The 114,563-nt window shown below is 49.8% G+C and overlaps 8 protein-coding genes across 10 annotated transcripts in view; 5 read left to right on the forward strand and 3 right to left on the reverse strand.

Annotated features, from left to right (window-relative positions):
* Positions 1-1,269: 1,269 nt before the first annotated feature.
* Positions 1,270-15,991, forward strand: SYT6 (synaptotagmin 6). Its single transcript, XM_058423518.1, has 6 exons — positions 1,270-1,361; positions 1,539-2,160; positions 6,292-6,412; positions 7,263-7,434; positions 8,359-8,509; positions 14,468-15,991. Exons 1-6 carry the CDS (start codon positions 1,270-1,272, stop codon positions 14,537-14,539), a joined length of 1,230 nt encoding a protein of 409 aa, XP_058279501.1. The 3' UTR covers positions 14,540-15,991.
* An 11,503-nt stretch (positions 15,992-27,494) lies between these two features.
* Positions 27,495-30,171, reverse strand: OLFML3 (olfactomedin like 3). The gene is made up of 3 exons (XM_040085504.2): positions 30,040-30,171; positions 28,869-29,154; positions 27,495-28,481 (listed from the first exon to the last, which is right to left on the reverse strand). Exons 1-3 carry the CDS (start codon positions 30,145-30,147, stop codon positions 27,694-27,696), a joined length of 1,182 nt encoding a protein of 393 aa, XP_039941438.1. The 5' UTR covers positions 30,148-30,171; the 3' UTR covers positions 27,495-27,693.
* Positions 30,172-31,397: 1,226 nt separating this feature from the next.
* On the reverse strand, positions 31,398-56,921 carry HIPK1 (homeodomain interacting protein kinase 1). 3 transcript variants are annotated; one of them, XM_040085383.2, is made up of 16 exons: positions 56,802-56,921; positions 54,741-55,818; positions 49,152-49,275; positions 47,077-47,196; positions 46,271-46,357; positions 45,228-45,412; positions 44,778-44,940; positions 44,167-44,389; positions 43,204-43,325; positions 41,512-41,646; positions 38,907-39,046; positions 38,577-38,759; positions 37,882-38,097; positions 37,377-37,615; positions 36,895-37,031; positions 31,398-35,966 (listed from the first exon to the last, which is right to left on the reverse strand). In XM_040085383.2, the coding sequence occupies exons 2-16, from the start codon at positions 55,814-55,816 to the stop codon at positions 35,481-35,483; spliced, it is 3,636 nt and encodes a 1,211-aa protein (XP_039941317.1). In that variant the 5' UTR covers positions 55,817-55,818; positions 56,802-56,921; the 3' UTR covers positions 31,398-35,480. The 3 variants fall into 3 exon arrangements, with proteins under 3 accessions (XP_039941317.1, XP_039941316.1, XP_039941318.1); XM_040085382.2 differs by having other exon boundaries at positions 38,907-39,049; XM_040085384.2 differs by lacking the exon at positions 41,512-41,646 and having other exon boundaries at positions 38,907-39,049.
* Positions 56,922-57,942: 1,021 nt separating this feature from the next.
* On the reverse strand, positions 57,943-64,402 carry DCLRE1B (DNA cross-link repair 1B). The gene is made up of 4 exons (XM_040085422.2): positions 64,175-64,402; positions 63,923-64,067; positions 63,543-63,722; positions 57,943-63,455 (listed from the first exon to the last, which is right to left on the reverse strand). The coding sequence occupies exons 1-4, from the start codon at positions 64,361-64,363 to the stop codon at positions 62,614-62,616; spliced, it is 1,356 nt and encodes a 451-aa protein (XP_039941356.1). The 5' UTR covers positions 64,364-64,402; the 3' UTR covers positions 57,943-62,613.
* Positions 64,403-64,492: 90 nt separating this feature from the next.
* On the forward strand, positions 64,493-72,076 carry AP4B1 (adaptor related protein complex 4 subunit beta 1). Its single transcript, XM_040085421.1, has 10 exons — positions 64,493-64,754; positions 64,825-65,049; positions 65,126-65,256; positions 66,049-66,196; positions 66,817-67,313; positions 67,980-68,063; positions 68,975-69,078; positions 69,249-69,456; positions 69,979-70,263; positions 70,687-72,076. The coding sequence occupies exons 1-10, from the start codon at positions 64,642-64,644 to the stop codon at positions 71,160-71,162; spliced, it is 2,271 nt and encodes a 756-aa protein (XP_039941355.1). The 5' UTR covers positions 64,493-64,641; the 3' UTR covers positions 71,163-72,076.
* Positions 72,077-74,557: 2,481 nt separating this feature from the next.
* PTPN22 (protein tyrosine phosphatase non-receptor type 22) lies at positions 74,558-92,052 on the forward strand. The gene is made up of 21 exons (XM_040085423.1): positions 74,558-74,647; positions 77,438-77,546; positions 78,470-78,546; positions 79,437-79,532; positions 79,865-79,903; positions 80,342-80,413; positions 80,492-80,551; positions 80,943-81,085; positions 82,397-82,463; positions 83,442-83,519; positions 84,035-84,127; positions 85,451-85,527; positions 86,483-87,171; positions 88,172-88,258; positions 88,388-88,518; positions 89,215-89,242; positions 89,608-89,688; positions 89,982-90,085; positions 90,844-90,874; positions 91,611-91,688; positions 91,988-92,052. The coding sequence occupies exons 1-21, from the start codon at positions 74,561-74,563 to the stop codon at positions 92,050-92,052; spliced, it is 2,292 nt and encodes a 763-aa protein (XP_039941357.1). The 5' UTR covers positions 74,558-74,560.
* Positions 92,053-93,482: 1,430 nt separating this feature from the next.
* Positions 93,483-108,493, forward strand: RSBN1 (round spermatid basic protein 1). Its single transcript, XM_040085458.2, has 7 exons — positions 93,483-93,859; positions 97,467-98,137; positions 104,142-104,279; positions 104,670-104,812; positions 105,687-105,854; positions 106,910-107,018; positions 107,579-108,493. The coding sequence occupies exons 1-7, from the start codon at positions 93,508-93,510 to the stop codon at positions 108,038-108,040; spliced, it is 2,043 nt and encodes a 680-aa protein (XP_039941392.1). The 5' UTR covers positions 93,483-93,507; the 3' UTR covers positions 108,041-108,493.
* A 3,933-nt stretch (positions 108,494-112,426) lies between these two features.
* Positions 112,427-114,563, forward strand: part of PHTF1 (putative homeodomain transcription factor 1) — an 11,901-nt gene continuing 9,764 nt past the window's right edge. Inside the window, exons 1-6 of the mRNA XM_040085778.1 lie at positions 112,427-112,540; positions 112,605-112,661; positions 112,737-112,806; positions 113,463-113,621; positions 113,927-114,086; positions 114,394-114,519. Of these exons, the coding sequence (XP_039941712.1) occupies positions 112,502-112,540; positions 112,605-112,661; positions 112,737-112,806; positions 113,463-113,621; positions 113,927-114,086; positions 114,394-114,519 (611 nt within the window). The 5' untranslated portion in view covers positions 112,427-112,501. The remainder of the gene's footprint in view (positions 112,541-112,604; positions 112,662-112,736; positions 112,807-113,462; positions 113,622-113,926; positions 114,087-114,393; positions 114,520-114,563) is intronic.

The following is a 114,563-nucleotide window of genomic DNA, read 5'->3' on the forward strand; positions in this document are numbered from 1 at the left end:
GGTTGGAGGAGCCTGGGATAGTGGAAGGTGCCCCTGCCCGTGGCAGAGGGTGGAATGAGGTGAACTTTGAGGTTCCTTTCCAACACAAACCGTTCTGTGAAATGCAGCATCTCTCCTTGACACAAGAGCGGTGAAACGGGGACAGGAAAGAGGGATCACAGGGTTCTGGCTCTGCCCCAGCACTTCTGTTTGCCTTGCTGGCCGTGCCTGGGATGTGCACAGGAGTGTGGCAGGGAAATCAGGCACGGCTCAGAAAATTGGCTGCCCTTTTGCAGGATTAGTGAGGCACCAACGGCAGCCCCCTGTTTGAAGGAGCTGAGTTAGATCAGCACGGTGCCACCTGCACCGTGAGCCACACTCTTTTATTTATCCACACTGCTTTTTGGGCAGCTGATTACCTCTCTGCATGCACAGGCTCCTTCTGCTTTTATTACACCTTTCCAACAGAGGAGGAAAAAACCCTCAGCCAGTCTGAATTAGGACAAACAAACTGAGACTTGGCTGTACGTGGGCAGGTTTCAAACCCACTTTCTCCTTGTCAGGTTCCTCTGATTCACAGCCCAGCCTCACCCTGTCCAAAACACCCCTCAGGAACCTGCCAAGGTCTCCAAGCACCACGTATCACTGAAAGCTAATGCTCTGCCTGTAGAGTTCTTCATTTGGTTAAATGACTCTATAAACTGCTCTTGTAAACACCAGATAATCTGAAATAATGCCCTCAGTCCACAGAAAGCTTTTATGCTTTGTTCAGATAAAGCTCTGCTTACATACAGCTTGTGCTGGAGGAGAGCTCAAGGCAAGAGATGCTTCCCAACGAGGCTGCTCCTCCCTCCCTGTCAACAATTATCTATCAGTTTCTGATGGGTCTGTTGGAAAAGTCTGGAAGCAGCAATCCCCAGCAAAGCCAGGCTGGACAGGGCTTGAAGCAAGCTGATCTAGGGGAGGTGTCCCTGCCTGTGGCAGGGGATGCGATGAGGGGAGCTTTAAAACCCTCTGAACCCAAACCATTCTGTGGTTCTATGAATAAAGCCTCAGCTCCTGAACTGGTCGTGGTTGTCTCACCAAAAATAAAAAATAAAAAAAATAGTGTGTTTTTGTTTGTTTGTTTGTTTTGGGTTTGTTTTTTTCATTTGTTTTGGTTTGGTGTTATTGATGTTTTTGTTGGTTTGTTTTTGTTTTCGTTTTGTTTGGGGGGTTTGTTTTTGTTTTGTTTGTTTTTTCTGCCTGAGAGAGCTTCATTCCAGTATCTTGGAAGTGTAAGGACTGCAGATGGGGAAGTCTCCACGTGGTGCTGTCTGTGGTTTGGGTGAGGAGCTGTTGGGGCCCATCTGTTCAGCTGGGGGCTGTGACTTGTGCCTCAGGTGAGAAAACACAGCTTGTGGCAAATACGCTGGAGCTTAAGAAATGCGCTGGATTAGTTCCTTGAAGGTTTTTGGAGGTGATCCCCTCTGCTCACCTCCGTAGCACACGCGGTTTCAGCGCAGAGGTCGGGAGCACCTACGGAACTCTTCCTGTGCTCTCTTGCTGTCTGAGTCCAGGGGTGGAAAAGGAGAGCCACGTCCTTGGAAACCCACAGAGCTGTTGGTGTCTTCCCCCTGCAGGCACATCTCCTTCAAGAGGCACCTGCCCCGGCAGATGCACGTGTCCAGCATGGATTACGGCCTGGATTCGCCGGCCGTGGCCGAGCAGCCCACCAGCATCGGCCGCATCAAGCCCGAGCTCTACAAACAGAAGACTCTGGACACCGAGGACACCAAGAAAGAGGCGGAGAAAACCTGTGGGAAAATCAACTTCACTCTCAAGTACGACTACGAGAACGAGACGCTGACTGTCCGAATCCTCAGGGCTTTTGACTTGCCAGCCAAAGACTTCTGCGGCAGCTCGGATCCCTACGTGAAGATCTACCTCCTGCCCGACCGCAAGCGCAAGTTCCAGACGCGGGTGCACAGGAAGACTCTGAACCCCACCTTCGACGAGTCCTTCCACTTCCCCGTGCCCCACGAGGAGCTGGCGAGCAGGAAGCTCCACCTGAGCGTCTTTGACTTTGACAGGTTCTCCAGGCACGACATGATAGGAGAAGTTATCTTGGAGAACCTGTTCGAGGACTCAGACCTCTCCCGGGAGACTTCCATCTGGAGGGACATTCAGTACGCCACGACGGTGAGTGTCTGCTGGGCAGGGTGGGCGTTCTGCGCAGGGCTGAACCCTTCACGAACCCAGCTGATGGGTTCCTTGCCCCCTGTTAGCCCCAGGGACCCGCAGCCTCGGCACAGCTCTGTGCCACATGCACCTGTGATGCCTTGGAGTGGCCACCTAGAGCAGAGGCTAGGCAGAGTTAGGAAAATAAAATGCCTTTATTTACTAAAGGCCTTCAACAGATACACCTTGGGCAGTCAAAATCCTCCCAGAGGCTACACCCATGACGGACGATGGCCACAAGTCTCTCAGACAGATGTAAGTCTGGTCTATTTGCATATCAGGGGTTAATTCTCCAATTACAGCTTCAGGTAATGAAGTCATAGTCCCCTGTTTGCTTCCACACCCAGGAGTCACTTTTGTTTATAGTTTTCAGGGTCTGAGGCAGAGGATGTCTGTGGTTCTCAGGCCTGAAGGATTGTTTTGTTGGCCCAAAATGTGAAGAGAGCTTCCTGACACTCTGTGTGGAGTTCAGAGTCATGCAGTACAGGATCTGAAAATATAAAAGCTAAAAGCTTAGGGCATCACATGATCACAGTAAGGAAGAGCTCTGAGGGGTCAGTACCAGCCCTTGGGATGTGCTGCTGGCAGCTCTTCCAGAGCTGGATTTGGGTCTTTTAGTAGTTCTGTTGAATTCCCTCTGGAAGAGAAGCCAATCTCAGAGAGGAAAAGTCCCAGCCCCTCCCGTGTCACATGGAGCTGGCAGGAGAATCCGAGAGCTCACACTGATCACTGAGTGCAGAGCAGTGACTTTAACCTCTCCATAATAGCTGTCTGCTCCTCCACTGCCTTCCCAGGAGGATCTGGCTGGTCCCCAGGGCGAATGAACGATTGACCTGCTCTGCAGCTGGACACCAAATCAGCCATTGCCATTGTCATTTCACGTTGTTATTGCTGAGAGATGAGACATCCCCACCCCTGTGGCTGGAAGCGTGGGCCCTGTCACATCTTTCCTGGCGACTGGCAGAACGCCACAACTTGCAAAAATCTGTCCTGCAGCTTCCCTCATAGCTCAAACCATACCTTTCCTCCCCTGCTTTCTGTGCCGAGGAGGGAACTGTCAAACATAAATATTTATTCATTTATATTTATGGCCAGCGGTGCCAGGAGACATTTGCTTGGTAACTTTTTCCCAGCACCGTGTTCCCCACCAGCTGTACCCCTTGGTGACTTCCAGCAGTGCTCGTTCTTCTGCTGCAGGCTGTTCAGAACTTTCTGACAGCTCTGTGAAGCCCAGCAGGTGTGCCCAGCCCCGTGCCCTGTGCTGCTGTGCCCAACACGGTCCCAGGGCACTCAGGGGACACGGGGTGCAGCAGCACATCACCCTGGAAGGTGGCTGGAGCCATCCTGGGAGGGCACGGAGAGCTTTGGCCGGCCTGGGGACGCAGGGGTGGAGGCGGTGCCTGCCAGGAGCTCTGGGGCAGCGCTGGCAGCGTGCTGGGAGCTGCTGCTCTGCTGCCTTCTGAGCATCTTGCCCGGGAGGGCTGCGGGAAGGAGGCGCAGGATCAGCCGTGAGGAAAGCAGCAGTTTGAGTTAGCAGGGTGCTCACAGCTCTTGGCTTCCAACCCGCACACAGCCACGGCTGTTGTGGTTGATGGATGGTGATGAAAGCAGAGATGCTGGCAGAGAGGCAAGCGGGCACCAGGCACATCCTTCACCCTGAGAGGGGCTGCTGGAGGGGGGCAAAGTGCCCCTGATGTGCCGATGCCTCCTGGAGGAAACTGCCTGTTGGTTCTGCAGGCAATAGCGGTTTTCCTGGCTAAATAACCTCATTTAATGAGGGAAAACCCCCACAAAAGCAGGTGGAGACACACCAGCTGTTGAGGGAAAAGCCTCCAGAGAAGGTGTGAGGGGAGCAGAGCCAACCCCATGCCCAAGATGTGCTGTTCAGCAGCCCAGCAGAGCTGCCACAGGCACGTCCAGCACCAGGTGTGCCTCCATCCCCTCATCCTCTCCGTGCCATTCTTAAGGAATGTGCTGCTCCTGGAGCATCTCAGCCAGCTGTAGCACACCCAAGGACATTTCTGCTTAATCAAAACTGAGAAGGGTAAATACAGTTTGCATAAAACCCCAAGAAAGCTCTGGGTGCCTAATAATGCATGAGATCAGTGGTGTGGGTAAGAGGGTAGGAACACACTTGAGCACTGATCTGGTCAAATAGCCAGCACTCAGCTACTTAATTAATGATTCTACAGCTTGTGAATCAGGGAAACGTCTTTGGTTTCAAGTCTATTGATTCCGAGCTTCCATTATTTCCTAAAAGGTACTGATAAGAATTTTGGAAATGTCCCAATGTCTATAATCTGCAAGAAAATAATGTACCCACAGGACACGCTTTGCTCTCTTGTATTTATGGTTGCAAAGAAAAATCTCTTGACCTGATGCAACGAGGTCAAAGAACAATTTATGTTCATTTTATACCCTGAACGGGTCCTCTCAGTGCAAGGAGAGGAATAGAAGATGAGATTGTGTCCTGAGGGTGCTCTCACCATCTCACAGGGCTGCTCTCTCCTGACATCTGGTCCGAGGTCTCCGGCCCTCGTCCCTCCCACACCAACTAAGAACAAAGAAAGCATGAAAGAACAGATCCAATCAAAATTTTATATAATATTCATTAGTATTCTGCACATCTAAGTGGAATAAAGATTTAATCTTTGCCTTACCTGGGAATGAGCAGGAAATAATTTGGCAAAAACCTCATCCATCAACAAGATCTATTCCCCTAACACTTAGCAAAGCTTTAAGTGCATTTACTTGTCTTTCTAGTTCCATCACTCTACTCCTAACAGCTACAATTTCTTTTCAGTAGATCATTATATCACATTGAAAGGAATCAAATGCACTGTTTCCAAAAATAAACTGGTTGTTTGCTCTACAGATGTGGGATCTGTATGTAGAAAATAAGATTTTTTTTTTTTTTTAATCCATTTTTAGAAGGTGTTTGGAAATCTTTCTGCTGACTTCGGATAACGATTCTTTCTAGTTTAAATAAGACATTTGGTTTGTTTATTTTTCCCTGAATTCCCATGGGCAAGGCAATGATGGAAAGAGCTTTTAGGAAGTGTAGTCGATGAAGCTGCAGGTACAAGGAGTGCTAAGAGCCATGGATAAAAGTTATTTGGTGGGGCACTAAAAGAGTAAATTGTGTTGGCCTCTGTGCAATGCTAAAGTACCAAACATTTCTGAGTGCCATCTGCTGGTTAATTCCCCATCTATACTCCCACAGCCCCACGCTGCGCCAGCTCCTTGAGGGCATCTCAGAGGGCTTGGTGGTCCAAATGTGGACACATCACGAACTAAAAGCTCAACAGACCCTCCTTGGTTGTCTTCTGGTTTAAAGCTTTGCCCTACTAGTCGGTAACTGCCCAAAACCTCACGTCCAGCTTCAGAGAAAACCACTGTGTTTCTCAAAGACATTTTCATTTTATGCAGAAATGCTGAGTGCTGTCAGTCACAAACTTTTATTACTGAATTCATCCCTGCCCTCGGCAGGGGATTGAATCTAGAAGATGTTCAAGGTCTCTTCCAACCCAAACCAGTCTGTGATGTTATGAACTGATGGCACTGGCTGTCACGGGAAGTTTCTGAGGAGATTTTTGCGGTGCACAGCCAGAGAACACGACACTACTGCATGTCAGGAGCTCATCCTTCTGTCACCTCGCTGTGCTTGTCACATTCCTGGAGGAGCCAGGCAGGGGAGACACGTACTGTACATTCAAACAAGACTTGATACTAATTCGATTTCCTCGCTGCATTGATTTGGTGTGAGATATCCCATCTCCTCTGTGTGAGCAGTGCAGCAGGAGTGCATCAGCTGTGCATCAGCTGTGCAGAGCTGGGAGGTTGCAATAGGAAGCACAGACTCCACTGAGGCAGAGGAAAATGGTTTTTAACTAAGATGTGAAGGTGTCACCTATTTTCCCTGTTCTCTATATTCATTTTTAGCCAGTCGTGTTGGGGTGCACTGGAATCACCACCATAAAATAAAGTGCCCTTCGCTCCCAATGGCAGAACAGAGGAAATGCTGGGGTGGGGAGGAGGCACCTGGCTGGTTCTGCACCGTTCCAATAAAATGTGTTCTCTGTTTTATTGAAGGAAAGCGTGGACCTGGGCGAGATCATGTTTTCCCTTTGTTATTTGCCAACTGCAGGTCGCCTCACCTTAACAGTCATTAAATGCAGGAATCTCAAAGCTATGGACATCACAGGTTACTCAGGTGGGTGTTGAGTGCCTGAGGAGGATCCGCCTGCATCCACATTTCCTCCTCTTCCCTCACTGTATCCTCAATACATGGTGGGTGAACCATCACAGAAATACCTGAAAAAGCTTTGTCTGCCTTTTAGGTGCAAAAAAAGTTTTTAAAGTAGATTTATCTGTCGCTTGTTTCCCATCCCGCTGGAGGGTTTGCAGGGCCAGAGCTCTGATCCAGCTCTTGGGTTGGACACTTAGACCTCTTGGAATGTTTTCCAGCCATAATCAACTCTTTCACCCCAAGATCAGGAAAGGATCATGGGCCACCTGGATAAATCCTGCTGAAATGTGCTGTAGAGTGGCCAGTAGTCAAACCTGAGGATCGCAGCCATGTGAAGACTGTTTGCAGTTTCAAAGAGCTGACTTGCAAATTCAGCATGCACAAATTCTGGTTTTCATCATAAAACCCAGTTTCTTTTCAGGACACGAACTTCAGAGTATTTGAATTTCATTGTACAAAAAGCAGTAACAGAGACCTTTGCAAAAAATGTTTCTGCTCTGCTGGAGCTTAATGCCATATGAAATGTCTGAGGATTGAGACTTCAGGTGAAGCCAGCACAGCCTTTCTGCAATAATAAAAATGCAGTGCTGGTTCTCTGCTGCCTGAACCTCAGGTCACAATCACCAACATCAGTGTGAGAAATGGAGGATTTTACTGGTCTGCAAACAAACTTTTTTCTAAAAGTCCATTTGAAGAGCATCTCTGGCTCATGGGAGCTCACAGCCCATCCTCTGATGGAGCTATTTCTGTATTGCAAAAGTAACGAAACACACCTCCATCAACAAAAGGTCTTCTCCTCTCTCTTCCTCCCTAGATCCGTATGTCAAAGTGTCTTTGCTCTGTGACGGGCGAAGACTGAAAAAGAAGAAAACCACCATAAAGAAAAACACACTTAATCCCACCTACAATGAAGCAATAATCTTTGACATTCCCCCCGAGAACATGGATCAAGTCAGCCTCCTTATCTCCGTCATGGATTATGATCGGTAGGTGGGAGGCTCTGGAGAGCTGCAGGGCACAGCGTCCCACTGGGTGCAGATTTTCCTGCTCAAATGCAATTTTCCACAGTGTTTTCCTCAGCCTCGATGGCAGAGCTCAGTGGTATCCACCCGTCTCTGGTGATTTATTGCCACAGTGACATTGATATTTATGGTTATGGAAAAATAACGAGTTTGGCAAAGCTGGTCCTTGCTTTATGGCATTTCCTCGAGCAAGTTCCGCATTCCCCTTGGTTATTTATGTGTCCTGCAACCCATTTTAGAAAGCAAATAATGCCAGTCTGAGCGGCCCTGGGTGTATGAATTATGCATTACTGAACCCGGGGTGGTTCTTGCTGGAGAGCACCACTCACACCTCTGTGTCTGGGCTGACCTGCAGAAATAATCTGAACAGTGCTGTCATTTCCTGTGGTGATGGCAGAGCTGGAGCAGACACAGCAACCCAGGCTCACAGCAGCGGGGTCCAGGTGTGGGCAGCCTGAGGGAGGGAGGGAGGGAGGGAGGGAGGGAGGGATGGATGGATGGATGGATGGATGGATGGATGGATGGATGGATGGATGGATGATGGATGGATGGATGGATGGATGGATAGATGATGGATGGATGGATGGATGGATGGATGGATGATGGATGGATGGACGGATGGATGGATGGATGGATGGACGGATGGATGGATGGATGGATGGATGGATAGATGATGGATGGATGGATGGATGGATGGATGGATGCATGCATGCATGCATGCATGCATGGATGCATGGATGGATGGATGGATGGATGATGGATGGATGTTTGGATGGATGGATGATGGATGGATGGATGGATGATGGATGGATGGACGGATGGATGGATGGTTGGATGGATGGTTGGATGGATGGATGGTGATGGTGCTGCTTCTCTGCCGTTCCTCAGGGTGGGCCACAATGAGATCATCGGGGTTTGCCGCGTGGGGGTCAACGCCGAGGGGCTGGGCAGAGACCACTGGAACGAGATGCTGGCCTACCCCCGGAAGCCCATCGCCCACTGGCACCCGCTGGTGGAGGTGAAGAAATCCTTCAAAGAGGTGCGTGGGTTGTCCTTCCCTTCCTGCCTGTGCCTGTGTGGGACTGGGCTGGCTCCAGGCTTTCAGAGAGCTCCTGCTCTCGCCTGGGATTTTCTGAGCAGAGCTGAGGGAATTTTCTCACCAGAAATGAACTCTAGAAAACATGCACTTCTGTATTGCCTCGAAATAGCTCCTTGAGCTCGCGAGCAGGACTGAGAGGAACTGTATTTACAGATGTGACTGTTACATTTTGGGGTTTTTTCTTTTCTTTTTCTTTTTTTTCCTTTTCCTTTTTAAATTAGAGATTGAGAGCAGTAAGGAAAGAGAATGCTGCTCTGATTGCAGAACAAATTGTCCAGGGATATTGCCTATTTCAAGTTTCAATTTTTAATCCTAAAAGATTTTTCTGTTGACTCATCTCCGAGCCTTTGAGGGAGAATAAATAGAACAAATGTAATTGCTCTAAGCATCTCCAGAGAAAGAGATTGACTTGATGCAGCCCCAGATGATAAAATAGGGCTGAAATGCCCGGGTACCATTTCGACCATCTCTTGCATTTTCTTCCCCCCTGCACTCCAATTTCTCACGCTTCTATAGAGCTCTTTGGCTCTGCCTGATTTAGGTCATAATATCTGGAGGACAGAGATGTGGAAAAGGGCAGACACGCCTTTGACACTTCAAGTATGAGCAAAAAGCACCAGCACTTGAGGCCAGTGATACGATAATAAAGGCAATAAAACCTCCCAATGTATCTGGGGCTGAGGAGGTATTTTCTCCTCTAAGCCTCAGAATAAGTACTTAACCAAAAGCATCTAATTTTTCCCTTTAAGTTCAGTGCTGAGCTGCACTGAAAGGCAGACCCTGGGCTTGCTGAGACTCCACAGCAGTGTGAATTAGTGTATAGACCCTCCCTTTCTTCAAAATCTGCTCTTCCCTCTGACAAGAAGGGCTGGGGAGGCCTTGGCACAGGGTGCCCAGAGCAGCTGTGGCTGCCCCTGGATCCCTGGAAGTGTCCAAGGCCAGGCTGGACAGGGCTTGGAGCAGCCTGGGACAGTGGAAGGTGTCCCTGCCATGGCAGTGAGTGGGACTGGTTGAGCTTTAAGTTCCTTCCCAGCACAAACCATTGTATGATTAAGAAGTCAGTTCGTGCTCAGTGCCCTCTGTCCCAGCCCGGATTGATTACACACAAAGGAAAACCTGGAGGCTGGTATTTTAGCTTAAGACAGAGTGGAGGTGGATATAACAGCCAATGGACACCTGAAAATCCACCCTCCCTCCTCTGAGGTGATCTGTGAGCTCAGCTTGCACCGCTGTGAATCAGCACAGGGATCAGCTGTGCAGGGCTGGGGTGAATCAGAGCAGAATTAAACCCTTGTGCAATATTTGTGCAGTGCTAACTCTGCCTTTGGGTGCTGAGCAGTGCCAGGATTTCATTCCCCTGATCCTGACCCTGGGCAGGCTCTGTGTGTCACCTCCCACTGCCATGGGGAGGGGGCACCAGCAGCCACAAGACTTCAGCAGAAATGGAATTGATCTCTCATTTGATCTCTTGGCCTCTGTAGCACCCTCACTGTGTGACTCCAGCTGCCATGGCTGACCCAGGGGCAGGAGTTCCTTCTCCAGGCTGCAATTTTTATGGCTTTACTGCATTGTTTTTCAGATGCAGGTGGGGTTTTGAAAGAAAAACTCCTGTAAAGTTTTTGAAAATCACTGAGGAAAAAGTAAAAAAAGTCATTATTGTTCTGATGAAACACAGAGAAACCAAGGAAGACATGGAAGATGACTCACCTTTTAAAATATACTTTGAAAACCATGGCTGAGCCCCCAAGACTCTGGAAAAAAAACCTGAGTGAATCACTTCACCCCCCAGTGCACAGGTCAGGAGTTCTGCTTAAAAGGAAAGAAAAAAACCCTCTGATCATCTGTTCTGGTATTTCTGCCACAAACTGGTACACAGAGCCAGCAAGCAAATGGTCCCTGTGTTTATTTGCCCTTTTAGGTTTTAGCACTGCTGTCTGCAAATCCCCAGTGCAGCCTAAAAGAAAAACCGAACAGAAAAGGCACAGGCTCCTGGAGAGAAATTAACGGGAAATGGTATTTGTTGGTTACAAGACATTGCATCATCTTTCCCACGTTTTGTTTGGGTATCTTTGAAAAGACATTTGGGGTTTTGGTCCTGTAATCGCAGCTCTGGGTGTCGGTGCAGCTGCTCCATCCTTCCAGGCTCTGTGGGCTGCTGGCTCTCTGTCCGTCTGTCCCAAGGATGCTGGGGGTATTTCATGCCTTCCTCACCCTCTGTGGGGGTGAACTCGGGCTGTGCTGGCATCCTGAGCCATCATTTTCATCTTCCTCTTTGTCTTCATCTTCCTCTTCGTCTTTATCTTCACCTTCCAAGCGCGTTTTTGCCGGGCAGCAGCAAATGGAGCGTTTGCTTCCCAGTGGATGCTCGTGATGGTCTCTGCGCCCTCTGACCATCAGTAACAGCTTCTGGCTCCATCCAAGCCTCTCCTGATTGAGTGCTTGACCTCAAACCGAGGCGAGGGAGCCGGGATTGAATTGTCCCTTTGATGTCTAAATGGAGGGAGGAGTGACTGGAGCAGGGACACGGAGCTGCTCCAGGCACTGCCATCGCCCCGTGCTGGGCTTGGGGTCCCACCCCCTCCCCACCACTCAGCGGGGAGAAAAGTGTGGGAATGTGGAATTTCTTTGCTAATCAACACCCTGCCTGATGCGCCTTGGAAAATCAGGAGAAGGAGCTCCCACCGTATTTTGACTGCAGCCCAGAGTCACAATTTCTGGTGAATTTACCAGGAAAATGTCACCAGAGCTGTGCTGCTTCAGGAGGATGGCCCAGCCCTGAGCCCCTTACCCTGCCACAGCAGGGATGGATGGAGGGATGGAGGGATGGAGGGATGGAGGGATGGATGGATGGATGGAAGGAGGGATGGATGGATGGATGGGTGGATGGATGGATGGATGGATGATGGATGGAGGGATGGATGGATGGATGGATGGATGATGGATGGAGGGATGGATGGATGGATGGATGGATGGATGGATGGATGGATGATGGATGGATGGATGGATGGATGGATGGATGGAGGGATGGATGGATGGAGGGATGGATGGATGGTTGGTTGTGTCCATGGTGTAGGACCAGCAGCCTCCTCCTGTGTTGTGCCATGATTCTTTGTCCACCATGAGAACCCGGGCAGCTCCAGCCTGTCCCAGCAGCCACAGTGCTGGGCTAACATGGCTCAGCCCCTCATTTCTGTGCCAACACCAACTTGGGCCCTTCCTCCACGAGCTGGTGCCGCTCCCTCTTCGCTTTCACTGCTGGAAAAGGCTCCAGTGAAAAGGGAAACACTTCAGATGCACATCATGTCTTTGGTTGCTCCATATTTATCAACAGTGAATAACAAACCATAATGACGGCACTTCTCTAATGACCATCATCATTAAAGAGGGAACATGGAGAACATGTGCAAATGAATCATTAATTACAGGCTTTTAAGCGCTATCCTCCTCACACAGATGTTCAGAAGGCGAGTTTCTGAGCAGAAAGGGAGAATCCCTCTTTGTGGGGTTATTCTGACAATAAATTCTTCCCCTCAGCACAAGTTGTTCCCAGCGTTCAGCCCCGAGGCCCCGCTGGCAGCTGCTCCCTCCCCGGCTGCTTCAGCCACCCCACCCTTGCTCCTTCTGCATTCCTCCACCCCTCAGCCAGGCTCAGGGATGTGTGCACAAAGGGGAATAGAAAATTGCATCTCGTTCTTCCAGGCTTTGAGGGGAACTTCTGAAAACGGGGGTTTTCCCTGTCGTCTGTGAAAGACAAAACCTGGTATCGTGGAGTCGCATCATCAGCGCGATGCAAAACGGGGCTTTGATGTTGCCAAGTGCCTCTGACGTTCAACGGGGGAGCATTTGTTTGTTTAAAACATTGCTCCAGATAAAAACTGATACCTCTGCTTGAGAGCCAAGTCACGCCCATAATGAAGAATAATCATTTGTCGTTAAAGAAAAGCTCTTCCAGACTTGTGGGCCTGTTTAATTTTGATTGGACTGGTCCCGGTTTCCGACTGCTGGCTACACGATGCATGGCCAACCTTTTCCAATTAAATGAAGGAAAAGCATCTCCAGGTTCCTCTCTCTGCTCATTTGAACCTGTCCTTGGAAGAGTTTTCACCACATTTTTGGAGTAGCAACGCTGTCATTGTCATGCAGACAGCACGAGGCAAAGAGCATGGGGAAGGCTCTGCCAAAAGCCCATTTCTGTTGTAATTTCTGCAATCTGTTCATTGGCAATCCTCACAGGGAGGTTGTACCCGTTTTATCAATTTCTCAGGGATTTTTAGCCAATTTTTCTAACATGAGAAACACAGAAGAAAGCGTTTCTTTACCTTATGGCAGCTGTTTGGCAGGACGAGCTTCTCATCTTCTTCATTCATTAATTTCTGCTCGGCCCTGATGAAATACAGGCTGTTCAATGCAAACCTGGGCAGTGAGTTATTTTACACTGACTGCTCTCTTTGGGGAAGGAAATTGGTCGAATTGGTGACATTTCTGACCACTCCAAACCCACGGAGCACCTGCAAGGGCCTCCTAGCCCTGCTCAGCCTCCCTGCGAGCACCAGGCTGCTGTTCTCTCGTTTTCTTTTGAGATGGCTTTGCCAAGGCAAGGCTGAGGTCTGGTCTCCCAAGTGAGTTTTCACCCAGAGAAATGAATTTCATACACGCTTAAACATTAATATCAACCAGCAAGGAGTTTCTGCTGATGTGGGAGGGGAGGGAATTGATGCAGGCAGTGGAAATTCTGCCTCCCATTGTCTCTGGGAGATGTCTATCATTTGTCACTGGAATTTAATATAACAAGATGGTGAGATGGGCAATTGCTCAAGAGCTTCAGGAATAATGGGTTTGAATTATGATAACAGCCCCCAAGGCAGATGACAAATAATTTATGATCCCTTAAGTATGGCAAAAAAAAAAAAAAGTTTGCTTCATCCACCGAGTCTCTGATCTGATTTTCCCTTTGAGAAATGTCTCTGGTGCTGTGGACAGAGCTGCTGTGGAGTAAAATTACCAGACTGGAAAGACTCAAGTTCTTCTGAGCTTAGACAGTATTTTTAAACTGAAAAGACAACAGCAATAAAGCAGGGAAGAGCTGAGAGCACTTTGTCTTCACAGCACACACAGACACTGTTTATTTTCCTTTTATTTTTTTGGTGAGGAATCCTCACAATTGGGAATTGATTTACAAAGCAATAAAGTAAATTGTTCAGCAGTTCCTCCTGAGTGGTTAAACACGGGCGTTGTGTAAGTTGGAACTTGTAGAGCAGATGAGAGAACACAGAGGGGCAGGAGTGGGATGGGATGGGATGGGATGGGATGGGATGGGATGGGATGGGATGGGATGGGATGGGATGGGATGGGATGGGATGGGATGGGATGGGGTGGGATGGGATGGGATTGGATGGGAGTACTGAGGAAGAGGAGACGGACTGCATGGTGCTGCTGCAGCAGTGCATTTGAACAGCTGAGGCCACAGCGTGCTCCAGCCAAACCATCTTTAGTCATTCTTATCAAAACCCTCTGGAATTCGTCAAGGTTACTAAGACATGAACTGTTCCAAAATATGACAGAAGAGGCTGAGAAGCAGAATACCGAGACTGCAAGAACTAGATAAAGAAAGGCCACAAAGCACTAGACTGTAACCAATCACATTTCCTAAAAAGTGCATGCTGAACCCAAGAGAGGCACCAACCAAGTAATGAATAATCGCATGGACAATAGTTTTAAAACGTATCAATATAACTTCACGTAAACAATAAATGGCTTCCACTTAATCATATTAATTAGTTGTCCAAAAGTCCTGCACGCTGCGGGATTGGGTGTAATCCCAGATATTTTTGGGATTGGGAATAATCCCAGCTATAATCCCTGCTGTTTGCTTAACTGGATTTCTCTTCTGTCCCGCAGTGGCACGGCCGGGCAGCGAGCTTCGACAGCCAGGGCTCCTGTCCCTCCCCCAAACCACCCCCCACGCCGTGATCCGGGGCAGGGAACGGCAAAATGGGACTAAACCAAGTAATTTTTGCACTTGGCCTTCAGTCTCAGTGGTTGCTGAGGGGCGGTGGCAGCAGCGGGACTTTCCGGTCTAGTTGTTCCTGCGTAAGTAAAGGTAGAAACCCGTTTCGTGGTCAAATATGTTTTTGTCTAATATGTCTCCCAAGGTGATGTTATTTTCGTGGCTTTTGCTGTACGGATCTGTTTCCAGAGGGAGAAGGCGGACTGAGATGCGTGCCGGGAGTTTGGTCTGTAAAATAATGTGTAAAATAATTTTTAGTGTGCGCAAAGGCAGGAAAGGGGCGAGGAGGTGTCTGCAGAGAGCAGAGGTGGCCGGGACAGTGGCCACTGGAAAGCCGTGGCAGAAGATGGGAGAGACTCTTCCAAGCCACCGGCAGCTCCTTCCTCGTGGTCAGCCCCAGCCCTGCAGAGTGTCCCCGGGTTTCCTGTTCATGTAGAGGTGTCCATGAGCTCTTAGAAGTTTGTGAAGTGTGTACCCCACAATTCCTTTTGTCATATATTTTAAAAAAAGTGCTGTTGATTCCTCAGGAGGGGAACCCTGGGTTTTTTTCCCCTGTATCTGAAGTCTCCCCAGAGCTATTTGCATGAACAGTTTTTCTTCAGCCCCCTTTGTAGCTGCTGCTCATCCCCCAGGACATCCCTGCGTTATCTGGAGTGGAGGGAACAGCGTTGCCACAGGTGGGATTCACAAAAAAAAGGGGAAGATGTTACAGAAAAGGGTGACAGCCCTGCATGACCACTGAATCTCAAATTCTTGTCTCATCCAAGTAATAAAGGGTGACCCAAGGGGGAAAGGGAAATACAGAAACATGACCGATGCTAAAAAAAGCTTCCAATCTTTTTTTCTTAAGACTGTCAGCACTTCCTTAAAGAATAAAGTTTCTCAGCCCAAGCCCTGAAAGGAAGGTCAAGTTATGGAAAAATAAAAAACGAAGCTCTGCTGGTTCCTTGGCTGCAGAGGCCCAGAATGAAGTTAGAATATCCCAAGTACTGGCTTTACAGCTAAATCAGCTGATCTTTATCAGCCAGCTGTGGATTTTGGACACTTTCTCATCCTGGATTTTTCTCTGAGTTAGTGCTGTTTATTCCACCCTAATTAAATTAGGCGAAAGCAAATATTTTGGTTTCGAGGCAGAATTTCTGAGCGAGGCAGCCGGCTCTCCTCCCCTCAGGTCAGCAGGACTGTGCTCATCAGCCGCAATCCTCAGGTCAGCTCCAGCTCCCGTTCTCCCGGATGTCACCGTGTCACCCCTGCACAGCACGGCTGGCAGAGGGGTGTTCGCATTGCTCCTGGGTGAGATGAATCCTCTGTCCAGTGAAGGGTAAATACATCGTTCCCCATCACACCTTGTGTCTTAATTCTCTTTATGTGCCACATGCTATAGGAGCAGAAACTCAATAAAATGGTTTTATTTGTAATCGCTGCCCCGTCTGGTGAAGTGTTTCCTCCTGCGGGAGCAGGGATTGCGCGTTGCGTGGTTTTGGACGGGCGCAGTGATCGCAGTGGGCGCCATAAAACGCGATCATGACAGAGCCTGGCAGGGTGTGGGGCTGGGCAAGGGCACAAGGAGTCATTTGGAGCAGATCTTGGCGCTGCAGCTCCTGCCTGGGCTGGGACCCTCACACCACCCCCGGGGCAGCAGCTCAGCACCGGCTGCACCAGCAAAAAATGTATATCCAAAGAACACTGCGACAAAAAAAGTGGTAAAACTGCATTAATTTCCCAGCACAGAGTGTTCTGAGGGCTTCTGCCGGGGAACAAGGGGAGGACAACCCTTCTGAGACCATCACCCTTCCCGGGAATGTCCCGTGCTTAATTAAGGGGAGGAGTTTCTGACCACTAAAACTGATTGACCGGGTGGGTCAAACACTGGCCACGAGCCCCTGGGCCTTTTCCTGGGCTGGAGGAGCCTCAGGGGAGCAGGGCAGGGAGCTGGCAGTGCCTCTGGCAGGTTGGCAAACCTAAGGACAAGACGTCCCCAGAAGAAGCCACAGCAGTCCCAGCTGCTGGCACTTGAGGATCATTAATTGCAGCAACCCACTCAAATCCTTTTCTTCTCTAATCCAGGCTTTTTGGGTTTTGGCGCTCTCCATATAATCTCCATCTTTTATCCATTCTCCTTGTTATCGAGGATTTAGTCAAAACATACGTGGGGTTTGACACAAAGCTGCTATTTTTAATTCCTTCTTCACACAGATAATCAATTTCCACTCAATACTGGCTGTCACTTGCATTGCTGGAAAACGGGATCTCACGCTGGTGAATAACACCCACGCCTGCTTGGCTCAAACTCCCCCCCCAACAACAACATTTATATTTTATATTTTAAATGCTGTGATTTTGCCACATCCCTCAGGCAGGGGATAATCAGCCCATTGTGTGTTTGTCACAGCCACTCGTGGGGACGAGCCCCACACATCCCCCTTCATCCAGGGGGGGATCAGAGCCCTGGGAAGGAGCTGAGCCCGGCACGAGTGATGTGCCGAGATCTGCTGAGTTGTTTTCTTGCTCCTCACTTGCTGCTCTCGACCCTGGGATAGAAACTCACAGAAACATTTCAATTCTTTCCAAGCAAAATAAGGAGGGTGACCCCAGGGCCACGTCCCGCGGGAGGCTCGGCCGTGCTGGGCTCCTTTGGAGGTGGCTGCAAAGGGGAGGATGCTGCTGCGAGCAGCCACAAATGAATGGCCTCTTTTATTGAGTACTGCAAGCAAAATAAACATGTGGAGCAGTCCCAGGCCTTCCTTTCATTTATTTTTTTTTTTAATATTTTTTTTTCCTCCTTCCCCTTCAGTTTTAGTCTCACAGGCTCCAATTCCATCAGCGGTGGGCTGGCTGCAGGGAGGGCTGGGGACACTGAAGGGACCGTGGCTGGTTTCATGTGGGGACTCAGGGGTGAGAGAAATCCCACGGGCACAGATCTTAGCAAGGGGTCAGAGGGCTGGGAACCGTCCCAGCCTTGCTCCTTCCCACCAACCCGGGACCAAAATAAGGAAAAGGAGTGGAAAACATCCAGTGGGAAGTGAGTTCCAGACATGGAACGCCAGAATGGTTTGGGCTGGAAGGGACATTAAAACCCAGCTCGTTCCATCTCCCATGGCAGGGACACCTTCCACCGTCCCAGGACGCTCCAAGCCCTGTCCAACCTGGCCTTGGGGACTTCAGGGGCAGCCACAGCTTCTCTTCACCCTGTGCCAGGGCCTGCCCACCCTCACAGCGAGGAATTCCTTCCCAACATCCAGCCAGGGTGATACTCTCCAGTACTGGCTTCCCACTGATCACGTTATTGTGTGATCGGGGGTTTTTTTATACATCAGCAACACATTTCTTTGGCAAGGGGAAGAATCTTGTCATAACAATTTATATTTAGACTCCAAATGTGGCCTTTAATTGCTAATTACAGAATGCTACTCGCAGGTTGGCAAATCACACACACCAAGAAAAAAATAACCAAAAAAACTCCCAAGCCAGTGAGGAAGAAAACAATTGGGGGTTTATAAGGGTTTAAGAAATAAACAAACGTGGTCTTTAATTATCTTAGGGGAAAAAAATAGCAGCTAAGAAATCAATGTGACTTCAATATTGCTGTTGATGTGGGGGCTGTCCCCATGGCTGGGAATCACTTCCACTGGAAATTTTAGGGAACAAGAGTGACAAAACCCACCTGGATGCCAGGAGCTGGAGACAGGGACTGCCAGGTGGGGGTTCTGGGACTCAGAATCACAAACCCAGCTCTGTGCAGCTCCGTGGGGTGGTGGAAGCAGCACGGAGGGCAGTGCTGGGACATTCCGGGATCCCACAGCAATTGCTGCCACTCCAAAGGGTCACTCAGGGGGGATGGACACGGGTCTGTGGGCACAGGGAACTCCAGCTGTCCCCTCCCTGGGCCCAGCTCTCAGGCAGGAGCAGCTCTGTGTGCTTTGATTCCAATCTTGTTTTATTTCTCCACAAAACCTTTTATTTACACATGGTTCTTGATTAGCCTGCAAAGAGCATTCAGTCAATGAGCTCAGTCCCAAACACATCCCAGTCCTCCTTCAGTCTTTAGTTCAAGCAATGTCAGTCCAGATAATTTTATCTTTGCTTGCGAGATAATAAATTAGACAGAAAATTATATATAGCTCATTGGAGAAAATTACAGCCCTGATCCTGGAGATCCTGATCTCAGTCCTCTGCTTGTTCTTCACTTTTACTACTTCTGTTATTTGCCCTCCTAATCGTGTCTCTAATTAGGCAAGCCCAGACTTCTCAATCTCATTTTGCCCGAGGTTTTCTCCCCCAGGGCCCTCACTGCACTTCCTGCCACTGAGGTTATCCAGCAGCGCAGCTGGGCACTTATTTAAACTCCTCTCTGCTCCCGATGCCTCACAGGAGGATGTTCTCCCCGGGACTGCAAACCCTGTGTGTCATTTCCAGGGAGTCTCAGCTCCGGATGAACAAACCCAGGGGGGCACAGGGATGCTCCTCCCAGCACTGGGGATCCCAGGAGAGCTGCGTTTGTGTCTCTGCACCGTGCCAGAGATGCCAGCTGGACGAGGACAAGGGGGAATGGTTTTGGACTAAAGGAGGTTGGATGGAGTTTAGATATCAGGAAGGAATTCTTGGCTGGGAGGGAGCTGAGGCCCTGGCACAGGGTGCCCAGAGAAGCTGTGGCTGCTCCTGGATCCCTGGAAATGTCCAAGGCCAGGTTGGACGGGATTTGGAACAGCCTGGGACAGTGGGAGGTGTCAGGGTTGAAACTGGATGAGCTTTAAGGTCCCTTCCAGCCCAAACCATCCTGTGACTCCGTGTTTCATTTGGCAACAACAGGAGACGCAGTTTGCTCCTTTGCTGGGGTGAGCATCACTCCAAAATCCGCTTTGACAAGAAGCCAGAGCTGCAGGTGAACCTGGGACAAGTGGAATTTGTCTCCTCTTTGCAGATGCACAGGCTTGGATATTCTGGATTTCTGCCCAGGAGCCAGAGGCATCCCAGGAGCCCTGCCTGGCTCCCAAACCCTGCAGCCAGCCTTCGGCAGCAATGCTACTTAGATGTACAAAAAATGTAATTTTTTTTTCCCTGGACTTTTCCCAAAGATAATTTGTAATTATATTTTACAGCTTTCCATATATATATATTTAAGACGGTGCGTTAGTCATGCAAATATAATTATCTGTTTTACGTTCCCGTGTCATTTTTAATTAAAAACGTGGTATTTAAAGCGCATACATTTCAAAAATCCAATAGAGGCTTCTATTAAGAACGCAGCTCGTTAAAGCTAATAAAGTACCTGGATGGGCCAGGACAAACGCAGAGCCTGTTCCGTTGCCGTGGGAACAGCCGGCACCAAAGCCGAGAGCGGCCGCGGTAACCCGAAATAAGAGGGAAATGTGATTAGGGGACAAAACCAGCCCGAATCCCAGCGGCGTTTCCCTGGCTGCGGCGCCAGATGTGCCAGATGTGCCGGGTGCCCATTTCCCGGGGCTGGAGGAGCTGTCGGGAGCGGTTCAGCGGCCATCCCAGTGCTGGAAGCCCACGGGAACGGGGTGCGGGGCAGCCCGGGGGGGATTTGGGCATCGGCCGGGGCAGGAGCGAGCGGAGGATGGGGAGCGCGACCCCGCCGCGCCATTCACGCCTGCAAACGCTCCGCCGGCTCCGTAATTGCTTCCAAAGTGGAAGATTTCTCCTCATCTCCCGTTAGCAGCTGCACATCCCTCTCCATTTCAAATTGCCCTGGTTGAGGGCTTGTGGCTGTCGGCAGGGCCGCAGTGGAGGAGCGGTAATTTTTTAATTAAGTCGCTCCTCTCGGGCGTCTGAGAGAAACGAGGGAGGGTTTTGTTCATCGCTCAGACGGGTTCCGGGAGACCACCGTGGCCACCCCGCCGTGTCCCTGTCCCAGTCCCGGCCCTGTGGGGACACTGGTGCCACAGGAGCCGTCCTGGGCAGGGTGAAAGCCCCTGCAGCCCCTCAGCCGCTCCGGGCACGGCTCCCACCTCCCGGAGATGCTTTCATGTGGTTTTTTTTCTGGAACGCGATGGTTACAGACAGCAAGAGCACCCTCCTGCCTGTTGCAGGACTTCGGCTTTGCCTAATGAGCTCTAATGAGCCTCTAATGAGCCTGGAATTGCTCCGCGGGGCCGGCTCCCCACGCACCCCCTGCCCTTTGAGTGCTGGGGGAATTCTCCGCTCCCTGCTCAGCATCCCGAGGATTTGGGGGATTCTCCTCCTCGGGCTGCTCATGGGGAACACCTCTGGTGGTCAGGGGCCGCCCTGGGGGTGCAGACCCAGCTCGGTTGGGCTCTGCAGGCAGAAGGGATGGATGGAGCTGCATCAGGACGGTTCCAAGCTCGTCCCTCCTGGGCAGCGCCACTCGCGAGGGGCTGCGCTGCCCTGGGCTGCTCTGGGATGCTGCTGCCATTCCCAAACCAAAAGCTCCTGGCAGCAGGGATGGAGCCGACGGTGCAATTAAAATAATTATTTCCTAAACCTGCCTGTCCCTGCGAGCCTCTGGAAGTGGCACTCGCAGCGAGGAGGGGGATGAAGAGCGGGCTCGGAGCTGCCTGGATGCAGCTGAGCATCCGGGGGGATGATGGCACTTATACCCCAGCTGTGCAGAATTCCACGGCAGTTATTGGTACCGATGTCTCTTGATTAAATTATATTTCTTTCTTCATTTATTCTCTAACAAGCCGAACATTTCAATTTCCCAGGCAAGCCCGGGTGGGGAATGGGAGGAGGCGGCAGCTGATGCTGATATTGGAGGGGGCTCAGTTGGAGAGGAATAATTCTCATTTAAACCTCTGATTTCCTGAAAACCTGCGCTCAGGGGAGAATTGACAATTCAGAGCCAAGCTGAGAGCTGCGGTTTCCTGCAGGAGCTGCTCACAAAGCCGAGTGTGGCTCCATGGCCTGCGTGGGGCCAAGAGTCCCCCAGGTTGCAAAGCTTGGAGCAATTTTAGGTTAAAAGGGAATGAGAATCATGGAATGGTTTGGGTTGGAAGGGACATTAAAGGTAATCCAGTTCCAGCCCCCCTGCTAAAGGCAGGGAATCATTTCATTTTTCCTCCCCTGAGCAAATCCATGGCAGTGATAATCCTTGCACCGTTTTCATTTTCGAGGGTTAAGGGGGCAATTTAGGAGAAACCCATTCAAGTGAGCAATTAGCGAGTCAATAACACACTCCTGCATTTTATTAGAAAGAGAAAAATTGATAATTTCTGTTTGTTTTGACCCTAGCTCTGCAGTAATGGCAGCAATTTTCCGGGATAATCCCAGTTACCATGGTTATATCTCCCTCCAGGTCCTTGGCCACCTGCAGCAGGAGGACACAGGAGCACGGGCAGAGCCAGGGCTGCTGTGCTGGGGCCCCCCAAAATTCTGCACCCTCGTGCCACTCCAGCCTCCCCTGCCCTGCCTGCACCACTCAGCAGATGGAAAGTCAGGAGGGATGAGAATCCCAAATTTGCTGCTGCGTCCCAGCTGGGGATGAGGGGTTTGGAGGCAAAGAGACAAAAAAAATCTCTGCCCGATATTTCTTGGAGCTGACTCACGATATCCTGAGCTGCAGCACTGGGAAAGAGACCCCAGCCCTCCTTTCCCAGGGAGAGTCACTTCACCGCTCAGCACTTCTGCCTCAGGAAGAGGGATTAAAGCAGAAAATCCAGATCTATTCCAAAAAAGGCACCGGGGAGCTGATTTTGAGAGGCAAGAAATTAAAGAGCTGCTTAGCTGAATAGCTGAGCTGGTATTTTTCTGTCCTCAGGAAACAACTTTGATATAACAGCATTAGTAATAATAACACCCCGAAGAAAATCCTGGTGAAATCATGTAGAGTGCAGGATGTGTGAAATCCCTGGGATGGGGCGAGGCGTGGGTCTCCCTCGTGTCAGCAAAATCTTTCCTTGGATGGGATGGAGACACATTACCACAAACGGGAGCAGCTCAGGGAAAATAATCCATCATGATCAAAGAACCAAAATAGCAGGAAAAATCTGTTAGTAAGTGAAACCGTCCAGAAAACATTGAGATTTGGTGTGTCACAAGCCGCCGCTCCTCTGACAGGGCTGCGAGCTCCGGGTTTGATGGCTTTATTTTATTCCTCTTTTCCAGAGGGAAAGAAGGAGCAGACAACAGCATGAGGATGAGAGGAGCCTGGGCATCCCCAGGCTGGCTGGGGCAGCGGGGATCCAGATCTGCGGGGTCCCAATCGTCCTGCAGAAAAATCCATCTTTTAGGAAGGAATTCCAGTTTGCGCCGCTCCCTTTGGGGAGGTGCAGAGGGGAGCGCAGGGGCTGTGAGCGCCCGGGGGGCTTCGGGGGGCGGGGGAGGGGCGAGGGGAGCTCTGTGCCGCGGGGGGTTTGGCAGGAGCTGGGTTTGGTGTCCGAGGAGGAGGAGTGGGGCCGGGCTGGACCCAGCACGATGCTCAGCTCTCCAGGAGCTCCAGCAGCAGGAACGGCTGCGGGTGAGGGAGCCCAGGGCTCTGCCCGTGCCAGGCTGAGCGCCCCCGGCCAGGCCAGCTCCAGGGGAGGGGCACACGGCCCAGGAAAGCCTCGGTTCCTGTCCCTGCACCCACAGGTGCTGTTCCTTCTGTCCCCAAAGCCACCGAGCGCTCTGCACACCACCGGCCTCGCTGACAGAGCCAAAATCAGAAATGCCGGAGCCGCGCTGGAGCACAAACCCCAAACCCCTGCGACCCATCCCGAGCCCGCTGTCAGGGGGTGATTTCCGCGTCACGGCGAGTTTGGGGTGGATCTGGTCTTGCTCGTTCCCCGCTTCCATTCCGAGATGCCGAGGGCTGTCAGGGAGCTGCTGCCTCCCCTCGAACTCAGCCGAGCCCTGGGGTCCCCCAGCGCTGCTGGGAACCCCTGGGGGAGATTCGCTGCCTCCCTTGGCTGCTCCCCACCCGTGTGTGATGAGTTACACCTCAACCAGATGTTCCGTGGGCAGGAGAACCTACTAGGAGTTAAAAGCCAGTGATTAGAATTGCCAACCAGCCATTAAGAAGGTATTAAATGGAGAATTATCCCCCTCTTCCTGTTTCAATACAATGGGAGCTTCGTAATGCACTTGTTTAAGTTGCCTGGGTTTAATTTTAGCTCCCGCGTCTCTAATAGGACACGCGGAGCCATCTCACTTCATCAATAGCTCCTGCGAGCTGGAAAAGAGTCAGGGAGGGGAATAAAGTCAATATCCTTGAGAATGAGACAAAGGAGGAAAAATTAGCCCAAAGATCTCAGTTTCTCTTTCCCACTGATTGCGCAGCTTCTCAATTTACTTGGCCAGATTGCAAAGAGGAGTATTTTTTTTTCAAGAGGAGCCGACATGAAAGGGATTATTACTTATAGAGGCTCCTCTTTAAAGAGATAGATTATTTGGCAATTAAAGCAGAAGGAGCTGCAGACTCCCCAGCCCTATTAGCATATTTTCCACTGACCCCTCCTTTCGGGGAGGATGATCCCACCGCCTCCTGCTGCAGCCCTGGGAGCGGGGACAGGAGCAATCCTGGCCCCAGAGCTGCCACCCCTGGTGTGGGGAATGGATCTGCAGAGGATTCTCAAAGACAGAAGACTCCCAGCCTTGCGCATCTGTGTGCAAACTTTGAGACGAGGTATGCGAACTTAAAAAGGCCATGGAATAGGACAGCCATTGTTGGGAGAGAAATGGAACAGGAAACAAGATTCAAAGGATGACCTTGCAAATAGACCAGGTTTTTTGGAGAAACAGAACTATGAAAGGTGCATTGTAGCAAGACCCACGTAGGGTATTTTAACAGATGATTGGCTTAGGAAGCATCAGCAGCGTTGTGTGGCAAAAGCTGATAGACCAAAAAACGCTTATAATGTAATTAGGAAATAATTTGGCTTCTGATTGTGATGGCGTGAATTTTAACATCTGGACCATCTCATCCTGCTCATGAGACTGAAAATGGAATAAAAGCCTTTGAAATTCCTCCCAGGAGCCCTGTGTCTGGGTCAGAAAAAGGGGTTTTCCAACACACTGGGGGCTGAGCAGGACCCCGGGCAGGGCAATGAAGGAACAAAGGTTTGTCCCAACCTCCTGTGGGGAAGAGGATCTGGCTGCCCCCGTCAGCCCCAGGTAACCTGCACTGCACCAGGCAGTCTCTGCCTCTGGTGACCTGGAGCCAAGGCTGAATTTTCCTGAAAATCCGTCAGTGCAGCAGGGATGGCTGGGAGGGCAGAGGCAGCGCAGGGCAACTGGGAGCAGCCACAAAAATCCACTTCCACACTGGACAGAGGGGCCTGAGGCTGCCCTGGTGGGGTCCCTGCATCCCTCTGGGGTCCCTGCACTCCTCTGGGGTCCCTGCACTCCTCTGGGGTCCCTGCACTCCTCTGGGGTCCCTGCATCCCACCAGGGATTCCTGGGTCCCGTGGGCAGGGCTGGAGGTGCTGCTGCTCCCACTGGGGCTCCTGGCTGCGCCTGAGCAGTGCCAAGGGGGCTGGTGGGGACAATCAACACCCCTGAGGCCACCAAGGGCTCTAACAGCTCCCCCAGCTCTGGCACAAACTTTGTTTTCTCCTAACGGGGCTAATAAACACTTAAACAAGGGGAAAAGGGAGTTGATAACCCCAGCAGGAGATGAGGAGCTCTGGCTCCTGCAGGGCCCCGGGGGCTGGGGTCCATCCGTGGCAAACAGGATCCTGCAGCCCTGCTGCTCCTCTCGTCACCCCTCTCCTGTGGGATATCTGGACAGGTCTCATTTCCCTCCCACTCCTCTGTGGCACTGGGGGATGGCAGGGACTCAGCTCTGGAGGGATGAGAAGGGTGATCCCATCCTGGAGGCAGCTTGGGGACAATCTCTGCTCTCTGTGATGGGGACAGGACCCAGGGAATGGCTGGAGCCGGGTCACAGGAAGTTTAATTTGGGTATCAGGGAAAGGTTCTTCCCCCAGAGGGTGCTGGGACACCCCAGGGAATGGGCACGACCCCAAGGCTGCCAGAGCTCCAGGAGATCTTGGACAACGCTCTCAGGGATGCCCAGAGCGGGCTTTTGGGGTGTCTGTGCAGGGCAGGGGTTGGACTGGATGATCCCTGTGGGTCCCTTCCAGCTCAGGACGTTCCCTGATTCCACGGGCTGGGAGCACTCAGAGCATGGAGGGTCCTGGTGCCCCTCCTGTGCCACAAAGCGCCTCCAGCTGAGGGCTGAGCCACCCCAGGGTCCAGCCCGTGGGGTTTGCTGGGGTGTCTGCCAGCACGGGGAGATCAGGCTGTTCTGCTGCACAGGAGCTGCTCCAGGCATTAATCACCTGCTGTTCCCTGAAGTACTTCGAAGATGTGGAGTGTGAGGTAAGTGCTGTGCTCCCGGAGCCCGTGGGGAGCTGCAGTTATTTCATTCATTTTACTCCTCGTCCCTAAAGCGTTTGTACAAAACAAATCCCTTGTGAGGCTCTGGCTGACCTGGTTTAGGGGCTGGCAGCTCTGACCACGGTGCCCAGCACAGGCAGGAGCCACGGAGCTGCTCCAGGGCTGGAGCCCCTCTGGAGCCAGGCGGGGAGAGCTGGGGGTGCAGGAGAGGAGGCTCCAGGTGTGCCAGGGAAGTGCAGGTCGGCTTGTGCAGGCTACGAGATGGCTTCTGGTGCAGAATCGTTACTGCCCCATCAATTTTAATTCAAGCTGGAGAAATCATCGGCGTAATTATTTACTACTGTGAGATTTCTGAAAATTATATTTCTGTTACTGCCATTATTGATCTTGAAAAGGGCCATAAATTAACTTGACAGTTCCCAGAGTCCTTCACACTCGGATAATTCCTCTGCTTGACTTGCACTGTGTGGTGAACTTTCAGCACCAGCCAATTACAGTCATTCAAAGGGCGCATTTGAAGATTTTTCTTACGCAACAAATTTGATTTTAATACCAAAGAACTCGAGGCAAATACCGAGTGCCCTCCATGTCGCAGAGCAGTTTGGCTTGAGCTGGGCACAGGGGGAGGCTTTAGGGTGGCAGGGGGGTGACAGGTGGTCACCTGAGGTGGCAGGGCCCCTCGAGTGCTTGGCAATGTGCTGCCCACGGGGCTGGCACCTCCCTGGGGTGTCCAGGCAGCTCCTGGCCCCTCATGCCAAAGGCAGCCTGGCACTGGCACCAGCAGGATGCAACCCTGACCCAGCCAGCCTGGCTCCTGGCTTCAGTCCTTGTCCCCAGAACTCTGATGGGAAAAAGGGACTAAACCCCCTCCCGATCCACCCTCTGTGCTCTCAGGATGTTGTGATGGGAACAAATCACAGCAATCCTGGGTTTCTGGGGGGCCCAGGGAGAGAAATGGGGCAAATCCTGCTCCCTGCAGGGGTGTGGGGTGAGGGAGAGCACGAGGGGCAGGAAGGACACGGCGTGGGGTAGCGTGGGGCTGTCCCCGGCACCTGCCCTGTCCTGTCCATCCCCTCTGGGGCTGCTCTGAGCAGGAACTCAGTGCCAGAGGAAGAGGGAAGGGAAGGGGATGGAGCAAACCAGGGCCTTACATAAGGTGGAGATTGTGTGGCTGCAGGGGAAGTGGCCTGTGCTTCATTAGAAACAAACCCAGTAAATCAGCAACATCTGGGGCGGGCTGGCTGGAGCACCGCCCCGGCAGGGGAGGGAAATCTCCTGTTGTCCTCCCAGATTAAGGGATTTTGCTGTTTGCTCACGGTTTTGTACGTGTAAAACAAGCTGGCCCTGACCAGCAGCCTGCCCAAAGCCTCGTCTTCCATCTCTGCCCCGAGCCCTTCCAAAACCCTCACCCAAAGCCCCCAAAATAAACCCCTGCCCTGAGCCCCAGCCCCTCTGCCCAGGCACCCACCCAAGGTCTGTGCTCGCTGCTCTGAGCCCTGCAAGGATACCCCACCCTCGGGAATTGTCTTTTGGGGTGTCTCAGGGGCAACGTGGAGCTCAGGGCTCTGACAGCCCTGCCCAGCGCCCCACACCCCCCCAGGCAGGTGGCTGCACTTCGCTGCGTGGTATTTATTCATTATTTCAGAAGAGAAAACCTCATTAAATTAGTCCAGGACTCTGCTGGGTGCTCCCAGGCAGGGACACCCAGCGCTGGGGGGTGGTGGCTGGGGCTGAGTGGGGGGGGTCTCCAGCATTTCCTCATTTCACAGTGACGGGAGAAGGGGCAGAGTCGCCGTGCCGCGGGCCGGCAGCGCCCTCAGAGCTCCAGCTTCTTCTTCATCTCCATGCGGTAAATGATCTGGTAGCCGTCGTCCCAGGCGTAGATCTGCCTCTCGCGGGGGCTGTACTTGAGGCTGGCGTGGGAGCCGTAGCGCTTGGGGAAATAGACCAGCGAGGCGTCCTCGGGGGCCAGGGTGCCGCTGACGTCGAAGACGCACTGCACGCGGGCGCGGCTGGGCGGGCGCGTGTTGTACACCACGTGCAGCGCCCCGCACACCACGAAGGCGCCCTCGGCGTTCTCGCGCGGGCACGGCGTGTCCCACATCTGCTCGATGTCCAGCGAGGCGGGGTCCAGCTTGGCCAGGCACATGTTCTTCTCGTCCTCCTTGGTGGCGTAGATGGCCCAGAGGCCCTCCTCGTCCGCCGACACCTCGATGTAGGTGGAGGGGGAGAGCCCGAAGACGGGGATCTGCTCCTCGGCCGGGAACACCGAGCTGTCCACCACCGTCCTGTTGGCCAGGTTGAACTTGATCACCTGGAAGGACAGGCCCTGCTGGCGGATGTAGTAGAGGTGCCCGTCGTAGACGAGGTGCCCGGTGCCCACCCAGGGGTAGGGCAGCTTGATGCGGGCGGCCTTGCGGGTGGCGGAGAAGAGGGTGAACTCCCGCATGCGGGGGAAGACGTAAACGGTGTCGTTGGCGGTGCCGTCGAACACGTAGATCTTCTCCGAGCTCCCCGCAGCGTCCTTGGTCCAGAGCCCCGACGCGCTGCCGAAACGCTTCAGGATCTTCATGGCCCTGACGCTGGCGATGGTGTCACTGCAATCTGCAAGAGAGGGGCTGTGGTAAGAGCCTGGGAACAGCCCGGCCCTGCAGCCAGACTGTCTGTCCCTCAGGCAGCTGCCATGGAAACTCACTGAAGGGGTTTAAGTGCATCCCTGGTGGCAGTGAGAAGTCCCCCGGTGTGCCCATGCCATGGGCAGAGGAGCCACCCCAGCCCTGCCCCAGAGGCTTTGGAGACACACCAGGCTCCAGCCTGGGGCTTGGATGCAGCTCCCAGCCTGGGGATGGAGGAGCTTGTGCCAGAGACACCTGGGATGCCCTGGGACACAATGCCCTGGCCCGTGGCTGGGGACACCTGGACTGGGGTGGGCTGGGGTCAGGGTAACCCTCAGACAGGACCATCCCCCAGGGAGCCAGGTCAGCCCCTCACCCGTGAGCTTGGTGTACTTCTCATTCTTCCTCTGCTTGGCTGTGGCCACCTGCTTGTCCATCAGCGTCTCATCCACCTCCACGCAGGGCGGGGCGGGGTTCTGTGTCTCCAGGTAATCCACCTCCCTCTCCAGCCGGTCCACGCGCACGGCCGCGCTCTCGGCCTCCGCCCGCATCGCCTCCCGCTCCTTCTCGGCCGCCTCCAGCATCCCCAGCACCTGGTTCTTGAAGTCCCGCAGCTCCGTGGAGTAGCGGCTGCTCTGGTCGTGCCACTGCGAGATCCTCTCCTGGGGTGGCCAAGGGGACACTGGGGTCTCCGAGTGTCACAGCCCACCAGTGGCAGCTGTCCCAGCCTGCTCGAGCTGTGGGAGCCCCCAGGGTTCGTGTCCCTGGGTCCAGTCCCACCCTGTTCCCACTCCTGTGGCTCTCCCGGGCTGTTTCCACAATGTTCCCAGAGCTGGGGTGCCCATTCCTGCAGTGCTCCCACAATGTTCCCAGACCCACGGTGCTCCTGCTCTTCTGCGATACTCCCAGATTCACAGTGCCCCCATTCCCGTGCTGCCCCCAGATCCGCAAGGCCCTGCTCTCCTGTGACACCCCCAGGATGTGCCCGAGATGTTCCTGAACCCACAGTGCCCCCATCTCCCACGATGCTCCCAGGTCCCTGACGCCCTTGTTCCTGTCATGGCCCTGGGAAGCTCCCAGACCTGCAAAGCCTCTGCTTTCCTGTGATGTTCCCAAACCCGTGATGTTCCCATTCCTGTGGTGTCCCCATGGCTCTCCCAGCCCCACAATGCCCCTGCTCCCGTGATGTTCCCATTCCTGTGGTGTCCCCGGGGCTCTCCCAGCCCCACAATGCCCCTGCTCCCGTGCTGTTCCCACTCCTGTGGTGTCCCCGGGGCTCTCCCAACTCCACAATGCCCCTGCTCCCGGGATCCGCCTGTCCCACGGAGCTCCCACGCCCATCTTGCTCCCGTGTATCCCGGTGCTGGGCTGTGCCGGACCCTGGCGGGGGCTGCCAGGACACCCCACGCCCTGCTCCGTCCCCGTCCCAGCTCCTCCTTACCCAGCCCCGCTCCCAGCCCCGCCGGCCTCCACGGAGAAGGGTTGGGAGCCTCCTCCCGGGGCGTTTCGGGGCGCGGGGCGGGTGCGGGGCCCCGCTGGGGCCGTACCTCCAGGAGGCTGAGGCGTCTCTCCACGTACTCCATGAATTGCTGCTGCTGGGCGCGCAGGGCCGGGGCGAGCAGCGGCAGCAGCAGCAGGCAGCGCCAGGGCCCCATGGCCGGCAGCGAGAGCAGCCTCCACCTCAGTGCTCAGGAATGCTCCGGCCCCCCCAGCCCTTATTGCATCCAGATGTGCAGAGGGAGGGGAGGCTGCTCCTTCCCCGCGGAACGGCCCCGGGCGCTTTAACCCCTTCGTGCCCCAGCGGTGCCCGCAGCGCCAACCCAGCGCGGTGCCCCCGAGCCGGGGGATGGGGCAGGAGACCGGGGACGGGCTGCTGGGAGGAGTTTGGGGCGCGGGGAGCGCCGCAGGAGCCCCGAGAGAGAGGACACGTCCTCATGAGCCCTAGCGTGGGGACAGCCCCGGCTCCTTGTCCGCAGAGGTGCCCAAGGCCAGAGGCCGACCTGAACTCGGCCGTGTCCAGGTCCGGCGGAGGCAAAGCCAGACCAGCACCATCCGGCCCCAAGCCCGTGTCCTCTCTGTGTCCGTGTCCCCTCTGAGCCCGTGTCCCTCTTTGTGCCCGTGTCCCCTCTGAGCCTGTGTCCATCTCTGATCCCGTGTCCCCTTGTCCCCTCTGAGCCCGTGTCTATCTCTGATCCCGTGTCCTCCCACGTCCTGCCTGTCCCCCCGTGCCGGGGTCCCGCGGATCCCCCTGGGCAGAGCCCTCGGTGTCCGGGCCGGAGCTCGCTGGGCGCTGCCCCAGCCCGGGTCGGAGCTCGCTGGGCACTGCCCCAGCCCGGGCCGGAGCTCGCTGGGCGCTGCCCCAGCCCGGGCCGGAGCTCGCTGGGCACAGCCCTCGGTGCCCGGGCTGGAGCTCGCTGGGCACTGCCCCAGCCCGGGCCGGAGCTCGCTGGGCGCTGCCCCAGCCCGGGCCGGAGCTCGCTGGGCACTGCCCCAGCTCAGGTCGCCGCTGGCCCGAGGTGGCCCAAGCGCTGCTCTGGGGCCGCTCGGCAGCTCCCACAGCCCCGGGCCGGGCTCAGCGCAGAGGTGGCGCGATGGGTGGACGCACGGACGGACGGACGGAAGGACAGACGGACACCGCAGCTCCGGGTCCTGGATGCAGCCGAGCCGGGCGGTTCTGCATCGGCCGTGGGCTCCTGGGCCGGGGACAGGCACGGATCGGAGCCGGGGCTGCGGCGGAGCGAGTGTGCCACCTAGTGCAGCTGCATCCCAAATCCACATCCCAAATCCACATCCCGCAGCCATACCCCGGGTCTGCATCCCGCACCATCGACACCCTCATCCTGGATACCCCCAAACCCCTCTCCCACCCCCCTTAACAGACCGAGTGACCAAATGAATAGAGTACAGAAAATTAACCCTTTTTATTGATGCATTGCAATTGTTCTACATTTTTACCATATTATGTAGAAAATACTTAAAATACAAGCTACTTTGTAAAACCAAAGACAAACATTGAATCCAAAGATAAACTATGTTTTCACAATGGACCCTTCTCCCATATAGTTAGTATTAAATTTTTAAATATCTATTTCTTTTGTTAAAATGATTTTTACATACCCCCTAAGTACATCAGCAATACAAACATAGATCAGTAATTGTCAGAAACTACCTGTATCTAGCGGCTTGTAAAAAGGAAGAGCACAACCATAAAAGAAAGTTAATTTTTACACAGTAACTAGCATATCAAATACATTTAATAAAGTAGGAATTCCATTGCAATATCAAGGATTCAAGCAGAAATACTAACATTACATATAATGTACTGCTACATGTAGTGAGATAGATATAGTTCAAGCTGAATCTGAAATCACACATTATATAAAGTTTAGCAACAAACAACCATGTGGACATGCGGCACCATTCAGAAGTTTAAATAAAATTAATAAAAAGAAAGCAGGGCTGTGCCAATCCTGTCATTTAGAAGCAATTTAGTTTCATGTACTAAAAGAAATTGCTGAGTCAGAGGTAAATTACTGCATCCCATCAATTAGGTGCTAAGCAGGAAAGCCTCAGGAGTTGCCTCTGCAGGGGCTATCACAGCTGCAAATACAGGTCAGGTAAGAGAAAACTGATTGAACAGCTCAAGAATCACACAGACAAACCTAGCTGGGACCACGGCTATCAAATATTCCAAAGGTGAATCCCAAACTAGCTGCAAAGAAAATTAAAGGATGCCAATTCCTAACCAGATAGCAGATTTCTCTCCAAAAATGTGTAGCAGGCTCTGACAAGGAGGAGAGTCGATTCTTGAACCCAATTTGAGGCTGGATATGCAAGGGAAGAAGGGATGTATCTCCTTAGAGCAGAACACAATACACCTAAATTGGGCATCATCTACTGGGGCCAGACTGGGAGGCCCTGGCCCTGCTGGGGTGGGGTTGGCTGCGAATCACGCAGGAATTTTTGGGGTACTGTTTGACAGCTTGTTCCAAATAGAGCACATTTGATTTTACCTCCATCATTTCCATCTCATCCTCCCTGTTCCAACATTTCTGGGAACTCGGGCAGTGGAGCACATGACACCGTGCTTTGATTGGGATTAATTGTGTTACAAGGTCTCTAAATGGCCATTTCAAGCTGCGGGGTTTTTTTCTTTTAGGAGAAAGTGGGCAAGTTCTCAAAATTATTAGCAGATTTTGCTAGAAGTCTTTTTTTTTTCTCTTTTTTTTTTTTTTTTTTTCCTGTTAGTGAAGTGTTTTCCATGAAGTCCTATTTGTGAAACAGGGAGTTGGAGCTCGGTTTGCCTTTTGGTGGAAAGGCACAACTCTGTACCCAAGAGGTATCTCAAGGCAAGTACTGAACACAAGCAATGTCAAAAAAAGCAAGAAAGTGCCTACAGCAACAAACAGCATCGTTTGCAGCAACGATGTGGCACAGCAAGGTTGGATTTCCGCACGCTCGCGGAAGTGCTCCGACTACAAACACACTGAACATCAACGTGGGCTAATGCTACCGTCCAGTTCCACGGCCCTCCATCCCTCCCTAGTCCTCAGGCCAGTCCAGGCTTCCTTCCAGCAGGAACGTGGGCTTGCAGAAATGGTCTGAGCATCTCTGGCCACAGCCGGGTCAGGACCGGCCTCCTTCCCACCGGGACGGGACATAAACTGGGGTTCAAGGTTACCAAACCTTTTATTGCTGCAGTAACACGACCGCTCGAACCAGTTTATATCATCCTTTTGGACAAGATACTTCACGTGTTAGATGAGAAATAATTCCTAGTACAAGGGACCCAAGAAAACAAAGCGTAGTCCAAAACCTGCACTGATTATCCAAACGTGAGTGTTTCCTCTGAACACTAACTAGGGCTACAGCTGACAGACCTTCCCAACAACTCCACGTTAGCAGTAGCATTATAAAACTTTTTAATGGTATTATGTGCTTTACAGCAGGCTCTCTTTGGTATAAATATTCTATCAACCAAGCTAGCAATATTTTACACGACAACGTCTGCTATTCCTGTGGGGGAAGGTAACGCTACACTAAACCTAATGAAAGTGATTGCACGTATTTAATCACTTCTGCAATATTAGACTAAACATTCCAATGCATTCCCAGCACTACCTTATTCGAAATGCACTGACAGACACTAACAGTACATGTGCCATTTCAAGGGAGAGCTTCAAGGGGACATCGCTTCACTGGGAACAAGAACGGAGCTGGGATGAGAGCGGTGACAGGGAGAGGGCTCTGCACCATCCTGCTGCTCTGGCTGGGGAAAGCTGGGTGGGTGAATTGCTTCAATTCGACGGGGGCTTGCTGGTCCCTCGTAAGGCAAGCTCACTGTAAACTCTAGTCACACTACATCATCATTTAAGGCACTACAATAAGGGGACACACCAAACAACTCTTCATCACACATACCTGTGCAAAACAAATCCAAGGTATCCTTTCCTCTCGTGAAGCTCTACTCCTCTCTCAGTGCTACAGTGATGAGCTCTAACCATTGCATTATATCACATACATTCCGACATGAATCAATTCATTTTGGTTTAAATACAAAGGATACAACACTTCCATCCCCAGGAACGTTTAAGAATTAGACAAACACTAAGTACAGAGTTCAAGTATAATCACTACACATTTTGATTACAAAGACAGAACATTTGGGGTTAGCAGGAAGTTTTGCTCGTTATATTTTTCTAATCAATATGTACATATTTAATTTTCTGTAAAATATTAAAACACCACCAATACAAAACTTCTAAAATAGTTTTAAATTCAGTAATAAACTTTAAAATCTGGATTTTTTTTTCCTTTTTTCTTTTTCTTTCTCTTTTTTTGTCTCGTTTTTTCTTTTTTTTTTTTCCTCTTTTTTTTTGTTGCAATTCCTACATGCACGTACTGTTTACAAGTCTTATTAAGAGCGCTTTAGAGTAGCTGCTGACATATCCAGGAGGATACGCTCACAGGAGTATAAAAAGCTGTACACATCAATACAGTGATGTTTCATTGTATTTCAAATTCATCTCCCTCCTAAATGAATCACGTGAGGCAAAAACATGACGAAAAACAGAACAAAGCAAAGCCCTGTGCTTCTGCGAAGGAATCCAGCTCCATTATAGGGCCAGCATCTAATAAGCTGCAGAAACCAAATTTTAGAGCAATGCTGCATTATTCACTCTCAACTGGAGACAACAACAACAACACCCTGACAGATCTGCTGAGCTCTGTCACACCGTGAGATCCTGAATACAGTTTGAACCACTTTAGAAGAATTCTGCAACGAACACAACAGAAGTTCAGCTGGGTTATGGAGAATTTTCTAGAAAGCAAAGCAAACTCCAGGGTTTGCAGGACTCCTGAATGTATCGTGTTGCTGGCATAAGGCAGTTGCCTCTACCAGTCCTTAAACCAAGCAGAGGAGTAAACAAAACACCTTTGACAGAAAAATACATGGAGATGTAATGGCTTTTGCAGAACCAGCAATTCGTTAAAGACAAAGTGAATTAGAGAGCAGATGTTAAAATAGTACATCTGATTTTAAAACTGCCCCAGCAACGTAATGAGATAAACATGCACTACATTTTTAGTGGCAACGTGGATTTGTGCAAGCTGCTAAAACAGAATCTGCAGATCTTTTCTTTTGAGATTCACAAGTTAAAAAAGACATCAGGATCTGTCTCTGAGACACTGATTTGACACCCCTTTTGATTAGCACAACAGAACAATTTTAAATAAACGTGACCATGAATTCTTTAAAAGCATCTATAAAAAGTAAGTAAAATTTAAAAAAACTTAATTAGTGACCCTCGTACTGGTAACAAAGCATGCTGCTCAATTAGCGACTGAACTCACCGGAGACATTTGGGAACGACACACAACCAGATCAGGGAGAAACACAAACCAGGCAGTCATTCCCAGGCAAAGGTTCACCCGAGATCCTCCTCCAGCCTCTCAGGCCCGTCGCAGGACAGCGCTTCACCGGCAGCTACAAGTAGGAGTACTGGTTGATCTTGGTGGGGCTCAGCGGGTATCCAGTGTAAATAGCAGATCCTCTGGAAGCACCAATATAGGACTGGGGAGCGAACTGGTGTTGGTACTGGGCCGGGGGGACGTTGGCAGATGTCAGCAGGCTGGGCCCCACGCTGACAGGGACCTGGTGCACCAGGGTGCTGGGGTGGGCGGCGTAGGTGGCGTGGCGCGACGAGCCCTGAGGGGAGAAGAGGTGGGCGATGGACGTGGTGGAGCCCAGCGTGGCCGCGGTGCTGGGGGCGTAAGTGTACATGTGGGGCTGGCTGGGCAGGTGGGCACTGGCCGTGGCCGCTGCCAGGTGGGGATGCACCGGGCTGCTGTGCTGGAACGTGTAGGGAGCCTGAGAAATCGTCGATGTGAGGGGAGCCACGTAAGCTTGCTGCCGGCGTGGGACAGCGTTGCCGCTTCTCTCCTGGGAGGCCAGCACGGTGGTTTGCTGGTTCTGCAAGGGGAGGGAGTCAATGGGGTTAGTGGCTGCGCTCAGGTGAGCTGATGGACACCTCATTCCCCCCCGGACACACCTGCAGATCGTGACATCCTCCTGCAGACCTGAGAAGGTGACTGCACTTCCACAGGGACAAAGGTGACCCTGTTCCTCTGTGATGGGGCCAAACTGCCACTCGGGGGTACCAGAGCTGGACAAGTGCAGGCAGGTCCCAGATCTGACCCAGCCCCAGAACCCCTCACACATCTGCTCCTCTGCACGTGGGGAGGGTTGGCAGCAGGGCTGCTCCATTTTAGCACCACAAAACCTGCCTGGTGCCCATGCCAGAAGTGAACTGCAGGGCTGACAACACTCCCTGTCTCCTCTGAGAGGCTGCTGCAGTGTGACCCAGAGACCAAAAGTCCTGACACAAAATGAAGCTAAACCATTCTTTGAATTGAAACATTCAAAGGCGTCAGATGCCAACTGTTAGTTTGAGAGAGAAAGTCCACACTAAATCTACTGGTTGGAACTCTGTGAGGTCTAGAGAAAGGTAAAGAACTCAAGAATTTCCTCACACTGTGCTTTCAAAGTTAAAATAATCCAACAGCTGGATCTTGGTGTCACCCTCCTGAGTGGCAAGAAGGACCTGCTGTAAGTCAGGTGTGACAAGGAGCACTAAGAGAGACCATGGACACAACCACACTTCCTTCTCCTGCCCTCTGGTACAGGAACAAATCCTCTGCCTTTGTGAAACCTCCCTGTACTCCTCACAGAGTCAGAAGGATTCTGTCCTACCCTGCACCACCCCAGGACGGAATCAGCTCCAAAAAATTAGCGCTTGCAGCTACCGATCCTCTTGTGCAAGGCAGCCTTTCTCCCCGGCTCACAGGTTTCTAAAGCATCCTGCAGCACCCCTGAGGCCAGCAGAGGCAGGCAGGCTCACCTGGCTGAGGTTGAGGGGCTGCACGCCGTTGGTGACCACGCGGTGGGAGCGGTACCCCGTGGGTGTGATGCAGCATCCCGACGACTGCCCGCTCACTGAGGCCACTGGCTTGGTCTTACTGGTGCTGCTCAGGATGCCTGGAAGATGTCACAAGCTTAGTCCACTCCTCCCCTTCCCCTGCTGGTGGTAACCAGCTCTGGGCACCGAACTGACTGTTTCTGTCACAGAGACTTTTAATTATGATTTCCAATGTGGCTAAGAAACCATCAGGAATGTTTACAGATCTTCCTAAACGCAGCCAAATGTAGATGAAAGGTAAATCTATCAATGATTATGAAAAAGCAGACCTAGGCTTTCAGAACAGCAGCTGTGAAAACTAAGCTGAGAAAGACCCATTGTGGAAAGTCCAAAACCGTGAGGATGAACGTGTCAGAGGGACAGGAGAGCAGCAGGGCCCTGGCAGAGCACACTGAGATACCCACCTGAAGCCTGGGTGGCTACAACGCAGTCATTGAGCTGCATTTTCAGGGGTGGGACGATGATGGTGCGGGAGCTGGAGCTGTCAGCAGCAGCTCTGCTGGGCAGCTCCAGGGCCCCCCCAGTGCTCCTGAGCGAGGACAGCGGGTCTGGGGCATAGGGGCTGCTCAGGGACGAGTCGGAGTCAGGGGAGTCGTTAACAGTGACGTAGCTGATGACGTTGGATCTCTGCTTCATACCCAAACTGCAGGGCAAATTAAAAACAAAAAAATGCAAATGGGAAATATTCTAGCTTCGCCCACCAGATTAAAGATCTCCCTCTGGGATCTCACACCCTCCCTCCTTGTCAGATAAAACTCGGACTAGCTACAGGCACAACAACACAGAGATGTGATGGGGAATGTTCTGTCTTATGCAGCTCTTCTGAGCCTGCCCAGAGCTCACACATGGTGTTCCCCACTCTCCCTGATATGTGAGCTGAGCCCAGCACAGGCTAAACCAACATCCCACCTGGCAGGTTTGTATTTGCTGTCCTCCTCCTCGTCAGTGTCGCTGCGGATGGTGATGACGCTGACAGGGGGGCTCGGAGTGTCAGGGATCACGATGGGCTGGTGCTGCTCCTGCACGGGGACCAGCACGTTGGACGAGGAGGAGGAGGAGCGCAGGGGGCTGCTCCCAATCAGAGAGTACACTTGGGTGGGCACAGGCTCCAGAGATGAGCTGGGCCTGCAGGGAAAGCACAGCAGGATTCAGCTCCAGGTCAGCGGCTCAGACAAACACAAGCACAAACACACACACATGAGCAGAACCTCAGTGCAGACACTCAAACAGCAAAGTGCCACAGACACAGCCAAGGGCACTCAGGGATGCTCTGAATGGGACTGATCCACCTGAACACTGCCACAAACTGCCACCCCCTGTCCAACAACTCTGTCACTTGTACTGCGATGGCACCAAAACCCCTCTGACCAGGAGAGTAAAGCACTTGGTCAACCATGCCTTGCACTCACTGAAATTAGTATCATTTAAATCACTGATTTAAAGCACGAAGGCTTTTTCTAAGACATCTTTAAATGCAATTGTAGCACAATAAAGTTACACCCTCAATGCCTCTGTGTGCAGATGTGTTTTTCACACCACAAAGGCAACCACAAACAAACCTGTGGCTTTTCTAGGACTGGGAAAGGAAGCAATGGAATCCTTACTTGGCTGTGCTCGGTGCTGGCTGCTTGTTCTTCTTTGCTGGCACGTTGCTGCTCTGCTGCTGCCTCACAACATGAGCAACCCCAACATTGAGAGGCTGTGCTGTGGCCAATGTCACGTGGTTGGTCAGCAGAGATGGCTGTTGCATGAGAGTGCTGTACTGATTTCCATGGGAATGTGCATTCCTGGAGCAGAGGGAAAAAACAAGAGACCCAAATCCCATGACTACACCGCAGGAAGCACGAGCTGCAGCGAGGGGCAGGGACACATTGTGGGCACTGTGATGGATGCATTCCCACTTGGCAGGGAGCTGGAGCCCCTGCAATCCCTACCTCCAGTCAGCCAACTGCTGGCTGCTGCCGATGGTCTCTGGGATCACGGCTGCTGGCTGGACAGAGTTGTGCAAAGCAACCCCTGGGAGCTGCTGCCAGGTGGAAGGGAGCAGGATCTGCTGGGTTCCCCCCGGCCAGGCCTGCTGCAAAACAACAAACACAGACACGAGGCTCACTAGGCTTCAGCTCCTGCAGGGGCAGGCAGAGATTTGTCCAAGCAATAAATGCACTGGGGTGGGTTGTTAGCTTGCAGAGATACAAGGCTCATCCTTGCACGTTTTCCCAAGAACAAGGAAAGCAGAGGAATGAGATGAACATTTTGTTCCTCTCTTTTATCACTGCTGTCACCTGGAGAAAGCAGTGTTTATATCCTGCTGCACATGCAGCCAGGTATTGCACTGCCAGGTGCAGCAGCACTGCTCAGGACCGGTTTTGAATGTAAACTTGCATCACTGTTCTGCTGAGAAGTCCCAAAATATTAAAGCAATTTGGTCCTTTCTGCTTTTCTGGGCTCACATTGAGAGAGCTGAGATGGTGTCATTACTGTGGAAATTCACCCACCTCAACTGAAGCATTTAAGAAAAGCCACACTGAGAGTTAATTTAGTTACCTGAAGGCAGGTTCAATTCATTAATATTATCAATGTTCCTGTCCAAATAAAATTGACAGCGCAATATTCCCATGATTTTGATAATATATGGCATTCTCTCCGGCAGCTTAAACTGCAAAACCTGCTGTTTTAAATTCAATATCCCTGCAAGTAACAGATCCACTTAGTACAAACACCAGTTCCGAACAAGAAGCCTTCAAAGCAGAGAGCTGCTAAAACCTCTGCCAACATAAGCGGAATAATAACAGTAACATTGAAAAAAAATCAAAAATAAAAAGAGAAATATGTTAAAAGTCACACCATGCGTCTTTCCAAAAGCCAACACCTGCACAAGACAAAGCAGAGAGTTTAATACAGCAAGATATAAATTCCCAATGAGAGGCAGAAATCGGGCCTTCCAAGCGACGAACTGTTTTGACAGAGGAAGGACAAAAATATGCAAAGCTTAGCAAATGGCTAATGCAAACTCAGGGGAAGCAGCAAGGGAGAAGTGTTGGAAGCACTAAAGGTGAGCAAATTCACGCCAAAGGCTCCCAGAATCCAAACAGAACTAGTCAAGTCCTCCAGAGAAACTCAGAATGCAGGCTTGGAGTCTGGAGACAGCCGGCTCTGATCTCCACTGCTGCACAGGGGAGCTGAACCTCAAGTCCACTGCACGCACACAGCAGAGCAGAATTTGCCTGTTGAATCAAAGCCCAATTACACTTTGGAGAACATTGCTAAGAACTCACTCGTGTCCCAAGCTCTGCTACAGTCACCCCTTGCTGTTTTCAGAGCCCAGACTGCAGCCTTTCAGCAATCAAAGTTCAGCAGGAGGAAAGAAGCAGCACCCCTGGGTGTGTTTAGCTCAAAGCCGTGACCAGGAGAACCCCACTCTCCTGCCTTCCCATGCCCAGAAGCAGGGAGCAGCTCACTTGGTTCACAAGAACTCAAATGAGCAGGTTTAAATTTCAGGACAGGTATGACTTGAGCAAATTCCACTTCAGCAGAGGCCTCCCTCTCGGAAGAAAATGACATTCAAACTACCACTTTAAAGCCACAAGAAACAACATGGTTCACACAATGGAATGTGCTTTGAAGGACATGTGAGGATACCAGCACTTCAGTGCACTGCAATGTTTTCATAAGCTTCACTGATCTGATTCTGGAGTTTTACAATGACTTCTTTGTGCCACTTGCAAAGTTGTTCTGATGCAGGTGCCAGAATACAGAAGAGGACAATTTTGCAAACATATACTTCTTAAAGGTGCGTTCATTCCCTTCCCCAATCCTTTCTTTTAAATTGTTCCAAATGACCTAAAAGCTAGCTATTGCCATTTTGGATACTAGAGCTCACCTTTAATTTCAACCAAGAAATACATTATCAGCTGAAAGTATCTGTGAGGAACAGAATCTTTATCTGGATGAAGCAAGCTACGTGCGACTGGCTATAAATAACAAAAGGCCAGAAAATTATTGTCAATGTTCAACAGAGGTTAAGAGAAATCAACTGCTAGAGCAATACATTAAAGGATTTGCTGTCATTAGGGATTTTAGCCTGAGCTTAATGATCTGAAACATTTCTCCATACGAAGCAGCTTTACACGTGTTGCAAACAAAATATGGAGCTAACTTGCCAAGTAGGTCAAATTCTGGCCATCCAGGTACCTGTAGCAGAGTCAAGCTAAAGACTGATTCCTTTGTATTCCACAATCAAAAGGCAAAGATAGGAGAGTAAGCGAAGAACAAGGACGATTACAACTCTTCTAGGGTCTAGTTTAGAAGAGCTTTCAATACTAGGCTAGCAAAGGTAATAGTCAATGGATCTGGATTCTTTACAGAGCCACACTAAACGTCAGAGTCAGACAGTGCTTCAGCAATGTTGGGGAGGAAAACAACAAGACATTAAGATGTAGCAAGAACACAGCCACAAGATGGCACATGCTTCCATGCCCTCTGCAAGTCTAAGTTAAAACAAAAACTCAGTTAGTGAACACAATCAAGGGAGGCAATTACCAGTACTGCAGCCGTCTGTTCGACCAGCGCCGGCCGGCCGGCTGCGCAGTTCAGGGTAAAGGGCACCGCATACTGCGGCGTGATGGTGGCTACTTGAGGATGAAGAGTTGCTACCATTAGTGGTGTACAGCTTCCCTGAAATGTAGATCAGGCAGTGAGTGAAACACACGAGCTGAGGCAGGTAAGAGCAGGTCGGTGCGGTGGGCGGCAGGGCCGGGCGAGGGGCACCGCGCCGGCGCTCTGCCAGAGGGAGGGAGGGGACACACCGGCACCGACACCCAGACCCTGCAGCTCCTCCACAGGCACCTGCACGGCCCTGAGGAGAGCACCAGGAACTGGCAATCTCCAGTCCAGTGACACGGTTCGAAAGTCGAAACAAGCTGGGGGGAAATTTGGGGACGGGAGCTCTCCGATGACACAGACCAAAAGTCAAAATGAGCTGGGGAAAAATCTGGGGATGGGATCTCTCTCTGATGACACAGTTCAAAAGTCAAAGTGAGTTCAGCTACTGGCACTTGACGGGGTGCCAGAGGGCAAGTGACAGCCACGCTGCACTAGCCATGGCGCAGAGTGCACCCCTGCACTTGCTGTCACACCTTCAAATCCACACACGGAACTCTTGAGAAAAGGGAAACTATGGGATTTCATGGAAGGCACAGCAGGTCTCTGGTGTCATGAAAGAGCCAAGTTATCTGCGATGAAACCACCCAGACATGTAATAGTCCATCAAATGTCTAACCGAAATTAGATTCTCGGTGTACAATTTGCACTCTTGGATTCAGGTGGGCCTTCAAGTGGATTCTGCTTTTTGGATACTGTGACCTGTATCTTTAATGCTAAAGAAACCAGCAATCACAGCATGCCACCTAAATATTTGGACCGAACAAACTAAAAATTACCCCTCTACAAGGTCAGTAAGTGCAATATACTGCCTGAAGAGTAAAACTAACAGAGTATGTGTTAATGCCAGCAGAAACTAAAACTATGCAAATAAATAAAAATGCACTTAATTATAAAGGCAACTACAAATTTTCAGTGAATAAAACTCGTGAATCACCAAGCATTTATTGCATATTACAGGATTACTTTTCGGAAATTAAAATGGTTTTAATTTATGACACATTACTAATATTTAAAATAGCATTTTTAGAATGATTTGTGAATTTTGGTATTGCATGTTGCTTAAATTGCAAACTGCAGAAACAGATGTCATTGCTACACATTCATTCGCACTAAGAACGTAACTAACTGAGAAGGATTCAGAAATAATTTTGTTGATTTAAAGACAAAATTTTAGCATGAGTAATCTGCGTTGTCACCTCTGTTTACTGGGATCTCACTTCTCACAGCAATGATTTCTCCTGCCACGTTTTTAAAGTGTAGGCAAAAATGACCAGCACTGCCTGTAAGGCAGTGTCCATGCCTGAAAAATACAGTCTGTTTTTAGCAGCTGAAAACCACAGATTTATTCCCATTATTAAATCAAACTCCTAAAACCAGGGAGGCACATGACATAAAATAGCTCAGACTTTAAATATTTCAGAAAAAACGTAACACAACAAGAAAATATTGCCTTGGAAGTGACCTGCATTTAACCTTTCAGTGTCCTGAGAACCCCCTGCACTCAGGCAGGTTCTCCTAGATGCTGGAATTGCAGTTGAGCCTACGAGGGGCTTGGGGTGGTTTTTTTACCTGTGTGAGAACTCCAGACTGGATCTGCAGTGGCTGTGCTGCAGGTGCTTGTGGCACAATTGGGACAGCATTTTCCATCCTGACTGGGAACCCAGAGTGCTTTGTAGTTGCCTGAAGTCCAGCTGTGGAGGACAAGACACACATCACTAAGCTGCTTTATTATTCTTTCATTTGTTTCCAAAAATCAAATCCCTACTAGGTTAGGGCAGAGGATAGGGTCGGATTAAGAGATAGAAAAGCGTTTAAAAGATCCCAGTAAAACAGCAGCTGAAGTATGAACACATAATTCTGCATCCTGGATCCTGCAGGGCCATGATGGACAGCCAGCCTGGCTCTGTGCAATCCAGTTTACAGTAACACAGACACCTAACTCCCAGCTGCTTGAGACAAGTTTGAAGTTCAAGCCTTACACCATCAGCTCCCATATCACAAATAATCCTCCAGACTAAAACAATGCAGGTATCAGCACACAGCTACAGAAGCCTGAGGATGAACAGAGGCAGGAGCAGAGCTGCTCACTGACCCACAGCCTGTGACAATGCGCTGGTAGCAAAAACCTGCATCAGGGTTGTGAACTGAGGCTCAAGCACCAGATATTTGCTCTTGAGATAACAAACACAGCAAGACACACCGATTTTCAGGCAGGTCTGGCTCCTCTGCTCCCTGCTTTCTGTGGAATGCTGCTGTGTTCAGTTTGGGGGGAAAAACTGGTTGAGCAACCAGCTGGAGCCTGCAACCCAGGCAGGCAAGATCCTGTCACCTGTTCCAGCAGGGCCTGGAAGGGAATCAAGCTGCCTGCACACGTCTGACCTGGTTCTGCACTTCCATCTGATGCAAGAGCCCCGTGTGACACCCACAGAGAGCTCTGCTCAAGTCAGGGTTTTCTCAGTTTAGTGCAAATCACAACTTCTGCATCCTTAACTGACTGAAACCACAGCATCACACCACGGGTTCTCGGCTTACTTTGAAAAGCAGGGGGACAAACAATGAAGGTTTGCTGGAAGGGGTCTGTCTGTGTGCAGATCTGGGTGGTTCCAGGCTGCAGGGAAACGCTCTGCTGAGCCACTCCTGCCACTGGGGCTGCAGAGGATGGGTACAAGGCAGACTGGTAGTTGAGCAGGGAGACGTCCGAGTTGGCCAGGGAAAGAGTAGCAGCAGCAGTGGAATTGGAAGCCAACACACTGGCCTAGAAAAAGAAATTAAAACAACAACAAAAAAAATCACTTATCTCTTGTAATCTTATCTCTCTTTGCTGTAAAACAAACAAGAGGAACCATCAGTATTAAACTAGGAGGAAAGCACCTGGAAAATGCTTGAGGTAAAAGGCTTAAGACAAAACAGAACGAGAAACATGAACTGCACCCAATTTACGTATGTTGCTGAACTGACAAATTTTCAATTCAAGAAGTGAAGAGGCTCCTTGGCCTGAGTTTTTGAAAATTAGACTTTGAGACAGGACTGTGAATTTTGGCAAGTAGTTTAAATTGGCAAGTAGTTTAAATTTTGGCCTGAAGGCACCAAATCAGCCTACTCCATGTCTTTAATTAGGATAAAATGGGTGAACGATGCCATACCTGGTTGTGTACTGTGTTGAGCTGGTTGTTAAAGCTCATTGTCAGGTTTGTGCTTGTGTTAGGAGCAACGTGAGTGGTGAAAGGGCTCTTGATCTGATTCACTGTATCATACATGTTCACTCTTCTCTTGCAGATCTCCATGTTCTGAAAGCAAGATTTCACACTGGAACAGAACGACAGAAGGAAAACATCAGATTTGTGAAAGCAGGACACAGATGTGAGAGATTCCCAATTCTATGCACGTGCTCTAGGTTTAGGTTCTTTTAAACCAACAAAGAATGTCCTAAAACATGAAAAGGAAGCTTATGAACATTCCATTCCTTACACATGCCATTGCTATTTTCAGATCAGGCAGGAACTGCAGAAAACAGCACTGACAGAAAGCTGGGAAGTGTTGCCCTGTGATCCCAGCAAACCCTGAACCAAAACCACCCACCCAAGGGAGCTTACTGGTTACTGTGGGGGAAGTCCAGCAGATGTGCCATTGTAACAAACGAATGGTTCAAAGTCTTCAGTGGAGTAATTCTCTTATCTGCATCAATTGTCAACATTTTCTTCAACAAATCAATGTATTCCCTTCGGTCAGCCTTCTCTGCCAACATGTCGGTCCCTTCTAAGTCTGTAGACATATTCACCTGGGAAATCAAACAGGAGCAGCTCACACAAGCATCAAATTAATTGCTGCCTAGCAGTTCAATGGCTTCACATCACACAGAAATATTTATTAAGCACTTCTGTCTCCTAGCCAGACTGATTTCAGGTATCACAGTGCTAACACACTGCTTTTTCCTTGCTCATTCAAGGAGAGAAAGTCAAACTTGCACGTGGAATTCTCTTCCCAACAGGGAGCTGGGTCTATTCAAACCAGGTCTCATTCTCCACTCACTGGCAAAATGCTCCCATGTTTTGGGGGAATCTATAAGGGGCTGGCAAGCCAGAATGGTTCCACATTCCAGATTCCAGATGTAACCTAATGGTAACATTATGGTAATCTGATTATAGCTACAAAAGCAATCGAAAATTGATATTTAAGATTTAAGCCCTCAGGACATTAAAACCACTCAGATATTCCTTAATTTTACCTCTAAAGAGAGAATGAAAGTAAGAATGATCTGTAGTTCTTGTCACTATTTCCAAAGGCTAATAAGAGGTTTAATCCTACAAAAGCATTTGAAGGGGCTCAGCTCTCCTTCTGCTCTACTGTACTGGGAACAGGCTGGGCACACTCCTGTCTAACACTCTGAGGTATGAGAAAACACAAAACATTTCAAACAGGTTCATAATTAACGTTTTGACTGTTTTTAATTCACTGATTTCCAATGCAAATTGGCACCATGGTAAACCTCCATCAGTGCTCTGAACTGCCAATAGAAAAGGACTGGTTGCTCCAAGCACAGGAGCCTCATTTTTAGAGATTCCCCCCCAAAAATTAAAGTTGCTAAATTAAATGTGAAAAATGAATGAGGTATCTGTGTCCCAAGATCCCCACACACCTGCGCCATATCATCCAAACAGTTGAATATATATTTCCGAGCTTCTTTTGATTTTATTCCCGTTTCCAACTCATGCTCTTCTGGGGTCTATAAAAGAAAACAATCGTGTAAACTGAGATATTGCATATTGATAAGGAAAAAGCTGCAAGAAATCGTGGAGGCAGATGATCATTTGCTGCTTTCAGACACACCACCAGGTCAAACCCAAAGAGCCCTGGGATCCCATTCCCTCAGCTGCGAAGATTCATTGCAAAGCTGAATTAACAACAGGATGAGTTCATTTCAAGGCTTCCTTGGGTAGTGCATTAGCCAAAAGAACTGAAGGTTTCTGATTTAGGAAGAGGAGAGGCTATAAATATTTTAAATCCCTCTTCTACAAAGAAGAAAGGCAAAATTCCCTTCTTTTTGCTGCTCAGCTTTACAGGCAAATCAGGCCTAAATCCCATTCTTTCCTGTCCTCTGCCAACCCATAACCTGTTAAACGAACAAACCCATCACAAAATACTCCCTATTTTACTGGTTGGATTGTCAGGAGATGACAACAAGATGACACACTTCCCAGGGAGTGAGCAGCCCATAATAAGCACCCATTATCTTGATGATGGAACACCCACTCCTTGCTGGTGCTACCATGCACTGCTGCTTTTGTCAGAGCTGCACCAGGAGCTCTGCACAGCTCCTGCAGTCACAGACCCCAAATCAGCCAACCCTCACTCACAAAGTTTTCACAGCACAAAACTGGCTGGGGATTTCTATCAAGTCCTCAATGAACGAAAGAGAATTGGGGATGGAAGTGACAGACAAACCTTGAGCCTCCACAGTGGGTATCCCAAATTTGGGTCTCTGTTAAAAAACCTGCTTGTTTTCGTTCCTGCACTGAGAAGATACTCCGCTGGAAGGCCTTGAGTTTGTGAAATATAACGGATCTAGGAAAGAAAATGACAAGAGTGAGGACTCCCACCATAAAGAATTTACAGCTAATGGGGTCATTAACAGCCAAGTTTGTTCCCAGCTGATAGGAAATTACCTGTAAAGAAAGACTGCCCAGATATGCAAAAATGTAAAATTAACGGGACCATCTCAAGTATGTATAAAGCCACTTCTGGTATCACACAAAAATTTTAGGTTTGAAATGCATCTTTCTTATTTTATGGAAATATTCTTTGCTAATGTATATGTAAGCAGACTGTAGGCTTTTAAGACGTTAAACAGTGTAAGAAATACATATTTTGAGGGAAAAATACTGCAGAATTTATCACGTATGTATAAATAATTAAAGGCATAATTATCCAAGTAACATTGCTGCGCCTGCCTACACAATACACCAGCCACACAATTTCAGAATAATGTCATGGCAAAGCTCTCACTGACCAAGAAACCAAGGACAAACATCCTCAAACACATTTAACAGACTTATTTTTACATGTTAAAAAAAATGGCTCAGAATTTTGGAAGATGCACCTGAATCCCTGTGATGGTACTGGTAATACACTGGTAAAGAGATAACCAATAAAGAGGTGTGCTCAAAATGAAAGAAAGTAACAGATTTATCAAAAACTCAACAGTGTTAAGGTTGATCAAACCATCAATTACAGATCCTTATCACTTCTGATCTGCCAAACTCCTGCTATGCCATTGTGCCAAAACAGGGCACTGTCACACCTTGTGATCACATCAATTTATGAGCTCACTTTTCAATTAAGCCAAGGTGGATCCAAGTGTCTGCACGTGAATATTTCTTGTAACCACACAACAGTTCAGGTAGCATTTCTATTTTTACAGGACATAACTTTTGGCTTAACAGCCAAAGGGGGTTTAAAAAAATAGCTGTAAATCCCAGCCCAGCCCATGAACTCATTCCTGGAGAGGTCCTCTCACAAGTTCCACCTCAGCTTTCACTTGCTGCTGCAGAATCTCAGAAAACACGAAAGCCAAGTCATCCCCAGTCTTCAAGGGAAATTCAGACATTAAAATGAACCCCGTGAAGTCACACCTCACGCTGCCTCACAGAGGGCTGCAAAATCCTGTCATTAAGCAATGGAAAAAGCAGCTCCTCCCCAGCCACCTACACGAGCAGATAAGGTTCTCAGAATGACACAAAACTCAGTGCACAAGGAAACCACCAGGCCCTACCTCAGCTACTTTAACTCACTCTTCTCATTAAGGTACCCCCCTGTTTCCTTTGGAAATTTACAGTGCTGGGAAGATACATGACAAGCAAGTTTTCAAACTTAGTAAGTTTTCATGTGTTTTATCACATAAGGAAAACCATACCAAGCGCTGTAACAAGATCCCACCACAAAAACCCCAGTGGAAATGCTATTCTGAAAAAAAACCCCCTCTCATAGACTTTTTGTCCTTTTATAGGCACTGACTGGGCCAGGTAATAATGCCAAGTATCCACAGAAAGGATTAATTAGTTCAAGATGCCTCTCAGAGTCTTGCCCTTGGATTCCAAAGACACACTTTGCATAAAAACTGAGGGTTGCTGTAGGTATTAACAGGGCAGGAATGATAGGCTTGCTCTGTCCCCACATGGAAAAACTGCCCTCATGGTGAAATTACAGAGAGTGTTTCACAGCAGGAAACACACACACCTCGTGTCTGCTTTGACAGGAAGGTGTTTCAACAGCTTTTGGGTTTGGAAACCAGGGGTTAACTGCAAATTGGCCCCTTGTTTTGGACAGGATACACTCAGCTCAAGTGAAAACACACAGAACTCTGTGCCCAGAGACAATGGGAATATCACAGTGAAAATGAGCTCAGGCAGCAGCAATGTGCACTGATGGAAGCTGATGCAGGACACAGGGGGGCTCAGGAGGGTTTGAGCACAGAAAACCCTGGTTTCACGTGAGGATCCCGCAGCCCCACGTGCTCTCACCTGGTCGTACTCAGATGCTCCTGGATACAGAGGCCAGCCCAGAAACAGCTCAGCTATGACACAGCCCAGTGACCACATGTCAATGGCTTCACAGAACGGCAAACCCAGGATGATCTCAGGAGCTCTGGTAAGGGAAAAGGGAAAGAAAAGGCCAAAGTCAAATCTTTTACTCTGAAAGATGCATTTTTTTCCCCTGTAAACCGCTCTGGGTAAAGCCCCTCCACACACAAGTAAATCCGTGTGAATATAAATTATTCATTTTAAAGGAGCAGTTGTTTCCTTGAGTGGTCTAATGGATCCCAACCTTTTTATCACTTAGGTGGATTCTTTTATTGCCAGTGTCCCCCAGCTCCTAGGAGGCCTTTATATCACAGTTGCATAAAGTTACTTCTTGAGCAATCGGTTTAATGACACTTTGACAGCGTGTGAGGTGTCCCTGAGACAGCACACAGCATCACAGAATTATGGAGACACCTTCAAGACCATCTAGTTCAGCCTATCCCAACAGAATTGGGAAGAAAAGCTCTGGCAAGCAGAGACTTTTCTAGAAAGTCTTGAGACCCCAGGTGAGGAGCTGCAGGAGGCTTGCCTGCTTCATGTGGGAAAGAAGAGCACCTGCAGAGCCAGGAGAAGGAGCTCCTCAGAGAGCTGCTGGGTTTCTATCAGCAGGTTTTCATGCAGGGTTTGCACAGAGAGTTTCGAGTCTAAAATGGACGCAGAGAGCCCAGCTGGAGGTTGTGTTTCAGGTTTCTGTGCACTCAACCACACCTAATGCAAAATGTACCTGTCTGGCCCAGCCTTTACAGGGAGCTGATAAAAAAAACTTCACACTCCAAGCAGGGTTTGCTTCTCTAACAGGTTGGAATTCAGGGAGATTTCTGTCTGGAGCTGACTCATAGCACAGAAGGATGTTTTAGTACAGCTCTTCACCTACACAGAGTTCTGAAACAAACTCAGGCTGTTCCGGCAGGAGAAGTTCTGGTCCTACATTTGCATAGAGCACAGAACCCCAGGTGCTGCAAACCCCACGTGAGCTGCTGTGGGAATTTACTCTGGAAAGTACAGGAAATACGAAAGTCTTGACCTTCATCATGCATAACTAACACGAGGGCAAAGGAAGACAGAAAAGCCCTAAACTCCAGGCTATCCATTTCCTGGTCATGCCCCAGGGCTTGTGTGGCATTTCTGGTGTTACACTACAGATACTTCAGGTGTTAAAAAAGGCTCTGAAAACAGCTCTGATCCCTCTACACCATTCTAAAAACCAGGGCTTGCATAATGTACAGGTGTCAGTACATTTGACACTCACCCTCCTTGGCTGCTCAACCTCCCAACTGTTTGTCCATAGCAAGAAGTGACTCCCCAATTAATCACCCTTTGTGCTGTGGAGACACAGAGACACCTTTTGTTTTAGGTGTCCACACAGGTGTCTCCAAAACAAAGGCACTCAGCCCAGCTGCTCAGGCACAGGGCACCTGAGAAAGCACAAGATCTGAAAAGGCCAGGCTGGACTGAGCTTGGAGTAACCTGGGACAGTGGAAGGTGTCTCTGCCCCTGGCAGGGGTGGGATGAGAGGAGCTTTAAGCTCCCTTCCAACCCAAACAAGTCTGGGAGTCTATAAAATAAAGATAAATAGCTGAACTAGCTGCCTGTTGCAGTGAGCAACAGTGAGAATAAATAAATTGATTCTTTATTATCCAGATTTTAATATGGCTGAGCCCCCAAAACCAGAGCCATGATACACCTCCAGTAATCAGAAAAATAGACTGCTCAAGCTGAGATATAATGACACTTTCTACTCAACACTGATCTGTTTCTACCTTCTTGTTTGGCTGCTCCTGGCAGCTGTTGACTTTGGAAAGGTTTCTCACATGTGAAAATACAAAATGATTATGCAAATATGAGCAGTAGCTGATATTTGAATGCTGACAATCCTGCTAACATTTATATTTTAAGGGAATATGCTAGAATGGATACAACTTTCTACAGGAGAAGAGGTGCAAACCAGAGGAATCTCTTTCTTCACAAGCAGAAAAAATACAATTCCTGCATTTACACAGGAATGTAAAATTCCCTTTCCATTACTTCATGAGGCATCATCAGCAAACTGTAGTGCCCCTCTTGATTATCCTGAAGAAGGAATTTCCAGTTCAGAAAGGACGCAGACCTGTGATATAAGGAATGCTGCATTTGGACTGGCAAACAAACTAAAATATAGATGGCTTGTGGAATATGCAGAGCATGCTAATCCCTCTCTAGTGTGTTAAAAAAACCCCACCAATTCCAATGGAAATAGAGATTTGTGGCAGTTTGTTGGTCTTTAACTCCAGGACAGAATAGACTCACGTATTCCTAAATCTCAATACCATGATGATAGCAAGAAGAAATCTTGTATTTTATTCCCTGCAACAAAATAAATGAACTTCTCATGAGCCATCTGATTTCATTCTGATTGCAGGACAGGGCTGGGAAATCAGAATTTCTCTCATCCTCTTTTACACCACTGCCATTAGCAGGCTGACAAGATGTGAGCTGAACCAGGACAGCAGGCAGAGGTCACTTCCATAGCTGCTCTGCCAGAGATTAAAGTGATTTTACCATCTTAAGCTCTTTGAAATAAAATCAACAACACTCTTTGCACAGATGCTTGCCAAGCACTGCCTCCCAAAGCTGACAAACACACTCAGGCACTCTCAGAAGAGAAACAACTCACAGCAGCCCCAGAAAACGGCAAGCCTCCCTCCCAGCATTTCCAAACAGCCCATGTTTACACCTGTGCTTTGGGACAGTGGAACACAGCCTGTGCAAGGGCAGCAATGCAGGGAGCCAGCACAGAGCTGGATTAGCAGAGTTAGACTTGGCAGCAGGCGCTGCTGCTCCCCAGGCCAGCACGGCTGGGACAGAAGTAGGTCATGGAGCCCAAAGCAGAGGTGAGAAATGGATACTCCTGCACTCTGCAGCTCTCCCAATGATCAGGGCCACCACCTTCTCGTGGCCCAAAACGTCCAGTCCTGCAGCCTGTGCTCCACACTGGCCCACAGGCAGCACCAGGAGGCAGGGAGCTGAGCAGAACTGCCAGGATGGCTGCACTCATATAAAACACAGGACATGAGCAAACCCCACTCTGCACAGCAGGGAGATCAGTATTCCAGGGATTTTTTAATTCCTGCACACTGTTTCCTTCCATTGTTCATCATCCCCAAGAACAAAAGCAACCCCATCTGAGGATGGTACTCCCGTTTTCAGATGAGGAATTACTGCAAAAATACCATAAAACTGCCACAAGAAATCTTCACTGCAGGGAGCTGATCTACTCCTACCCCACGATGGGCTTCAGAGCCAAAGAATTCTGCATGGGCACTCTTAGCCACTCTTTAAAGAGTGAGCAGTAGAACTGCCCCTCCTGAGGGGGGTCAGGCAGCAGAGGCAGCAGCAGTATTTGGAAAAGGGATCCTGCCTCAGCCCTGCCAGGCCTGTCCTGACAAACCCAGCGGGACATCCCGAAAGGACAACGCTGCTGGAGCTGCACGTGGAGCAAGGTGTCACTGCCAGCAGGAGAGCCAGACCCCGAGCCAGCTGGGCTGTTGGACAGCATGATCTCCAGCAGCACAGACAGCAATTAATAAAACAAGATTTTTTTTCCTCAAGGGTACATAAATCAGAAAATCCATCTCACAGCACTCGAGTGTGGCTGGTTTAGAGGTCTCCAAGCTGAGGTTACCTAAGTGTCAGTAACAGGGATTGAAAGCTAAAAAGTGAGCACAGAGAAGTTTAATTTTAATGGTTGATAGAGAACCATATGAAGAATTGGTCTACACTCATTAAACACAGCATTGAAAAAAAACTCCAACTTGGAACTCATCTGAGCACTAATTTATTGTGAACATGGGTAGAGCAATCCAGTTCTCCCACAACGAGCTGGCTTCTGCGCCATCTCTGTAAATTCCTAGATTATGGATTTTAGTAATCATCACCATTAGACTAATTACACATCACTAAATACTAGATTTCCACATCACAGCATACTTCACTCCAGCCAAGCAGACAGCCCAACGCCACCTAATCCCAGGCTATCTGCCCTTCTGGCAGCCAGTCACCCCAGGGAGCTGGAAGGGGCTGGCAGTCCAGTGCCCCACACACAGATGGAGCAGGAATTTCTGTCCCTGCAGCCCCTGGAAGATTCTTATCACCCCTCACTGCTTTTCCTCAGCTAAATCTGTTTTCTGAGATACCAGAAACTGGAGAGCACCATGGGCCTCTCCAAACTGCTTTGCTGACATGTGTGGCAAGTCAGATAGAGCAGGTTCTTGACCAGTGGTCATCTCTTTCCATGCAATAACAACAGAACTGATGATGTATTTTAGAGGGTGAGCATTTTTACAGAGCCACGGGGCACAGGGGTCAACTGCACTACAAAAAACAATACCAGTCAATAGTTTAGAATTGGAAAGATTGGTGCCAACAAGCTGAGCAAAGATCATGAGCAATGGATTAAGAAAAGTCTGTTATCACATGAAAGGAATGTCATGGAAAGCTGGTACTGGGTGTTAGAGTTAAAAAGAAAAACAACACAAAAACAAAGGGAGCAAGCACACAGGGAGCGTGAGGGATGAACAGAGCAAATCTACAATAAGCCAGGCTTTAAAACTGAAGTGAGCAGCCAGGGAAGACATCAAACAGGGCAGAGACACAGGGCGGGGTGGAGTGTCTCAGTCCTGTCTGGTCCCAGCTGGAAGGACTAGATACTAGCTCTGACTTTTGCGTCAAGTGAGCTCACATTCCACCCAAAGCAACCCTGACAACACAGCACAGACTCTTCACGGCCCTTTGAAGCCAGAAGTTCTTTCTGCATCCATTTATTGAAGTCTGCAGCTACTTAAATTCAAATACACACTTTAAAAGAGCCAAGCTGGAGGAATAACTGAAAGAAACAGCACAGCTTGCTTATTTAAGCACAGCCTCTGAGTTTTAACGTTTTCTGCCCATAATTTATTTTTAATTCTTGGGCAGGAGTAGGGTAGAAGACATCTCTACATATTGCTAAGGGAAGCAGAGGTCCTTCTCATCACTGCTCCAAGGGAGCTGCAGGTCTCATGAAAGCATGACTTAGCCAGGGTTGACACAGGAAGTCATGTGCTCATAAAGGGGGTTCAGACAAAGATGAAGAATCAGAAGAAATAAAAGCAAACAGAGATTGACATCCCTTTGACTTCTCTCCCTTCTAAACGTCCAAGGTTAACAGACTAGTTTCAGATCATGGCAGACAACCCCAAATGCATTACTTAACACTCCTACACTGCTTCTCCAGTTTGCCACTTCATACAGTGTCACAAGCCAGTGGACAAGGTAAAATTAACTTAGTGCACCCATCTGGGTGGGAAAAGGAAGGTGCTGGGCTGCAGATTAGGCCACCCTTGCAAGGCAGACATTCTATTTATTTACATCCAGCTTTCAGAAGAAATCTCCAGGAAACATGCAGAGCTGATGGTTTCCTGCTGCCTCCCAGCTGGGGTTAGACAGGAGAGCTCAGTGTCTGTAGATGAAACCCCCAGCTCCTCAGCCTGACCAGGTTCAGTGAGCAGTGCTTACCTGTAATACCGTGACTGCAGGTACGTGGAGCACACGGCCTTGGACACGTGGCTGGCTGACCCAAAGTCTATCACCTTCACTCTGTAGGGCTGGCGTGCAGGGTCCACCAGCATGATGTTCTCTGGCTTCAAATCTGCGTGGATCAGACCCAAGCTCTTCAGCTTCATCAAGGCAGTAGCCACCTGCTGCAGGATGGGCCGGATGTATTTCAGGGGCAACGGACTGAACTTGTTTTGCTTTAAGAAATCATATAAGTTCTGTTCCAGCATCTCAAAGACAAGGCATGTATGATTCTTGTGTTGAAAGCACTCGTAGGAGCGGACGAAGTTGTACTCGTCAGCATTCTCACTGCTCAGGCGAGACAGGATGCTCACCTCGATCTGGCCCTGCCTGGCGTAGGAAGGGTGGTTCTTCAGGATTTTGATGGCTACGATCTCCTTCGTGCTACGTTTCCAACATTTCGCCACCTGCCCGAACGTCCCTCGTCCCAGGAATTCCAAGACCTCATAGCTGTTGGTCATAGAGCACAGGATCTCATGCTGGACCAGCTGATAATCGCCCTCCCCACTGGAGCTGCTGCTTTTCGTGGTGACCGTGGTGGTCGTGGCCGCAGCACCCACCGCAGGTCTGTTTTGCAGCATGAGAGGTGGATGTTCCTCAATGATCTGCACACTACCGTTGCTGTCAACCTCTTCACTTTTCCTTTTTAATCCACATTTTTGGTATGGTTCCAGCAAAGAAACGTTGCTCCTGTGGGTGAGGGTCTGGCTGCTCTGGAAGGACGCTGTGGCGCTGCTGCCGGTGCTGTCGGCCGCGGTGACCACGATGTGCTCGACGGAGGGAGCGGGGAGAAGGAGGTTCTGGTCGTAGGCAGGGATGCTGAAATTGGCTACCTGATGAGAGGAGCTGGCTTGCCCTTGAGCTGCTGGGAGGTTTTTGCTGTGGGTATAATACTTGTCACTACTGCTCTGTCCTGAAACATCCCAGACAGACGGCTCCACTTTCAGTTTCTTGGCACTGCAGAAGGCACTCGAGGATACTGACGGAGGGGAGAACACCTGCAGCTGTGAGGCCATACCTGGAAAGGGAGAGGAAAACTCATTAGGGGCAGCAGGTTGTGATGGACAAGATCCTGTATCTGCACAAAACCCAGAATGATAAGTGTTTTTCTGAGCACCGTGTGGTGCCCACCACTGAGGAAGGGAACCTCAGTAACTGCTGCTCCTAAGGGCATCACCGAGCGAGGCCGTGCAGTGGGATTATTGCATGTGAGAAGCACAAGGCTCTTTATCCAGCTCTCTAAGGGCTAAAGGAGTCCCAGGACACGGCAGGAATCAGAGTCAGTTAGGTTGGAAAGGACCTCTGAGATCATCGAGTCCAACCCTGTGACCAAACACCACGCTTCACCCAGACCAGGGCACTCAGTGCCACGTCCAGTTGCTCAAACACTTACAGGGACGGTGACTCCACCACCTCCCTGGGCAGCCCGTTCCAATGTCTAACCAGTGAAGAAATCCCTCCTATTGTCCAACCTAAACCTCCCCTGGCGCAGCTAAACACTCCGCGCTCTTGTGCTGCCGTTCGTTACCCGGGAGAGGAGCCCGACCCCCACCTGGCTACACCCTCCTTTCAGGGAGTTGCGGAGAGTGATAAGGTCACTCCCGAGCCGCCTTGTCTCCAGGCAAAAAAAAAAAAAAAAAACAACAACAACCCAGTACTGAAGAAAACAATACTGAAGATCGGGGGAGCAAGTGGGAAGACCCCGCTAAAATTACGATCCCGTCCCCGGGCCTGTTTCCTAGGCACTGTAAAAACAGAGCCGGTGGGAAACCTAACCCCGGCAGGCCCAACCTCGCCCCCCGGGGCAGAGCCCGCCGCGCGGCCCGGAACGCCGGCAGCGGAGCCGGCCGGGAGCGGAGCCCGCCGGGCCGGCCCGTTACCGGGGCTCGGGCCCGTCCCCGCCGCCGCCCCGGGCCCTCCCCGGCCCGGCGCAGCCCCAGCGCGGGGGAAGGGGCGGGCCCGGGCCTGCCCGCCCCGCCGGGCCCCGCCGCCCGCACTCACCGCCGGTGGGGGGTTCTCAGCCGCGGGCCGGACCTGCCTGGGGGACACGCGGGGGTGCGGAGCCCCGCAGCGGGCTCATCATAGCCCCGCCACGGCCGCCGGCCCGGCCCGCTCGGCCCGCGCTCGCCGGGGGGAGCCCCCAGGCCGCTCCGCCGCCGCCGCCAGGCTCCGCCGCGCCCTCACGGCCCGGCCGGGCTCCCCCCGCCCCGTCCCGCCGCCGCCCCGGGCCCGAGCGCCCCCGGCCCCGCCGCGCTCCCGCCGCCGCTCCGGGCCCCGAGCGCCCGCACAGGCCGAGCCAGCCGAGCCCCGAGCGGGCGAGCGCGCACGTGACCGCGGGGCGGGGCGGCCGCAGGAAGCGCCGGGGCCGGGCCGGGACCGAGCGGGGCGGGGCCGGCAACCGGGCCGGGAACGCAACGGGACAGCACCGGCAACCGGGCCCGGGAACACAACGGGGCAGCACCGGCAACCGGGCCGGGAACGCAACGGGGCAGCACCGGCAACCGGGCCCGGGAACACAACGGGGCAGCACCGGCAACCGGGCCCGGGAACACAACGGGACAGCACCGGCAACCGGGCCGGGAACGCAACGGGACAGCACCGGCAACCGGACAGCACCGGCAACCGGGCCGGGAACACAACGGGGCAGCACCGGCAACCGGGCCCGGGAACGCAACGGGACAGCACCGGCAACCGGGCCCGGGAACACAACGGGGCAGCACCGGCAACCGGGCCCGGGAACACAACGGGACAGCACCGGCAACCGGGCCCGGGAACGCAACGGGGCAGCACCGGCAACCGGGCCCGGGAACGCAACGGGACAGCACCGGCAACCGGGCCCGGGAACGCAACGGGACAGCACCGGCAACCGGGCCCGGGAATACAACGGGACAGCACCGGCGACCGGACAGCACCGGCAACCGGGCCCGGGAACACAACAGGACAGCACCGGCAACCGGGCCCGGGAACACAATGGGACAGCACCGGCAACCGGGCCGGGCCGGGCACGGAGAGCTCATCTGGGCCGCGCTCTGGGTGTCAGAGCAAGGCCCGGGCTGTGCTCCGGAGGCCCAGCAATGGCACCAGAGGAACGGGCAGGGACTGATGCTTAGGAAGTTCCACCTGAAAATAAGGAAGAACTTCTTTCCTGTGAGGGAACAGAAAGGGTGTGGACTCTCCCACATTAGGGATATTCTAGACCCATCTGGACACAATCCCGTGCCATGTGCTCTGGGATGGCCCTGCTGGCACAGGGAGGTGGAACAACGGTCAAGTGCTTCCCAGAAGGGATTTAGTCCAGTCAGGTCATCATCACCTATTCAAGGACTCCGCAATGTTTCAATTCTGCCTTTTCCAAAGTCAGTGTTACAGAGACGTTTATTGGCTTTCTTGCAAAAGTTTACAACATTTAAAAATAACAATTACAAATACTCTCACCAAAATTCAGGCTGAGAATAGGTTTAGATTAGATATTGGGAATTTTTTTATTCAGAGGGTGGTAAGGCCTTGGTACAGATTCACAGAGAAGCCGTGGGTGCCCCATTCCTGGAAATGTTTAAGGCCAGGTTGGGCAGAGCTTGGAGCAACCTGGCGTAGTGGAAGTTGTCCCTACCCATGGCAGGGTTTGGAACTTGATGATCTTTAAGGTCCCTTCCAACCTGAACCATTCTATGAAAACCTTGGAAACTCTCACAGCTTCCTGTTTACATGAACAGCAGCACAAGCATGAATCCCCTCCAGCAAAACACTGTTCAGGAGCTCTGTACCCTCTGAGACAGGGAAGTGTCAGTCCTGCATGGAGGACCCAGTGCTCCTGGCACGATTCTCTGCAGGCTCACAGTGCCCTCCAAGGCAGAGTGGAACATGATTCTCACCTTTCCCAGCACCTGCTCAGGAAGTTCCAGCCTCCCCAAGCCAGGGCCAAGAGGCTCCTGGTCAAGGTCTGTCCCAAAGGTTTTGTTGCACAACCCATGGCTGCTTGTGCCTCAGGCTGGGGCTTGGCCAAGGGCAAAGCCACAGCCAGAAAAATCTTCAGCACAGCAGTGGCTGTGACAAAATGTCCCAAATTCAGCAGAAGCAATCATAAACACACACACAACATCCACAGGAGCTCACTTGAAGGCAGCACCTCACCTGATTATCAAGGTGAATCTACATTTTGAACATGTTCTAGTACCTCTTCAGAGGACTCCATAAAAAAGCACAGAGATCTTAGGCTTTGAAATAAGCCCGAAGTGACAACACACTGTAGAGGTAAATATGTAAACTCATCCATTTCCTGGTGAAGGGAAGCTTTCACCATTGCAGGTTATTTAACCTAGGAAAGAAGCCCCTGTGCTGCAGGAACAGCTCTGCAGCAGGGAAGAGAGAAGTTGTTGGAAGTGCTTTGGCCTTGTAATTGGGGAAGCAGAGTCAGAAACCCAACCCAGCAGCGCTCAGGGGTGTTCTGCAAGGTGACATTACACACTTGTTTCTGTGGAGCACAGGAGCCAGGCAAGTTTTACCTCAGCCTCTTGACAACAACCTAGAGAAGAATTTTCTCCTCTCCACAGCATAAACAGGGCACTCCTTCACGCACTCCTACTGTTTTGAGAAGTTAGAGCCAACAGAGCTCCTCATAGTGCAGTGATTGACCCTCCCCAGGCAGCTCTGCTCCAGAACCTGCCCTCACAACACGCCAGCATTTGATCACAGCTTGGTAAAACAGCATTGAAAACTTGCCAAAGGGAACTCAGCTTGTTCCTTGTTCCTCTGCAAGGCCTTGGCTGAGCTGTTTCCCCCCTCTGGGGCTCGGTTCCCAACTGTGGAGCAGAGATAAGCAGCTGGAGCATGCTCTGTGTGTATAGATTTGGGAGGACTTTGCTCGGAGCACGTTCTGTTCCCTGCCAGGATAACTGAAGTTTCCAAGCATGTGGCCCTCAGATCTCCTACAAGCCAATGCTGGGCTGCAGCTTCTCCTTGGCACTGTTGTGAGCAAAACACACCTGTGGGCAGCAGTGCAGGTGAGCTGGGAGCAGCAGGCTCAGAGCCTGCTCTCCATGACACTCCAGCTCCCATGTGAGCCAGGCTGGGGGGCAGGAAAATAGGGAAATCGTGGAGACAAGTGTGAGGGATAACAAGGCCTGTAAGAGGCCAGACATCTACTGCCAGAAGATTTCATGCAATCTTTTAGGTTGGAAAATTCATTTGAGATCACAGAATCCAACCATCAACCCAGCACTGCCAGGTCCATCACCAAACCCATCTTCAGAGGAAGCTGAAGGATGTCCACAAGCTCCAACAGTCAGCAATTCCAGTTTTCCCCACGAGGCCACATTTTACTTTCCAGCATTTTAGGATAACCCACAAAAGTAGTATTCAAACACCTAACAGGGAAGCAATGTTTGGCACTAAAATGCCTTGTGCACATGCTGTGCTGAGGCAAAGGTCTCCAACAAACCCCTTGTTGGTCAAGTCTCCCCTGCTTCTATTGCCTTTTAAACCCACAGAGAGATTTTAGGTTTCCATGGCTCTGCATGATGGATAATTCCCCTCTCAAGGGGCAGGAATTACCTTCTCAGCTCTAGAAAGTGAAGCCAGCATTTTATTCTGCAGCTTTAACTGAGCACACAGAAATAGGATGCAGATCCCCAGACTCTGAAGTCTGCAATGTTCACTTGTTTGTGTATGATTAAAGCTCAGATTTACCTCTATAAAGAATTAAAGAATTACCATTTACAACTCCTTTTTGCCCAGAGGCTGACCGGGAGGTTCTCCATTTACTTTAATAAATAGTTGATAAGAATGAAAGATGAAAGGCTGGATGCCACAAAACATCAGATCTCCCAGGTCATTTGCAACATGCCCAAATGGAGCAGTGACTCAGAAGGTGAGCATTCCTCCCCAGCAGTGGAAGGCTGCTCAAAGCAGGACTTGGAATTGGGAGTTCAGGCAGTGCTTCACTCCCCTGCCTGTCAAATGAGTCACTTGAATTTCAACAGTATTGAAATATCAGCCTGCATCTCCCAGGCAGCAGCAGCAGCCAGCATACAAGCACAGCACTATCATTTCCATGTTACAAAACGTGCAGGTGTCTCCACTCACACCCACCTGCCAGAGCTCTGCAGTTGAGTTTGGATTAGGAAATAATCCACGCAGAAAACTCCAAGCAGCAGGACACAGGGCCCACAGCAGGAGGCTCAAGCTGCCCTTGCTGCGCTGTGTGCAGCTCACAGGACACTGCTCTGTCACTGCCAAGGTCCCCTCGGCAGCTGGCAGGCAGAGCCACGGCAGTCCCAGGGACAGGCACTCCTTATGTAACAGGGATAAATATTGCCATGCCTGGGAAAGCACAGGGCCGGGAGTCAGGATTCACGTTTGCCAAACAAACAGCTTCCCAAACATGCCCACTCTGCTGTCGACACCCTCACTGTTCCGGACAGCCCTGTTTGTGACTGCTGCAACTGCTGCATCCAGGGGCACCTTTGCTTTTCACAAGGCGTGGCTCTGCTCCAAGAGCAAACTTCCTTTTCTGGCTCAATTCAGAGAATTCAACTCATCTAGCTGCTGCTTGGAAAGGCCCTGTAGGACACTATGTTCAGAAAATTCTGAAAGAGTAACAAAAGGAGGATCAAGAGAGCTGAGGAACAAACTGGTTTGTTGTTCCAGGACAGTGTCCAGTGCCCATTTCCACTCCAGCTGCCCTGACCATATGAGGGGCCAATTTGAAACGCTGGCAGTGCTGCTTGGCACAGTCAGCTGCAGCAGGTACCCAACGTTTGTCACACCACAGACGCTTCCCAGCTGGGCCAGGCCAGGGCTCTGCAGCCGATCCAAAGTGGGAAAGTGCCCAACCTCTAACTAACAGAGCCAGTTCTGCTGTTCAGTCACAATCTTTGCAAACAATGCTGCTGAGACTGATCACTTCACGCCACCAAGCAGATGTTTCATTATCTCCCATTCCATTTGCCACTGCAGGACAAGAGCAGGCAGAATGGGAAGGCAAAACAATGGCAGTTACCAGGAGTGCTTTGCAATCAAACAGAATTCAGAGGTGCAAGGCTAAGTGTAGAGACTGCAGAGGATTTAGTGACCCACTCTGCAAAGCCTACAACTCAAGAACCCCAAAAATTCCTACTTTTCCTAACCACAAACCTGAAAAAGCACTGACAATTAGCACCGAGATGGCACTTCCAGGAAAGCAGGACTACATCCAGCTGCAGTTGGCTGGCTGGATGCAAAAGCTGGAAGTGTTAGTAGATTATCAGATAGAAAACATTATTGGACTTTAAGGCACTTCATTTTCTAGATTTCTTTAAGCAGCATTTTTTAAAAGCACCTTAATGCAAACATTTGTAACTCACTTTGGAATGAGCTTCTCATAGTCAGTGAGGTATCACAGATTTACAGAAAGGAGAATCTTTAAGACCCTCAGATTCCCCCCTTGCTCCTTCCATCACATTCCAGCCATCAATCACACAGCTGCAGACAGCTCACACCCCCTGCAGCCCTGCCTGAATCAACCCCTCAGTGACTTTTCTAACATTGGACAGGCAAGTCACTGCAAAAGGTGGACACGAGGCACAGACAGTGAGTGGGGCCAAAGGGCCCAGCACAGTGTGGGGACACAGGAGATGTAGAGATTAAAAAAAAATAAATAAGTTTTAAAGTAGTACCATCTACAAACTGGTTCTAGCTTCCTCTTTGTCCTCTATAAAGAGGTAAAGAAAGAAGGGCCCCAGAGCTGAGCTCCTCTCTCCTAATGGGAAACCTGAGCGTGGAGTAGAATGAAACACTGCTACCTACTGCACTAGCACCAGCAATGTCACAACAATTTTCAGGGCGTGTCTCCCTTCTGAAAAAAGTCTTCTACCAGCTGATTGAATGTCTGAGAGGAGTTCTGCTTTAGGACATTTAAGGGACTGAGTAAATACTGCTCTGCAAATCCAGTTGGAAGGTGCTCACTGGAAACAGGTGCTGCTCCTGCTGTTCTCGCCTGTTCCCCACTCAGCTCTTCCTTCTCACCCCTGTGACAAGGGCAGCCTTCTTTTGAGCAGAGAGCTGGCTCACAGTACTGCTGAGGAACCTTAACATCTGTAAGCATTTTGGGTTTCTCAGTATTTTTCTCTGGGGACTCATAAACGACCCCTCGGGGCACAGAACCCCGCAGGACTCTTTTCCAGAGACTTGTGGGTTTCTGCCCCCTCCTTCGGCTTTGCCGCTGTCCAGACTCTTGCACGGGCTTTGAGCCTTTAAAGTCAGGAAGTACCTGGGGAGCAGAGCTCAGGTATTCCTGAAAGTAAACCTGGCACATGTCACCCTTCACAATGGGAATGATGGAGCAGGGTTTCAGCCACTTCACAAACTCGCGCAGCTCCATGAAGGACGAGTGATCTGAGTATGGGATGACGTGGATTTTGGGGTGGGTGACTTTCACGGGCCTGCCCGTGGGGATGATGGCAATGGTGGGGTGCAGCTTGTTCCAGCTGACGAGTGTGTCCCAGCGGATCTCGGCGACATCCACGGCGCGGATCCAGCCCGCGCCCTCCTCCGCGGTGAACACATCCGGCAGCTCCAGCAGCCGCATCTGCTCCAGGCGCCAGGGGCTCACCACCACCCACGTGCTGAACTCCAGCGCCAGTTCCACCAGCAGCGTCTCCTTGCCCAGGGTGTACACACCTGCCGGGGAACAGCGGCTCAGGGACGGGACAGGGGGACACAAGCCCTGGCTGGGGTCGTGCTAACAGGAGGGAGGGCAGCACTCACCGATGACCACGTGGTGCTGCGGGTGGGCACGGATGAGACGGGCAACCTGGCGGGTGGCGAGCGCCCGCGAGGGCAGGGCCCGCTGGGGGTGGCAGTGGGTGTTGTCCAGGTACAGGCGGTCGATGTGGCGGCCCTTCAACGCCAGCTCGCCCTGCATGGTGCTCGTGTAGCGGAAATCTCCTGCAAGGACAGGGATGGCAGGGCTGGGCCCAGAGAATGTGCGGAGTTTTCCCCCACTGAGAACCATCTGGTCACAATTCTCTGCCATGTGCTCTGGGACAACCGTGCTTGAGCAAGGAGCTGGGACTGGATGACCCACTGTGATCCCTTCCAGCCTGACCCATTTTGTGATTCTGTGATTATGGAAACCTGCCCTGTACCTGTGTAGAGGATGGTGCCAAAGGTGCCCTCAAAGAGGAACATAACCGAGCCAGGGCAGTGGTTGGAGTCAATCAGCGTCACCGTCACCCCATCCACGACATGGCTCTGCCCCACCTCCAGAGACCGGATCCAGCACATGGGCACCTGCAGAGGCCGAGGCATGAGAGCTGGGTAGGGCAAGTGACGAGGGTTGGGACAGGCAGGTGGGGGTGCCCAGGCGATGAGGGCCGGGATGGGCAGGACACACCTACCTGCAGGCGGTGGTGCAGGAGGCGGGCGGTGAGTGGGGAACAGTACAGCGGGCGGCTCCAGGTGCTGGACAGCCCCACCGTGTGGTCCGAGTGCATGTGGGACAGGAAGAAGAGGCGGGCGCCGGCCGCCTTCCGCAGGCTCCAGAAGTCCACGGCGATGGGGGTCCCGGGCAGCACCGTCCCGCTCATGGCGGGCGAAGAGCCCGCTCCCCACACGCCGGTTTTGGCGGGAAGCGCCGCGCACGCGCGGGCGGCGCGGGGCGGGGCCGCGTCACGTGGGCGGGGGTCACGTGGGCGGGGCGGTGGGGACGGGAACGGGATTGGGATCGGGATTGGGATCGGGACCGGCACCTGGGATCGGGATCCGGGACCGCATCCTGGGATCCGGGATCGGGACGGGGACTTGGGATTGCGACCGACACCGGGTGCTAGGACTCGGAGCGGGGCCGGCGCTTAGGAGCGGGGCCATGCCGTACCTGGGCGGCGAGGAGGCGCAGCGGGAGCTCCGCCGGGCGCTGTCCAACCCGCACGTGCAGGCGGACCCGGCGCGGTACCGCGGCGCCGTGCTGCGCGTGATCCGGTACGGCGGGCGGGCCGGGCGGGGGGCGCGGGGCCGCGCCGGGCCGCGCTGAGCCCCGTGCCCGCCGCAGGCTGATGGCGCAGGGCGCCGACGTGTCGGGGCTGTTCCCGGAGATGGTGAAGGCGGGCGCGGTGCCGGACGTGGTGCAGAAGAAGCTGGTGTCGTTCTACGTGCGCGCCCAGGCCCCGCGGCAGCCGCAGCTGGCGCTGCTCGCCGTCAACTCCCTGCGCAAGGACTGCGCGCACCCCAGCCCGGCCGTGCGGGGGCTCGCCCTGCGCACCATGTGCGGCCTCAGGTGCGGCGGGACCCGGGCGGGCCGGGGGCTGTCCCTGGCCGCCGTGCCCCGCTGACGGCCGGCTGCCCTCCCGCAGGATGCCCGGGATCCAGGAGTACCTGCAGCAGCCGCTGGTGAACGGGCTGCGGGACAAAGCGTCCTACGTGCGCAGGGCGGCCGTGCTGGGCTGTGCCAAGATGGTGAAGCTGCAGGGGGACTGCGAAGTGGGTGAGTGGCTGGTGGTCCTGGGACTGGTGGCCCTGGGGCTGGTGGTCCTGGGGCTGCTGGCCCCGGGCTGTGTTGGTGATGCGCGTTCAGGCTTTAGGGCTGTCCTGGGGTCCCTGCATCACCCCGCTCCTGTCGTGGCTGCAGGGCAGAAAGGGAGAGAAAGTGGAGGGTGATTTATGAAAGAGTGAGAAAATTGGGATCGTTCAGCCTGGAGAAGAGAAGGCTCCGGGGAGATCTGATTGTGGCCTTCCAGTACCTGAAGGGAGCCTGCAAGAGAGCTGCAAGTGACAGGACAAGGGGGAACGGCTTCAAACTGCAAGAGAGCAGGTTTAGGATATTAGGAAGGAATTATTCCCTGTGAGGGTGGTGAGGTCCTGGCACAGGGTGCCCAGAGAAGCTGTGGCTGCCCCTGGATCCCTGGAAGTGTCCAAAGCCATGTTGGACGGGGTTTGGAGCAGCCTGGGACAGTGGAAGGTTGTCCCTGCCCAGGGCAGGGGTGGCACTGGATGAGCTTTAAAGTCCATTCCAACCCATAACATTCTGTGATTCAGTGATTCAATGATTTTGTTCCATCTGCAGTTTCTGATCTGCCAGGGGCCACTGTGACCCACACAGACCCTCAGGGAAAAGCTGTGCCAAGATCAGGTGTTCCTGTAGAGCTTGAAGTTTTGTTGATCCATTCTCCCATTTCAGGCCACTTTTTTTTTTTTTTTTTGTGATAAATACTCACATACAGTGATTAAACCACAGTGTGCCAACAGATCTTGATGGCAGGAGCTCTGTGCTTTGCAGATGGTGCTCTGGTGAATGAGCTCTACAGTTTGCTTCGTGACCAGGACCCCATTGTGGTTGTAAACTGTCTGAGGGCCTTGGAAGAGATCTTGAAGAAGGAGGGAGGTGTTGTCATCAACAAACCCATTGCCCATCATCTCCTCAACAGGTTTGTTTTCTTTGGCATTACAATGGTGCTGGAAGCTTCTCTTGTTCTCACGTTTTCTAAGCAGAGAGGCAGTTTCTGGGGGGACATAACCTTCTCTGACCTCTTGTCAGGCACCCAGAGATGGAGGTGGCCATCCTAAGATGAACTAAACCACTTCAGGCTAAGGTCTTAAGAGAAATCTGGGATGTCCTGCTCTTCCAGGGAGTCTTTGCCTCAGCTGATGGTTTGGTTTGTAATTGCAGGTTTATGTGGTTAGACTTTTGGGGTTTTTTTAGTGATAGTACACACAATACATCTGTGGGACAGGTGTGTTCTAGTGTCTCTCCAGATCCATTGATAGATAGACAACTGTGGTGCTTGAAGCAGTTCTGCAGGTAATTCTACATGATCTAGGAAAGGAGGGGGTATTGCTCTGCCCAGGGTTCTTGTCAGTGCTGCCTGGTGCAAACACCAGCAAAGTGCATGTGACTGATATTGAGTTAATGACTGGGCACTTCCCTTGTGATAGAGCTGTGACACCCACTTGGGTGGGAGCAGAGGCCATAAGGAGGTCGGAGCTGAGGCCTCTGCTCTGCACAGGTGTTCCTGCCCTCCCTGAGTGTCCCCTGTGCTCCTGGCAGGATGCCTGACCTGGATCAGTGGGGGCAGAGCGAGGTGCTCACCTTCCTGCTGCGCTACAAACCCCGCAGCGAGGACGAGCTCTTCGACATCCTCAACCTGCTCGACGGCTACCTCAAGAGCAGCAGCGCCAGCGTGGTGATGGCAGCCACCAAGCTGTTCCTGGTGCTGGCCAGGGAGTACCCAGACGTGCAGGCAGATGTGCTGGTGCGGGTGAAGGGCCCGCTGCTGTCTGCCTGCACCTCGGAGAGCAGGGAGCTCTGCTTCACCGCGCTCTGCCACGTGCGCCAGATCCTCAGGAGCTTGCCCGGCCACTTCAGCAGCCACTACAAAAAGTTCTTCTGCTCCTACTCGGAGCCCCACTACATCAAATGCCAGAAGATGGAGGTGCTGTGTGAGCTGGTGAACGATGAAAACGTGCAGCAGGTGCTGGAGGAGCTCAAGAGTTACTGCACTGACGTGTCGGAGGAGCTGGCGCAGGGAGCGATCTTTGCCGTAGGTGAGAGCCGTGCCTGGGCTTGGCTGCAGCCCTGGACCTTTCAGGAGGGCTTTCCCTGCTGAGGGGTAGCTGGGCAAGCACCAAATCACTGCTCTGTGCTACAGCAGCACAGGCACCAACCTGCCCAGGAGTGGTTTGTGTCAGAGTGTTTGTGGAGCGCTGATTATTTCATTGCGCTGCTTCAGGTTGTGCAGAAAGTCCTTGAGTCTCGTGCTGTGAGGAGATGCTCTGCAGAAAGTGTGTTCTTTCATCTTGTTAATGTCTTAGTGTGTTCAGTGAAGCTGTGCAGGGGGTGGAAGAGCCCTAATATCTGCTTGTTCTTTTGAGTTGTGAGTTAAGGTGATAGTTTCGGTTTTGTGAGCTTTAAAAAATAGGTGAATTATTACAGTATTCATATGGAGAAAGCTGGGGATGATAAAATGCTTTTTTTAATGTATTACATTTGAGGAAAATTCAGAAATCTTTTGAGGCATGGCCTCAAAAAAAAAGAACATTTTCCTGGTGTGAAGAACAAGCTCATTTGGCCACACTTTCAGACATGGTAGTCAGAAAGGAAAGGAGGGAGAGTGTTTCTTTAAAGCGGGTTTCTGATGAGTAGCTGGGCTCATGATTCCTGTTTCACTCTGACAGAAGGTTGATCTTTATGTCTTTTTGGCATCCTTGCAGCCAATATTGCCAGGACATACACAGAGCAGTGTGTGGGGATTCTGACAGAGCTTCTGGGGCTTCAGCAGGAGCACATCACCTCAGGTAACCATTGCAGGCTGCCTGGTTTATGCTCTCAGGAGGTGCCCTTGCTGGGCTCGTGATCCCAAACTCAACCCCCTCAAAGGCACTTGGCTTTCAGTTCAATTGGCACCATCAGGTGGAAGTTTTCCAGGTGGGTTGAGGGGTATAAAGCGTGTTCCTTCTGCAGGAACTGCTCTCTGTGGGAAAGGGGAAGATGGTTGTAGCTGTGTTTGTGCTTCTTTCTGGCTGCCACCTGCTGACTCAGGGAGTGAGTGGCTCAGCAGAGACATTTTACTGTCTGTTTGAGAGCCAAGATGATTAATAGATCTTTTAAATCTCTGTGATTTCTGTTCCTCACATAATAGTCTGATTCAGTTGTACCCAAGCTTCCTTTTTTCTCTTCTGCCCTCAGATCCACCTTCACATCACTGCTGTTCCTGCTGTTCTCTTTTAACTGGTCTTGCTCTTGGATTTGAAAACCACACACTTGCACTCAGCTGTTGAATTCCATCTCAGGAGCTGTTGGTGTTTCTGAGTGGGCAGCAAAACCTTTAGAGTTTTGACCTAAAGTTCACAAGCCTCGTTTTGCATCGGGGTCAGCTTTAATTTGTCATTCTAACCTCGTGTGTCTGAGGCATCGTGAGTCAGAGGCTTTTTAAAGGCTGCCAGTGGCCAGAAGAGAGGCTGCTCTCCAGCAGAGGAACGATCTAAAGTCTCAGTGCTTTATTTTAGACCTGGTGCAGCTTTTGCTCTGACAAATGCAGTGTCATGGGATTGGGAAGGAGGGTGCCTCAAATCACAGTCACAGGCAGGGCACTGACCTTCCTGGCTGAGACTTGCAAAGCCCCTTGAGTGGGCGGGTTTGAAATGTTTTTTTTCCCTAGTGGTTTTTATAACTCTTGGGTGATGCTGATAACTTGTTTTCCTCACAGCTGTGGTCCGTGCTTTCCGGGACCTGGCCTGGCTGTGTCCCCAGTGCACAGATGCCGTGTGCCAGGCGCTGCCTGGCTGTGAGGACACCATCCAGGACAGCGAGGTGAGGGGGCAGTGCTTAGGGGCAGGTGGATGAGGACTGCTCAGCTTCCCTTTGCCTTGAGATCGGGGGCAAAAATCAGAAATCCTCGGGTTTGTTCTCTCGGCGTGCTCATTTCATGCCAGCGTGTGGCACATGGCAGCTCTTTGCTGATGTTCCTGTGGTTCCTTCAGGGCAAACAAGCGCTGGTCTGGCTCCTGGGCACACATGGGGAGAAGATCCCAAACGCTCCCTATGTCTTGGAGGACTTTGTGGAGAACGTGAAGTCCGAGACGTTCCCAGCGGTGAAGATGGAGCTGCTGACGGCGCTGGTGCGGCTGTTCCTGGCCCGGCCCGCCGAGTGCCAGGACATGCTGGGCAGGCTGCTCTACTACTGCATAGGTGGGTTCCCTGTGTCCTCACAGGCTGTGGGGGACCTGCTCTGCCTGTGTCCCCAGGCTGTGGCAGCGTCCTGGCTCTGAGGAGGCCATCCAGGCTGGCAGGGTTAGGTGGTTCCAGCCTCAGGCTGCTGCCTGGCCCCTGGCCCTCTGGAGTTACAGAGTCATGGAATCAGAATGGTTTGGGTGGGAAGGGACCTTAAAGATCATCCAGTTCCATCCCCTGCCCTGAGCAGGGACACCTTCTCTGTCCAAACTGGCCTTCCAGGGATCCAGAGGCAGCCACAGCTTCTCTGGACACCCTGTGCTAGGACCTCCCCACCCTCACAGGGAAGAATTCCTTCCCAATCTCCCATCTGATCCTGCCTTCTGTTAGATTAAAACCACTTCCCCTTATCCTTTCGCTCCCTGCCTGTAAGCAGGCTTGCACTGTATCCCTGAGAGTCTGTTTTCAATAATGGAGTGTTAGTGCTCTGGGGAAATGTGGCTGCTGGAATTCTCCATGAATTGCATGTTTGGTTCCCAGAGGAGGAGCAGGACATGGCCGTACGGGACCGGGGACTGTTCTACTATCGCCTTCTGCAGTCTGGGGTGGAGGAGGTGAAGCGGGTCCTGTGCAGCCCCAAGTCTGACCCCTCCCTGGGGCTCCTGGGGGACCAGAGCAAGCAGCCTGTCAATGCCTGGGCTTTGGACTTCAACACTCTGGCCACAGTTTACGGCAGAGAGCGCTGGGCACTCATCTCTGCCCAGCAGCCTGTGGAACCCTCTTACTCCTGCTCTCCTTGTGCTGACTCCAGGAACACAGACACAGGTAAACCTGCCTCCCCTTCCTCTGGGAGCCGCTCTCCCCTTGCCAGCAAATCACAGAATCCCAGAATGGTTTGGGTTGGAAGGAGCCTTGAAATTCCTCTGGTTCCGTCCCCTGCCATGGGCAGGGATCTTCCACTGTCCCAGGCTGCCCCAAGCCCCATCCAGCCTGGCCTTGGACACTTCCAGGAATCCAGGGGCAGCCACAGCTGCTCTGGGCAGCCAGGATGTTTTCCCATGGGTTTGTTTGGAAGAAGGTCAGAGTGCTTTGGGAATTTGGTGTTCTGACCACCTTGTGCAGGGTGTGGCTGGTCACTAGCCCAGGGGATGCTGCTGGTGGCACTGGGATTCCAGCCTTCCTCTGCTCAATCATGTGGGCTTTGTGGAGCTGGGAGCTGCATCTCAGGTGTTTGTGCTTTCATTTCAGAGTCTCCGGTTTCTGAAGGGAATAAGGAAGTCCTTGAGGTTCAACCTGATACTCACATGTCTGAAGAGAATAAAGAACTCCTCAAGGTTCATCCTGATGCAGGCAGCCTGAGCTTGATTCCTGATGTTTCCCTGACTGCAGAACAGTTTGAGAAGACGTGGCTGAGCCTGGACACGAGCTGCCAGCTCTCTCTGCCCTGGTGTGGGCCCGTCCATGCAGACACCATCCAGACAGCCCTTCGTGTCGTGCACATCCACACCATTGCCATGAGCAAAACTGGAGCCCAGCCCTGGAAAGCTTATCTGAGTGCCCAGGATGACTCAGGCTGCCTCTTCCTCACAGAGCTCCTGCTTGAGGCAGCAGATGCAGAGCTGCAGGTTTCGGTGAAGCAAAATGAAGCAAAGCCAGAGGCACTGCAATGCTTCATCTCAGCCTTGAGGACAGTCCTGGAGGCAGTGGCTGGACTGGAGTCTTGACTGGTCCTTGCTCCCAGCAGGATGCATGCTCAGGGCACAGGGAAAAGTTGATTTCTCTGGCTTCTTTTGCCATACTCAGTGCTGGTTTGGTAGTTTTAAACTGCAGAGTTTCCAGTTTACCTGGAAGGCCCGGGTGGTGTGGGGGAAGCTGCAGCTGGGGCTGGGGAACGGGGCAGGGTGAAGGGTCTGCCCTCCCCCTGGGCTGGGGAAAGGACAGGGTCACTCTGGTGTGAGTCACAGGGCTGGTGGCACATTTGTGGTGGTTGTCACAAGGCACAAACATCACTGATGGAACCAGAACTGAGCAGAATTCAGGGGTGTGTTCTGGAGAGGTTTTTTTTCCGGAGAATTATAAATAATTCAAAAAAACCCCCAAACCAAAACACCAGAGGCACCAGGTGCCACTTATCTCACTTTAAGAGGAACAGTGCAGTGAGGAGAGAATATTTCATTCTTGGCTCCCTTTACATTTGTTTTAATTTGCTGTCTGATTTCAGTAGCAGCTTCACTTGGGGGTGAACAGAGCTCTGCTGTGCCACAGGAGGGTGGGCAGGGTACATCCTGCTCACTGGAACCAGAGTGTTCCTCTTCCAAGAGACAGATGTGGGGTTTGGGTTGAAATGTGTTACTGAGGTGAGAATTGCCTTCTCTGAAGTTCCCCCCAGCTCCCTGTGCTGTTGCCAAGCTCCTTGATGGAGGGTGAGGTACACATGAGATTGACCTAACAGGGCTTTAGGGCACTCTGTGAGGAGCACAAGCTTCTTTTAACCCTATTTCGCCAGATTTCTTGTTATTTTTGATTTCTTTGAATGACTTGGTTGTACCCTCAAACGCCATCATGTCTTCCATGCACTTCACTGAAGTCCTGTCATTGTTAAACTTCTCTTTTCCTAATAAAAACATGAATCATTCTTGGCTGATTTCTGGAGTTTCTTGTTCCTTCAACCCTCAGGACTGTGGATGGGGTGATCTGATCACTGCTGTGGATCAGGCCAGCTCTGCAGCTGCTGCCTCTGTGTCCAACAAGACTTTTCTCTCTGACCTTCCTTGAAGCAAAGCTTTAAGGAGCAATAATTGGGCAATAATTAATCTCAGTCCCAAATTACTGTAAAGGGTGAACCTGCAGGTGAACTCAGATGCAGATCATCAGTCAGCTGTAGCAGGGCTCCTGTTAACAGTTCCCAAGCTGTGTTGTGTTCCTGTCCTCAGGGAGAGCTGCACTGGAGCGTTGCCATTACGCAGTTTCCAGGGGAAAATAGCTGAGAACTTGTTGGCAATCCATCGTTTATCTGCTGCGGCCACACCAAGATTGGGCTCTGTCTGGGAAGGGACTTGGAGCTTCTTTCATCCAGACCCCTTTCTTGAGGAATGAGCAGATCAGCAGACTCCAATACCTTCTAAATAATTATTTCAGCTGATCTTAACAGAAATTACTTAATTTAGAACTAAACCATGCCCGTAGCTGTGTGCAGCCCAGGAGCATGGCTTGGCTAAACAAAGTCCTACTGGAGTCAGGACCAAACTTCTGCTTCTCTGTCTCAGGGAGACAGCTCAGGAGCTCAGCTTGTCCCCTGAGTGAGAATCGTGATAATGGCTGATGGGCCATAAAAAAGCAGTTTTACAGACCCCACTGGGTGTTTTCCCAGGGGGATGGGTGCAATCAGCCTGGGAGAGGATTGCAGTGGCTGTTGGGTCACTCATCCTGTCCCCTGCATCCTTCTCTTCCCGCCTTTAAACCTGCCTCAGATTGTTTCTCTAAAACACATGCACAGGAGGGGTTGGTTTGTTTTCAGGAGAACTTGGACTACTGAGAGAAAGAACTGTGCTGCTTTCCAGAGGAGAACTTGGGCTTTTCACTGATACAACTGGAGAAAAGCTGTTGTGCTTCTCCCAGACCCTGCAAGCAGAACCTGACACTGAGCAATCTGTAAAAGAGATTGTCCATCACTACAAACAAAAATAGTAAAGTTTGTTGTTATCAGTTGGGTTTTCTTCTTGAGTTTCTCTTAAATTTAGCCACAGAAGTGGGCTTCACTCATACTCAAGGCCTCTAAGGTAGTGCTTGGTGCTGCGGACTCAGCAAGTGGGCATTTGTTTTAAAATGTTTCCACTGGTAATTATAAAGGTCCCTCTTCCTCTCAGATGACTCCAAGGCTTATTTCTGCGAAATTAGCATTTGATGTTTTAAACTAAGAGTCATAAGCAGCCCTTTGCCTTTTAGCTACTGAATACAGGAATCCTGGAGCTGCTCTGGACCCCATCTACAAGAATACACAGAAGGGGACACACTGAATGGCCCCAGTTACATTCAGGGAGAGAATCAGACTTGGTTCAATGAGTCTGAAACATTTGTGCAACACATGAGGTACTGGAAATATGGAAGATGTGATTTTTATATCTATTGGGGTATGGTTTTGGTTGAATATTGTTGTTTTTAGCGCAGTTTTGTTGAGCTTTTCCCACTTCATGCAGGGAAGCTGTGTGGCCTTCTAGAACTGTGCTCTCTTGCCTCCTCTTCCCACCTGGGAATGGCCTCTCCTTTGCTTATGGGGTTTTTCAAGGGTTAAACAGTGAAAGAGGTGAATCAGGGTGGCATCATTAATTTGACTTCCACAGTCTGCTGGAGTCAGTGATCCTTTCTTTTGGCAGAAGCTATGAGATGTGGGGAATGGTGCTGAAGCATATGGATGGTTTTTCTCTGGAAGTCGTGCAGTCCAGGGCAGTAACCCCTGTTCGCGTGTCCACATCTGCCTGAGGGATTCCTTCAAAATATTTTACAGCTGATGTGGAAAACAGACCAAAACTTCCATCCCTGGAAAGTGTCCAAGGCCAGGTTGGATGGGGCCTGAAGCAACCTGGGACAGTGGAAAGCATTCCTGCCCATTGAGATGAGCTTTAAGGTCCCTCCCAAGACAAATCATTCTGGGATTCTATGTTAAAAGCGTGAAGGTGAACTGTGGATTTTCCATGCTGTTTTATGGACTCTTCCAGTCACATTCCAAGTTTGAAGCCTTCCTGGTGGAACACAGCCCCTTGTGATGTGAATGCTCCACAACTGCCCCCTGGGTACCCCTGGCAGTGGTGGCTGGACACAGTGCTGAAGGAATTGGGGAGGTGGGGGGTGTGAACCAGGGTCCAACATGTCCCTACCCTGTTCCTCGGTGCTGCCTGCCCTGTGCCAGGTGGGGGTGGTTTGAACCGAGGACGCCAGGAGCCCCGTGCTGTGTGTTCTGTTGTGTTGTCTGACCAGGATTATCTGCTACGCACTAATTTCCTTTGGGGCTGTGATGAAGTCAGAAAACCACAGGCAGCGCTCCCCGCCGGTGCCTTCCGCTGCGGATCACTTGACATGTCCCTTCCCAGGAGGGCCAGGCCAGGCACGCTCCAGCTCCGGCACCATGGACCAGAGGGGGATCCTGCAGCAGAACCTGGAAAGGGCCCAAGGCAAGAAGCTCAGCCGAGGAGAGTTTGCAGAGGAGTTTTTGGTGAGTTCACTCAAGCCTTGGCTCAGTGTTTCAGCTCATTTCGCAGGGAGTCGCTCGGTCGCCTCTCAAACCCGTGAGAGTGAGACTTTCTAGGAGTTTTATAGCAGACACCCAGAAGTTAACTGGGCTAAAAGGAATGTAAAGACACGATAGGAATTTAATAGTTTGCATTTGAAGTATTTGCTTTTTAACTAATTACCCGAGAGCTTCCTGTTTTCTGCTGGGTGAATGCACTTGTCGGGACACGGTTTCGCTTTGCCTGGTAACAGAACTGGGGGGACAGGGAGGAATGTGGAGCCTCTGCCCCTTCTCCCCATTGCAATCTGTCAGACCTGTGGCACACGAGCTCCTGCCAGGGATCTCTGGTTTCGCCTTGATTTAGCTTGTTCTTGTTTCTATAGAGCACAGCCTGCCCAGGGCAGCTGTGGGTGCCCCATCCCTGGCAGTGTCCAAGGCCAGGTTGGACAGGGCTTGGAACAACCTGGGATAGTGGAAGGTGCCCGTGGCGGGGCGTGGGATGAGATGAGCTTTAAGGTCCCTTCCAACCCAAACTATTCTGGGATCTGTGCTCTACATCCAGCAGTGCTCCTGGCCCCTCCTGGAACTACTTTCTTGTTCCCTCGAGGCAAAAGCTGCACCAAATGCTCCCACCACCCTCTGTGTTCTGCATTGCCCTGAATTTGTGAGCTCTCTGATATATTTTTTTGGTTTGGGTGCCAGGGGTGAGGCTCAGATGCCAATGCACCATCTCATGGCTAAAGCTGGTGGCTGGAGGTGGCCCCTGGTGCATCAGCTGGAGGCAGTGGCTGTGACAGGCTCTGGGCTGCTCTGAGAGGCAGTGACATTGCCCAGCTTTCACAGACACAGGGAAAGGTAAAACCTGTACCTCTGTGAGATCTGAGAAGTGTCAAGCACTGGACTGACCCTGCCAGTGGACTCAGAGTTACTGAGGGGTCTCCACAAGCTCCAGCTCTGTTGTACCAGCAAAATCTGGCACTTCAAACACTCGGGGAAAGCTGAGCACTTGGTTTCCAGGTGTCTGGGTGGAGGGAAGTGATTAATCTGAGCCTGCAGTGACAGGCTGTTGTTCCATGGAACAAAGCGCTGTCACAGCCTGCTGAGTTTCCCCTCTCTCTGCAGGGGTGTCTGTGTGTGTGAGGCAGTGAGCTCTGAGCCCTGGTGCTCAGACTGGCTCCAGCAGCCTGATGTATTCATTTCTGATCAAAATGGCAGGTGGTAATGGTCAAGGCTGCATTTCCTGTTGTATGGGATACAATCTTCTCATAGTCATCTGATTTGCGGCCGCTTTTGCAAGGCAGTGGCCTCAGCAGGCTTCTGTTTCCAAGCGTGATGCAAACATTCAGTGCCATTCCTCCACCCCAATTCCTGCCCTCTCCTTGTGGGACCAAGCATTTTTACATGCAAATTGTGGTGATGCTACTATGAATGGCAGAGGTTTTGTTAGAGTTCCCTTTTTCCCCTCTGTGCAGTCTCACAGCTGCACACTGCCCAGGCTCCCCAGGGAATGGGCACAGCCTCGAGACTGCCAGAGCTCCAGGAGTGTTTTGACACCGCTCCCAAACACAGGGTACGATTTTGGGATGTCTGTGCAAAGCCAGGAGTTAGACTTAATGATTCCTGTGGGTCACATCCAGCCCAGGATATTCCATGGTTCTGATTGATTGACTGATTTTTCATACCTAGGCATTTCCCAAGTGGTTTCATGTCAGATTATTCAGGGACAGAAAAGTCAGATGATTCAGGGCCTTGGCCCTGGGAAGGCTGGCTTTAGTATGGAGTGATGCCCCTCCCATGAAAGCTTTCCCTGGAAGCTGGGGGTGCATTGGAAGGAGGAAGGGGAGGATGTCACCAACACCAGAATTGCTCAGAAGGTTATGGGGATATGGCTACAAAACTCACCCTGCTCCCATAATTTCTATCCCACTGCGTCTGCCCCATGTTCTTAATTAATGGAAACTGGACATATGGACTGTCCTGAGCCTCCTGTACCTCCTCCCTGGCTCATTCCATCAGATCGCTGAGATTTAACTTCTAGTGTTTTAAAACTGCAATTTAATATTAAAAACCAACAACCTGGACACAAAAATATGAAAGAAAAAATACAGTGAGAATGGTGCTTCTGAAGTTGATGGTAAAAAATGTGTGTTATTCAGAAGCTGGTGGCAGTGAAATAAAATTCTATTCTTTGCCAGGAGAAAGATGTTTTAACTCTCTGTGAGTGCTGCAGCTTTATCCTGCAAATGAAAGTGATGAGAGATTTGCAGCCCTAAGGATTTGTCCCAGGACTCCTTCTCTTTGATCAGTCCATGGAGCTACTCTGCTCCAGTTGCTTGTGCTACCTTAGTGACTTGAGCATCGCTGCTTCCAGCTACGTATGGGAGCATCTCTACCAAAGTGAGAAAAATCAATAGATTTACCTGTCTTTTCTGGTATCATTTGTTGAAGGTGCTTTGACATTGTCACTCCTCTGATCTGGGTGCCATTTGTACCGAGAGTGGTTCCCCTGGGCCTCACTCACTTGTGTCACTTCACAAGCCGACATGTGGGCACGGCCTCAGCACACACTTTCCATCCTTCAGAAGCGTGAGCTGTGGCTCTCAGGTGGTTCTGTCTCTATTCTTGCTCTGAGCAAAGCTGCTCAGGAAAGAATTAATGGTGCCAACCTTGCTTTGTGCTAGCAAACGTGACCCCTCGAGACCTTTGTGTGCTGTTTAGTAGCGCGCTGGCTGTAGCACGTCTGCTGCAATTTGTTCCACTCTTTTATCACAGAAGCTGAAGAGACAGTCAACAAAGTACAGATCGGATAAAGTCTACCCTACAGCAGCGTCTGAGCAGCCAGAGAATGTCAAGAAGAACAGATACAAGGACATCTTACCTTGTAGGTTGGAAGTGGCACATGCTCCTCTCAGCCTTTTGTTTTTCTTGCTTTTCTTGTTCTCATCCTCTGGTGTCTGCCTGCACAGTTGTTGTAAGCATCTCACTGCTGTCTGTTGGCTTTGAGTGCTGCTGTTCAGATTTAGGGCTTTGACTGCTGCAGTGCCTCCTCTGGGGGACTTTGGCACACACCAACACTGTCAGGCACATGGTGGGATTCTGGGGATGTCCTGTGCAGGGGCGAGAGTTGGACTCGATGATCCTTGTGGGTCCTTCCCAACTCAGGATATTCTGTGATATTTCCACAGACAGAAGAACTTCTATTAACTAGGAAACACATCCTCCAGTGATTATCCTTGCAAGCTTTCTGGTTAGCACTGCAACCACCTGCATGCAATGGCTTTGGGACAGCGATGTCTCCGTGATGCACAAAGCAGACAGCAGGCAAACCCTGCTGTGGTTTGTCTGGGCTTGGTGGTCTCCAAAGGACACTGTCCCAGGATCAGAGCAGACTGTCTCTTTCCAACCTGGAAAAGAAAGTAAATCACTGAATCATTAAGGTTGGAAAAGACCTCCAAGACTGAGCCCAGCTTTCAAACCTTTGTATCTAACCCCACAGACCTGGCTTGAGCCTGGAGTGTGGTTGGGTGGTTTTGGGCTTGGCTTGCTGCATGGTCAGAGAGGATCAGCATTGCACTGGGGTAGTGGCAGCACCTGCAGCTCTCCCCTAAAAGCCCCCTCACTCTCAAAAAGGAGAGTCCACCCCCTGTGTGTGCAGGCAGCAGGGCTGTGGGAGGTGTGGGAGGGACATCAGCTGCCCTGGATGAGTTCTCTGACATGAGTGCTCCCCCAAAGCCCCTCGTGCTGCCCTCCACGGGCTCAGTGACCTTGAAGAACAGACACTGACTGCTTCCCCTGCTTTTGCAGTTGACCACAGCAGAGTGAAGCTGTCCCTGATTACATCGGACACAGATTCTCATTACATCAATGCCAACTTCATCAAGGTTTGCCTCTTTTGTGGCGTTTTGTCCTGCAAAGGTGTTGGTGGTGCCACCTCGGTGGGTTGTGCCAGGAGGAGCAGGTCGGGGGCTCTGGTGAACCAAAGGGCTCTGCAGCAGTTTCTGGGCAGTGCTCAAGGATAACAGATGTAAGAAGATGAGTGAGCCCCTCAGAAACCCCCGTGCAGCACAGAGGCACTGGGCTACGGGGCAAGGGACACACTCAGGGGTGGAACAGTTTGTGGTTCACAGCCCCAAACTTCCTTGTCGCTGCTGCTGCCTTTGGTGGGTGACAGTGGTGCAAAACTGCCTGTGGCCAGAACCACCTGGGCTTAAACCAGTGCAGAGGCAGGAAGCCTTGCAGTGCTGCACGGCTGGGACCCACTGCTGGGGCGAGCAACGGGGCAGATCAGTGTGGGACACTGCTCCATCCACAACTCCACGAGTTCTGGGACTGTTCTGGGCCTCTGAGTGACAGATAGATGGATAGATGATAAATAAATAGAAGGTTCCCTTCCATTCTCCCTGACAGTGACAAGTGGCCCAGGGCTCTGTGTAACCTGTCTGCAGAAGAACAGACCTTCCCAACAGGATCACAGTTCATTCTTTGGCCATTGGCAACAGAGCCGTGGCCACATCACCTCCAAGTCCCAGAGGCAATGTAAGAACTGGTGCTGGTCTCTGGGAGCAGATCTTAGGTCAACCCCAGCTCGGCCCTGCCTTTGGTTTGCACACCACTGCTTGAGTTAATATATGTGCCCAAAATTCATCTATATGAAAGTCCTTCCAAATCCTTAATGGGCTTGCTGATAGAAGTAAACTCAGAGAGAGGAATGACTTTATTTCTGCTAGTGAACTATGCACAGACGTGTCCCTGTCTGGTTTGAATGTTCCAGGGTGTCTATGGGCCAAGAGCGTACATTGCAACCCAGGGTCCTCTCCCCACTACTGTCATCGACTTTTGGAGGATGATTTGGGAGTATGAAGTCCTGGTAAGGTGCAGATTTATATTTAAGTATAAACTTCATATTATTTTCTTTAAGACAAGCTGTCCTTACAACCAGAAGTCCCACATCTCTCCTGTCAGCCTCCTCCCACTCATGCCAGGGCAGGAGTCTGCTGGTGGCTGTCCCTTCGGGCTCTGACTGGGGAGGTTCTAGTGCCAGGCTGTGGGTGATGTCCCAGTGTGACTCCTCTGGCATTTGGGGCTTGGGGAAAGGCAGCCCACAGAGTTTCCTTATCAATGATAAGTACCCACAAGAGATGAGTTTAATTTTGCTGCCTACTCATGTTCAGACTTTTCTAATGAACCTTTTTCCTGCAGGTCGTGGTCATGGCTTGTATGGAGTTTGAAATGGGGAAGGTGAGTAGAGCGTCACAGACGGCCCTCAGTGCCAGGGCAGGGTGAGAGATGCAGATTTTTATTAAATCCCATTAGTGGCAGCCAGTTTCTGTTTGATATTAGCTGGTTTTTGGGTCTCCAGCTGCAAATGGTCCCATGGGAGATGAGCCTGCCTGTGGCAGAGGGTGAAATGAGATTATCTTTAAGGTCCTTTCCAACCAAACCAGTCTCTGATTCCATGAAACTCTTTAGGCATTTCCAGTAGCATAGGGAAACTCTCTGGAAAGGGAAAACCAGCAGTGGCAGCTCAGTGGCAGCTCCAAGGAAGAGGAGGCTGGAGCTGGACAACAGCAAGAGCTGAGCCTCTTCCCAGTGTGAATTTTATCCTGAAAATGAAAAGGGAGACAGCACAGCTGGGCCACTGGGGAATAACCAAACACATCCTGCTTGACCCAACAGAAGAAATGTGAGCGGTACTGGGCAGAGGTGGACGGCTCCCCCCTGAACTGTGGCCCTTTCTCCATCACCTGTGTGAGTGCAGCCACCTCAGCACCCTGTCCCACCCTGGGGCACCCACGGAAAATCTGACTCTGACTCCTTCTTCTGCAGGAGGCTGAGGAGAAGAGGAATGAGTATGTGATTAGAACTTTAAAGGTGACCCTGAACGAGGTAAGGAGGAAAGGTCAAGGCAGAAAATGCACCTGGACTGGCTTTGTTATATGAATAATATATTAAAATATGGTACGGTACATTTTGTGCAGAAAATTTTACATCGCTCAGCCTGCTGAATTAGATTTGACAGTAGTTGAGGGAACAAAGGAAGTAAAAAATTCATTAACTCAGACCTCAGTTTCTGAAGCTGGTTTGTCAGTCATGGCAAATCAGACTCTGAGTAAGTGAGGCCAAGAACGTCATAAAACAGCTCCTGCAGCAAAATCAACTGCAAACTGCTGCTCTGCCCTTCACCTGCTGATGCAGATGAGAGCTGGGGATGGAGCAGAAATCCAGCTCCCCTCACCGTGCCCACATCCCAGACCCTGCCACTGCTCTTCTCCTGCAGGCAACCCGCACCATCTACCATTTCCACTACAAGAACTGGCCGGACCACCACGTGCCCTCATCCATCGAGCCCATCCTGCAGCTCGTCAGCGACATCCGCTGCTACCAGCCCGATGACAGCGTCCCTGTCTGCATCCACTGCAGGTGGGTGACCTGGCTGCCAGCAGGGAAGGGCTGCTGGCCCCCAGACCCCTGAGCTCCAGCGTCCTGAGGGGTCACAGGGTGGGGAAGCTGGCCAAGCCTGTAGCCAAGCTCCTCTTGTAGGGAGCCCTAAGGTAAAGGGCTCCTCTGAGGACAGCCAGCACGGCCAGGGGGCAGGGAAGGAGGCAGCAGCTGGCCAGCAATAGAATCACAGAGCCATGGAATTGTTTAGGTTGGAAAAGTCCCTTTAGATGGTCCAGTCCGACCTTTCGCCCAGCACTGCCAAGGCCACCACTAAACCATGTCCTCAAGTGCCACATCTACATGTATTTTCAGTGGTGATTTCACCACTGCCATGGGCAGCTTGACAATGCTTTTGGTGTAGAAATGTTCCCTAATATGCAATCTAAACCTCCCCTGGGATAACCTGAGGCCATTTCCTTTTGTCCTGTCCCTTGTTAGTTGGGAGAGGAGACCAACATCCAGCTGGCTACACCCTCTTGTCAGGGAGCTGGAGAGGGTGAGGATGTCTGGGTCGGAGACCACCACCACTGGGCATGTCCACGTGTGGCTGGTCACCACAGGAGGGCTGAGAGCTGTTCTCAGGGGATGAGCTGTGCCTCCCAGCCCTGTGCAGCAGAGCCCTGTGTGGGCTGAAGCTGCAGCATCCTGCGGGTCTGCAGGATGTGTGTGGGATGGCAGGGTCACAGGTGCTTGTGGGCCTCCTCCAAACATCCCTGTCAGAACACACAGCGTGCCCACCCCGTGCCCCGTGCCTGTCATTGCCCACCCCGTGCCTTGTGCCTGTCATTGCCCACCCCGTGCCTTGTGCCTGTCATTGCCCACCCCGTGCCCCGTGCCTGTCATTGCCCACCCCGTGCCCTGTGCCTGTCATTGCCCACCCCGTGCCCCGTGCCTGTCATTGCCCACCCCGTGCCCTGTGCCTGTCATTGCCCACCCCGTGCCCCGTGCCTGTCATTGCCCACCCCGTGCCCCGTGCTGTCATTGCCCACCCCGTGCCCCGTGCCTGTCATTGCCCACCCCGTGCCCCGTGCCTGTCATTGCCCACCCCGTGCCCCGTGCCTGTCATTGCCCACCCCGTGCCCCGTGCTGTCATTGCCCACTCCGTGCCCCGTGCCTGTCATTGCCCACCCCGTGCCCCGTGCTGTCATTGCCCACCCCGTGCCCCGTGCTGTCATTGCCCACTCCGTGCCCCGTGCCTGTCATTGCCCACCCCGTGCCCCGTGCTGTCATTGCCCACCCCGTGCCCCGTGCTGTCATTGCCCACCCCGTGCCCCATGCCTGTCATTGCAGTGCTGGCTGCGGCAGAACCGGCGTCATCTGCGCCATCGACTACACCCAGAAGCTGCTGAAGGACAGGGTGAGTGCCAGCCTCTCTGCACCCCTCTGTCCATCTCCAGCCTTCCCTCGGCCTTTCAGCCCCTCTGACTGCACTCAGGTGGATTTCAGGTGGATGTGAGCTGACAGAACAGCAGTGGCCAATGTGCTGATTCCCCACTCCCGGTTTGTGCCACTCCTCTCTCTTTAGGCACTGACAGCATCACACCAGTGGGGCAGAACCCCCCTGCACTGCTCCCTCTGGCCAGGCCTTCAGCTCACAGCACATGGCCCTGTGCTGACCTTCACTCTTCAATACATCTTTACTGTCTACATTTGTCTCCCCGCACTCACACATCAGATATTCAGAGTTTCCAAACCACCCCCTTGCTTTACTCTGACTCTCCAATAATGGCACAGGCAGTAATCCCCGGCCCCAGGGCAGGTGCTGGGACTCAGAGGAGAGCCTGCTGTCTTCTGTTCTACGCTCCCTGAACCCATCCAGCTGGGAAATCAGTGTCACGTCCTTCGTGCTGCCCACAGCTGTTAGAAAAAGGGTATTTTCTGCAGAGTGTGAGACAGGAGGGAGGAGGATGGTTTGTAATAAATAAAATAGCACTTTAGGCAGGCCCTTTGTTAAAAATTATTGTAGTAGCAGCCTGGATTTCAGACAGTGCTCTGAACTGCATCATGACTTGGAGCTTTGTGGAATTAAGCTTGTCTGTAATTTTTTATCAGAGAAATCATAGAAATCGTGGAAGGATTTGGGTTGGAAGGATCTTAAAAATCCTCTCTTTCCAGCCTCCTGCCATGGCAGGGACACCTTCCACTACCCCAGGCTGCTCCAAGCCCTGTCCAACCTGGCCTTGGACACTTCCAGGGTGCCAGGGGCAGCCACAGCTTCTCTTCATCCTGTGCCAGGGCCTGCCCAACCTCACAGGGAAGAATTCCTTCCAAATATTAAATCTAAATCTCTCCTCTTTTAGTTTAAAACCATTTTGTCTTTTCTCTTTCTCGCCAGATCGTTCCAGTGAACTTCAGCGTTTTCAGTCTGATCCAGGAAATGCGCACACAAAGACCTTGCATAGTGCAGACCAAGGTATGTTTGGGGAACATCAGCAGCTGGTCCTCACCTTTTCCCCAGGAGTGTTCACAGCAGGGAAACCCAGAGCAGTGGTGCTGGTGGGAGCTGGGGTGTGGAGCTGTTGTGCAAAGTCCCTTTTCTGAACAGAACAATGATTTGGCAGAAATTAATTTGTCAGCTGAACGTTTCCTTGTGGCCAGCTGGGACAGTGCTCACAGCGTGATTTACCGAATGCTTATGCTGTGAAACCAGGGACTGTCCAGGCAATAAAGTGGGAACTTTTCTCAGCTGCAGCAGACTGAAGAGGAAGCTCAATGCAGAACAGTGCTGTTTGCAGACCCAAAAACCCTCCAAAATGCTTCAGTGCGAACCCTGCGAGAGTTGTGGCTTCTGCCTTTTCTCAAAATTCACACCCTGCACACGGACAGGAAAGCAGCTTCTCTCTGGGGTGCTGCTTGCTTAGGAAGAGGTGGCCATTTACAGGTCCCACCAGTGCTGGCTGTCACATTTTTTGTCTGTCTGGAATGCAGGAGCAGTATGAGCTGGTTTATGATGCGGTGATTGAGCTCTTCAAAAGGCAGATTGAAGCACTCGATGCCCAGAAACATTCTGCTGCTTCCCAGGTAAAAGTCCCAGGACAAACACCCTGCCCCTTGCAGCCTGGGCACTCCAGCTCTAACCCCAGTTCCTGCTGTAGACCTCGGATGAATTCCCATATTTTCTGCTCCCCTTGATACCCAAACTGATTTTCTTTTGATGTTAACCCATGAGAATCCAGCTCTTCCCCTACATGTGCAATGCTTATCACGAACAAGACTTAGACTTTCTTCAGGCTCAAAACCATTTTCTATATATTTTATGATTGTGTAATGTCATGAGTGAATAGAAAAGCATGAAGTTTCTACAGGAGTGACTGATTTCCATGGGGATGTGCTAGTGAAGCTTGCCTTCATGGAGTGCTTGGAAGCAGCTGAGGCATTTTCAAACCAGGCTGGGAAGGTCCAGGTTTGGGAATCTTGGGATCACAAAGCAGTGATGCTAAAAGTGTGACCTCATGTGTGCTAGTGAGGGAATCAGCACTACAGCCATCTGTGGGAGGGCATAGGGAGAAATATCTTGTAAAAAAACATGGCAAAGTCTCACAAATCTGTTACACCTCTGAGGAAAAGAAATGTGGTCTTGGTCTGAAGTTGCATATTAACAGGAATAGCCAAAACATCTCTGGTTGAGGCTTTCTTTGTTCTTGGTGTTCTCTGACTGCTGGATCAAATTCAGGACAGTAAATGCATCACAGCAAAGCCTGGAAGGTCACAGTGAGCTCATTTTGTCAGAAACTTTTATCTAAAGAATTGGGAAGGGGATCTTATAATGGAACCTGTGCCTCAGTTTTGCCCTAGGATTTGCAGGACGTTCCAAGCCAGCACTGAGTGAGACAAAAAATGGAAAAAGTCTTTTTGGACTGGTTATGGACAGTTTGTGAGCAAAGGTCACACAGGGCTGCGTTTACACAAAATGCAGAGGACGTTTCAAGTCAGGATGTGGTTTTGTAGCTCTTGCCCAAACCTCTCGCCCCCCTAAACCTCCCTGTCCTCTGAGGACGCTGTGCAGAGCACGGGGATGGCCATGAGCTGGTCTCATGAACAAAGCCAGCACCCAGCTTGCCCAGTGTGGGCTCCTGAAGGCAGAGTGTCTGCACAGGCTGCCTGCAAGCTGTTTGGCACAGCTGGATGGTTGTAGGGCTCACTTTACTCTCATTTCAGAAAGGTGCTGTCAGGAGTTGCTCTTCAGGAAGTTCTGGTTGCAGTTTCCAGCTCCACCTTGGTGTCATTTCCCAAGTGCTTTAGTAATTAGAAGTATCTGGCAAAAATCCTAGCTCCTGAAGCAGCACCTTGGTGTTCTGTGCATTCTGCCTCCTCACTCTTGTTTGCAAACTTTTCCTTTCCTAGGAAGGAGCAGGGCATCCTGTAGCCAAGCCAGTCCTGACTCCTGTGGAAGACATTTATGGCCTGAGTTTACTCACCTGGTAAGACCTCAGCACAAGTATCCCTGGTTGGTATTTGTATCACCCACACGATTTTGGAGAAATGAACTTTTAGATGTGTGCTTTGGAACACTTTAGCTCTCAGGATCTGCTGCCTCCCTTGAGTCCCACTTTGACTCTCATGTTTGCTCCTAACATAATTCATAGAATCATAAAGGTTGGAAAAGTCTCCTAAGAGCACCGAGCACAGCCATTAACCCAGCACTGCCAGGTCCAACGCTAAGCCATGTCCCAAAGTGCCACATCTACATGTTTTTTGAACACTTCCACAGATGGTGTTTCCACCACTTCCCTGGGCAGTCTCTTGCAATGCCTGATCACCCGCTCAGTGAAGAAATTTTCCTAATTTCCTGATAATTCCTGCTCTTCTCACTGATGAGTCTCAGCCTCTGCCCTGTGTGCCATTATCTGTCCCCTTCTCCTGCCCTGGGATTTGTGTCCCACAGTGTTTCACATATGAACTGAAAACAGTATAAAAAAGTATTAAAAAGTCTCATGAACACAGAGGCTGGGTCATCCCAGCTCTCTGCCCAGTGTGGGATGCCCTCACACTGGTCCCATCTTCCAGCTGCACATTCCACTCCAGTGCCCCTTGCTGCAGGAATAGCAGTCCTGAGGATTCAGCTTCCCAATACAAGCAGCTTCCAAGGCTGGTGGGATCTCTCTGTGGACACGTTTGGGATTGCAGTGTCTGCTTTCTGTAAATAATTCTGCTTTTTGGTTCCGTTTGCTGACATAAAGGAGCCTCCTCTGTTCACCATTTAACAGTGTTGAAATGGAGCACAGTCCTTCCCTGTGCTCCTTGCTTGAGGCTGGGCTCTGCTTTCCTGAGGGAATTGCTCCTGGGAGCAGCGCTGTGGGCTCTGCTAGTGGGCTAACATTTTCTGAGCCCTCCATGGCTTTGACTCCACGCCATTTTATTGTGCTTTTACTGCAGCTCAGAGCGAGAGGAGCAGGCTCCACATCAACATCTCCCTCCGGTGGCACAGAGCAAAGCATCCCTGCCCTGGCTGTGCCCCCCGGGGGCGCAGCACAGCTCTGCCCGGCGAGCACCCATCAGACAGGCCATCTCCTTCGGTGCTCTGAACTTCATCAGCTGCAGGAAGGCAGCTGCCGGCGAGCCCTGGGGCGCTGGAGATGCCCCTCAGAAATGCCGCAGCTGGGAGCTGGAGCTGGACCCAAAGGGAGCAGGCAGGAGGGGGCCTGGTGCCAGAGCACCTCTGGCATGGACTGGATCGACCCCTCTAGCGCTGGGGCAGTGTGGAGAAGGCTGGGAAAGGGACACAAAGGAGGCCAAGCCTGTTTGGAGTCCACAGTGGCCAAAAGCCGGTCACTCGAGCTTCCAGGGTGGATTTTCCCGTGCGGACCTGAACACCTCCAGACGAGCAGCAGATGCCCCTCCAGGCCACAGGAACCAGAGGCAATGTCCTCACCCTTGCCTGTGCTCAGCAGAAGACCCCTACTTCTCATCGCTCTCTCCGGATGACCCCGTGTCCCCCGTGTTTCCCTTTCTGCAGGGGCAGAATGAGCTCCTCCCTTCATGCTCAGCCAGTGCCCCGCAACAACCCACCACAGCCAGCTCCCCATCATCCCACCCTGCTCCCCTCAACAGCATCTTCCCCTCGGGTAAGTGCTACTGGGACATGTGGGACCAGGTCACTCCGGACTGGGGCATGCTGGAGGGAGCGGTCAGTGTGGTCATCTGGTGTCCAGGCAGGGCTGTAGTTGCTCCTCAGGACTGGGCTCTTATGGGAGCTGAGGGAGCAGCTGGTTTCATCCTCACATTCTTTTCAACCTGCCTGGATTTTTTTCCCACAAACATTTTCAGAGCGGCATAATTTTGGTGTTTGCATTACACAGCTGCTCTGAACCACTGCATCACATCAGAACAGCTCTCACCGGGAGGCAGGGATGATACTGACCAATTCTTACATCAAGGTGCTCCAAAAAGCATTCAGAAAGCTCCCAGAAATGGTTTTCTCTGAGGATCTAGTTTTCAGGTCAAACCCCACTCTTTGCTGCAGTGTCATGCAGGGGACACTGAAATCTCACCGAGATTGAGAGATCCAGGATTTCAGGAGCCCTGGGCAACTTGGGTGACACCCCTGCCCATGGTGGGGCTGTTGGATCTTAAGAGTTTTTAAGGTCCCTTCCATCCCAACTCATTCTATGATTCCATGATTCAACACAAGTGTTTTGCCCAGATCTGTAGCCTTAAATCCATCACCTGTCGTCTGAGGAAGGTGGAATTGTTCCTTGTTCTGGTTAGTCCTGGTCCAGTCGGACATTTCCTATTGTCCACAGCTTTGGCACTTGCCTCACTTTGTCAGCGTTCACTGTCACAAAGACATGCTCGTTATCCCTGTGCCCTTGGGAAGTCCTGGGAGTTGCAGCCCAAGCCAAGCAGCAGCAGAACCACCAGCTGTGTGCCTGGCTCCATGTTGGGTTATGCTCATTTTCCTTGTGCAATTGGTGCTGGGAGTTATTTGGATGTTTAACCACAGTTTAGAGGTGTTTAACCTCAATCTCTGGTGCGGGGCAGGGCAGGAGCAGCCCCCTCCCCTACACAGGTCTGTGTCTCGCTCGTGTCCTGCCATGCCAGTAACCTGTCTGTGTCTCCAACCAGCCCCCCTGCCACAGCCTGATGATGATGATGCTCCTCCACCCCTGCCCCAGCGCACCCCTGAGTCCTTCATTGTGGCCAGTGAGCCGGGTGAGTGATTAACAACATTAAATGTGGCTCTGAGCAGCACTGAGGGCTCATTCAACATCGGGCGGTTCTGTAGCACCTGGCAGTGCCTGGGGTTCAGGAATGATCTCTCTGGTGCTCAATTGCTTCTAGGACAATTTCCTCAGGCCACTTCGGATTTCCAGCTTCCAGAGAGAAATCCAAATATTGGAACCTCCTGGGAGTGGAGTGGCGAGTCTCACTCAGAAAGGTTTCATGACCCTGTGAGACTGAGACCATGTAAGGTAACTCAGTGGCTTTTTACCTCTTTTCCAGCATTATTCCTATGCCAATCTCCTTACCACATTTCCTTCTGTGAGAAAGACTCTAGTTTTGGCACTTTGTACTTCCCATAAATTATTTCATAGAATCACAGAATCCCAGAATGGTTTGGGTTGGGAAGGACTCTAAAGAAATCCCATTCCACCTCCCTCCTATGGGCAGGGACACCTTCCACTAGTCCAGGTTGCTGCACACCCTGTCCAACCTGGCTTTGAACATTTCCAGGGATTTCAGGGCTCAGGATTGGAAAAGTAGATGTGGCCTCAGTCCGGCGCCTTCTTATCAACATCTACTTTACTCCAAGTATTATTTTTTGGGATTCTAAGACCAGTACAGGGTAATAAACATATTGTCCCTCATTTAGAGAAGGATAATGAACACAGGACATTAGTGTTCTGGTGAGCTTCACCCAGCCCTGTGGAACCAACAGGACCTGACCAAAATTTAGGCATCTCTTGATCATCCCATAACTGAGTGACAGCTCTGTGAAGTGGAAGAATGAGGCACAAGTCTGTCTTCCATTACACGAGCGTGGAGGTGTATGTGGGAGGGTGTTTGCACATCACATCCTTTCCTCGTCTTCTCTGGCTTCCTTGTGTGCAAGAAAACAACATTTGGATGTCGGAATTTTAAATACTTGCCTTGTTTTTTGTTTCCAGAGTGTGAAGCTTTGGAGCCCACGAACAGGTATAAGTTTAATGCTGGGATAATCTTTGGAATTAAGACCTGCATTTTTTTCTGAAACTGCTTTATTTAGTAAATGTGTTTAGTATCTGTGCTCAGTGCAACAGAAATTGTTGCTAAATTGTTCTGCAACTACACAGTTCTAACCAGAACTAGACAGCTCTGCAACCAAATGAACAGGTAGTTTTATGTTTCCTAATCAGCTCCTGCACATAAGGATGTTCCTTGCAGCTTCCTCTTTGTCTGCATGTTGTGTGTTTCCTTTGAGACAACTGAGATAAGCTGGTTGCTTCTAATATATATATATATATATATAACTATCTTATTTTAAAGCTAGGTAACCAACTCTTTTATCTTTGCTTTCTCAGAGCCAGCCCAGGATCGCTCTAATTCTCCTCCTCCGCTTCCTGAAAGAACCCCGGAGTCGTTTGTTCTTGCTGAGGCAGCAAGTAAGAGCTGAACTCTTTTCTCAGGATGTAACTGAGGTTTTACACTCACACCTAAACCTGTAGGTTTCTGAGAGCGTGGCCCACTTGTTCAAAGAATTACCAGGTAGTGCTTCAGCACTTCCCTGCAGGAGAGTTCAGCAAATACAACAAAAATAAACACAAGTAGGGAACCTGCAGAAAATTTCTAGAAGTGCTGCATTAGAGGAGATGAAACACAACAACAAAGCACTTGGAAAAAAGCAGGAGGATTTGTGAATGACCACTGAAAACTTACATATGACGTGTGTTCCCAGGTCTGCAGCCTGCTGCGAGAAATTCCTCAAGTCCTGCAGGTTTGGAGAACAAGGGCTCAGAAACATCATCCAAAGAACTCATGAAATGCTTCAGGAGGAGCAAGGTAAAAGAAACAAAAGGTGTGGAAACCATAGAGGGAGGGAGGGAAGGGAGAGAGGAGAGGGAGAGAGGAGAGCTCCAGCACAGCTGGTGCTGCTCTCTCACCGGTCACTGGGGGAACAGTGAGAGCGCTCGTGTTTAGGGCAAGAAAATAAGGGTAACAAAAGTATTCTGGTGTAGAACTGCAAACACCCACCCTGTCTGCACTGGGAACAGGGCAACGCAGCCCTGCCTGTGCCAGTGGTTGTTGGGATTCTAAGACCAGTACAGGGTAATAAACATATTGTCCCTCACTTAGAGAAGGATAAGAAGCCTGAGCGCTCCATCCACCTGGAGTGCAGTTCCTCTGGGAAAAAGCTGTTCCAGTGGAGTTTGAGTCTGTCCTACAAGGACAGAACCATCACAGCCTCCTCTTGTTGAGCCTGCTGTTAATTATCCTCGTGAGATTGTACTTTGGGGTGTTATGGTGGAACAGAAAAGCACTTGAGGAAAACGGGAAGAAAAATACAAACTGGAGGCATTTGGAATGACAAGGAAAAAGCCAAAGAGAGTGGCACAAAGTTTGCTTTTTATGAAATGTGATGCTTTTACATTTATCAGTGAATTCCCACAGTAGCTGATCTATTTATACATGTACATTTATCAGTGTTTTTATACATGTGCATTTACCAGCAAACTCTCTTTACCACAGTAACTGATTTACTGCTTCACACTTTTTCCAACTAGCCTTTTTCCTTTTTTTTTTTTTTTTTTTTTTTTCAGAGCTTGAAAATATTCAAAAATGTGAGAAAAAGTAAGTCTTTCAGGCTGATATCTTCCCAATGGATTTAAGCAAGTATTTAAATGTGTGGGACAGAAATACCAAGAACCTGAACTTTTCCAGTGTGAAATTGCCTGCACTTTGAGCAGGACACGCAGAGCTGTGATAGCTGAGCACTTTCTCACCTGGAGAGCTGTAGCTGTAGTAGGAATGTCACAAGGATGCTGTGCTGCCCTTCGGGGACAAATTACCAAATCTTTCAGGTCATTCAAACCTGTGCTGCAGGACTCTACAAATGGGAGATATGGGTTCTAGAAGAATGTGAGCCTCTGCCTAGATTCTGACCAGGCTATTTGGAGCATAAATAAGGAATTTCTCACTAGAATCCTTTTGATCAAAAATTAAAATGCTCATTTTGAAAAGAGGACTGCTAAAAAGGGTTTAAAGCACTTCTGAGCAAACGTTTTTCCAGCAGACCTTGCTGCAGTAGTAAATCCACGCCCTGTAAATATGGGATTGCACAAATTAAGGAAGGAATTCTCTCCTGTGGGGGTGGGGAGGGCCTGGCACAGGGTGCCCAGAGCAGTTGTGGCTGCCCCTGGATCCCTGGAAGTGCCCAAGACCAGGTTGGACAGGGCTTGGGGCTGGTTTGATGGTTGGACTTGATGATCTTAGAGGCCTTTTCCAGCCTAAACAATTCCATGATTCCACAAATTCGGCTCTGGAATTACCAGTGACCAGCTGCTCCAGCATCATTTTTTATTTCTAGGCATCTGCAGTCCATCTTCACTGACAAAATCATCAGAACCCGCCCCGACAAACTCTCCGAGATCTTTCCTTAACTTTGGTATGTTTTCCTCTTCATAGTTTGGTGGGAAGAACCTGGTTCTTGGAAGTGTAAATGCCAGGCAGAACACTTACAAACTACAAATATTCCAAATAATTCTCAGTGGATTTTACATATTTCGTTTTTACACATTTACAACTTTATTTGAAACTACAGGATGATGCTTTTCTGTCATATCTTAAAGCTTGGGAAAGATCTGAAATTACAAGTATTTTCAAGTGTTATTTTAAGGGATTACATAATCAGCATCTGTAACATACAGAATTTGTTGCATTAAAAAATATGTAATTTCTTCCTAGGCTTTGCAAATCGATTCTCAAAACCTAAAGGACCAAGAAATCCACCCCCAGCATGGAATATTTAGATGTATTTTATAGACTTGGCATTGCAGATTTGTGAAGTCATCCTGAAATACTTGGAATGCCCATCCCAGTGAAGCTTCCACCAAAATCAACACATCCAAAGCTGTTACACAGTATTGGCAGCTCAGGCACTACTTGCACATTCACTGAATTTAAATCCGGAGTTTTCAAGTCAAGAATGTAAAAGTACCAGCAACTTTCAGCTAATTCACAATGGGATGGAAAGTAAACCTTGGAATACAAGTTTTTTTTCCTAAGGAGGGACATACTTTTGTTGTGTTTTGGAATATAATCACTTCAAAAGGATGGATTTGAGCATAAACTGATGATGGGACTCAGTGAAGACTATGGAATGACCTGGAAAGCCACCAGAGCAGAGTGAGGTGGATCAAGACCCTCTCTCATGTTTGTAGGTCTATAATCAAAGACATTGAAATGTTTACATTACTTGGACTAAGAGGGAATCGGCATCCCAAATTCTAGAAACAATATAAGCTTTTGGTTTTTTCCCCCATCTGAGCAAATCAGAGCATTTGTCTGGATTTTGGGGCAATAAGACTGAAGACAGTGATTGATCCCATAGAAACGAAACTGGTGTAACTGGACTGCACAATTGGCTGACCCAGCTGCGCTTCTATCTGGGAAAAAAAGTCCCAAAAGACCACGACAGCAAGCAAAATATTATTGTATTTTAAAAACAATGCTGTTTTTAAGGATTTGTGATTCTCCAGCACAGAATTTCAGGTGGGAACAGGGAAGATGAGATTTCTCGCCAGGCTCCTCACCAGATTCCACCAACCAAGGTGGGATTTGGGGAATGTGGTCAAGAAGAATCTGCTGACCACCGCTGGAATGGAAAACTCAGCTGGTTTAAAGTTGGGGGAATAGCCAATACTGCCCTTTTTATTACTGTAGTCACGGGTTTTCTTAACAGCAGAAAACAGTGAAAGTCTTTATCCAAATTATATTCCTGTTTCTCCCAGGCTGGACGGGGTTTGGAGCTACCTGGTGTAGTAGAAGGTGCCCCAGCCCACGGCAGGGGGTGAAACGAGATTTTTAAGTTCCTCTCAACCCTTAACATTCTATGATTCAATTATTTCATTCCATTCCACTGCTATGGGCATGGATGGCCTCCTTAGGCTCCCTCCAACAGCTCCACATCATTTCCCTCAGGGGGAAAAGCCTCCGCAGCACCCCGCGGTCGGTGTTTAGTGGATGAAGCACTTTAGAACAAGCGAAAAACACTGCCGAAATAAAAGTTTTTAACCCCTCCCCACTCACCGGGTCCGCTCTCCCTCAGCGCTTTCCCGCCCTGCCCCCGCCGCCCACGTGACCCGCGCCGCGCGCACGCGCCCCCCCCGCCCCCGAACTACACGTCCCAGGGTGCCCCGCGGCGGCGCGTGCGCGGCGGCGCCCGGCGCTCGGGCCATTTAAATGTGTGTGAGGGAGCCCCTGAAATGGCCGCGCAGGTCGCCGCGGTGCCGCGGGCCCCGGAGGAGCCGCCGCCGCCCTCAGCGGACCGGCCCGCCCGGCCCCGCGGGCCCCGCCGCCGGCGGGCGGCACCCGGCGAGCCGCCGTCCGCCAAGCGGGCCCGGCCGAGCCAGCCGCTGCTGGCGGGGCCCGGCCCGGCGGAGCCGCTGCCCCCGCCCGCCCTCCCCGCCGCCGCGGGGCTGTTCACGTTCTCCCCGCTCAGCCTCCCGCCGCCCGGGGAGCGCCGACACCACCACCGGCACCACGCCGAGCCCACCGGCCACAAGGCGAGGCGCGGCAGCCCCGCGGACGGCGCGGCGGGGCGGCCCAGCCAGCGAGGTGAGCGGCGGGGGGAGCGCGGGGGTCGCGGGGCCGGCGGGTGCCCCCGGCGGGCTCGGCCGGGCGGGCGGCGGCGGCAGCGCCGCGCTCGGAGCCCCGGGCGCACCTGTGGAGGGGAGCGGGCGGCGGCAGCGCAGCGGGCTCGGCGGCCCTGCTCCGGCCGTGTCGTAGCGGGCACGGCGGTGCTGGCCCGGGGAAGGAGCGCGGGGTGGCCGCGCTGCTCCTGCTGCTGTCAGAATCGCCCTCATCGCGGGTTCGGCGTGCAGGTGCTGTGGGAGTGAAGGTTTCTTTTCTCTATGCTTGCATAAACGTGCGAGGAGCTGCTGGGGGTTTTTTGGGTTTTTAAAAAATTTTTAGTTGTTGGTTTTAATAAGTGGCCTGAGAAGGGATCTTGTGATTTCTTACGAATATTTCCAATGCGGGTGTCAGAGTATGGTGCCAGATTGTTTTCAGGGGTGCCCAGCAACAGGACAAGGGGGAATAGCTATAAACTAAAACACAAGAAGTTCCTCCTCAACATGAGGAGGAATTTCTTTCAATGAAGGGTGGCAGAGCACTGGCACAGGTGCCCAGGGAGGTCCTGGAGTCTCCCGGTCTGGAGATATTCCAAATCCAAACTTGTGTCACCTGCTTCAGGTGACTCTGCCTTGGCAGGGAGGTTTCATTGGATCATCTCCAAAGGTCCTTTCCAACCCGAATTATTCTGTTTTGTTTCATTGAAAGGCCAAAATATCTCGTGATTTTTGGTTTGTGCTTGTGTGTGGTTTTGTTTATTTTTTTTTAACAGTAACAGTGATTATTTTGGTTCTGCTCAGAGATTTGTTATAGTAAAAAGCTTCTTGGAAAGAGCAACATAGATAAAAAATAACTGCAAAAGCTGCTGTAATTAAAAATATAATGCGGTGAATTATGCTTGAGGAGTGTATGGGCAGGTTTTGTGCCAAAGATACACTTGCTTACAGAAGTCAAGTGTCTCTAGAGTAAACTCTAGATAGGACTGTCTTAAGAACAGACAAAACTATTACCAGGAGAGGCTTTTCTCCACTGGTTAATGCTTCCACACCGCTGTGGCTTGAATAATGACCTGAATAATAAATGCTTCTGATTGTAAACCTCTGCAGTTTTATCAGTGTTTATCAAGCAGAAGTTTAGAGCGGTGTAACTTTGTAGACTGGGGTGTCACTGTGTCAGTTCTAACCCAGAATTAAATTAGGCCTCTTAATGAAGGCTTAAACAGCGTGAAAATGAGCATCAGAATTCCAGATTTGCAGAGGAAAGCTGTTTGCTCATCTGAGCCTCTTCACTGCCGGTCCTCAGCTCTAGGGGTAATGCCTTTTGGGATGGGGCTGGATTTCTTTTCCTGACTGTCAGGGCTTTTTTTTTTTATGTATAATCTAATTAAGTTACCTATTACATTGACTATACCGTGCTTATCTGTGGCCCCAGGTGACAGTGAACGCTCCCACTGTTTCTGCTGTTTAATAGTGGTTCTGGTTCTGTTGTGGGATGTCTGATCATTTTGGAGTAGCGGAGTTATTGGTGCTGCTGTCACTGTGCCTCTCTGCTGAGCCCATAGTTTAGTGGCCTGTCCACAGCTTTTTTTTGTGTTTGAGGTGCTGGAGGCTTTCTGTTTATTTAAAGGAAAATTAAAACTTTATTTCCTTCAAGATTGCCTGGCATTATTCTAATGTCACTGTTTAGCTTCACTGAATACAGCAGTTACTTGCTGTAATAGTGGGACTCTGCTGTGTTCAGTGGATCCTGCAGTAGCCAGGGCAGCTTTTATCCTGAAAACAGACAAGTGTTCACTAGAAGCTCCCAAATGCAAGGATTCCTCTGTTTGTTATTAGGATATGGCTTCAAACAGGAGGATCCTCTGAATTGAAAAGTGTGAGGTTTTAAAACTATACCTAAAATCAGAAATGCTTAAAATAAGAAACCTATAACAACCAAATGCTCTTAGAAACGTGCATAGGGAAGCATTCCCGACAGCTCAGTGATGGCATGAAATTCTTATTTAGCTCCAGCTGGTCCCACCAGGACGAATACCTGGTATGTGAATTGCACGTTCACTCAGTGAGTAAAGCAGTGTCTGTTCTTGAGAGCCCAGTGAGTGAGCAAACCACACACTCCTCACGTCTGAGTCTTGCAGCAAACCTCATTCCAACAACCGTTTCAGTTGACTTCCCAGAACAAGTGATACCGGCCTGCTTTTCCTGCTTTCTCTGAAATAGAAAGATCAGGGCCTTTGCTGTTTGCAAGGGCTGCAGCAGCACGGTGAAAACTTGTATTTCAGGTCCTAAGACTATTGTATGAAGTGAGGATTAAGCAATCAGCTCTTTCTTTGCTCCGTGAGTAACTCTGTTCCTTACTCCAGGCTGTTATGAAGGTCAGCCCTCTCCAGTAACAAGCTCTGAGACCAAACCAGTAATGATCCAGTTAAACACTGGTTACACTGAAGAACCTGGAGCTGCCTGTGTTTATCGCTACACCCTTTCTCATAAAACACTGTAACGTGTTGTTTTTTTTTGTTTTTTTTTTCTTTAACTTAAGTGCTCCAAGAGAATAAAAAGGGAATACTAATGTGCAGCCAAAGAAAGGAAATTTTATTAAGACAAAGCCTTGTGCTGAGGGGAAAGGGTAAAACTTTAGTTAGTACCTTTTTGGTCAGGTGTTGCCTTCAGCAGCAGGTTGTTCTCATCCCCGTGGCTATCCTGCTAACACAGCTCCTGGAGATTTATGGGCATTGTTGGATGAAATGGTTCTTTTGATTCAGGCACATTAAAATCTTGTCTTGGCAATTGAGATTTTAACAGCTGGAGCATCAAGTTTTCTAATTACCTTTGTCCCCTGCAAAAATGTTATTTGAATTAGGTTTTATTCTTGAAAGAAGAACTACTTAAACTATTCCATTTTTCCTGACAGAACTAATTTTTTACATTTTATATTTCAGCCTTTTAGAGGTTGATTAACCTCAAAAAAACCCCCTAAACAGCTGAAACAGGCTCTTAATTTCTTTCTCTCCATTAACTGAATCGTTAACTATTTAAGACTGATATGTTGCTATGATGATTTGAGTCCTTTAATTTTAAAAGATCAGCAATGTAAGATTTACTTAAGTGCTTTTACCTCTAAATGTAAGTAAAGCTTGTAGCTCTTCAGTGCTACTCTGTTTGCTTCTGTATCATGTGTCCAAAAGCAGGGAAGTGTTCTGTAATGAAAGTCTTAATGTTTAAATGTTACACATACTTGTTTATCCTCTTCCCCTGTATGGCACTGCCTTAAATGTCAGAAGTTATTAATGTACTTAATTATAGATGTACTGAAATACAGACTCCTTTTAAAGGTACTCTAATAAATGTGTTAAAAATGGAAGTATTTCTAAAACATTAAGCTAGAATTTTGGAAGTTTTCCTTAATACAAGGCTTTATTTGTGCAATTATAGATGCCCTGACTTTTTGACTTAATTATACAACCAAAAATGCAATGTTTTACAATTGGTCAGTCTCCCTGGAAATAGATCCTTTCAGCGAGAGGCCTGAATTCTTTTGGGGTGAATATGCTGCAACTGCAGAACTCTAATCTTCTCTTTATCGTTGCTGCCAGAAACTCCAGATGAAAATGGCAAAACCCAGCGAGCTGACAGTCTTATTATGAAGAAGATAAAGAAAAAAAAGAAAAAGAAACACCGGGAAGATGTGAGGGGAAAGCGCCTGAAGATGTACAACAAAGAGGTGCAGACAGTGTGTGCCGGGCTCACTCGCATTGACAAGGAGGCTCTGTCTCAAGGACAGTGTGACAACCTGGAAATGAGCAAGGAATCCTTCAGGTACCTGAAGGATGAGCAGCTGTGCAGACTGAACTTGGGCATGCAGGAATACCGGATACCCCAGGGGGTACAAACCCCCTTTGTGACACACCAGGAGCACTCTGTCCGCAGCAGCTTCCTGAAGACTGGCACTAAATTCAGTAACTTCATTCATGAGGAGCACCAGTCCAATGGAGGTGCCCTGGTCCTGCACGCTTACATGGATGAACTCTCATTTTTGTCTCCAGTGGAGATGGAGAGATTTGCAGAAGAGTTTCTTGCGTTGTCATTCAGTGAAAATGATAAAAATGCAGCTTACTATGCTTTAGCCATAGTGCATGGAGCAGCTGCCTATTTACCAGACTTCCTGGATTACTTTGCTTTTAACTTTCCAAACACTCCAGTGAAAATGGAAATTTTGGGCAAGAAGGACATTGAAACAACAACAATTTCAAATTTTCACTCTCAGGTAAGAATTTTTCAAAAGCATAAATGCTTCACAATACCTAGATTTGATTAGTCTCAGTAACCCAGAGCAGACATGACTTAAAATAGGCCAGTCACAAATTTATTTTCTAAGCAGATGAAGAAAGGCAATGTTAGAGCTACACTACTGTGCTGTTTATTCCTGCTTCTGCTTAAAGCTTTTCTGTGAATCACACCTCAGACCTGTTACCTGAGGAAAGATCTGCACTGGGCATCTTTTTCTTCTGAACTTGGGGAAACACTGAGATTGTTCACAGCCAAGTCTGTCTCAAGAGTTGCATAGGCTGTAAATAACAACACTGCTTTTCTAGTCAGTAGAGCTGGGGTTTGTTTTTGGGGTCTTGATATTGGTTTTTTTGTTGTTTGTTTTGTTTTGCAATGACATTATTTTTCCTGTTTCAATTTATCAGATTCGCAAAGTTTTTAACATCTTAATCCCCTCAGTACCTTATGCTGTTTAAACTTTCTAGCTTGAAGGTGTTTAGAGGATCTCTTTAATTGCCTTAGAAAAAGAAGTTTCATTTTTACTCTCTAGGTTTCCATGGTAGGCTTTAACTAGTTTAAATTCTGAAACTATCTCCATCTAACTTAAATGGATGCAACAGTAAAAACTAAGCTAAATTTAAGATTCCCATATGAAAGTCTCTTGGATTTTAGTCCTGTGATCAAACTCAGAAGTATCTATGAGTATACCACAAGATGACAGTTTAGAAAAATTTCTCTTTGATGGAATAAAGTTTCTTTCTGTTTAATCTGAGAATGGATCCAAACTGCTGGTTACCTTTAAGGCTTTTACTTGAGATGTTAATTACATTTACTAGTTCACCTGTTGGGAGGATAAACCTGAAACTCTGTAGTGGAGTTCAGTATGATAGGAACACACCTTAAACAACAGATTTGGAGTGGCAGTGCTGTGGATGAGCTATTTGGATCTCTGCAGGGCTTATCAAATGCTTGTAAGCAAACATTGGAAAAACAATTACTGCCTTACAGAAAGTTACTGCACGGTCACTGTGACGTCTTTGAATAGCATTAAATGAATAATTCTGACACTTGGCTTTTTGTTTGACAGTGATTTGCTGCTGCAGCACTTATTTTAACCAGCTTCTGTTTCTTGGCTTAAGTAATTCTTTGTGCTGACAGAGCTGTGTCTGAGTGCAGAGGACCCCAAAACCACTGCTGTGGGCAATAGCACTTCTGCACAGCACACACCTGTGTGCTGCAGATGAGAAGTGTGTCCACAGGTCAGGCTTTAAAGTCTTCTGCATTAATGATTTATCTGTGTTTTCTAGTGTCCTGATTGCGTTCTGGCTTGAGTACATGTGATGACCCCTGAAACAGCTAAACAGAGCCTCTGGAATGTTTAACAATTGCATTTTTTCTTGGTGAATGTCCTGTGAACATGAATACTGGCACTATAAATACACGTGAGGAATGTATGGCAATAAATAAGAGGCTTTGCTGGGTTATAGTCTGCTGGTACTTCAATTAATTCTATTTTAAGTACTGTCTAAACTTGATTAAGATTGAGTCATGACATAAGGTTCAGTTGGTCTAAACCACTTCTCTAAACCCAGCTCCAGCATGACCTGGTTAATCCTCTGTGGCTGAAGTGTGCTAGTGCAGCTCTCCCTGAGCAAACAGAGCACAGGAGCTGTCACAGGCTGCTGGAGCAGGGCTCTTCAGAGAATACAGATGATGGAAACGTTGAAATGGGTGGTGGGTTCACCAAAGTTTAGCTTGGCTTGTCTTGGAATGGAGAAGGCTGCAGTGCCCTGCTCGAGGGCCTGGGCTGATGAAGCTGGCTGTTGTGCTGCTGTTCCTCGGCAGCTCTGGCGAGGGGTGAACAGACTGGCCAAGCTTTGCTTTTCACCCTTCTGTATGAGAATTGTACAGCACAGAAGCACTTCATGGTTGTGCTTTTGCAGATTAAACATGTTGCACTACTGTATGCTGTAACACTGATTATTTATAATTAAGTTGCTTCCATTCTGGTTCCTTCTCTGTGCATGAATTTTTTTGTTGTACTGACTTTTGCTGAGGGGATTTGGAGTATTAGGGAGTCTCGAATACTGAAGATTCAGTGTCAAGAAATCAAAATTTGTTCTGTAAACTGCAACTTAATGTGACCTTTGCACAACATTCTGCTGTTTTGTGTTTTTAGAGAAACTGAACTGTAGTTTTCAAAATAAGGACTTTAATCTGAAGGACTTGGTTAGTCTAGTGATAATTAACTGCCTTGCAAGGTGAATTCCTTTGTTCTCAAGGCAGTGAGTTTATAGCAAAGCACTCCAACGTGTATTTGTTACATAAATGTTTGGTTTCAGCATCTTAAAATAATTAAACTGTAGTGTCCTCAGGATTTTTTTTGCTCGCATTGGCTCTCATTGGTTCTAATACTTCAGTGCTGGAGCTCAGCTTTAGTGTGGAGCTGTTCACTTGGGCTGAGAGCTTTCAAGACTCAAATCACTGAGCAGTAATTTGTAAGCTTTCCTCACATAAGGGCACACTTTAATCTGGAAGCTTTTTGCAGTGCAGCTAGAATGAACTCTTACTTTCCTTATCACTTGTTTCAGTACAACTGCTTCCACTCAGTGAATGGGAATAAATTTAGAGTTAAAAAAAAAAAAAAAACAAAACACTTCTGCTTTTTTTTTCCCAACTGATCAACTGCCTGATGAATTCTCTCTGTGATTCAAAGAACAGTTAGGCTGTCACAGAGGGTGTGTGGGGGTTCTGGGAAGAGGCCAGGAAAGAGAATTGGGGAAGTAGGTTTTGCATAAGCTGCTGTTCCTCCTGGGAAGGAGGTGGGAGAAGCAGCCAACAGGTGATAGCTGGGTACAGTTTCTTGCTCCTGCTGTTCAGAACAGGTTACTCTGTCCCTGACAGCTTTGGTTCATGAACCATATCACAGTTTGGTTGTCTGCCCCATGTGAACTTCTCTGATTCTGGAAGGGCAATTACTTTTTTTTTTTTTTTAGCAGTAGCTACCAAAGTGAGAAATGCAGAAATTGTGTATCTGTACTGCAAACGTCATTTGGTTTGTCACTAAAGCCGTATAAACAATGCCCAGTGGTCCTGCACTATGTCAGATTTTAGTCAAACATGTCACCCTTGCTGTGCTGGCATGCCACAGCCTTGTCCTTCAGCAGGAACAGCCTTATGCTCTTGCTTTCTTCCTTGTAGCCAAGTGTTTGTGTGGTTGGTTTTATAGTCGACTTGGCATGCTGAAATATTGTTGCTGTCAACTGATTCATGCTTTTCTTGCAACTGGAGAGAAACTTCTGAGACTTAACCTCATTTGTCTCCAGCTGATGCCTCATCTGTGTGTCCTCTTCTCACCCTGTGCTGCTCACTTAACCCGTGGTGAGGCTGGGGTGGCTCAGGAGCACGCAAATAAACACCAGCCCTGTGCCTCTGACAGGAAACACTGCCTCTGTCTGCTTCTGTTCTCAGCCAGGTGTGGGAAACGCCGATAGGCACATGGTGCAGCTGAGAGAAAATGCCTCCATGAGCACTCAAGAGCTAATTTTAAACGTGCCTGTAACTCACTGTCAGTGTGGGGGGTACACACGGCACTGATGGCTGGGTGGCATTTGAAAGGGCACGGGCTGCCTGAGTGGTCTTACTGGCCCCATTGTCCTTTTGCAACGGTAAAAACAGCAGCAGTGACTGCTCGTGATCCACTGCTGCTTTTAAAGCAGCACAGGGAACAAATTATAGCAAGGGAGGTGCTCTGTAAATAAGTTACTGGCTTCTGGCAGCCGTATGAACTGGAGTGACCCCGGCTAAATTCCTAAACAAGAGTAGAACTTTAAACAAAAATAAAAAACACTGAGAGAGGTCCTAATGGATATAGCAAAGTGACTTCAGCTATTTCATCATCTCAGCTTTCTTCCCCGCAATGAGGGCTGCATGCAGGTGGCTGTGGGGTGAATAGAGCCAAGAGGGAATCTGAGCACCTGGTGAATGAAAGGCCAAAGCAGTTTGCAGTGCAGCAGGCAGGGTGCTTACTCATGGGACACTAAAGCACTCAGCTGTAAAGCAAGAGCAATTTCTTTTAGAAATTCATTACATCATTTTTTGAGACCACTGGCCTAACCAGTAGTGTCGGTGTTTGCTGCTCAGAAGGAATTAAGAATGAGCAAGAAGCTGTTTAAAAAAAACTGAAGAAATTTTTATGGCATATTAAACTAGTAGACTACATCCCCTGTAATTGAGGTGTTTGAGATGAATAGTGCAGCCTGCTGGGGATTGCTGTGAGATCGTGCATGTTCTTAGTGTAAATATGTCCTGGGTTTAATTCTCAAGTCTGTTATATTCCTTTAATTTCTATTAAAAACTAGCAAAGCATTGAAGTCCAATGTTTCCCTAAAGTATTTCTACTGTTTCCTTTAAAACTCCTGAGTTCTTGTCTATTTTTTTCCATTGTTCCAGTGCATTAAAGAAAAACAAAGTTAATGCTTCTCACTTTTCTCTTCCTTTGTGAAAGCATTACAAGGAAAAGCTGCGTATGGAATTATAATTAATTTTAACCCATGACAAACACATGTACAATACTAGTGACTCTCACCAGGTGGCTTCAGTAGCATGGAATTCATCTGCAAGGAGGCTGTCTCCACTTACATAAACAGTGCCAGGCAGTTAAACTTCACTGGATAAGGACCAGAGCACTTCAGTCCTTAGTTTTTCTGTAGGTGCACAGAACTAAAATATTGCTGTGGTGTGCCAGTGCTCCTGCTCTGAGCTGCATTCAGCAAATAGAGTGATCTAAGCTCCTGTAATTATCTATTGCTGCTGCTGGAGGATAAATTTGCAGCAGTAACTCTATTCTTCCTTTATTAGTCTCTCCTCATTTTCTTTAGCAACTGCATGAAGTAGTTTAATGACATCTGGCTTGCTGGCTAAACATGCAAAACTGAAACTAAACTTAAAGCTGAGCTGCTGCATCCATGTTTCTGTAAGTGGAGTTATAAAATGCATCACGCTGTGTGAACATGACTGTTGAACTGCAAATTTACCAATGCTTGTCTGTACTGTCCCACCACTCAGCCATGGGCAGCAGCTGGAGTTTTCCACCCCTAGAACACTGAAGGGTGGTGGAAGGCTGGGGGCAGACACAGCTGAGAGCAAAACAGACTTGTGCTCTGTGACATCAATTAGCTGTGGGATCTACACAGAACCTCCTCTGCGGCCATATGGCACGTTCCAGCTGCAGTCCATAGGATGAGGCTACACAACACTGGAGTCTTGCCATTGCCTCTCTTCTGGGAACGGGAAATTGGCAAGAGAAGTTTCCAGATGACCCAGGAAAGTGGGACAGTCTATGTTCTAGGGGATGTCCACAAGCTGTGAGATTAAAGTGTTTCTGGCCCTAGCACTGACAGCAGGTTCTACTGCAAATGGTTATCCTAAAATTCTTCTCCATGAGCACTGCTTTTCCAGCTAAACCTCTCGATTCCTCTAGTCTTTGTGCAATTTTCTGTGTTTACTATAGCAGGATCACCAGAACTGTTGCATGAAGGACACTGAGGTTTTTCACTGCAGTCCCAGGGGAGGGACCTTAGGGACAGGACTGAACTGAGGAATGTGCATGTCCCAGGAGCATCCACTTTGAAGTGCAGAAGCGACAGTCAAACTGCACAAATTAGTGGAGAGTTGAAGCTTGCTGGGGAAGGACTGAGTCACAATGAAACCTTGTGTGGTTGTTTTCTCAAGTCAGCCTGGAAGTGTTGAATTGTTCCTGAATTAGTCAAATATTCACTTGCTGTTATTCAAACTTCAGAAGGATTTCCTGTCAGTACAGGCAGGAGTCCTTTCTTTCTCTTCTGTTCTAAACAGTCCCTGTGTCTATTCCCAAAGGCACATCAGCTGAAACAAATATAGATGAGTCCAAGATTCATCCCAGCTGTGTTAGATGAGTTAGTTTGAATCTCCTGTGAGAGAACTAAAGCTGTGGTGGTGTTGTGTCTCTTGTCTGGCCTCAGGTCAATCGGACGTACTGCTGTGGCACCTACAGAGCGGGACCCATGCGCCAGATCAGCCTGGTGGGGGCTGTGGATGAAGAAGTGGGGGACTACTTCCCAGAATTCCTAGATATGTTGGAAGAATCTCCATTTCTTAGAGTAAGCAGTAACTTGTGGCGTATTCAGAGCACTGTAATATCAAGCAACTGTTAGGTTTCCAAGTAATTAGAAACTGTTAAGGTATTTTATTAATGTGCTTATTTGGGCTACTGATTTGGGCTACTGTGTCCGATTAAAAGGCATGGAATGAGGTGGCTAATTAAAAAAAAAAATCAAGTTTACTATGTATACATGTGCTACATGCACTTCTACTTCCCTAACAACTATGCTTGATAAAATTAGCTTGGAATATCTTTTCCCTCTCAAACTTACTTAGTTTCTATGCAATTCTTTTGATAGCAGATTTGAACCAGTTTTACCAAAGGCGTCATTTAATTTTTCTATCTCACCCAGTGTTTTGTGGGTTGTTTTGTTCCTGTTTTCTTTTAGATGACTCTGCCCTGGGGAACTCTTTCCAGCCTCAGACTGCAGTGCAGGTCCCAGAGTGACGATGGGCCCATCATGTGGGTGAGGCCAGGAGAGCAGATGATTCCCACGGCTGATATGCCAAAATCACCCTTCAAACGGCGCCGGTAAGTTTTGGGTTTCCTTTTGTACTTCAGAACATTGCAGTTAAGTCTTTGTCAGACTTGAGAACAAAAGCAAAGTACTTGATGTGTAACTGGCTCTTCAGAGGACTAATTCAGATTTAAGTTTCACTTTCACTTTGTTTCAAATTGGATCAGCTGATAAAGCAAATGTTACTTGTGATGGTTATTTTATTTCACTGCTTCTGACAGTATCTTTCAGTACTTCTCACATATCCTAGATCAATGCTTTAAGATTAAAACCTCTTTTTATTATCCTTCAGGAGACTTAATTCATCTTATTTCTGTGGCAAGAACCAATTTGGTGGTAAGGGCAGGTGGAATGCTGTAAAACAGCAGAGATCCTTCTACTGCTCATGCTGCATTCTAATGTCAGTGCTAAAGCACTTGTAACACTGCCTGCCTAGGAATTATTGTGTATTCTTGCTTTCTGACTCTGAAAGAGTGCTCTAAAGCAAATTTCAGGAGATTTGGAAGCAGGATTTAGAATTTGGAAGCAATATTCTAATTGTTGTTTAAAGAAGAGTTTTTGTGTGTACTCCCAAATAACTGAAGCTCAGGTTCTGTAAGAGAGCTCAATTTTTGTGTTCACTTGTGCTGAAAGACTTCCTCCAAGAAAGTATCAGTATGTAAAATAATGTGATTTCATTTGTTTTGTAAAGTTCAATCTCTATAACCTGAATTGTACTCTGCTGGTTTTGTGCCAATCTTTCACCAAATAAACACCTAGAAAAAAATCAGAGGGAAGTGCTTTGTTCCCTTGAAGCCTGCAGCACGCAGAATTTTAGGATTATTTCAATACAAATGTTAATTCTTGAGCAGCAGGGACATTTTTATTTGTGTTTTTACCCCGTTGCAGGTCCATGAACGAGATCAAGAACCTGCAGTACCTACCTCGGACCAGCGAGCCCCGCGAGGTCCTGTTCGAGGACAGGACCAGAGCTCACGCTGACCACGTGGGGCAGGGCTTTGACTGGCAGAGCACAGCAGCTGTCGGGGTGCTCAAGGCTGTGCAGTTTGGGGAATGGTAAGTGCTGCTGGAATGCAGCTATTCTTAAAAAAAACAAACAACAAAAAATTTCCTTGCAAGCCAAACCTAATCAGAAATGGTTTAAACCCTGTGATGAGACAATCGCTGGAATCGTGGAGTCACTGGTTTAAAAATAGAGCCTGGACGTGGCACTCAGTGCCGTGGTTTAGTTGATGAGGGGGTGTTTGGTCATAGGTTGGACAAGATGATCTTAAAGGTCTTTTCCAACCTAGTTCATTCTGTGATTCAAAAGCTGTACAGAGCTGAAAACCTCAAGCTGTATACCTCTTGTTTTTCCATCTTGGGGAAGTAAAAAATTTGTAACAGCAGCTTGCAGAATATTTTAATGATATGCAAAAGCCTTAAACTTGGACCATCATCCTTGATCATTCTTTTCTTGAGCAGGTATATTAATTCTAGTTTTTGTAACTGTAGTCTCAGAGCTCAGTGTAATTAATTCACAGCTGCAGTGCTTTCTCAGGTCACGTACCCAGGATATTGCTGTTGACCTTGCAGAGAAACTGGACTTGCATCATTGTAATAGCTAGAAATTACAGTAGAAATTGGATAGCATGATTAACAATAGCATTAGAATAAAAGATGCCAGTATTTCCTATACTCTGGTTCACAGGTATTGAATAAAACTCCTTACTTCTTCAACTTCAGTGTTACCATGTAATTTTACATTTTTCCCTTAATGCAGAATTATTCTGTCCAATTATAGAATGGAAGAATTGAGGCAAATTGTGGTTCCTAGAACACAGAGTACTTTGATAGTGGCAGTTTGAACCTGGTTCTCAGGCTTTTCAGTGTATTGTCCATGCAAACATTACTTCTGTTGTGAATGTAGCAAAAAATGGAGAAAGAAAAAAGGGAAATCTATGAATTATCCCTCTTTTTCAAAATAATACCCTATTGAGAAGTGTTGAGGCTTTGTGCACAGTGTAACACTGGAGCAGGTCATTGGTTCAATGAAGCTTTCTGCTGGGAAAAGCTGTAATGCTCTGTAACTCAAACACTTCAAAAATTCTGGGAATTCTCTTTTTTCCTAGGAGCGACCAGCCTCGTATAACCAAAGATGTGGTTTGTTTTCATGCTGAAGACTTCACTGATGTTGTGCAGAGACTTCAGCTGGACCTGCATGAACCTCCAGTGTCACAGGTATAAAATCCACCCTCAAATCTGTGTCAGCTCCTTCCTGGTGTTTTGGGAGGAGTTTCTGACGGATCCCAGCTTCTCCCTAAAGTCAGCCCTTCTGTATCCCCTCAGTTCTCAGCTCTTTTGGGTAAATTTCCTTGTGTTTCGGGATAAAATAGTTCACTTGGAAGAAACCTTTTTCTTTTCCTTTCCCCCAAGCTGGGGTTCATGCTGTGCCTCAGGGTATGCTATGGAAACAATCTGTTGATTAAGCCATGTGTGCCTGTTCCTGCTTTTTCTAATGCCTGATGTTGTCTTAGGCTATGGAAGCATTTAAACTCAGTCCTGCCAGCCCAACCAATGCAGCCTATTGTTGTTTTTAACTGTAACTATAGAAACCTCTTCTTTCTCCTCCCAAGAAGTGCACATCAGAGAAATTATATTTTAAAAAGCCAGTTCTCATTTGAAGTTTTACCCATGAAAAGGAATCATTCTGATATAGACATGAATTAGGTTGAAAAATAGGAAGATGCTGAATTGTTTGAAGAGTTTACCACTAACTTTCCCGTCTCTCCTTCTCCCAGTGTGTTCAATGGGTGGACGAAGCCAAACTAAACCAAATGAGACGGGAAGGCATTCGCTATGCTAGGATTCAGTTGTGTGACAATGACATCTACTTCATCCCTAGAAATGTCATTCATCAGTTCAAAACAGTGTCAGCAGTCTGCAGCTTAGCCTGGCACATCAGACTCAAGCAGTATCACCCCGTGGGGGAGACTTCTCCAAAAGCAGAAAGCAATTCAAGCCCGAACAGTGATGTTCCTGGAAACACAGAGGCAGAAGGTGAACCCCAAGGTGTGAGTGTAAAAATAGAGTCTGAAGAACCAGGTATAGAGATTCAGCTTACCCCAGGGGTGCTCTCCTCCTCTGCTTCTTCAATATCAGGACTTGTGCAACCAGATCAGGTGGCCCAGCCCCTTCCAGGTTTTAAAATAGAGTCTGATCAGCAACACAATCCACAGGATCATGCAGGCTCTTCTGTGTGATATGTATATATTCAAACATTTTTTAAACAACTTTTTAAAATTTTGATGTGAAGTTATAGTTTTATAACTGGCTTATGTTTTATTGGAGAAATCTTGCCTATAATTCTATAAAGAAAGGTGACATTCCAAAATGTCAAGCATATCTTTTTTACACAGATTATGCAAAATTCAAGTTGTATTTTAACCCCTTAGTACAACCTGTAACAGTGGTCTACCACTTCTTTCTGTTTAAGTAAAGAGATGTTGATTATCTTCTCAAAGTCAGATTGAAATTCCTCCAGGAACATGAAATGATTGAACTCCGTTGGTCAGTGTTATTTCCCTACTTTTACTTTATCTCTAATATTCACCAGAAAGTGATGCTTTTGTAGAAGACTTGCAAGGTGACTTCCCCATCTCATTTTAATTGCTTAAAAAAGTTTAAAAAAAAAAAAAAAAAAGAAAATAGAGAAAGCACAGCACTTTTGATGATTTGTGGGATTTTTGGTATGTCTGTTCTTGACATGTTGGTTTATATACAAGCTATAGAAATTGATGTTTCTTACAGTTCCTACAAGGGTGACCTGTAAAAAGAACTGAAGCAAGTGTCTGATTCCTGTTGAAATGCAATGACTCACTGACCTAACACTTCTCATAGCACTGCTTATGTTGTTTGGTGTGAGGGTTTTTGCTTCCAAGATACATCTTCCCTGAACGTGATAAATGCTGATGTCAAAATTAGAGAACCTCTTGGTAGTCTTGTGGAGGAAACTGCTATCTTTGAGCACTTTAAGGCTTTAAAATACTTAACCAACTTGGCAGCTTGTTTTGGTCGGGTCGTAACGTGTCCAATGGATCCACACTTTCCCTTGTACTGATGCACTTAATATAATAAGCATTGAGCTGATACCTGACTTCCTAGAATAAGGACAGCCTTACTGTGTAAGTTCTGTATTAGTATTTCACAATAAAAAGTGTTTTGGCGTTGGACTGCTTTTTCCACGTGTAGCTCCTGGGTGCCCAGTTACTGTGGAAAAATCAGCAGCACGTGCTCAATGTGTAGAGTGTCAGCTATCAACAGTTTTTAAACAATCTTTCAATATTTCTGGATGTTAACGTGTAATCTGTATTTGACTTTCACTCACCCCGTTTATTACTGCCCTTTCCAGTCATCAAAAGGAAAAGTCCCTTTTCTCTCTCCCTCCCCCCTCCCCACGTTTAGAGTACAAGTTGGGGTTTGGTGCAACTTAAGCTGTCTCCAGATAACTTTATTTGTTCTAATCCTCACTGGGGTAAGAAAGATTTGAAACACTATGTTAGACTAGACAAAAGCAAAGATGCCGTGTTAGTTCTGGATGCATCTTTTTAATATCAATTATTACTCTTCTCTTTATAAGGGTCTCTAAAATATGTTACTCTATTATAAATCTTACTTTGTGCAATATTGTTTGTGTAGGCTTTTATATACATATTAGCACCTCAGTGTAGAGGTCACTATTTTAAACTGATAGAGAAATAATCCTCAGAAGATACTGCAGTGATTAGTTAGAGCCTGTATTACTCCTTATGTGTATGTATGTATTGTCTTCGGTACAAAAATGAGGACTAGGAAATATTTCAATTTAAAACTAATTTACAGATTGAAGTGGTAGTGACTCGTTTAGTAATCTGTGTAAATAAGGTGTTAGAATGGAAAGCTTTTATGATGAGAAGTAATGTGATTCATGCAGGGGTGTAATTTAATCTTAGCAGAAATTCTAGATGACTCAGCGCGGCTCAGAAGCGAGCCGTCAGTTCTCTGGTGGGTTTTTTTTCCACTTTTTATGTTGAGAGGAATTTCATAGCTTTAAGGGTTGTGCAAAGTAAAATTCCTCACAGGCAATAGTGGTTTCAGTTCATCCTTCACACTCAAAGATTCCCCAGGGGTGTTCTTTCCTTTTGACCAAGTCTGCGAGTCTTCCACGTGCCCGTTCCGCGCCTCTCCCGTGCTGCTCCCTGGCCCTTCCCTGGCAGCCAGCACTGATCTCTCAGGAACTGTCACACCTGCAGGGGCCAAGCAAGCCTGCAGAGGCAGAATAAACAGAGTCAGAGCCCCCATGCACCAACCTGTCTGTTTATTGGGAAAATTGGAATGGAATGAAATCCGTTTGGAAGCCCCCTGTAAATTCTATTAGCACGTTTTCAAATGGATGAAGGAGGACTTAGGGTGGTTTGTGCTGCTTTCCAAGCTGTAGCTTTAGTGAAATCTGTGACAACAGCCTGAAATAACCTGGAAAATGCTCTGACTTCCTCTTGCATGGAGGGACATGATCAATAGCATCATGCTCTCTGTGCTCTGCTCAGTTACTAACTTAAAACCTAATGTCAGATTTAAATGCACATAAATAAAAGTATCTTTGAATGACCTGAATGTTGCTGATGCTATCCTATTTTGGAAGACTGAGGGAGAGAGGAACAAGCTGTTTAAGAATCTCTTACTAAATTCATACTCAGCTTTGCTGTGCTTTAACCAAACTGGCAGACTTTCAAATTCCACCTCAACTCTGGATGTAAAGTGTTGAGAGGAATTGCTTGGGAAGCTGCTCACTCTCCAGCCCTTGCTTCAGTTGCCCGAACAAAGCCTTGATGGGACAACTGCAAATGTTTTCTAGCCCAAGACCTGTAGAACACTGATTTTTTTCATGAGCTAGAGCAGTTTAGGGGGGTAGTAATGAGTTCAAGCCACTTAGTGTTTGAGCAGAACAAATTACTGAATATCTCGTGTTTAATAGCTGCTATTTGAATTTCTTCAAGGTTCATAAAGCAGGCTCCTTAATGAGCTAATCAAACTTTGGAACATTTGGTGGTGTATTCTAAAGCTGAGAAAGTTGAGGCCGTTCAGTGTGGGCACCTCAGAGCCCCTTCCAGGATCTGTAGGGGCTGCAGGGAAGCTGGAGAGGGGCTGATCATCAGGAACTGAGTGATAAGGGGGACTACAAATCAAAAGAGGAGGGATTTAGGTTAGAGATAAGGAAGAAAATTGATGGGTGGTGAGGATTTGGTTGTGGATGCCCCAACCCTGGAAGTTTTTGAAGCCAGGCTGAGCAGCCTGGCCCAGTGGGAGATGTCCCTACACATGGCAGGGAGCTGGGACTGGGTGACTTTTAAGGTCCATTCCAATATGTTAACATTCTCTTATTCTCAGTGGAAAGCACATACAGAACAGTTCCTAAATGTGAGTGTGCTAGACAGTTACTGCAAATCCTCCATGCTCCATTTATGAGGATCTGCTCTGTGCTGTGTATCAGGTAGAAAATACTCCAGCTTTGTGTTGGAGACAGCTGTCACTGGCCAAGTGCTCTGTCTGTGAAACAGAACTGAGGCTTAGGCTCGACTTTAAATCAAGTGCTGGTGACTAAAACATCCCAAGGATAAGGGCAAGTGGTTCAGCTGTGCTAGAAATGGACTCACAAATGCAGTGTAAAGCTGAAATACCAGCTGGCTTTGGTTTCCTCTCTCCTCTAGACAAACTCCGGGTCGCTTTGTGCAGGTACCTGCTGCCTTCTCTTCCAGGAAGGGGGGGACACCACGAGGTGTTCCCAGGGGATTCAGAAGGGACGCTTTTCACAGGGGCTCTGCTGTGCTCTGCCAGCTTTACTGCGTGTTACCGTTCAGTTCCCCTGGGCAAGGCGAATTGTCAGAGCTTTCCCCAAGTCCTTCATCGGCTGGGGTGTGAATCAGCTGAGCGATGAACTCTGCAAGTGCAGTTCCCGAGGAGTGCTGAGCCTGGGCAGCCCTGTGCTGGCTGAGGGGGTGGGACAGGAGCGCAGGGATCCCTTCCTCTCCCCCAGAGTCTGTTCTGTCCCTTCCTGTGGGCTCTGAGCACTGGCCAGGGCACCCCGAGCATTCAAACACCCGCTTTCTCCTGATTTCTCTGTACAACATGTAAAGATACCGACTCCTGTATTGCTGTTTCGTGATTTAATTTGATTTGATTGGCAGCTACGATTATTTTTTTTTTCTGTGGTTTTAATTTATCTAAGGTCTCTGCCTCCAGAGGACGTGTACAATTGCCTGGACGACTGTTTGCTTTGTGCGGCCTTAGTGTATTTATTGACATTCGCGCGTGTGCGGGGGCGGCCCCGCGCCCCCCCGCGCTGTCGGTAGCTGACTGTACACCAGTGTCAAACTGTTAAGCTATTTCTTTGTAAAATAGTCCTGCGGAATGCATAGAATTTTTTTCCTGTAAAGTATTTTTTTAATAAACAAAAGTCTGATTTTGTCCTTTACCCGCCTGGGCGCTTCTTTCCTCTGCGGGTTGGGTGGGGTGGGGGTGTGCGCTCGGCGCTCGGCTGGCGCTGCCTGGGCGGGTGAGGGTGGGGGGGCGGCAGGCGGAGCCAGTCGAGCGCCGGGCGGTTTCCAGGGTAACGGGAGCGGGGTCGGTCCCGCGGCCGGTCCCGGGCCGCGCTCGGTACCGCGGCCGCGCCGGTCCCGCCGCCCCCCATGGCCTGTCGCGATGCCATTTCATGGTACCAGAAGAAGGTGAGTGCGGCGCGGGGCGGGCGGGCGCGGGCCCGGCCGTGCCCTCAGCTTCCTCTCCCCTCAGATCGGGGCCTACGACCAGCAGATATGGGAGAAGGCCGTGGAGCAGACCCAGATGAAGGTACCGGCGGCGGGGGGGTGGCGGGCGGGCCCCGCGCTCCTCGCCGCTAACTCGGCCGTGTGTTCCGCCCCGCAGGGCTTCAAGAACAAGCCGAAGAAAAAGGGGCACATCCAGCCCGATCTGATCGATGTGGATCTGATCAGCGGTGAGCGGTGCTGGCTCTGTTCGTTCCCCTCTGGGACAGGGACGGCACCGAGGGAGCGGCTGGAGCTGTGTCGGGAGGGTTAGGTCGGATATCGGCAAGGTTCCTCCCCCAGAGGGTGCTGGCACTGCCCAGGCTCCTCAGGGAATGAGCGCGGCTCCGAGGCTGCCGGAGCTCCAGGAGAGTTTGGACACCGCTCCAGGGATGCCCAGGGTGGGATTGTTGGGGTGTCTGTGCAGGGCAGGGCTTGGACTTGGCGATCCCTGTGAGTCTCTTCCAGCTGAGGATATTGCACGATTCTGTAGGAGCATCACAGCTTTGTGCAAAGTGGGGGAAGCAGAACCTGCCCCTGCTCGGGAGCACTGCGGCAAAAGGAGCACTGAAAACCAGAGCAGGAGTCCGGGGTGGCTCTGCAGGGGTGGTCGGTGGGAGCAGGGTTGAGTGGGCAGGAAAAGGTCAGAGCCAGAGTGCTGAGAAAAGACCAGGAGCTGCTTTAGCTGTGTCTGCTGGGACTGTGAGCTTTGAATGGTGCCTGAAGCTGGCTGCTGTCACCCTTGCTAAGCCCTGTAGCAGGGCTGGGGCTGCCCAAAGGGCAACTCCAGCAAGGAAGTTCTTGTGATTCACCGTAAATGATGGCTTATTTCCCCTTTAATTCCAAGGCTCTACCTTTGCCAAAGCCAAGCCTGAAATTCCCTGGACATCGCTGACGAGGAAGGGAATTGTGAGAGTGGTGTTTTTCCCCTTGTTCAGCCAGTGGTGGATACAGGTCACTTCCCAGCGTATTTTTATGTGGCTCTTGGTGCTCTACATTATGCAAGGTGAGGGAACAGACTGTGCCATAAACCTCCTGCAAGGAATGTGACATCAAACAATGTATGGATGTGGCTCCTGGGGAGAAATGGCTTGGGGGGGACCTGGCAGTGCTGGAGGAGTGGTTGGACTCGATGGTCTCAGGGCTTTTCCAAGCTGAGTCTATGATTTTGTAGTCCATAATCTAAAGCATGAGGATTTTGTCTGGAGCCTACTTAACGTGCATTTCAAGGTGTAATAAAACAACAAAGCAGAGTAAAGACAAACAGTTGAGACAGACTCTTTAATTTTTGCGTCCATTTCCCCTTTGCAGTCCTAGCAGTGGTGCTGTACTTCATGGTGCCTGCTGTGAGTGCCAGCGAAGTGATGGGACCCCTGTGCCTTATGCTGCTGCTGGGGACAGTTCACTGCCAGATCGTGTCCACACAGGTGAACAGACCTGCAGGGAGCAACGGGCTCAGCCGGCGCCGCAGGTGAGCACCAGCAGGGCCCTTGGTGGGTCCCAGCTCGACATGGGGGGGCTGGATCGAGCCTTCCCTCCTCCAGGCTGCTGCAGCAAAGATTCCCTCTGGGATTTTGTCCCTTGTGCCTTTCCCTGCGATGCCCTGATGTGCTGGGGGTATAAGCAGATTTTTTTTTTATTTTTTTTGGAAGTCAGTATTCTGTTTGCATGATTTCAGAAAAATGACATCCAAAAAGCTGTTCAAATCGCCTTCAGATCTTTTAAGACCTTAAAGTAGCTTCTTACACCAACTTAACTCTCCTTGTCTTAAATCTCAGGAAGTTACGCAAACCTGTGGGTGCGGATGGGAACAGTTGGTCTTCTCCTGACAAAACCAGCAAGGAAGAGCAGTCTGGCTCTGCGTCTCTGCTGACCAATTTATCCAGTCTGCTCTTCCAGAGGAGGTACGTGATCCCTGCTGGGTTTGTGCTGCTCATGACACTGGGAG

Source organism: Hirundo rustica, chromosome 24, assembly GCF_015227805.2.
Source record: "Hirundo rustica isolate bHirRus1 chromosome 24, bHirRus1.pri.v3, whole genome shotgun sequence".
NCBI lineage: Eukaryota > Metazoa > Chordata > Aves > Passeriformes > Hirundinidae > Hirundo > Hirundo rustica.

Excerpts from the sequence above, each read along its gene's own strand:
- SYT6 (XM_058423518.1), top strand. The coding sequence starts at position 1,270 with ATGGGGAAGTCTCCACGTGGTGCTGTCTGTGGTTTGGGTGAGGAGCTG. Across the intron at positions 1,362-1,538 it reads GGCTGTGACTTGTGCCTCAG|GGGTGGAAAAGGAGAGCCAC; the intron begins GTGAGAAAACAC and ends GTCTGAGTCCAG. Across the intron at positions 8,510-14,467 it reads TGAAGAAATCCTTCAAAGAG|TGGCACGGCCGGGCAGCGAG; the intron begins GTGCGTGGGTTG and ends TCTGTCCCGCAG.
- OLFML3 (XM_040085504.2), bottom strand. The coding sequence starts at position 30,147 with ATGGGGCCCTGGCGCTGCCTGCTGCTGCTGCCGCTGCTCGCCCCGGCC. Across the intron at positions 29,155-30,039 it reads GACGCCTCAGCCTCCTGGAG|GAGAGGATCTCGCAGTGGCA; the intron begins GTACGGCCCCAG and ends TGGCCACCCCAG. Across the intron at positions 28,482-28,868 it reads GAAGTACACCAAGCTCACGG|ATTGCAGTGACACCATCGCC; the intron begins GTGAGGGGCTGA and ends CCTCTCTTGCAG.
- HIPK1 (XM_040085382.2), bottom strand. The coding sequence starts at position 55,816 with ATGGCCTCACAGCTGCAGGTGTTCTCCCCTCCGTCAGTATCCTCGAGT. Across the intron at positions 38,760-38,906 it reads CAGCAGTTGGCTGACTGGAG|GAATGCACATTCCCATGGAA; the intron begins GTAGGGATTGCA and ends CCTCTGCTCCAG. Across the intron at positions 37,616-37,881 it reads AGCAAATACAAACCTGCCAG|TTTGGGTATGAAGCAGAGAT; the intron begins GTGGGATGTTGG and ends TTTGCCCTGCAG.
- DCLRE1B (XM_040085422.2), bottom strand. The coding sequence starts at position 64,363 with ATGAGCGGGACGGTGCTGCCCGGGACCCCCATCGCCGTGGACTTCTGG. Across the intron at positions 64,068-64,174 it reads TCCTGCACCACCGCCTGCAG|GTGCCCATGTGCTGGATCCG; the intron begins GTAGGTGTGTCC and ends CGGCCTCTGCAG. Across the intron at positions 63,723-63,922 it reads TGGCACCATCCTCTACACAG|GAGATTTCCGCTACACGAGC; the intron begins GTACAGGGCAGG and ends CTGTCCTTGCAG.
- AP4B1 (XM_040085421.1), top strand. The coding sequence starts at position 64,642 with ATGCCGTACCTGGGCGGCGAGGAGGCGCAGCGGGAGCTCCGCCGGGCG. Across the intron at positions 65,257-66,048 it reads GCAGGGGGACTGCGAAGTGG|ATGGTGCTCTGGTGAATGAG; the intron begins GTGAGTGGCTGG and ends TGTGCTTTGCAG. Across the intron at positions 70,264-70,686 it reads CTCCAGGAACACAGACACAG|AGTCTCCGGTTTCTGAAGGG; the intron begins GTAAACCTGCCT and ends CTTTCATTTCAG.
- PTPN22 (XM_040085423.1), top strand. The coding sequence starts at position 74,561 with ATGGACCAGAGGGGGATCCTGCAGCAGAACCTGGAAAGGGCCCAAGGC. Across the intron at positions 82,464-83,441 it reads AGAAGCTGCTGAAGGACAGG|ATCGTTCCAGTGAACTTCAG; the intron begins GTGAGTGCCAGC and ends CTTTCTCGCCAG. Across the intron at positions 83,520-84,034 it reads CTTGCATAGTGCAGACCAAG|GAGCAGTATGAGCTGGTTTA; the intron begins GTATGTTTGGGG and ends TCTGGAATGCAG.
- RSBN1 (XM_040085458.2), top strand. The coding sequence starts at position 93,508 with ATGGCCGCGCAGGTCGCCGCGGTGCCGCGGGCCCCGGAGGAGCCGCCG. Across the intron at positions 93,860-97,466 it reads GGGGCGGCCCAGCCAGCGAG|AAACTCCAGATGAAAATGGC; the intron begins GTGAGCGGCGGG and ends CGTTGCTGCCAG. Across the intron at positions 107,019-107,578 it reads ATGAACCTCCAGTGTCACAG|TGTGTTCAATGGGTGGACGA; the intron begins GTATAAAATCCA and ends TCCTTCTCCCAG.